Below are 144179 nucleotides of genomic sequence, written 5' to 3'. Positions count from 1 at the left end.
TTAATGATCTCAGGTGCCAAATGCAAGTATCTCCTAAGAATTTCTGAAGCTTCTGGGGTTGTGTCATGGCCCACATTCTCTCTCTGAGATGGAAAGAAGCACAGATGGAACCAGATTTGTCAAAAAGCATGTCACATGCAGGACTCAACAAAAACACTGCCTTTGGCTCCAGAGAGAAGAGCATTTTCTGTCAGCAATTCTGAGCTTCCCTGTCTGACCTGGGACTCAGGACCTGGAGCTTGTGCTGAATGACTGAGAGGAGCATCCCTGAAGTTGTTCTCAGCCTGCCCATCCCTGCTGATTTGCATGTGCCCAAAGCACAGCCCACTGCCCTGAGGACTTCTAAAAAGGCTGCTCACACCCTTTGCAGGAGTCAGACCCTATTAGGACCTCAACATGGCCATGAGGGCCCCTGCTCAGCTCCTGGGGCTTCTGCTGCTCTGCCTCCCAGGTAAGGAAGGACAGCACTGGGGATTTACTAATCACAGTGTGGTCAGTGATGCCTGGATCCCCTGGGAAATTCTCTTTTAACATGATTAATATTGTGCATATTTGTTTTCATGTGTTCAATGTCAGGTTCTAGATGTGACATCAAATTGACCATCCTCCTTGTCTCCACCTTCCCTGTCTCAATCCCAAGGAGAAAAAGTCACTGTCACTTGCAGGGCCAGTAAGGGCATTAGCAATTACTTAAATTGTACTAGCAGAAACCAGGGCAAGATCCAAAGCTCTTGATCTATGCTTCAAACTGCTGGCAATCTGGGGGTCCCATCAAGGTTCAGTGGCAGGATATCGAAGACAGATTCCACTCTCACTATAAGCAGCCTGATTCTGAAGATATTACCACTTATTTCTATGAACAGTATGATGAGTGTCCTCCCACAGGGATACAGGCCATGACACAAACCTCCCAGGGAGTAAGTGTGAGGCTGGGCTGCCCTGGCTGCTCCTCGTGCTGCCTGCTCCTGCTGAGGACACCACTCAGAGGCATGCAGGCACTGAGAGTCATTGGTAGAAGATTCCAGAGAAGTTCCTCTGCACATGAAACCTCTATCTGCTTCTTAGGCCAAGCAGGCAGAGATGACAGTGACTATTCAAAGGTCAGCAGTCAGATGGGATGGGCCCCAGTGGAAGTCTTACTCAAAGACAGAGACCACACCAGGAGGTTAACCTGTACAAATCCTAATGGGCATCATGAAGACTTTTTCCAAATATAAAATCCCATGAGGCTTACTTACCTGTGGTAACACTCTAGCCAACTCTTCATCCCGGAGATGCAGGAAAATGGAAGGTGGCAGTGAACCCCGACGGGAATCAGAGGATGGGTTAAGCCTTCAGGCTAAAGTGCAAACAAAGGACCTTGACCTTTTCTCAACACCACTTTAACATAGATTGATCTAAACTCAGACAGTAAACCACATAAGCTCCTAAATTAGAAAACCCATAGGGTGTGTCAGGCCCCCTCCCTTTTTGAGGGACTTATCTCACTTTTCCTAAAATAAATCCTACTTCATTTACCCTTCCCTTCCATTATAATCCCTGAATTTTATTACATGAAGGAAATTGGCAAAGCAAAAAACCAGTCTCTTCTCAAACCTCTGGATTCACTGGTGTTCCTCCTGATTTAATGAAGGACAAACATCAATGGATCCGAGGGGTTTGGTTTATAGTAAGACTTTGGATTTAAATAGAAATGAGAAGTCACTGTGTGTATTCCAAACAGGAAATCTTCTAAAGCACAAGGGATGGGAATCTAAACTGCTGGCTCTCACAGTTCTGGGAATGTGGTCATGAAGGGGCAGATAAAGAAACAGAACACAGAGAGGGCAACTGTGACAATGGAGGACCTTATGCTCCTGTGTTAGAGCCCAGAACACCTCTGCAGAGGTTGTCCTTGGAAGAATCATGGAATATGGATAAATTGAGTCCAAGTGGCAAGGTTTGAAAGACCAGGGCCACCTGATAGGAATGCAGATGCTGGACTTGGGAGATTTTCTGGTGCTGCCCTCAAACCAGAGCTCACTGCCACTGAAGGCCTAGCCTGGTGCCCCTGTCTTCCTGGGACCTGTATGGGAGCCCAGGTGTGTGGCTATGCCCTCAGCAGCCTGCTACACCTCATAGGTTACTCTCCAGTCTTCACTCTGTCCATGTGTCTCCTGCAGGTGCAATGGATGATGTGGAATCTTCCTCTTCTTTACCCTTCTTCTTAGATGAGGTCCCTCGGGGAGCTTCTAGACAGGTGTCAGAATCAGGGTCCTTTGAACTGTATTCCCAGAAGCCATGGTGAGTCCAGCATTTACCAGCTGCCCTTCCACTTTGGTCACTGTGGTTCAGGCCCACCATGGCCATAGGTAGCTCCCTTTCTTAGGCTTCTTGTGAGTTGATAATTTTATGTTTTCAGTGTGTAGCTTAGGCCATGATGTGGGTGTGACGGTCAATGTGTGGTCAAGGCCATTAACCCTCTGAGTCAGCACATGCACTCAAGGTCATAAAGTGTAACCTGTGATCAGAAGCCATGTGTACCCTGTTAGCCGGGGCCTTCTTTTTTTGAACTGCACATTAAAAGAGCCTAGGAAAATGGCTCAGGGATGGGGTCTGGCTACAGGTTGTTATCCCCTCTGAATAAAGGATTACCAGCATTCTCACCTGCCTCACATCCTTCAACTTCTAGATCCTGAGCCTCACTTTCTGGGACTGAGTCTAAGCCTCACAAAGGCAGTCATTATTTCCAACTCTTGGAGTTCTGTAAGGAAGGACAGGACACAGAGTACTTTCTATTTGCCACAAAGTGCCTTCAGCAAGTTGAAATCACATTATGAAAGCTTCATTAAATCACAGAGTCCACAATAAAGGAAGAAATTACAAGCAAAGATAAGGATCCTTTCCCAAAACAATGAAATCTTCCTACCAAATGAAAAGCAAGCCAAGTGTGGACGTGGAGTAATTCTCATCCTGTTCAACGTGTCAGGCTAAACAGAGTCATCTGTGTCACTGAGAGCTGTTTTGAGAGCAGAGTTCCAGAGACACCCAGGCCCGCACATGAGAATCTGCACTTCTAGAATGTGGAGTGGTCCGTACACATGAGATTGGGGGGACTACCTGTAGGATACAATTATTATAGATAGAGTTGTTAATCTGCAATAGGCAATTTAATGAGATTTCAATTTAAAAACTTATTAATAAAAATACCAATTAGTAATTTTTCTGTTGCTATAGCAAAATTCCTAAGCTAAGTAAGTGCTGTGTAAAGAAAAGTTTTGTTTCATAATTTTCAAGCCTTAAAGTCCAAGGTTGGGCAGTCTCACCTGTTGTCTGCAGGTGAGGCCCCCCTGAACAGTGTCACAGCACAGTGTGTAGGTGGAAAGGGCACCAGCTGCAGGTTGCAGTGGTCAAGCCTGTGGTGTGGTCAAACTTATGGCCACCCACTCTGGAGAGGACTACCTCTGTATGTGAGTCTAGCACTTTTCCTTCCAGGGGCAGCAACTTCATTGACCTGGCCCCTCCCATCAGGCCCCTCCTCTTAAAGAACAAACCATTTCCTATCATGGCCACACTGGGACCAAACCTCCATTACAAGACCTCCTAGAGGAGGACCAATTAGGATCTCAGCAACTTCAATTTTCACCTTATAATTAATATGTAATTAATTGACATATTTGAACATATTGCCCTTAACAAAGCAGAATGTGTACAGGAAATTCTCAACTACTTGATCAACTGGTGGACCATCTTGGCTGGTCACTTGGCTTCCTCCTGCACCCTCCCATAAGAATTCTCTGGGTTTCATTCTTGTTCACAATGACTCCCATGTTTACACATCATGGTAATGCATACATGAAAATAGGAACAGGAGGGAGAGCAGGAGGGCAGAGCACCTGGATCAGGGGAGGACAAAGGACAGATGGGAAAGGACTGGGAAAAAGACTGGGCACAATGTGACATCCACACACCTAACTGCTATGTGTGCTCAGAATGCAGTGGCACCATTGAAGTAAAATTCCTGTTTGTGAAAATGCAGACATTTAATATTTTCACATCTACCCATTTAATTAGAATGTTTTTAACTTTAGAATTTGTATGAACAATAATCAATTCATTACATTATTTAGAAAAATTGAAAGTAAGTCATAATTGAAAAAAATAAACTGCATAGAATTTCTGGAAATTTACATGTTATCTTATCATATAAATTTTGGTTGTCAGTCTTTAGAATCCTGATAACAAAGAGTGTAAACAGGAAAGGGTCCCTCAGTGTTTGGGCACAGCAGTCCCTGGTTCCATGTACCTGGCATGTCCAAAATTGATCCCCCAGTGAGTGACAACAGACCATGACTTAGAGAAGGTGGCGTGCTGCCTCAGAGGCCTCTGATCTCAAGATCCACCATGACACCTGAGTTTGGAGGAGCCCCTCTGGAGGATTGATCTCTAGTTTACAGATGAGAAAGACTCCTGTGGAAGATACTTTTCTCATCATCCATTGAAAATTAAAAATCAATTATAGATTTTGAGTGTCAGAGAAAGTTTTCTCTCTCCCTGTCAGGTACTTCTGATTCATGCAAGGGCCCAGGAGAGATCATTTCCAAGACTTGTTAATATTGAGCTACCACAGGAGTCTTTAGATACCTGAAGGAGATTGGTTTGTTTGGAGGAAATTTCCTGTCAGATCTAGTGGGTGTGGGATGATATCCTTCTCCAGGTTTGCTGCTAGGAGGAAGTCCAACAGCCCAGCCATCACTCTCCAGAGATTTCCCTGGACACACTGACTACATCTTCATGTCTCTGGTGCTGTATTGGTGCTTCCTACTGAACTCATAGAAAATCTACATCTTTGCCAAAGATTTTCACTTTCACTATCAGATCCTCTGCCCACTACTGCAGGCAGCATCTCCTTCATCTCTTTGGTTTCCCTTCAGCCACAGAAGACATTTTATTTGTTCAAAGTCAGTCCATACCCACACACCCTATTGGCTCTTTCCACCCATCTGCACCCACCAGGGCATTTGCATGCTGCTCCCTGGGGAGGGCTTTCCTGCAAGGGTGATATAAAAGCTCAGCTCTAACCTGCCCTTGACTCACCAGGACTCCTCAGCTCAGCTTCTCAAAATAAGGCTCTCTGCTCAGCTCCTGGGGCTGTTGCTGCTCTGTGTCTCTGGTGAGGACAGAGGGGATAAGGAAGGACAAGGGGGAAGGGGGTGAGCTCATTGCCTCCTACCTGTGATCCCTGCCCATGTTCATGGTGTGAGTTACAGCTCAAAAAATGGGGAAGGTGATGTTCAGATCCATGGAAGGGAAGAAGTATCCAGAAGGGGGAAAAAAAAAAAGATTTGTGTCCTGGTGAAGACTTGGACCTAGAAACAGGAAATTTATGTGGTCAACCTCTAGACAGGCATTGGACTTACCAACCTGTGTCTTATATGACATTGTATTTTTTTGGTAGGAACCCAAACTACTTACACTGCACACAGAAATGATTTAGCTAAGATAGGACCAAGAGAGAAATCATGAAAATGTTTCATAATACTGTTTATAAACTTTTGTTTCCATCATTATTTCAGGATCCAGTGGGAATGTGGTGCTGACCCAGTCTCCTCTCTCTCTGCCCAACACCCATGGACAGTCGGCCTCCATCTCCTTCAGGTCCAGTCAGAGCCTCCTACACAGTAATGGAAAAACCTATTTGGAATGGCATAAGCAGAATCCAGTCCAGTCTCCATAGCTTCTGATCTATAAGGTTTCCAATCAGTTCACTATGGTCCCAGACAGCTTCAGTGGCAGTGGGTCAGGAACAGAGTTCACACTGAGAATCAGCACGGTGGAGTCTGAGGATGCTGGAGTATATTACTGTGGGCAAGGTACACATATTCATCCCACAGTGTTGCAGCCCTGAACAAAAACTTCCCTTCCTGGGTGGCCCAGCTGCCACATGTGCTGCTGATCTGGGCAGCAGCTCAGCAGATTGTCTGAGAGGAAGAAGCTGCAGCTGAGGGCTCTGGACCTTGAGTGCCATGGCCACAGCTTAGTCACCACCTACCAAGTTCCCACCAGCTGCAGAAGCCCTGGTGTGTCACCAGCAGAATGAAAATTACTGGGAAAAAATGTGCTCCAAGTTGAAATGAAGTAGGCCAAAGTGTAACTAAAAACCATTCAAAACAACAGAGTTCTTGTGTCAAAACAAACACAGGAAATGATTTTTAAATCATTCGTGCAGTTTCATTATAATACTAGTCTTGTTTTTCACAGGATTTTCAGGAAATATATTAATGGTCATCCTCATTAAGCATTATGTTAACACCTGCACAACAAACAGATGTGAATTGATATTAGTAACATAAAGGGATGAGAACTGTAAGGGAGGGCAGTGGTTTAAGGAGACTGAAGTCAAATTGTCACCAGATCGTGTTAAGATGTTATAAATTTAGTGTGTTATATTTCAACCCAAATTCACCAAAACAAAGAAAAAAATAAGCTGTCAAATACACAGGAAAAAAGAAAATGGAAAGGAAATCAAAATATTTTACCCCCAAATCAACAAAACTTAAAGGAGGATATGGACAAATAGACATGAGACAGAAAGATAGGTTTAAAAAAAATGGCAAAGGGAATTTTTTTCCCCTCTGTAATTCTGCTGTTGTAAATAAATTAACCTCTCATTAAAATATGTAGATTGGCAACATTGATTGAAACTGTATGTCTACATGCTGTGTCCAATAGTCTCACACTAGGTCTTAGAGCCACCAGACCTTGACATTGAAAACACGGGAAAATACCATAGGCAAATATTGAGCAAGAGACAAGAAAGGAGTTTATGCTCTTGTTCAACATCTGTAAGTTTGTTAAAATTGCTTTAGAGACAAAGGAGAAAATTATGTAATAAAAACAGAGTCAATTCACCAAGAAAATAGGACACCCACATACATTTTCACTAAACATGAAGACTCCAAAACACATTTAAAAACAGGGACAGCTAGGAGGGGCAAACAGACGATAATACAGTAACAGAGCGGACTCCACTATTGTACTTTCAATCATCCCTGGGACAACCAGGCAGAGAACAAGTCAGAAAACAGAGACCTGCAGCCATGTCATCCATGTAACAGACATGTAGGAGGGTTCCACCCACAATGGCATGTTACATGATTGCTCAAGTGCACATGGAATGCTCTCCAAGATCCTGCATGTGTTAGGCCACAAAACAAATCTCAATGACGTTATAAAGACTTAGAACATAGAACATGCAAATTAGCTCCCCTGAAGAAAATGATATGAAGTTACAAATTAACAGCAGAAAGTAAACTGGAAAATTCACAAATATGAGGAAAATAACATACTTATATATAAGAACTGGGTCAAAGTATAGGTTTTACTCAGCTCTTCATCCCTGAGACACAAAGAGCAGACAGGAATAACTTAGTTGGTCACGTGGCATAGTGATGTTCTTGGGTTCGGAGATTCAATACATGGCCAACTGGCTCCATATCTCTGGGATCTTGGTGAGGCAGAACATCATCGCAGAGGACATGGCAGAGAGAAGCAGCTTAGGACATGACAAGGTCTCCAGGAGAAAGGGGCTTAGGGGGCACAGGCAGAACAGCTCTTCCAGGATATCCCCCGTGACCCACTTCCACCAGCCTTTTCTCATCTGTCTACAATTAAGACAGGATCAGTCTATTCAAACTAAGATGGACTGATTATAGCTATTGAGATCTGAATATTTTACCTCTGAAGAACAGAAGATTCTGGGGAGAAATCTCATATCCATATCATAACCTGCCACTCTTGACCTCCAAATGCTCATGTCCATATCACAGTGCAAAATGCATTTAGTCCATCTTCAAGGGTCCCATAGTCTTGCCAGTTCCTGAGATCTCTCAAGCCCTCTTTCCCATTATTCATGGGCACAGTAAAAATTTCACCATTACCTAAAAGTCCAAGTCCACAGTCTTATATGAACAGCAAGAAAAACTCTTGGGGAAAAGCCAAAAGAAAATCCATTGTTCAGTGTCAAAGTGTCAACATTGCCATTTCAAAGGGGAGAAATCAAATCTAAGGAAGAAGGGATGGGACCAAAGAAAGATTTTAAAAATCCAGTTGGGCAAACCCACCCTGCAGCCCCCTATCCTGCACCTGGGCATATGGCACAGTGAAGTTCTGTTTAAAGGGTTGACACAGAGCTCTTCCCCTATGAACATGCTGGCTACATCCCACATGGCCTCCCTTCCCACTACCCTCTGCTGGATTTAGAGTTTCCCTCAGCAGCTGTCCCATGCTGTTGGCATCTCTCAGTCTCAGGGCCTCCACTGCAACACCACCTCCATTCTCACATCTCCACACCTTGTCTTCTCAGGGGCTGCTGCAGGGATTCAGCCTGATACACTGTGCCTGGCCTTCAGGGCCTCCTAGAAAATCTCAGTGGAACCTCATGACCCCCAACTTTTGCATCCTGCATTCCTGCAGAACCAGCTCCATGTGGGTGATGCCCATGTATGCCACCATCTTGAACTGTCACCAAGCCTCCTGGGACCACAGTTATACCATCCTATGAGTGCCTGGGTGGCTGAGCACAGGAAACTACTTTTTAGTAGGTTCCCCATGCAAGCAAATTTTCCCATGGTCTCTTCTCAAAGGAAATTTTACTTTTACAACCTTAAGACAAAGATGGGTGTGACCTTGCCAGATCCTGAGATGTCTCAAGCCCCCTGTCCCATTGTTCATTGGTACAGCACTGTCATTTCCTGTGATGAGCACCTGCTGGCAGAGCCAAGACCTGAGCCAGTAACCAAACTCCTGTCCCACCAAATGAAGGTCCCTCACCATCAACATCCTCCTGCTCCTGCAAAGGTTCATTGTTTTAGATAAAAAGTCATCTCACCTTTTCCATAAAAGGATGGCATCATGTCCTGTGTGCATCTGGTGACCTGGGACTCCTTTAATGACCCATACAGTGTGGGAAGCCAGGTGCACTGGGGCTGAAGGGTCAGGTCCCTTCCCTTCCTCAGCACCCTGCAGAAGGGCCAGGGCAGCAGTGGTGCTGGATCTTGGACACCTCTGGAACCTTCTGCACCATTCCTCATTTGCCCCTGCCCAAAGGCTGAGTAGGGAAGCTTTTCCTGGGAGCCCTGGGAGACTCTCAGCAGCTCTGAAAGGGGTTTTGAATGAGAATTATGAGGTTGGGTTGACCTCTCTAGACCAGGAGCCCTCAGCCTCCCTCACCAATGCTGCTGCACCCCAAAGGGTCCCTCAGGCCTTTTATCTTCTCTAGCAAAACCCCAGCTTTGGCATCTACTGTGGTTTCACACCTAGACCCCAACTTCCCTGAGACCAGTATGTTTTCTAAATTCCTAGTGAATTGGTGTCTTTGGTTTGACAACTTACTGAGGAGAGGGATCTCTTGAGTTTCCCAGGAAATCTGGCCTAGTGATGGATAGAAGAGAATCAGCTTCATGAATGTGATGAATGTGTGAGAAGGAATCCACAGTCAGGACTTTGGGTCGCCAGACCCCAAATTCCATGATATGCTCTGCAACAAACCTACCACTAGATGGCAAATACACCCCATAGAGAGCAAAGCCTCAGCATCACTGGGCAAGCAGCAGAGATCCTGTTCCATGAGGAGCCCTAAGGCTTGGGGGCTGTGTCCAGTGCCCATACTCATGGCTTCTGGGTTCTGTTCACAATGGACCAAGTGTCTCCACAGTCCAGCCCCTGGATAATTTCTATGGAACTTTGTGATCTCTCTTGACCACAACCTGAGAAGCATGACCCTCCCATTGACACCAGTCTTAGAATCAGGGTGGGTCCTTGTTCCTCTGTTTTGGAAGATGAAGCACCTGAGAAGTGCCAGACAAATACAGAGAGCAAGTTTGATTTAAGGAACAGAACAGAGATGGCAGACTTCTCTGGAGTAAAGCTGGGGCCAGACCTGGCATCTGCAGGAGATGGAGTTGCATGCATTTATAATTGACCTCCACCCTCTTTATTTCTTGTATACATTCCCCAACTTCAAATTTGGTTAACTTACTGTATTATCTTTTAAAATTCAGAAAGAAAAAGAATAGAAAAAATAGACATCTTATGGAAGGTACTAAGGGCATAGAAGTGCAAAACTTGTAAAACTCTGTAGTTCTAGGCTCAACTCTTATTACACTTTTTTATGAGTAATATCCAATAACTGTGTCTGTTAATCAGAAGAAATGACAGATTTTAAATTACCAGTTACAGTTTGCTTTTACTCCATATTTTATTGGTGTATTATAATTATACACAATGGTGGGTTTCATTGTTACCTATCAATTCCAGAATATAAACTAACAATGGGATATGGCCAATATGATTTCCATTATCTTCATATTTTAGTGGCCATAGACAATACACGTTTGAAAAACTATATTTATTCTTTCAAAAAAAGTCAGGTGCTGTGATATACAAGGGTCATTTCCCAAACCCTAGTATCTGACTCTCAACTGGTGACACCCAAATTTAAACTCATGCAAATCCACACTGCTAAATGTTCCAACAATACCCTACAACTGTCAGACTGAGAAAACAAGCATATTCTTTGATTCACATCCTGAGAAAATACCTATTGTACTCTAGAAAATGCATGGAAACTTCCTCCTCTTAACTACGGGTGGTATTAATAATACATTGTCCTAGTTTGGGGTTTCAGGTCGGGAGAGCAACTGGAGAGTGCCATGTCTATTAAAGGCCTCCTGAGATTCTGGAGGCTGCTGCAGACCCTGGGGAAAAAAGTCCTCACATGTGTCTTTGTGAGACAAAGGGTCTTTTAAATACTCCATCTGATTCACAGGGTCCATGATTGGCAAAGGTCTGTCCCCAACATAAATGGTCTGATTCAGGGTTCATCGCTACAGGTTAATGTACCCTGGTTGGATGTGACTTAGCCGTGGATGAAGCTTTATAACAGTGGCCCACCATGTGTTTGAATATAGCCCTTGCTGCTCTGCAATGAGCATTATTTTTTAAAATTTTCATTCATTTGTTCTAATTAGTTATATATGACAGCTCAATACTCTTCAATTCTTAGTACACAAATGGGGCACAATGTTTACTTCTCTGGTTATACACGAAGTAGAGTCACATCATTCCTGCAATCATACATGAAACCAGGTTAATGATGTTCTTCTTATTCCACCTTCTTTCCTACCTCCAGGCCCCTTTCCCTCCTTTCCCTCCTATTTTCCAATCCAAAGTTCCTCCATTTATCTCATGCCTCCCCACATCCTGCATTATTGAGCAGCATCCACTTATCAGAGAAAACATGTGGCATTTGGATTTTGGGGATTGGTATATTTTGCTTAGCATGATATTCTCCCACTCTATTCATTTACTTGAAAAGCCATAATTTTATTCTTTTCTAATTCTGAGCAATATTTCATTATATATATATACCACGTTTCATTATCCATTCATATGTTGAAGGACTTTTAGATTTGTTCCACAGCTTAGCTATTGTAAATTGTGCTCCTATAAATATTGATATGGCAGTGTTACTGTAGAATGCTCTTTTTGAGTCCTTTGAATATAATCCAAGGAGTGGGATATCTGGTTCAAATGATTGTTCCATTCCAAATTTCCTAAGAAATATCTATAATGCTTTCAGATAGGTTTCACCAGTTTGCAGTACCATGAGCAATGTTAAGTGTGTGCCTTTTCTCCCACATTCTCACCAACACATATTGTTGCTTGTATTCTTGCTACCTGCCATTCTACCTGGAGTGAGATAAAATATTAGAGTTGTTTCAATTTACATTTATGTAATTGCTAGAGATGTTGAACATTTTTGCATATATTTGTTGATTGACTGTATGTCTTCTTCTGAGATCAATTATATTTCTTCTTTTGTTCCTTAGCCCATTTAATGATTGGGTGGTGGTTGTTATTATTATTATTATTATTATTATTATTATTATTATTATTACTATTAATTTGGTGTTACTTTTTTGAGTTCTTTATATATCCTAGAGATTAGTGCTCTATCTGATGTTCTTGTGGTAAAACATTGCTCCCATTCTGTAAGCTCTCTCTTCACCTCACTAATTATGTTGCTGAGAAGAAGCTTTTTAGTTTGAATCCTACCCATTTATTGATTCTTGATTTTATTTCTTGCACTTTAGGAGTCTTGTTAAGAAAGTGGGTGTCTGATCTGACATGATGAAGATTTGGGCCTACTTTTTCTTCTATTAGGCACAGGGTCTCTGGTCCTTGACCCACTTGTAGTTGAGTTTTATGCATGGTGAGAGTTAGGGACTTGATTTCATTTTGCTGCATATGGCTTTCCAGTTTTTCCAGCACCATTTGTTGAATAGGCTATCTTGTCTCCCATGTTTGTTTTGGGAGCTTTTGTCTAATATGAGATAACTGCATTCATGTGGGTTTGACTCTGTGTCCTCTATTCTATACCATTGGTCTAGCTTTCCTTGGGATTCTATATCCCCACAAAAGAAGCAGAGCTACTCTAAGTTGTGCTTTGCAACATTTTAATCTAATAAGATTCATATTAATTCCTAAATTTTTCTGTTTACATATGAGCTTTTGTTGGTTTATTAATGTTTTCTTAGCCCATAACAAAGCACCAAGTCAAGTCTTTCCAGAGGACGTCCCTCTCGTCAACTCATACCAATTCATCAACCATCTGAAAAGTTTCTCCACTTGATGATACTGCTTGAGCTGGATGCTGGTCAGAGCTCCACCATCTCAAGAAGATGGTTGGTAACATTGGTGAGAAAAAGGAATCTGTACCCTGGGGCCTTTTGGGGTGTCCACCTTAACTGTCATAGTATTATGGCTTTGGCTATTTCCTTCCTTTCTTGTCAAATGGCCCCTGCACTCAGGTGTTCCATGTGGGAGCTTCCCCTGGTGATGGGCCTGAACTTCACAACTCCCAGGAATCTCAGGATGACCTCTTCATTCCACTTCTCCAGCTCCTTCTGTTGCTTCCCAAGTGAGGAAATGGCCAAGCTGCCACTCTGTCAAAGTGGCAAATTTTTAGAGAACAAATGAATATTTGAATTTACAAATATAAGCCTCTAATTTTATGTTCTAGTAATGATAAAAAAATCTGAAATCAAATTATGTATTCTTAGAAACTAGTAGAAGAAAGAGAAATCTAGAGCAAGCAGATAGAAGAAAATGATGTAAAGTAGAAGACAGACAAATGAAAGAAAACCAGAAAATCAGTGACACCAAATGGTGATTTCCTGAGAAGATCAAAAACTTAGCAGACCCTTACAAAAATTCATTCAGAAAAAAGATGGAAGGCAGAGATGACCTATAGAAATTTAAAAACATTATAATATGAAAACATGCCATTACTGTCAAATTATGCAATTTAAATGGAACACAACAACTCTCAGAAAGAGATAAATTATTAAGACTCAGGAATATCTAGAAAAATTGGATAGAATTATAACAAGAAATGAATTTTAAAATGTTGAAATAAAGCAAAGCACAGAGTCAGGACATCATTGAGGAATTTAATCACATACTTGAAGTAGAAATGTCATCAATCTTACACAACTGTCTTGACAAGCAGAAAGAAGAACTTCCCACTCTGTTCTATGAGGCCAGTTTTACCCTAAGACCAAGCCAAAGGGCCTGGCAGAGAAAGAAACTGCTAGTGTCATTTGATCACTAAGGAGGTTGGAAGTTGCTTTAGTCAGCTTTTTCACTTCTGGAACCAGAAACCTGACAAGCAAAATAAGAGGACAAGTTTATTTGGGCTCACTATTTCAATGTCTCATTTAATAGACAGCCAACTGCATTGCTCTGGGCCCCAGCTGAGGCAGAGCATCTTGGCAGAAAAGTACAGGAAGAGATAACACTTAGGATGTGGCACTGCACAGAAGGGCAAAATCTATCACTCAAAGGCACGTGCCCAATGACCAGCCTCCAGGCACACCTTGCCTGACTACAGTAACCCCCTAGTTAATCTTCAGAGGATGAATGCACAACTCATAATCTGATTATTTCATCTCTAATTACCCTTGCATTGTCTCACACATGAGCTTTTGGGGAACGTCTTATATCCACATCATAACATTGTGCCCTGACCCCCCAGGTGGGCTCATGCCCACCTCACAATGTGAAATACATTTAGGCCATCACAGTTGTTTTCATATGCTTCACAGTTTCTGGATGGCTCAAGTCCAAGTTCAAAGCAAATTCTCAGTGTGATGCCCTGTACAAATCAAAATCATGTTACATGTATTCCATAAAGCACCAAGTAAGCATTTATATTCTAAAATAAAAAAAAAGAAAAATTTAAAAAGGAAGAAAGTCACAGGGCATACAAAGAAGGAATGGAATGAGTATACCAATATCTAGCTGGGAAAATTAGTCCTGTAGCCCCACATAAAGCACCTGAGTCACATGGTGCTCTGATATTCTCTCCAAAGGGCTGTGGATCTCCACAGATGGCTTTGTGGGTACAACCAACATGCTTTCTCTCTGGTCTTATTTCTGCTTGATTCTGCAGCTTTCCTCACCAGATGTTCTGTGTTACTGGTGTCTCTCAGTCTCAGGGATCTCCAATGGATCTTCCACTCCTTCCACTTTCCCAAACATTGCCCTCTCACAGGCACCCCAAGGGACTCTGACCTTGGCACACTTAGTCAGGCCTCCCAGGACTTCCTTTGAAATCAGTGAAAGCTTCCACAATCCTCTAGCTCATTTCTCTTGTATTTCTGCAGAACCAGCACTGTCATGTCACACGACTAAATTCACCAGGGTCACTCTATGTTAATTTGGGGAATAAAGACACAGACAAAGAAAGTACTTTTTTAGGGGGGTTTAGTGACTGGTCTTCAGCAGCAGCTGATGCATGGGGGGCAACCAGGCAAGGAAGAGAGCTGGGAGAAAGTTCTGAACCCTTTTATTGGGGAGAAACCATTCAAATGAGGCAAGAAATAAGGTTTACAAAGGAGCAGGTGAATGTAACTGAACCCCCATGGGTGATGCCTACACCTGGAGCCATGCCTCATTATCTGAGTAGGCAACACCCAAGTTACTGCAACCTGGCACTGCCAAGCCAGACTGAAGGCAATAATTGGTCAAAACCTGGTGCATTGGGACTTAAAGGCATCTGCATCTAGGGCTGCTCCAGAACCAGCACCAAAGGGTTGATGCCGATGTATTCCACCCTCTTCAAGAGTAGCCAAGTCTCCAGGAGCCATGGCTGAGGTAGTTTCTGAGTTTCTGGGGAGGTGACATGGTGAAACAACTCCCTGAAATATCCCAATCCCCAGTGCAAATAATCTGATTTCTATATTCCAACAAAAGTTGTATAGAAAATGTGTTTGACAGATTCTCATTAAAACAATGATCAAAAACATAATATTCATTCTTTCACTCAATAAAAAAAATACTTACACATAGGACAACACTATGTTCACGGTCAGAAGAATTCCTGCATCATGTGAACTGTGGAGCTGCCAAAGGCACCCCTGTTTCTCCAGAAAGAAGAGTGGCCACCAGCAGCTTTGAATGGGTTTGTCCTGTGGACATGCAGTAACTGAGCCAGCTGTTCTCTTCCCTGTGGGGAAAACACAAGGGAGAAGCTGCCCATGCCAACCACTGGACCCAAAACTGCTGTCCTCTTGGGGCCCAGAATAACCACCCATGTGTATGACAACCTGCTTCTATCTGTAACCAGAGCCCCTCAGGTAACCCAGTGTCCTCAGCATTGGAAAGGTCAATGTTGACCAGCAGGTACAAAGGAGCAGGTCATGAACTCCATGATGCTCATGCTCATTCCCTCTGAGTGGAGTAGTAGCCATGGTTTAGGCAAGAGATGCCAACCGTAAATATCCAAGCTGACTGCTTCAAAATTTAACGTCCAATGGGTAGGGTGGCTCATGCCTATAATCCCTCCTACCTTAGACACTAAGGGAGGAGGAGTCCAGATTCAAGACCACCCCAGTAAAATTACAGGAACACTCTATATGAATAAACTAAAAAGATTCACTCACACATAGCTGGTGGGACTTCAAATTGGTACAACCACTATGGAAAGCAGTGTGGAGATTACTCAGAAAACTGGGAATCAAGCCACCATTTGACCCAGCTATCCAACTCCTTGGTTTTTACCCCAAAGACTTAAAATCAGCATGCTACAATAATGCAGCTGCATCAATGTTTAGAGCAGCTCAATTCACAATAGTTAGACTATGTAACCAACTTAAGTGTCCCTCAATAGATGAATGGAAAAATAAAATATATTATATATACTCAATGAAATATTACTCAGCTTTAAAGAAGAGTAAAATGATGGCATTTGCCAGTAAATGGTTGGAGTTGGAGAACATCATGCTACGTGAAATAAGCCAATCCCAAAAAACAAAGGCTGAATGTTTTCCCAAATCCTCATAGTTCAAAGCCAGAGCCTGCAGCTCTAAGTGAGCACCTCCTGAGCTCAGCCTGGTTGTGCCCTTGCTCCAGCCTCTCCCATCTACAGCTATGGGCATGGCTACATTGGCAATTACCACACAGGGTAACAACCCTTTTCTCCTGCATATACTGGCCCTTGGCCTGCCTCTGACACCACCCCTTGGACTCTCATTGGAGAGTCAAAAGTGGTTCCTGTTGGTCTTATAGAGAGCAGAAAGAAGAGCAACAGATGTTCAGAAGCTGATCATGAGGCTGACATGGTCCACTGTGAGCAGAGTCCCTGTATTATGTGAGCTGTGGAGCTGCCAGAGGCACCTCTATCTGTCCAGTCAGAGGGGTGACCAGCAGCTGATGTGGATGGGTTTCTCCTGTGGCCATGCAGTCACTGAGCCAGCTGTTCTGCCCTGTTTCGGGGAAGCCAGCAGGAGGAGCTGCCCTTGCACACCTCTGGACACAGATCTTCTGTCCTCTTGGGGTCAAGAACAACTGCTCATCTGTATGACACCTGCTCCTATCTGTAACCATAGCCCCGTGGGTTACCCAGTGTCCTGAGCAATTGGAAGATCGCTGTTCCAGGCAGCAGGAGGACCCTGTGCAGGTCCTAAAGTCCATGGTGCTCATGCTCAGTCCTAAGAGTGGAGGGGCAGCATGGGTTCAGGTGAGAGATGTCAGCTTTACCTGCCCAGGCTCAGGGTATCTGAACTTAGAGTCCCATGGGCAGGGTGGTACATACCTATAGTCTTGGATACCTTGAGACTGAGGGAGGAGGACTGCAGGATCAAGGGCACTCCAGGAAAATTATAGGATCACTAAATATAAATAAAATGAAACTTATTTTGGTGTAGCTCCTACTGGCCTAGCATGTAAGAGACTCTGTGAAGATCACCAGAACTGAAAAGGTAACAAAGAAAAAAGAAAAAAAATAAAGCCACACATTAAACCAAAAGTCAGGGCATATCTATGTGCAGATATATACTCATACTAGAGATGCAGATTAAACACAGATAGATTCATATAATTTATCTCCTAAATATTATGTATGTGGCATATAATATTCATTTCATTTATTTCTAAGAAAATTGGACACTGGCTGAGATGAAGCTCTGGTGGGTCTTTGCTGAACCTCATAGATCAGGGTGCTGACTGTGTCCTGTGTCCCCAGAAAACCATGTTCCCAAAGCAAATCTGAGCTGCCTGGTCTGACCTGGGACACCTGGACACACTGAGCCTGTGTTGATTGACCAGGAGAAGCCCACCCTGCAGCTGTGCTCAGCTGCTGCAGTCTGGCTGGGCACATTTCAGGAGCCACTTGTCAAAAAAAACTAACTTTATTTTTAGAACTACAAACGCCAAACAAAACAGCTCCTCAGGAAAAAAACTGTCAGAGCCCAACTGCCTCCACCGGCTTCCACAAGCCTCTCACCCACACAAACCTCCACCACCTCCCACAATCCTCCTGCTCTTGAGGCCGATTGGCTGGGTTGCATGGGCGGAGCCAAAGAAGTCCCCCAATGAGCAGCTCCGTGGTCTGAAAAGGCAGGGAAACAGCCCAATGAGCAATCAGCTAGATGTTGCTAGGGCCGCTGTGAGCCAATCTTCAGCTGGCAGTCTGAAGGGCAGGGAAACAGCCCAGTGAACATCACCGCAGAGGAGCCAATCATCTAGATGTTGCTGGGGTTGCTGTGAGCCAATCATCAGCCGGCAGCTGGAAGTTTGCTGGAAGCTGGAAGTTTGCTGGGGCCCCTTTGGCTGTGGCTCTCAACATCTCCCCCTCTCTGTTTAAACAACAAGCATGTGGCTTGGGGACCGTGCGTGCCTTAGGTTGTCCAATACTACATATGGTCCTTACCCGTCTTCGGATGAGCTGACCTCAGGGCGTCAGCCTCCTGTCTTAGGTTGGTACCATTGTAATTGGATCTTACCCGTCATTGACTACTGGTCCAGTATACAGCCACACCTGTGGAGAGGTACCAGCAGGGGGGTGAGGTTCTTTGCCTCACCTCTGTTGGCCCCCAAATTTTAGCTGAATGATCATGACAAGCAGAAGGGAGGAAAATATACAAAGCCCATTGACAGCCCCTTTTGGGAAAATTGTACCACCGATGACATCATCAGCAAAAATACCCCAACACTACCACAAGTCGATGCACAAACAGATAGTTCACAATGCATACAAGTGAGTTCATAATGCATATAAGTGACAGATAGTCTAGGTAAGTTCTGCAAGCAGTTCAGTGATGGCTATTGCAGAAGCTGTAGATTAGTTTTATCTTTGTCTTCACTGGCACTAGGATGAAGATAGGAATTTTGGCAATAATGGCTAAAGAAAAAATTATGTAACATTCCAGAAGGCACTAAAAGAAAACAATTTACTTAACAATTTACATTATCTTGAAGAGAATTATTAAATATAATGAAAAGGAAAGGTGAAAGTAAACAAACAGATCTGTTAACCTGCTTATTTGTACACATATTAAAACAATGTTCAACAGCTGTTTACACATTTTAAATTAAACCATTTAAATAACGTGAATAAAAAAATATTTGGATCCATTTTTTCATGAGTGCTCATCATATATGATATATGGACATACGTACATTCAAACATATGACACAAAACACAAGTGTGCACACATAATATAATACATACAACACATAACATAATAGTAAAGGCCTTATAATTTTTTACAGGTGAAATCTCCATTGCAATTTTTAAAAACTCTATAGTCAAAAAAAAATAGAACTGATTAGCAAAACATTAACCTAGGTCTGTATGAGCTCAAAAAACAAAATAGAACTTCATGATATGGGAAAAGGCAATAATAAAACAGATATTGAAAAAAGAATTCTGGTTCTGTCTCAGATGTAAGGGTAGCCAAATTGGAGTTTGGGATATCAGCTGTTATGGATTTGAGCCAAATCATCTTCTTTTTGGTCTGTAGAAATCGCTTTAGTTAATCTCTCTGGAATCCAAATCGGCTGCTGCTCCCTGTGGAAACATAGAAACAGGCCCTCGACTCCAGACAATCACTGGGTCAGGACCTTGGTTAATCTCTCTGGAATCCAAATTGGCTGCTGTTGTTCCTGTGGAAACACACAAACAGACCCCTGACTCCAGACAATTACTGGGTCAGGACCTTTCCATTGTCCTGTTAGAATATATTTCCAAAGTACCTTGGGCTTATGTACATTTTTTGGACACATATGTCTTTCTACAGCACTAAGTCCTGATGAATCCAAATTTAAAAAGTTTAGAGTAAAAAGGGTTATTTTAAGTTTATCTTTGGGGAATATATACCCCTTCCCAATTCCGTCTTTTTGCTTTAATAAGTACATTTTAATAGTTTTATTGTCTCTTTCAACTATGCCTTGTCCCTGTGGATTGTATGGGATTCTTGTTATATGAGCAATGCCAAATGATGAGCAAAATTGTTTAAAAGAGGTAGAAGTATAATCAGGGGCATTATCTGTTTTTAACTGTTTTGGAATGCCCACAGTGGCAAAATTTTGTAAGCAATGAGCTATAACATCTTTAGTTTTTTCTCTGGCATGAAGGGAGCCCATCAAAAATCCAGAAGAAGTATCAACTGTAACATGCAAATATTTTAATTTTCCAAATTCTGGCAAGTGTGTGACGTCCATCTGCCAAATATGGTTAGGTATCAATCCTCTAGGATTGACTCCAAGATTAACTTGTGGTAAAAAGGTCACACAATTTTGACATTGTTTTATTATTTGTCTAGCTTGTTTCTTAGTTATTTTAAAACGCTTTTGTAAAGTATTAGCATTCACATGGAACCTTTTATGAAAATTTATAGCTTCTTCCAGTGTAGAAAAAATATGTATGTCATGTGTACTTTTATCTGCTGAATCATTGCCCAAACTAAGGGCTCCAGGCAATCCTGTATGTGCCCTGATATGTCTTGTAAAGAATGGATCTTTTCTGTCCCAGATTAAACTTTGTATAGTGGAAAACAAAGAGAAAACAGTAGAAGAAGGGGAAATCCTACCAGCATCTTCAAGGAATACTATAGCATTAACTATATACTGACTATCAGAAAATAAATTAAATACAGAATCTTTAAACATCACAAAAGCTTGCAATACTGCATTAAGCTCTACCTTTTGAGCTGATTGTTTGGGTACTAAAAATGTAAAAGTTTGATCAGGTGTAACTATTGCTGCTGTACCATTATTTGACCTATCAGTGAATATATTTGGAGCATTCATGATAGGTGTTTTTCTTGTCATTTTTGGGAAAATTACAGGATGCAATGACCAAAAAGACAATAAAATATTAGATGGTAAGTGGTTATCAAATGAAACATTAGATTTGCACATAATTATTGCCCAAGTATTTAACGCATAAGCTAATTCATCAATTTGATTCATAGTATATGGTGTAATAATTTTATTGGGAGAAATTCCAAATACTCCCTTTGCTGTTTTTATTCCTTTGAGTTTTAATTGTCCTAAAGCCTCAGGATACCTAGTAAGAATAGTGTTAGGAGAATAAGATAAATGTATCCATAATAATGGACCTTCTTGCCAAAATACTCCTGTAGGAATATTTTTTGTTGGTAGTACAATAAATAATAAAGGCAAACTTATATCAATTCTATCTAAATGCATATTTTCCATATATGTTTTAATGATTTTTAATGCCTTTCTTGCTTCAGGCGTTAACATTCGGGGTGAATTTGTGTCTGATGGACCTTTTAGGATATCAAATAAAGGTCCCAATTCTCCTGTTTGTATACCTAGATAAGGCCTTATCCAATTTATGTCTCCTAATAACTTTTGAAAGTCATTAAGTAATTTGAGTTGATCTACTCGTATTTGAATTTTTGGTGGACGGACCATGGTTGAGGATAATAGAACTCCTAAAAAATTAATTGGAAAATTTAATTGTACTTTATCTATTGCTATCTCTAGATTATAATTTTTTAATAAGTTTGTAAGTGTGGCATAACATTCTAGCAATGTGTTTTTAGCTTTGTGGGCTAATAATACATCATCCATACAGTGAAATATTTGTAGTTCAGGATTTTGATTTCTAAGTGGCTGGATTACTTTGTTAACATAAATTTGACACATAGTTGGGCTGTTAGCCATCCCTTGAGAGAATACTTTCCATTCATATCTCTGATCAGGTCCTTCATGATTCAGTGCAGGGATAGTAAATGCAAAACGTGGACTATCCTAAGGATGAATTGTAATTGAAAAAAAATATAATCTTTAATATCTATAACTAAAACATACCAAGTTTATGGCAAAGCAGACAATTGAGGAATCCCCAATTGAGCAGGTCCCATAATGACCATTTCATTATTAATGGCTCTTAAATCTTGCAATAATCTCCATTTACAAGATTTCTTTTTGATGACAAAAATGGGAGTATTATGGGGAAATACAGAAGGTTGTATATGTCCTTCAGCTAATTGTTGTTTGACCAGATCATGGGCTATTTTTATCTTTTCTTTAGTCAAGGGCCACTGAGGATCCCATACTGGTCTTTCTGATTTCCATGTAATTTTTATTGTCTCAGTGGCCCTTTGTGAAAATCCAACCCATGTCTCTCTGTTCCTTGATCTATTTGTATTGGTGCTGCTATACCTTGTTCTTGTTTTTCTAATCTTTTTTCTTTCCTAAAACCTTGTCTAGCCATAATAGTGGGTGCATTTTGATTGATGTTATTTGTTAATGTCAAACCTAATTGATCTAGGACATCTCGTCCCCATAAATGTACGGGAAGATGATCCAATACATATGGCTGTATAGTTCCTTCACATCCTTCAGGATCCTTCCAATCTAATTCCATTGCACTTCTATCAGGATTAGTTGCCACTCCTAGGCCTCGAAGCGTTTGAGTGGCTTGTTGTAATGGCCAATGTTTTGGCCATTCTTGATGAGAGATGATGCTAAGGTTTGCACCTGTATTCAGTAGCTCATTAAATTCATGTCCTTGAATATTTAGTTTTAGCATGGGGTGAGAATCTAAATTTAAAGAAAGCATAGCCCAATCTACACCTGTGGAGCCTAATTCCTTGGAACCTCTTTCTACAGCATGACTGGAAAATTTATCATGTAGGCTTGGTATTATTAGTAACTGTGCTATTCTATCTCCTGGTGAAATTACTGATATACCCTTTGGAGAACTGCCTGTAATTTTTATTTCACCTTCATAATCGGGATCAATTACCCCAGGACTTATCAAAAGTCCTTTTAGAGTAGAAGAGGTGCGTCCGAATAATAAGCCTACTGTTCCTTTGGGAAGAGGTGCTTTTACCCCTGTGGGAATGATTTGAACTCCCATCTCTGGAGTTAGTACTGATCTGGCGGAGGCGCAGATGTCCAACCCTGCGCTCCCTCTGGTTTGTCTGATGAGGGATCTGATGGACAATGTGTCCTGCTCACTATCCTGGTGGGGTTCCTGGGTTCCTCCAGTGCTCTGTATATTTGTGGTTTGGGGACCTGGAGCATTGGGGCCTCCTGTCCATTTTTTGGCAACGGAGCCCGATGCCTTTCTCCACAATATCATGGATAAACACTTGGTCCTTATTCGTTTTTCGATATTGGAGTACCCTCTATGTTGGTTTGAGAACGGCATTCATTAGCCCAATGTCTCCCTCTACGGCATCGTGGGCAAGTACCCGGTATTCTACTCCTTTGATACCTAGTTTTGTTAAACCCTCCTCCTATGGGACAATTCCTTTTAAAATGTCCTGTTTGTTGACAATTGTAGCATGTTCTTGGCCTGGCATATAAATACCTGTTTTACTGCAGCTGCCACAATTTGCCCTTGTTCATTAATGTCTCTGGCATCTAAAGCCTGTTTTACTGCAGCTGTCATGACTTGCTCTTGTTAATTAATGTCTCTACATAATTTAATATATGTGTTTAAATCTTCCTGTTTCAATGGTCTAATGATATCTCTGCACCAACGATTCACTTGGACATAAGCCAGTTGTTTTATTAATTGCATTGCTTGTTCTATATTCCCAAAAACTCTGGTAGCTGTTTGAATAAGCCTATCTACAAATTCAGTGTAAGGTTCATTAGCTCCTTGTATTATCTTAGATAATAGACCTTGTACACCTCCATGTCTTTGTAAAGTCTTCCATGCCTTAATGGCATCTACAGCAATTTGTAAATATACACCAGGATCATATGCAATTTGTTGCTGCCGATCCTCATAAGGTCCCTTTCCTAACATATCTAGATTTCTCTGAGGATAACCAGCTGCTGCATTTCGCCTAGCCATCTCCTTGCAAAATTCCTCATTGGCAACCTTTCATAACAGGTATTGTCCTCCATGTAGCACAGCTTTACAAATATTAGCCCAATCTGCTGGCGTCATGTTTAAGTTGGTAATGGATTCGACCAAGCTTACAGTAAAGGGTGCTTGAGGACCATAGGTTGTTACAGCCTCTTTTAGCTCTTTCACTGTTTTGAAATTTAAACCCTGGTAAATTCGCTGACCTCCTACCTCAAATACAGGGCATACTTGAGATCCTGTCTCAGGATCCCAACTATCAACTGCAGGGGTTGGGAGTCTCCTAGCATATGGAGGTGGTGCTGCTGATTAGACACTTATGCCCTCTGGTGATGCCCTCTGTTAGTAGCAGTCTCCTGTAGAGGTGGTGCTGTTGGTTGGACACTTACGCTCTCTGATAGAAAGGTGTTATTTGCAGTCTCCTGTTGTAACTTTTCCCCTGATGGCTTTTTCTGCTCTAAACTTCCTTCCTCTGTCTCACTAGCTTGAAAGACCTTCTCTTTTACTTGAATCTTTTCCTCTTTCTGACTAACTTGAGAGACCTTCTCTTTTACTTGAATCAATATGTCTTCTCCTTCCTCTACCTTTGTCTGAACTGAAGGCTTTGGACTAAGCAAACCAGATACGAACGTCCACAATGGCAATGTGCCAACTGGCAGAGTCCCTGGGTTGTTCTTTTCTATTCTTTTTAAATCTTCACTATGATGGTTCCATTGTGATATATCTAACAACTTCTCCTTAAAAAGCCATGGGCTACATTTTTGTATTATATCAACGTATGCCCTGACTGCTCTTGATTTTACTGGGAAGCCTCCTTCCTCTAATAATTTACTTAACAGTCTTTCGGTTTGTTTTTTACTAATTTCTGATCCCGTATTTCTACTATAATACAACCCAACAAGATGACGCCAAACAAAACCAAGACATAATGCAATAAAAATGGAACAATAATTTATTATATCAGCCTTTCTATCCTCCTGAAATGTGTATCCGTCCTTTCTCTCTATCTGTTCCTCAGACGCAAATAGTTTTTCCTCAGATGTGAGCGGTTTTTCTTCTGTCTCACTCATCTCCAGGGACAGGCAAGATAAAACAAAAATGAAGCAAAAAAAAAGAGTAAACTTAGAATGGCTACCCATCCTCTTGCCCTGCCCTCAGGGGCGAGCAGTTTACTTACCCTCAGTTGCTCCCCGTGTGAGCCACCAAATGCTGCAGTCTGGCAGGGCACAATTCAGGAGCCACTTGTCAAAAGAAACTAACTTTATTTTTAGAACTACAAACGCCAAACAAAACAGCTCCTCAGGAAAAAACCCTCAGAGCCCAACTGCCACCACTGGCTTCCACAAGCCTCTCACCCACACAAACCTTCACCACCTCCCACAATCCTCCTGCTCTTGAGGCCGATTGTCTGGGTTGCATGGGCAGAGCCAAATAAGTCCCCCAATGAGCAGCTCCGTGGTCTGAAAGGGCAGGGAAACAGCCCAATGAGCAGCTCCGTGGAGGAGCCAATCAGCTAGATGTTGCTAGGGCCAATGTCAGCCAATCATCAGCTGACAGTCTGAAGGGCAGGGAAACAGCCCAATGAACATCACCGCAGAGGAGCCAATCAGCTAGATGTTGCTGGGGCCACTGTGAGCCAATTATCAGCTGGCAGCTGGAAGTTTGCTGGGGCCCCTTTGGCTGTGGCTCCCAACACCCAGCCTGCCCAGCCCTGATGATTTGCATCTGCCCACAGCACAGCCCACTGCCCTGAGGACTTCTTAAGAGGCTGCTCACACCCTGTGCAGGCGTCAGTCCCAGTCAGGACACTTGCCCTCACATGAGGGCCCCTGCTCAGCTCCTGGGGCTCCTGCTGCTCTGCCTCCCAGGTAAGGAGGGACAGTACTGGGGATTTACTAATCACAGTGTGGTCAGTGCTGCCTGGTTACTCGGAAAAGTTCTCTTGAAACTTAAGGATCATATGAATATTTATTTTTATGTTTCCAATGGCAGGTTTCAGATGTGACATCACGATGACCCAGTCTCCATCCTCCTTGCCTGTGTCTCTTGGAGACAGAGTCACCATCACCTGTAGGGCCAGTCAGGGCATTAGTAATTATTTACACTGGTATCAACAGAAATCTGGTCAAGCTCCTAAGCTCCTCATCTATGTTGCAAACAGTTTGGAATCTGGGGTCCCCTTGAGGTTCAGTGGCAGTGGATCTTGGACAGATTTCACTCTCACCATCAGAAGCCTGGAGCCTGAACATGTTGCCATTTATTACTGTTCAACACATGGAAATAAATAAACATTTTTTAAGTAAATAGATGTAAAGGCAAGAGTAAGAAAATTATCTCAATAATTGCAGGAAAAGCATTTCACTAAATACATGGTCAAAACACTAGAAAACTATGTATAGTAGAGATATATCTTAACACTATAAAAGCTGTCTATCCTACACACAAGGGAAACTTATACTGAAAACAGAAAACTGGGAGAACAAAGGATTACAAACAGGAATGTGGACCCACAGCAAAACAACAACAAAAGAACAAAAGGGTAGGGGCAGGGGTGTCAGAAGCACAGAAGGATGTAGCCAGAGCAAAGAAAAGACATAGTATTTTTTTCCTCTTCTTCCCATTTCTTTCAAAAACAAACACAACACACATGCACACACAACTGTTTCTTCCCTATTAGAAACATAAATAGTACAAAATCGAACACTCTGTTTTTCTCTCTTCAAAAGGCAAAAAAAAAAAAAGTAAAAGAAAAGGCAGGCTACAGGCTGCTTCCCAAGAGCCGGCTTACACAGGAGCAGCCAGGGCACTCAGATTTGTGCAACACAGGGAAGCTTGGGCAACAGAGGCAGCTCCAGGGGGAACAGAGGCAGTGTGAAGGGGGCGTCATTTGCTTGACCCCTAAGGAGCAGGGGGTCCAGCTTGTCAAAGTCCAGGGTGTCCTCTCCAAGTTCTGGGAACCCCCGGGGATATCCCTGGGGACCACGCTCTCTCTGTGTCCTGTGTCCTGGGCATCCTCAGGGAGGGGGTCGCCAGGGCTACATCCTCTCCAAGTACTGGGAGCCCAAGCCCCCCCACCAACCCACCCCTCAAGGAGGGGGTCACACACACATCAAATAGAGCAGTAATCTCCAAGATATAAGAAGACCTCAACAATATTAATGCCAAAAAAGTGACATAACCCATCAATAAATGGACTAAGGAACTGAACAGACACTTCATACAAGAAGAAATACAATTGATCAAAAAACATATTAAAAAAGACCATCATATTTAGCAATTAGAGAAATCCAAATCAAAACTATTTCAATACTTCATTTGACTAGAATGTAGTCATAATGGCAATTATCAAGAATACAAGCATTAATAGTGTTCATGAGGATATGGGAGAAATAGTACACTCGTACATTGCTGGTGGTCACATCAATGTAGAGTAGGTCATTTCACAATGTCTAAACTAGGGAACCAACCTAGCTCCCTTCAACAGAAGAATACATAAATAAAATGTGATACACACACACACACACACAAACACAAACACATACATACACACATGCACACACATGTGTGTGTGTGTGTGTGTGGAATATTACTCAACCCTAAAAAGAATGAAATTATGCCACTTGCCAGCAAATGAATGGAACTTGAGAATACCATGCTAATCTAAAAAACCATCAGAAACGTTCCAAGCGCTGAATATTTTATCTGGTGTGCAGATGCTAATTCACAATAAAAGAGACTAGAGAAGATTAAATGCACTTTGGATTAGAAAGAGAAAAGAGTAGGGAGGAAAAGAGGTATGAGGTTTTGAAGGATAATGAAATGGATCAGATGTTATTACCCTGCATGCTTATACAATTACATGACTGGTGCAATTCTACATCATGTACAACAAGAAAAACGTGAAGTTATACTCCATTTATACATGCGGTGCCAATGCATTATACTGTTATGTATAGATAATTGTAACAAATGCCAAAAAGATAGAATCAAACAAATTGCAAAATATAAAAATTAAAACACTGTTGTACTGAAATAGAAGGCAACGTATAGACCAATGCACAGAAAAGAGAACAAGGATAAGCCCGGACATTCCCTTCACAATCATCTTTGAGGAGGGGGTCAATAATACATAATGGATAAAGGATAGTCCCTTAACAAATGGTGCTGAGGACACTCTATGTCCACATGGGGAAGAAAGAAAACCAAGACTTTTCTTACACCATATCAAAACATCAAGTCAGAGAGAAAAATATATAACAGTGAGACATGAGTCCGTAAAATTCCTGGAAGAAAATGCTTGGGTTCCATTTACTAATTTTTTTCCATCCTACTAAGGTGACAAATATGATCTTTACTCTGATTTGATCACTACACAGTGTTGCATGTATCAAAATATCATGCTATACCACACAAGCAAATGAAGATGCTATTTTTCAATCTAAATTAAAAAAAAAGAAAGAAAGAAGAGCATAAGTTTGTGAGCAAAATATAAAAGAAAACACAGAAGAAACACCTTACAACATTGCTTTAAGTAATGGTGCTTTGGCTATGACAGTAAAATGACAGAGGACAGAACCATAAACAGACTAGTATAATTTTATTAAACCAAAAGCTTCTGCACAACACACTAATGCATGAACAGAGAAAATATTTAACTGTTAGAATGAGAGAAATTACTTACACATCACCTGAGAAGAGTATAAATTCTAAAACACACACACAAAAAAATCCCTATGAAAAACCAGTACACGAGCTGGGCATGTTGGGACATACCTTGAATATCAGTGGATTAAGAAGCTGAGGTGGCAAGATAACAAGTTAAAAACCAGCCTCATAAAGTTAGCCAGGCACTAAGCAAGCAACTGAGACTGTGTCTCTAAATTAAAAATAAATAAATAAATAAATAAATAAATAAATAAATAAATAAAAACTCTGGGGATGTGGCTCAGTGGTTAAGTACTGTGGATTCAATCTCTAGTGGCAAAACCAAAAGGAAACAGAATAGTATGTTGCTTCCAAAGGAATGTGATTCAGGTAAAATTGGTGCTAATCTTCAATGGATATAAAAGTTTAATTGTATAAGATAAACAACTTCTAGATATTTGCAGAATACTTCTGTACTTACACTTTACAATACTATAATGTTAACTTATATGTTTTCAGAGTACATATATCCTACTTAGTGTTCTTACTATTTTGCAAGAGAGGAATGAAGGAAGCAAGTGATGGAGGGAGGAAAGAATGATGGAGAGAGAGGAGGAGGCAGAAGACAGAGAAAGGAGGCCTAGCCCCATGATGCTCTTCTACACAGTCAGGATTTCTGCTCAAAGTGGACCTGTCCTTTATTGAATATTGTGCTATTGCTATCATAATTTTTATTTATTATATCTTACTACTTACTTTTCATAAATTCCAAGAAGACAATGGACCACAGGTATGAACACAGCACACAAATGTAACCTGCAGATATATCACATTTGGCCACCTCATGCTTACTGAGATTTCATTCTCATCAACATAGAAGTCCAGTGGGCCAAGAAATATGGGAGCTAGGAGAAAGTTAGGTCCAATGTGACCATGTCCTATCCACACTTAAGTAAAAAAAGGGAGGATGATAAAACCCAGGGAGACCACACATTAATGTCCAAACAGAATTAGACTTAAATATAGAAAGAAGACATCTTTGTCACTCAAGATACTTCACTGTGTCAGCCCATCTCTCCAGCTGAAGATAAGGGAAAGTAGGGTAATCCATAGTCAGTTTTCTTCCAGTTATTTCAAACTCATTAACAAACCAGGTGGAAAAACTTTCACAGTTATCAAGGTGTAGTAAAAACAACTGCACTGGTTCTGTGTAACACATTCACTTCTTTGGTATTAATGAACCCAACATGTATGTGCAAGCTCTACAATGTGACTTTTTAGTAAGTTTGGATTTAGAATTGATGTGGTATACTTAAAGATGAATGTTAGAAATCTTGCTAATAATTAAAAATGTTATAATAAAAAGGACAATTATAAGACAGACAAACTGTACCGTGATATATGAGTAGATCAAGATCATAGAAGAAATAGATTGCTGTGGCATGATGTCAATGGCACAGGTCACCTGCTTTTAGACAGAGACTCTAAGTTTTCATTTTGCATTGGACCTGAAAAAGTACACGTTTCCCTAAAAATACCAGTAAAAAGGTATATATTTCCCTAGAGAAAGTGCTGATTCTAAGATCTGGTAAGATAAATTAAAAAATGAGCCTTAACATATGAAGGAGGAAGAGAAGAAAGAGTAGGAGGAGAGTCTCCCAAGGTGTCCCATATGTGGATTTCTGAAAAGTGACATAAAAACTAAGGTAAAAATCCTGAAATAGTGAAAGTTGGAAAAATATGACCAATAAAACAAAAACCTTTTACAGTAAATTATAAGTGAAAGCAGAAAATGAGTCTATATTTACTGATAAAACATAATAGACTTCATTGATAAAAAGTGATGGAAACAGACAACTCTTTTATATAGAATAGTTCAAAACAATGCAGGATAATAGCATCCTCTCCTACATGTGAAGCTTAGAATCCTTGTCATTTTATGGATGGGCAAATTCAGTGACTTGATTGCAACAAATAATGAAGGAATAAGGAAAAAGTATTACATTCCCAAAGAATGAACCTGGCACAAATGACTTTTCACAATGGATGGACTGTAGCAATTTAAATGTTTCAGTGACCATCAGGTAACCTCATCATGCTGTAACAACAAGGCATTACAAATCCATACTATTCCTTCCACAATTATTATTATTTTTTAACAAATAACATAATTTTATTTTCTCATAGTTCTGAAGACTGGGATGCACAAGATCAAGATGCTAGCAGGTCCAACTGTCTGGTGAAAATTTGAATACACATTCTTCTCATCAGTGCATGGAACAGTCTCCAAGATGGATCATAGGATAGGCCCCAAAATAAGTCTCAACACATGTGAAAATATCGAATTAATATCATTTAATTTTTCAGTAAAATGTAATAAAATTAGAAATTGATAACAAGAAATTATTTAGTTTATTTTTCATATATTTTTATAGCTGCCAGTGTTTCACCTGCATTTGACTTGATTTTTTGCTTCCTGCAATTCTGTTGACAGTAAGTTGACATCATTAATATAAGACTTTGATTATTTGTGCCACTGTTGCCTTGAAAACATTGAAAATGATTTAAAGATGAGCTATTTTTTTCCACACTGGCGAGAATTAACTCACCCAGTTCAAAAAAATAAAGATTTGACCTGGAATACAAACTGATATGTATAGCTTTACTTAAGATTAAATTTTATTTCATTTTTTTATTAGTTACTCAAGACAATACAATGATCTTGACATATCACACATTTGATTCAAATAGGGAATTAATTCTCATTTTTCCACGTCTACAGATTGCAGGATCACATTGGTTATACATCCATGTGTATACATACAGCAATCCTAGTGTCAGTTGTATTCTTCTGCCCTCCCTATCTCCCCTCCCCTTCCCTCCCCTCCCATCACATCTCTCTACCCATTCTACTGGGACACTTATCTCTTTCTCTTTTTTTCTTCCCTTCCCCCTCAAACCGTCGTATATGTCCATATATCTATTTTGTGAAAACATTCGGATCTCCCTCCATCTTCCATGCAATTGCCCTTCTCCCTCCCATTCCCTCCCACCTCTTTTCCTTCTTTCGTGTAATCTTCTTCTCATGCTCTTTCTCCCTTATATCAGCGAAGACAATCAGCATTTGTTTATTAGGGATTCGCTAACTACGCTTAGCACAATCTGCTCTAATGCCATCCATTTCCCTGCAAATGCAATGATTTTGTTATTTTTTAGTGCTGAATAATATTCCATTGTGTATAAATGCCACATTTTTTTATCCATTCATCTCTTGAAGGGCATCTAGGTTGGTTCCACAATCTAGCTATTGTGAATTGTGCTGCTATAAACATTGAGTAGCTGTGTCCCTGTAGTATGTTCTTTTTGGTCTATTGGGTATAGTCAGAGAAGGGGAATAGCTGGGTCAAATGGTGGTTTCATTCCCAGCTTTCCAAGGAATCTCCACTTATTTAATTAGTTCTCTTTATAGGTGATTGACAGTGACCATTTTCACAAGCAGGAAACAAACCATAAGAATACCCTCTCCCTCAGTGTTGAGTACCTACCTTTCAGTGATCAAATAGAATAATTAGTTTTAATTTGTTTTTAATTAACAAATATTTATTGCATATGTTAATGAAATTGAGCATAATAATTCCAAATGCATGGTACACAGTGATCATATCTAATTATCTATCTTCTACTTTCATTTCTTGCCCTGACCCAGCACCCTTCCTACTATCCAGAAATTACTACATGGCTTCCATATTCCTTTTAAAAAGTCAACTTCAGGGTGTAGGTAGCAGACATGGTAATAAAAAAAAGATTTCTGAAGCCACAAACAAGCAATTGCAGGAATAATCTCTTTCCACATCTCAGAGATCATAAATGTTAACATCTGACTAAGTCTCTCTTTATCTCATTGTGCACAATTAGCAAAACAATCTCCAGCTATTGCCTTCACTAAGCTGACCCTAATTTTTCCATAAATCATCCAATTGCCCTCAGTTCCAACAACCTAAGAAAAGGGATTTCACTGAGATCATCATAAACCACTATGGTGCCAAATCTCAAGGTCTCTCCTTTGCCACACTTTTAGTGGTTTCCAGAACACAAGGTTCTGCCTTTCTTTTAAAATTCATCTCTTCCAAAAATCCATGTCATTACATTTCCCTGGTTTTCTATCTCCTTAACTAGATGCTCTCACTCTCTGCCTTTTTCATAGACTTTTCTTCTCCATTGATAAATATAGGTTTCTCTGAGCCCTAGCTCAGAGAAATGGTCCCTGTACTTCTATATATTCACCCACACCCAGGGTCATGCTCAGTCTCATGGCAGTATTTTCCAAATTCCTCTGCCTCCCAAATATTCATTTTCTTTCCAGTCCTCTCCTGTCACCTTCAGATATGTTCAATTGGATATCTAGGAAAAATCACAACATCAACACAAAAGCCTTCTTCAAGACTAGCACTCTTTTCCCTGCCTCATGTGGTCTTTCTGCCCCATACAGGATTGGGTATCAGCAACTACCCTAGAGTACTCAAGTCAAAAATTCAGCAATTGTCCTTGGTCTTTTCACCATTACACTCACCCCAAACCATCCCCAAACCTTGCTTATCTTAAAGACAATATTATAAACATATATGCGTGTGAGACAGAGAGATTCATATATTCAAAATCATAAATATATAAGTATACAATTATATGTATATTAAATATCTATAAAATAAATAATTATAAATAAGTAAATCAGGTTAAACTAATTTTATTCCTATTACCAAGTCATGCCATCATATTATATCATACATATTCTATTGGTAGTCATACCCATGGGGACAAGTTCTGCTAAATGATCACAAATTCTCATATCAAGGAACTTAAAATCTGCTTTTCCCAAAAAAAAAAACCACTGATTATTCACTTAGGCCTACATATGCCCAATAAGTGAGATAAAACTTGGCATCTCTGAGATATATTTATTCTATTTATTGGCTTATAATAATCCCAGCATAGAAAAGAGAAAGAAATACCTGCAATATTAGTAAGGACTCCTGAAACATTCCAGGCACAATAGGTGTAGGAAGAGGCCATGACTGAATTGAAACCCTTACCTCACTTTTGAATAAAATTTTGAAAAAAAATACAAATACACAAATACACAGACACACACACACATACACACACAAAAACATACATATATACACTGGGTAGTAAGTGTAATACTCCCTTTCTTAGCTGGATGATTAATTTCATACATGCAATTAATGAGGATTTGTATGAAAAAAATGAAAAAGCTGTTTGTAAAACAAGTAGTGAAGGGCTTTCTAAATGTTTCATAACCAAGCCAGCCAATAAGTAGGCAGACACTCTGGTGGACACTAGAAACCTAAATGGCTTTGCAGATGTGTAAATATTCATAATCAGTCTCATTTCATCTCTTTGTACAACAACAACAAAAAACTACCACCACAATATTCTACCATTTGTTTGATGGTACATGAAGCTAAAGCCTTAACAGTATTTTTACTTCATTAGATCATTCGAAATTATGCACTCTTTGGAGTTAATCTGCAAATTAAAAAAAAACTTATAAAACTAAATGTTTTTTCTTCATTTTATATCCTTTTACACTTTCTGAATAAACATTATATTAAAAATGAAGCTAGATCACAAGTTAATAAATGTATAGATGTTTATTTGCTATCAAGTTAGAATGATTATTTCTTCATGAATTATGCTGTAATTGATAACAAATAAGAAGAAGCTTAATTTAATCTACCTCTTCATCCCTAGTGCAAATTTCTCTCTAGCACTTCTGACACCTTTACCTATCATACTGTGTTAAATACTGCAAACTTCTGGAACATTTATGTAAAATGCTCCAAAAGTTTGGAACATTTTCTTAGTGGTATCTTCCAGAATGGTTCTATGAAACTTTGCACTACCATTTGCTCAGCCTAACAATTTTTTAAGACAATGAGATGTTGATTCTTCATTTTTTTTTGTTTCACCCAAACTTGAAAAGCATCTGTTATGATTAAATCAATATAATGTGAATATATAAATTACTTTTCATAAAACAAATAAAAAGTGATAGCAGCTGTCACATTTTCTAAGGTCATTAGTAATTTTAGAATTTTAAAACATGACTTTTACATATATTTCAGGTTTGTATTTCTGTTTCAACAACAAAAGTAGAAATACATGCTAAATAAGCTTAAAAACAGTCTGCATTAAAACAGTGTTTCTGTAGACCTAGTTGGACAAATAAAAAACTGGGCTTAAAGTGGAGACTCCATGGGTTTTAAGTTAGGGGAGAAAAAAGTTTATGCCACAATTACTTATATAATTTCAATTAAAATCTATTTAGCAAATTGTCTTAGAAATATCTCTTTTGAACATCAAAACAAAACAAGCTTCTTCTTATACTTACAGAAAAATTCTTCATAAATCTTTACATAAGTGCAGCCACTTGGCAGAAAAAAATATATTTTACTCCAAGATTACATCATTTCACGATTTTTTTAAAATTATCATCCTTGACACATTTGCATTCAGAATATTGTCTTTAGATTAAACATAACTAGTTTTTTAAAATACCAAATATTCTTGGTAGCCACTTAGATCTCCAAACAAAGAAAACCTGTCTACCATTATACAAATATATTGAATGTAAGATAGGCAAGAACACCTAACAACAAAGTAACGATTCTGTAATAGATTTCTACTATTAGACAAAAGTAAATAAAACTGCCATGATAAGATAAAAGAATAAATATAATTAAGGTGTGATTACTGTTTTGTCATTAGAGAAAGAAATATCCATTATAGCTCAATAAATATTGGAGGGAAAGCCCACAGCTGCTCAAGTAAAGAACAGGCCTGATCAAATCACCACTAGAAGCTAGACACAATTCAGGGATAAGAGTGACATCTAAACATCTATCAAAGAATAGAACAATGGGCTGCAAAAAGAAGGCAAGTGTTATTTTAGGTTCAGGGTATGCAACATACTGAAGAATAATATTACATGGGCACTGGGGAAAAATAATTAAGCTATTCTCAAAACAGCTCTTTATTAAAGACTGAATTAGGACTATTAAGTGAGGATATTCTTTTCAAATCATTGGTAATCTTAATTTGGTCACTTAATATGTAAATGGTCCCAGCAAGTATAATCAAGTGTGTCTCAAAGTTAAATGTTTAGAGCAAATTAAATTCTAAGGACACAGAGAAACCCAGGAAAATGTCATGGAGACAAAAGATGGCAATCTACATGTCAAAGAGTGCACCTCAAAAGAAATCATTCCAGCAATTACCTTGATATACAAATTCTAGAATTAGAACAAATAAATTTCTATGTAACCCCATTAGTGCATTGTCTTACATTAGCCCTGTGAAACTAATGCACCCCATTTGGACACACATACACTGTCCCTCCCCCTGGCTGAATGAATGTACAATTGGATCACATCACCTTCAAACAGCATTGAAAGTCTGACCTACTGCAAGAAAAGACATTTCTTACTAGAATATTCTTAATGTATGCAAAAACACAGCTCCTTACCTGATGGGGATATAGAGATTTGTGGTATGGCACACTAATACAAAATATGTACTATTTTACCTCCTTAATTAATGTAACTCTTACATCTCTTTGTGTCAAAACATTCCTGGTGAGGATGTTTGTATATAATTTTCATACAAGAACTAGGAGGCCATTGGAATTTACTGGTACATGGGCTACCTGGGGCAGATGGCTAAAACAAAAACAGTAACATTACAAAAGAAATATTCAGTGCCCAAAAAATACTGACATTGATGTGAATGTGATTTTTCTGTTATTTCTACTTGTATGTAATCTGAATATCACACCTATTATGTTGTCAGGAGAAATAATACAGTCCAGATTATTTTGGAAAAGGCATGTAGGTCATTCAAGTGGTAAAGTTCTAAAAGTTTAGAAGATTCCCAATCATGAATATTTGTTCTGGCATATTCTGACCAACTCCAGATTTTTCCTGTGGAGACAATTTTCCAGAAGGCTCAGCTAACCTCAGACCACAGATATCATTGTGGGTTTTGTGGTGCACTTCCTCTTTCCACAGGAGACAGAATTAAAATGTAGCTTCTTGATGGTCTACAAGTAGCTCTGCAAAGAGTTTGTCTTACATGTAGGACAGCAGTTAACCCTAACCATCATGGCTGTTTCCACAGGTGAAACTCCCACTGAAAATTTTTATACACAGATTAAAAATAGATGAATATATGCATAGGCCTCCATACATTGGATTACAGAATAAGGTCTTTGGATAATTATTTCAGTAGAAAAACTAGAATCCAATATTTAAATATCCACACCCTATCACACATGTCCCAATATAACCTAATTCGGCCATTGCATGTGCCTGCAAATACTGCCCACCCCTACACACACAGAGAGAAGAAGGTCAAAAGACATTCCAGCTGTGATCCAAGATGACTATGTGCCTGGATTGCTCTTCTCTGGATTGCTCTCTTTTACCTGTAAATACCTCTTGATACCCTGGTGTGAAGGCTGAGACAACATGTAAATATGCTCAGGACATTTTTGTGCCTAGAACCATGGAAGGTTTGCATACATCATAAAAAAATATTTTTCTCTTGTGCATCTCCATTTAAATGAGAGGAATAATGCACCCTCTCTGGAATGTGTGTGGCTGGTTACCAGAGTTCTAAGTTCTATTTGGTTCTAATGCTGAATAATTGACTTTGATTCTTCAAAGTTTCATCACCTAGGCCACTTCCTATACAAAGACCACGACAAAACATTCTTAAGAGTGCTGAATTTTTTTTTTATCTGTGTAAAAATACATAAATGGATATGGTCTTTTAGTCTCTTGGGAAGTTGTCAGTACATCTTGTAAAAGAACTATAAGCCCAGTGGAGTTGACTGGTACATGGGCTACCTGGGTTTGGGAGCTAAAGCAAAAACAGTAGGAACAGAAAAGAAATATTAAGTCCCCAGTAAACCCTGACAATGATGAGTGCACCCATTGGTGAAGGCTTCCAGCAGGTTCGGCAGGTGCCCTAGAGTAGACTTGGACCTGGATGGCAACATTAGAGCTTGATTTTTTTTTAGTTTAATCTGGAGGCAGAATGAAAGGATCAGAACAGAAGAGACATCAGAGAGCACAAACATGTGTACAACCCAGCTGTCTCTGGGCTCCCTTGCTCTCTTGTGAGGCATTTTTTAAGAAAAATACCTGCGGTTGCCACACGATGGCATAATTGCACAGACCAAGGCAAACCTGTGCACTTTGTCTGGCTACCCCCCCCTCCCCTGACCTCACCTGAAACTTGGGCCCTGGGCGCTCACCTGCCTTTCCTCAAAACTAAAAAATAATCTGCCCAGGGGTGCATTCATAATTAGAGCTGGACACTCTGCACTTTACAAAGAAAAAAAAATAGCATTATAAACTGCTCACCTTTTCCTGCTTGTTTTGATGCAAACAGAGCATATCTGATTCAAAGCAGAGTTCTGTGTCTTACTCCCCAAATATCAGGGTTTCAAAAAAATCACATATTACAGACAATACTAATTGTTAAGAGAGGGTCAAGGGTCTCTCTCTTCAAAGAGAAAAAAAATATTTGTCTTTCATTTTGAATTCAGGAAAACTAATTCCAGATTTTTCTAATTCTATGAATAACTCCATATATGTGCCAATAAAAAAATAGCTGAGCTTAATGCTAGCACAGACCCTTGGTCATGGCACCCTGCTCCTCTGTGCCCTAGTTTAAACAATGGGCTTCCTTGAGATTACCTGCGTTCTTGAATTCCTTCACCTGCATATCAATGCAAAAGGGGTGCTGTCCCTTCTGCTCCTCTTTGCATCATTCTGAACTTCTACCTCATTTTCATGACTGAACACCTTTGCATACTCCACTTGGGGAGAGACTCAGAAAATTCTGGAATAAACCTAAAGACATTTCATTATCAGACAATGATGCTATCAGTTTATTTCTATTTTCCTATGCATTATTTTTAAATTTGCGTTATTTTAGTTGTTCTTCTTAATTAAATATGTCATAGAATTTATTTTGGTAAACTTAAACAAGCATAGGAATTCCTATTTATAATTCATAATTGCCAGACACATGTGAAGAACTGCATTCAATCCTCAGCACCAAAAAAAATAAATAAAATAAAGGTATTGTGTTCATTTATAATTATTCTAATTCTGAATCTCATTGCTGTTGGTGGATATGATGATGGAATTTATTTATATATTTTTATATGCATACAACCTAAAGTATGTTACATTCATTCTTCTGTCATTTCTATTCATATCTATTCTATCTTTCTTGAATGCTTCTTTGGATAATCTACTGAACTTCTCCTCTTTCCCTCCCTGAATTATTGTGGTTTAGCCTGGACATGTCAGCAAAAACATTTCACCTATTGTTTTTTTTGGATTCTCTTTTTTCACTTAGCATATCAATCTCCATATCCATTTATTTACTGGCAATTTCATAGAGTCATTCTTCTTTACGGCTGAGTAATATTTTATTGTGTGCATATATACAACAATTTCTCTATTCATTATCTGTTGATGGGCATCTAGCTTGGTCCCATAGCTTAGCTATTGTGAATTGGGTTGCTAAAAACATTGGTGTGGCTGTGTCACTGTAGTATGCTGATATTAATTCCTTTGCATATATGCCAAAGAATGTGATAATTGGTTCAAAATTCCTAGTGTTTTTTTTTAAATCTGCATACTGCATTCCACAGAGGTTACACAGATTTGAAGTCTCACCACAATTATTGAGTGTTTTGTTTCCCCCACATCCTCACCAAAATTTGCTTTTACTTATATTCTTGATAATTGACATCAAAGTTAGTATGAGATGGTTTTTAGTTTTAATTTGCATTTCTCTAATTGCTAGAGATGTTGCCTTCTCAGTGTTTTTCACTTTTGCTTCTCAGTAACAACATCCATTGTATTCTGGGGACCAGTTTTGCTTTAATTATGAAGTGGGGACAAGATTTCACTTGAAAGATTGACTGGGAAGGTTAAGGCACATGACCGTGAGTCCAGGAATGACTTGTACACAGTTGTCTTGCCCATGATTATGAGAAAAAAATACATATGGGGAGAGAAGGGAAAAAGGATAAGGGAGCAAGAAAGGAATGAAACATATTGGGGCCAAAAACCACACCTTTCCCAATGAAGTGTAGGTGAATGGAAACTAGGCCTGATCCTCAGATTTTGGGGAGAGAGATGGGTTATTTCACCAAAGACCAGTTCCTTAGCTAAGCCAAGCTTAGACTGGTAGCAATGTGCCCAAGATGCTCCCAGCTATGGTGTGCCATGTATCTCTAGAAGTAAAAACTTGAGGTAAGTATCTTCTTGAATTTTCAAGGTTAAATTAATGCAGCAAGCCTTTTAGGGGAATTTGGTCCAGGAGCTGACCGTAATGCTGGCACAGACTCTTGGTCATGGCAGACATGACCCACACTACCCTTGTATTTTCTGGCCAGTAGAGGTAGCAGTCCCAACAAAGAAGGGGACCACAGCTCTAGTTTTATCCAGGTGTAAACAAGCAGCATGTCAAACTATGGCCTTACACAGAGCTGATGAAGGAACTCCCTGTGTGATTCTGCTGTCAAAATGAGCAGCAAGAAGAGAGACAGAAAAACAGACACAGAGAACTGTGGCTGTGGCACATGGCAGGTACTAGTGACCTTGAGTTCTCTTACAATACTGAAGAAAGAGCAAGATGTAATTGTATACCTCCTGAGGTCAGGTTCAGAGCTCAACCCCCAAGCAACACAAACACATTCATTCTCATTGGAATGTCCATTCTAATTCTTAAAATTTAAAAAACAATAATGCTCAAGACCACATGCACTCTGCAAAATACAGTGTCATTCTTCTTGGTGTGGCACCTCCTATGAAGGACAGGTTAGGCACCTGGATGAGCTTCCTAGCATAAATTCTTAGGGACAGCTGTTTAGGGCATACAGGCTGGACTTGGGTATCCCGGGCCACTCTGAGGCACTGAGTGGTAACAGGGATTAGACTTGGGTCATATCTTTCTATATTTGAATGTACTAGTCCAGAAGTTCACTAGGTGCACTATAGTTGTACATGGGTTGAAACATTTTGCTCAAGAAAGGTAGCATCACCTAGCACAGTAGTAATCTCATCACACATGCAATTAACTATTTTTTTACATATAAACATTATCTGAATTAAACCATCCATATTTTTAAACCATCATTCTTAGGTCTGCATAAGAGCCTTTAGAAGAGTTGCACCATAGATACTCAGCCATATTGCTATCTTGGATGCTTAGCTTCCTTATAATTTTTAGCTATTCAAAAAATAATCTGTAAAATATAAACATTTTACCCCAAATAATAAAACAAGAAGTGAGTGCAGAGAAAGTATTCTTGGTTGGGGAATGATTTCTGTTCTCTCCCATCCCTTTTCAACAAGATCACACTTTCTTGGAATTCTACGTGTTTGGGAGAATATCTGTCCTTAAATTGTTTGGACATCTGCTCCTTAGACTCTTTGTGTCTCTCACCCGTACTCAACTGTCTTTCTGGTGTAGTTGTACTGAGTTTGAATAGGTGGGATGCATTGACCTTCTAAGGATGACCCTTACCAAACTGAGAGATGAGCCAGACTTAAACCCAGTTGTGAAACAGGGCTGAGCAGAAGGGATCTAAGTAGCCAACTGTGAAAGAAAAGCCACAACCTGCCTTCTTGAAGACACAATGACTTTATATTGATTTCTGAGAGAGACAAAATGTCCTTTATGTGCAGCCTTCTGGTTTAAGCAGTCACATGAAGCCTTTTCCACCCACAGGATAAAAAGTTTTGGAGTCTTCAGGATGAGGGCAAGGTGTGGTGGGGTTCTTTATATCCTTTTGTTTTTTCAAGTTTTTTTTTTTAATTTCTATTTCTATAGGATCATTAGCTACTAGGATGTCATGTGGTTCATCTGCTAGGTGAGAGAAAGTCATTATGTCTACATGGCTGTTCCAGAGAGACTAAACAATTTTAGAAGGAGAAGTTTTCACATTCTATCCTTAGAGAAAGGAGATCAAAGTCCTTTGTGATAGAAATAATCACAGTTGAATAAAAGAAAACCTTGTGCAAGGAATCAGGGGATATTGATCAAATACAGCTCTATCACAGCTGTTTTTGCAAGATAGTTAAACCAGGTCCCTGAGGACTGACTTTTTTCTCTTCACAGTTACTGGTATTTGTTATTACTCTCAAAGGCCCTCCTTGATTTTGGGGTTTGTGGCCTCTGTGTCTTCCCCTGAAATTTGGTCTAAGACAGACATTTGTGCAGCAGGTAGGCAGAAGAAAAGTGGGCAAATATGTGTATGGCCTAGCACTGCCGGGCTTCCTGGATACACTGTGCAAACCTGGTGACTTCTTTCCTGGGCACTTAAAGCAATAATCACACTAAAGGTGAAATGGGAATTATAACATGATACAATGTTCAGGCCAAATAGTGCTAGAAGAAACCAAGGCCCCTGAATAAATTTATACACCTATAAAACTATGTGTTCAGAAACTAGGGTTGCAGTGGCCAGGACCTAGAGCCTGAGAATAAGGTGTGGAGACTTGGCCACATTTTGGGTAGGATAACATGGCATCCTGGTTTAGAGGAGCTGGTACTTCCTTAGACTTGCTCTTAGAGTGCAGAGGAAATTGCAGGAATGGAAAACTGCATGTGGAGGAGGAGCATAGGGTTCATTTGTGTTCTGGTGTGACCTGGTAGCTCTAATTTTAGAAGTTGATTCTGAAGACCCCACCTCAGTTTTGGGAAGATATTAAATGGTGAACAGATGGCTAGCCATTCATTTAATACTTTTATCAAATTTTAAAACTATTTTTTATTTGAGGCAAACATTACTCATTTTGATTTAAAACTGCCACAAACACTTAAGGTTTTGAGGACATTTCTGTAAGTATAACAGGCAAGTTGACTTAAGAAAAATAAGTGAACAAAAAACAATAGTAATGCCAAAACTGCAAAGGTGATATGGGAATATATATATGTATCAATCACTAGAAGGTATCAGTAGGCAGGGAGCCTCCCAAACTCAGGAACAAACTTACCAGTACAGGGCCTATGTGAAGTTCTGTCAGGGAATCTTTATCTTTCCTGCTACCCCTCTTTTTCCTCTATGTCAATTAGAAGCTTCTTGCACTTGATAGAGACTAACCTTGAGCTGGGAGGTCAAGACTGATTCAAAACAGTCTGGATTTGTCTTTATATTCAGGTCTACCACTTTCAAGGCCAGTGGCCTTCGACAGGAATTTTAACCCCCTCTGAGTTCTGTTTTCCTCATCTATGAATTGGGGATGTCCTGAGCCCTGAGTGCTTGAACAGTGTCATAAACTAACATAGACTTCTCAGCTCCTCAGTATAGACAATGGATTCCCTGAAGATCAGAAGGGAGTCTAATGTGTTATTTGTCTCCAGTGTCTGTTTTCTCTTCTTCCAGAAAATGCTTGTGTTTTTTCCTGGGAATACCCTTCTGCATTCCACTCCATGTGGGGTGAGTCAGACAGGTTACCCAGACCAGGACATGTTAGCATGAAGCCCCCTGAACAAGTGGCTCTTAACCTGCCAAGTTGGTTTGAGCTGGCCTGGACATACTGTTCCTGAGCCCACAAATAACTGTAGAAAGTGTAGAAAACGAGCATGGAAACCTTATTGCCCTGTAATGAAATGGGAAAATGAAATGGGAAGTGAGAGATGAAAGGACACTGATTCCTGAAATCACCTGTGCCTAAGTCAGAACTACCTACAGATATTTTACTTGTAAAAGAAAACAAATTTTGGGCCAGGTGCAATAGCACATGCCTGTAATCCAAGTGGCCCTGGAGCCTGTGGAAGTAGCATCCTGAGTTCAAAGCCAGCCTCAGCAATACCACAGTATTAAGCAACTCTCTCTCTAAATAAAATTCAAAATAGGGCTGGGGATGTTGCTCAGTGGACAAATTAACTCTGAAAGTGTTTGTTTGTTTCTTTTACTGTATTAAACTCACATTTATAAGTGGGCATACATTTATAGCCAATAATTTGTTTTTAGTTTCAGGCAAATTCTTTTTTTTACTAGTTCTGCAATGCATATTAAAACCACATCAACTGAGATACTTTTCTTGAGTGAGTAGAACAGGTAAAGAAAGGTTATTGTTTCCAGTTTCTTGAGTGTCCCTTGAGCAGGGATAACTTCTGATTGGCTGTATGTACTAGTGGTTTGAATAGGCTGAACAGAATTTGTGGGTGGAGATCAGATCACTGCTTATTTCTAAACTAAGATTCATTTATTGAGCCAAGCATTTGCCAGAGCCCCTTATGCTGGAGATACAGGATGGAAATGATTCTCTGATTGAATTTTTCTGGTTATCCAGTGCACAGCCTTACCATTTGTTTTGATAATTTTCTAGCATAAATCACCTCTCATGCAAATCTTTATTTGAAAGTGATGAAAATGCACATGTATCTTGTGGAGACATCTCATTCCTGGCCTCAAATACTGTGTATGATGACTATCCTAACCTCATTGGTTATTTGAACAGAGAAGTGGGAACCAAAGATCTTTGCTGCACAGGAACTGGACTCAACCTTATCTCCTGGTGGTCCTAACCACTAGAGTATGAGAAAAAAGACAGTCACACCATTTAGCTTTATCTTAGCTCTATCTTTTGGCTTTTCCTGAAAGAGCTGGAGACTACAACTCTATAAATCTTGAAAGTGTAGCTGGAGCAAATTTAATGTAAATCATGAGAACTTTTTAAATGTTTAATGATACAAGGTCGGTGACTTTATATAAACTGAGACAGTAAGAAAGTCCCCTTTCAAACTCTAATTCTTGTAACTAAGTCAGAAAGATTTCAGATATTTCACTCAGAAAAGCAGGCAATACTTTATTGAAGGGATAAACAAGGAAAGGGGACACTCTCAAAGTATATAATGGGTCCTCTGAAAGGGGAGAGAGACAGTGTCCCTTTCATGCAATCCACTTTAGTTGGGTATCCCAGAGAAGTTTCCAAAAAGTACCACCCAGGCCTACTACTTGACTTTGAACTGACACCTGGATGACATCCAATTGTCAAGTCCCCACTGCTATGATAACTTTAGGTCACCTTGGCCAATGCAACTGATTCTCATTGAATTATTATTTTTTTTATATTGGTTACTCAAAACATTACAAAAATTACAGAATCACATCGGTTACACATCCACATTTTTACATAATGCCATATTAGTAACTGTTGTATTCTGCTACCTTTCCTATCCTCTACTATCCCCCTTCCCCTCCCCTCCCATCTTCTCTCTCTACCCCATCTGCTATAATTCATTTCTCTCCTTATTTTTTCCCATTCCCTTCAAAACCTCTTAAATGTAATTTTGTATAACAATGAGGGTCTCCTTTAATTACCATGAAATTTCTCTTTTTTCTCCCTTTCCCTCCCACCTCATGACTCTGTTTAATGTTAATCTTTTCCTCCTGCTCTTCCTCCCTGCTCTGTTCTTAGTTGCTCTCATTATATCAAAGAAGACATTTGGCATTTGTTTTTTAGGGATTGGCTAGCTTCACTTAGCATAATCTGCTCTAATGCCATCTATTTTCCTGCAAATTCCATGATTTTGTCATTTCTTAGTGCTGCATAGTACTCCATTGTGTATAAATGCCACATTTATTTTTATCCATTCATCAATTGAGGGGCATCGGGGTTGGTTCCACAGTCTAGCTATTGTGAATTGTGCCACTACAAACATCGATGTGGCAGTATCCCTGTAGTACACTCTTTTAAGATCTTCAAGGAATAGTCCAAGAAGGACAATAGCTGGGTCAAATGGTGGTTCCATTCCCAACTTTCCCAAGAATCTCCATACTGCTTTCTATATTGGCCGCACCAATTTGCAGTACCATCATCAATGTACAAGAGTACCCGTTTCCCAGCATCCTGGCCAGCACTTGTTTTTGTTTGACTTCATAATGGCTGCCAATCTCACTGGAGTGAGCTAGTATCTTGGGGTGGTTTTGATTTGCATTTTTCTGACTGCTAGAGATGGTGAGCATTTTTTCATGTACTTGTTGATTGATTGTATATCCTCCTCTGAGAAGTGTCTGTTCAAGTCTTTGGCCCATTTGCTGATTGGGTTCTTTGTTTTCTTATTGTTTAATTTTTTGAGTTCTTTGTATACTCTGGATATTAGGGCTCAATCTGAAGTGTGAGGAGTAAAAATTTGTTCCCATGATGTAGGCTCCCTGTTTACCTCTCTTATTGTTTCTCTTGCTGAGAAAAAAACTTTTTAGTTTAAATAAGTCCCATTTGTTGATTCTTGTTATTAACTCTTGTGCTATGGGTGTCCTATTAAGGAATTTGAAGCCTGACGCCACAATATGTAGATAGGAGCCAACCTTTTCTTTTATCAGATGCATAGTCTCTGATTTGATATCAAGGTCCTTGATCCATTTTGAGTTGACTTTTGTGCATGGTGAGAGGAGGGGATTCAGTTTCATTTTGTTGCATATGGATATCCAGTTTTCCCAGCACCATTTGTTGAAGACGCTATCCTTCCTCCATTGCATGCTTTTAGCCCCTTTATCGAATATAAGATAGTTGTAATTGTGATAATTTGTGAATTGGTTTCTGTATCCTCTATTCTATACCATTGGTCCACCTGCCTGTTTTGGTACCAGTACCATGCTGTTCTTGTTACTATTGCTTTGTAGTACAGATTGAAATTTGGTATCGCTACACTTCCTGATTCACACTTCCTGCTTAGAATTGCTTTTGCTATTCTGGATCTTTAATTTTTCCATATGAATTTCATGATTGTTTTATCTATTTCTACAAGAAATGCCATTAGGATTTTGATTGGCATTTCATTGAACCTATAGAGAACTTTCGTAATATCGCCATTTTGATGATATTAGTTCTTCCTATCCATGAACAGGAAATATTTTTCGATCTTCTAAGATCTTCTTCTATTTCTCTCTTAAGGATTCTGTAGTTTTCATTATATAAATCTTTCACCTCTTTTGTTAGCTTGATTCCCAAATATTTTTTTTTCTTTGAAGATATTGTGAATGGGGTGGTTTTCCTCATTTCCAGTTCAGAAGATTTGTCGCTGATATACAGGAATGCCTTAGATTTATGTGTGTTGATTTTATATTCTGCCACTTTGCTGAATTCATTTATTAGCTCTAGTAGTTTCTTTGTAGAACCTTTTGTGTCTTCTACGTATAGGATCATATCATTCGCAAATAGTGATAATTTAAGTGCTTCTTTTCCTATCTTAATGCCTTTAATTTCTTTTGTCTGTCTAATTGCTCTGGCCACTATTTCAAGAACTATATTGAATAGAAGCAGTGAGAGAGGGCATCCCTTTCTTCTTCCAGATTTTAGAGGGAATGCCTTCATTTTTTTTCCATTTCAAATGATGCTAGCCTAAGGCTTTGCATATGTAGCTTTTAAAATTGTGAGGTAATTTCCTGTTATCCCTAGTTTTTGTAACGTTTTGAACATAAAAGGATGTTGTACTTTGTCAAATGCTTTTTCTGCGTCTATCGAGATGATTATATTGTTCTTATCTTTAAGTCTATTGATGTGGTGAATAACGTTTATTGATTTCCGTATATTGAACCAGCCTTGCATCCCAGGGATGAATTCTACTTGATCATGGTGCACGATATTTTTGATATGTTTTTGTATATGATTTGCCAAAATTTTATTGAGGATTTTTGCATCTAAATTCATTAGGGATATTGGTCTCTAGTTTTCTTTCTTTGAGGTGTCCTTATCTGGTTTGGGAATCAGGGTGATATTGGCCTCATAGAATGAATTTGGAAGTTCTCCCTCTTTTTCTATCTCCTGAAATACACTATGGAGTATTGGTATTAGTTCTTCTTTAAAGTTCTTGTAAAATTCTGCTGTATATCCATCTGGTTCTGGGCTTTTCTTGGTTGATAGTCTTTTGATGGCTTCTTCTATTTCCTCACTTGATATTGGTCTGTTTAGGTTGTTTACATCTTCCTGAAATTGGATTCTTAACCATAAATTCTTGCAGATTTTAGAGCTAGGAAAAAATATTTTTATTTCTCTTGGTTTAAGAATGTGATATATGGAAAGAGTAACAAAAGTTCCCTTCTTAAGGGTAACACGGCTTCTTCTTATGAACATTATTTTATACCCAATTTTTTCCTGCAGATAACAGTTTACTGAAGAATGTGATATACCCTGACCACTTAAGTCAGGCCAGGTTGCAGGTTAATTTCTTCATGATATAAAAGCATGTGGGGAACAGCACAGTGATCCCCACTTTTATAGAATTATTCCCTGAACCGCATGCTCTCCCCACTCAAATCTATCCCCTTTCATTTAGCAAGAAGTAGTTTAGCCTAAGTAATACTATGGTTGATACTGCGTCCCAAAGACTGGGCCCCAGACAAACATCAGTTTTAACAGAGAACTGGATAGAAATGTGAATTCTCAGATTGCAGTTCAGCCTTATTATATGAGACTCCGACTGGCTCAAAAATCTTAATTTTAATTATCCATTCAGTTTTATGGTTGGGGCTTAAAATCTGTGCCCTGATTTAGTCTCTACTCCAAGAACTATTTTTTTTCACCACTTTACAAAAAAAAAAGTTATTATGACCTCATTAACTTACAGCTTAATGACCTGCATCCAAAATTGTCTAGTTTCAGCCCTGATGAACAGATCCTGAGATTTAAAGGGCTGGGTGCATGGATCTCTACTGCTGAGATGTTCAGGGAATCCTGTTACAATGACCCCAATAAGACCTTCAATCACAACACCCACAGCTAAGAGTCAAATCCCTGTAAACTTTTTAACTGTTACTTCTCTTCCAGAGATTAAAGCAATACCAAATCTCTTGTTTAAAAACTCTAAAGGGGGCTGGATTTGTGACTCAGTGGAAGTGTGTTCTCATAGCATGCATGAGGCACTGGGTTTGATCCTCAGCACCACATAGAATTAAAATTCAAATAAATTGCATCCACCTCAAATGAAAAACAAAATATTTTAAAAAATAAAAAAAGAATCTCTAAAGGCCATGTTACTGCACTATAACCATGATAACCATGGACCATTGTTTTTTTAAATAAAGATTCTGCATCATGATGTACAGATACCCACAGTTGCCAGATAAGACAACTAGATGGTGAGCATGTTTTTTGTTTTGTTTTCTTTTGTTTTTGTCAAAGAAGGGCACTCTGCAGGTAACTGGGGGCTTCTGTTGGTTGCTTCCATCATAGTCCTTGAAGTGTCCTGTGCTGAGGCAGGTTTTACTTTAGATTCTAGGAAGTTATATGAAACTAGGGTCTTTGACTACAGTACTACTATAGTACTGTAGCTGGAAATTTTTTTAGAATGGTACAGGTCCTCCTCCCCATATAGGACAGGCAGACTATTTCCCCACAGACTGAAGTCCTGGTGGTGGCAGAGATATGGTCATAGGCGCTAATAATAACAATCTGGAGGAGAAAAGTAGAGACAATATTTTCTTCTCCTAAAAAGTATAATCTGGTTTTATGAACACCCAGAACATGTGGCCTGCCTTTTTTGATGCTTTAACGTGTTTATAAGGAAGGTAACTGAGAAGGTAGGAAGATATCTTAAATTTGAATCTTGGCGTAAAAGCCTAGCTCTACTCCAGACTATAGTGGACTTTATCTGCTAATGTACCTCTTTTGCAACCCACGTTTACAACAATGGTGCAACAGGAACAGTGCCTGCACAATTCCCACATTCCAGGTGCAGTGCCCCTCCTTTGCACTCACCTCTGGCAGCCCATTGTGTTCCCCAACTCTAAGAGGGGGAAGGCCTAACAGAAAGAAGGGGCTTCAGTGCCTCCTCATGAAAAAGATCAAGTGGTACAGGTTGCAGATGTAGTTGCTCTGGCCCTTTTGAGATTTATAGATTTTCCATTGCCCTGAGAGTTCTTTGAGTTTGTTTTATGCATATGTAGAAGATGCACATAAACACATGCACTGTCACAGAGAACAGTTTTTAACAAGCAGTACTGAAGAGGCATTTGGGAAGCTCCACAGTTGGTCAGGAGATGAGGGTGTGGGAGATGATGGATAAAATGGGAAAGAGACTTCTTTGTATTTGTGCAGGAAGAAAAGATGAGACAGCATAAGTGGATTTAGGGTTAATATGTTATAATTTCAGTGAGCTTTAGGGGGCATGAGCCATCTCTGGTATTCTGGTACCTGGACCTGCCATGATTAGATCAGACAAAGCTGATTTTGGATGCTGGGAGCATAACAGGAAGGATATTGGTAGTATGGAAATAATATTAGTTAATTTTCACATGAACAACTTGGGAAGATGGCTAACTATTTCTAAGAATTAACTCTCTACAGAAGGTCATGACTGGGTGAACTAGAGCATGCCTGGGTGTGGTGGTCCATACCTATAAATCAAGGGATTCAGGGGACTGAAGCTGGTGGATTTTAAGTACAAGGTCAGCCTGAACAATTTATTGAGACCCTGGCTCACAGTGAAATTTACAAAAAAAAAAAAAAAAAAAAAAAAAAAAAACATCTAGGTATCTTCTTCCAGTGTAGAAAAACAGCTGTAGAAGGATCATGAGTTAAATCCCAAGTACCTTCCTCTGCCCCCAAGATACACACACACACACACACACACACACACACACACACACACACACACACACATACACACAGTCAAAGAATATATCCCCTTCATGGTCAGCAAAGCCCCATTGTCAAAGAAAGAGAGTCCAGGTTATAAAAGGCTGTGGTAACACAAGTACATTCTATTTCCAGAAAAAAAAAAAAAAAAGGAAATGACTCTGTAGGTCCTTCTAGAGGCTTGCTCTCTACTCCCTCAGGCAAGAACCTGTGTTTGTGATGATGATGATGATGATGATTTTGCTTCACTAACCCTATAGGCCCTTTTGGGTGATTGCAGAGCAACAGGTCTTTTTGTTTTAATAGAGTATCTTCCAGTGAGGCCTAAAGCTTGGCCAGCAGAGCAGAGAAATCTAATGCCTGTCATCAGTCTCTCCTCTGTCCTTTAGTCCTCAATTTATAACCAAGTGATACCTGCCTGGGGCAAGCTCAGGATGTTTGGGACAAGGCAAACTACTCAGGTAGAGAGATGAGGGCAGGGCCCTGGCTTTGAATCTCACTGGACCTTTTTTTTCCTCTGGTATAGCAACTTCGAAGGGGAAAGTGAAACACTGCACAGAAAATTGTGGAATGTGCAGGATCAGAAGTTAAATGTTTTTCTTGTAGATGGCAAGATAATGTCCCAGGCCCCCTGATTCAGCATGGGGTTGCAGATTCTGATTGCCTGAATATGTGTGTGTGTGTGCACACGCACATGTGCGCATGTGTGCAGGTGAATGCAGGTGGAGTCCTCAATGACTCACTATTTATTCCTGGAATAGAAGAGCTGGAAAGACTACATCCTCAATGGGGTTTCTGCTAAGGAAGAATCTTGTCTGATGTTCAAGTACAGGCATCTGGCTCAATATTGATAACTGACCTGAGACTGGTAAGGTTTGGGAAGGATGATAGAACTCTTGGTCAGAGAGTTAGTAGCACCACAATCAGGGCCAAATTAATAATTCTCCTGCCTTCAGGATTTAGGTATCTTCTGATAATATGCTGTGTTTCTCCTTTTGCTCCTTTTTTTTTTCTTTCCTCCTTCCTCACTACTTTAAGACAATCATTGTGCTTAAAGCACTGGAGAGAAAACAATAAATTAGAAAAATCCCAGTTTTTTTTTTTTTCCAGCATGTATGATCTACCCCAGAGTTCCTGAGCCTAAGCATGGTTAAACTTAGAGACCAAAGACTTATTTTTGGCAAGGGGCTTGCCAACCATGATGATGTTTAGTAAACCTATTCCCTACCTTGAAAATAAAAAATGCCTCTAAAAGGCTCAATGTCCACAGGGTGTAACCACTGCCATGGCTGAGAACTTCTGAGCAGTGAAGTATAAAGCTAAGTTCACACCTGCAGTGGAGTTTGCAAGGATGTCTCTGTGTCTTCTTGGGGGTCTCTTTTATTTAGAGTTATGATCTTCCTAAGCTTTGCCACATTATTGATATTTGTATGGTTTCTCCCCAGTATGAATTCTCCGGTGTTGTTCTTTTATTAACAGCTTTGTCACCTTCTTTACGTTGCTATGGGTTTTCTCCAGTGTGAATTCTCTGGTGTTGATTAAGTCATGATTTTTGAGTCTGAATTGTGATCATGAAGTAACTATAGCTATTATCATTTTTTTAATAAAAGCTTTTTAAATGTTGCAATTGTTCAGACTTATGCACAGCAAAAACCTGAGTCTGATGACCAAAAAACCTGAGTCTCTTTGTCTTTTTTTTTTTGTACTTGGGATCAAACAAAAGTGCTCTCTACCACTGAGCCACATTCCAAGATCTTCCTAAGTAGCTTAGATTCTTGTAAAATTGCTGAGGCTGGTTTTGAAACTGTGATCCTCCTTCCTCAGCCTCTCCTGCTGCTTGGATGAAAAGTGTGCAGCACTGTGCCCAGATGAAGACTGAGTCTTCCAGAATCCTGAAAGAACCTGAAGTACTTCAGTGGAAGAGATTTCCTCATACAATATTGACTGTTAAAAACATCATTTCCTGGAAAGAAAATTGAGGAGCCAAGGATGGATTCTGGGAAAGATGTTAGCTATCTGAGCGTTCACAATGTGGCTTGGGACAGACATTTTTCCTGGGTGACACAACTGTATCCCTGTAAGTGTTACTGGCAGGATGGACTCATCAGTCCAATGCTTTTCATTGACACCATTTTTTAACAATTCTTATATTTTTTTCAAATGTAACACAATCATTGATTTAAAAACTTTTCAGGGCTGTGGTTTTCTTTTAAGAGAAAAAAGGGCAACTATGATTTATCAGGAACTGGCTCAGTGTTCTCAAAAACAGATGTCATATGCAAGCAGAGCAACACATTGGTACAAAGACACACAGTGCTACCCCTGATCTGCTAGTAACTGCTATAGTATGTTTAGGGGTGGAAAAAGGTAGTATGCTTCTTTCTCATATGTGCAAACCCTCTGGAGGATCAAAGACTCAAAGTCATGTATGGAGTATCAGGGCTCTCAGGGTCATAGACAGGCCTCCTGCTGTCTATTCAGTGTGAGCATTCACACCCACTACATGTGTGAATTTAACCACAACATATATTGTATTTTGCTTTTCAAAATCTTTGTTTCTCAGCACCTGGTTTCAAACTTGTGAACTCTGCATTTGATGTAGAAAGCTAAGATGTATGATTTGAAAAGCTAGAATCTGATGCCTGAAGTGTGACAAAAAATATATTTTTAATGCTTTTTATGCCCATAAAATCCTGAGTAAAATTTAACCTCAGAGCAAAAGACATTGACATGCATGCTTGTCATCCAAGCAGCACAGGAGGCTGAGGCAGTAGAACCACAAGTTCAAACCCAGCCTGAGTACTAAAAGTGAGGCCTTAATAAACTCAGTGAAATTGTGCCTATAAATAAGTACAAACTAGGGATGTATGTGGCTTAGTGTTTGAGTGCTCCTGAATTAAATCCTCAGTATACCCCCAAAATAAAATAAATAAGACATTAAAAAAGGAACATGCTGTCCATCTGAGGTTATTAGAAAAACATTGATGTGATCATAGACTTTAGGCATAAGATGGTTTTATTAATGTGTCAGTTTGACACAAAAGAGGCCTTTAAGTAGAGAGATAGCTTTGGAAACAAAGTATGATTTGAATTTAATCAATTCAAACAAAAACCGATGAAAGGACAAGTGAACCTGGAGAGGTCCACAGAAAAAAAGAGGGCCAAGGGTCCAACCATGCTTCCTGCCCACTTCCATGGGCTCCTGTGCCAGTTGGGCAAGGGTTGAGGTTTCATGGAGTGAGCACTGCAGAGCTATCTCTGGACAATTGTAATTTTTTGTTCCAGTAAGAAGTTTCTGGTGACGAATGAGGTGTGATCTTACAACAAATGGCTTTTACAGTCTATAGATTTTTGAGAATTGTCTCAAGTATGAATGACCTATTTCTTGTTAACAATTGAAGCACACTTAAAACTTTGCCACATTCATAATATTGACATGGCTCTTATCCAGTATGAATATTTGGTGAACAACAATACTTTTCATAATAAAATAGCTTTGCCACATTCTTTGCATTTGTACAGTTTCTCCTCTTACGAATTCTCTGGAGTTGAGAAATGTGTGATCTTTGATAAAGAGCTTTGCCATATTCTTTACAATAGTATGGCTTTTCCCCAGTATTAATTCTCTGGTGTCAAATAATGTATGATTTTTGGTTAAAAACTTTGCCACATTCTTTTCATTTGTATGGCTTTTCTCCTATATGAAGTCTCTGGTGTTGACTAAGGAGTGACTTTCAATGACAAGCTTTACAACATTGATATTTGTATGGTGTCTCCCCAGTATGAATTCTCTGGTGTTGCGTAAGGTATAATCTTTTATTAAAAGCTTTACCACATTCTTTACATTTGTATGGCTTTTTTCCAGTATGAATTTTCTGGTGTCCAGTAAGATGTGATTTTTGAATAAAAGCTTTGCCACATTCTTTACATTTGTATGGCATTTCTCCAGTATGGATTCTCTGGTGTTCACTAAGTTGAGATTTTGAATTAAACGCTTTGCTACATTCGTTACATTTGTATGGCTTTTCTCCAGTATGAATTCTCTGGTGTAGAGTAAGGCTTAGTCTATAATTAAAAGCTTTGCCACATTCTTTACATTTCTATGGCTTTTCTCCAGGATTAATTCTCTGGTTCTGAGTAAGGCCTGATTTTAGATTAAAACCCTCACCACATTCTCTACATTTGTATGGCTTTTCTCCAGTATGAATTCTCTGGTATTGAGTAAGGTGTGATTTGTCGATTAAAAGCCTTGCCACGTTCTTTACATTCATATGGCATTTCTTCAGTGTGAAGTCTCTTGTGTTCAGTAAGTTGTGATTTTCAATTAAAAGCTTTGCCACATTCTGTACATTTGTATGGCTTTTCTCCAGTATGAATTCTCTGGTGTCGAGTAAGGCTTAGTCTATAATTAAAAGCTTTGCCACATTCTTTACACTTGTATGGCTTTTCTCCAGTATGAATTCTCTGGTTCTGATTTTAAGATTAAAACCCTTGCCACATTCTCTACATTTCTATGCCTGATTTTAGATTAAAACCCTTGCCACATTCTCTACATTTCTATGGCTTTTCTCCAGTATGAATTCTCTGGTGTTTAGTAAGGCCTGATTTTTGATTAAAAGCCTTGCCACATTCTTTACATTTGTATGGCATTTCTCCAGTATGGATTCTCTGGTGTTCACTAAGGTAATATTTTGAATTAAAAGCCTTGCCACATTCTTTACATTTGTATGGCTTTTCTCCAGTATGAATTCTCTGGTGTTGAGTAAGGTGTGATTTTCGATTAAAAGCCTTGCCACATTCTTTACATTCATATGGCATTTCTCCAGTGTGAAGTCTCTGGTGTTCAGTAAGTTGTGATTTTTGATTAAAAGCTTTGCCACATTCTGTACATTTGTATGGCTTTTCTCCAGTATGAATTCTCTGGTGTTGAGTAAGGCTTAGTCTATAATTAAAAGCTTTGCCACATTCTTTACACTTGTATGGCTTTTCTCCAGTATGAATTCTCTGGTGCTGAGTAAGGCCTGATTTTAGATTAAAACCCTTGCCACATTCTCTACATTTGTATGGCTTTTCTTCAGTATGAATTCTCTGGTGTTTAGTAAGGCCTGATTTTAGATTAAAAGCTTTGTCACATTCTTTACATTTGTATGGAATTTCTCCAGTATGGATTCTCTGGTGTTCACTAAGGTAATATTTTGAATTAAAAGCCTTGCCACATTCTTTACATTTGTATGGCTTTTCTCCAGTATGAATTCTCTGGTGTTGAGTAAGGTGTGATTTTCGATTAAAAGCCTTGCCACATTCGTTACATTCATATGGCATTTCTCCAGTGTGAAGTCTCTGGTGTTCAGTAAGTTGTGATTTTTGATTAAAAGCTTTCCCACATTCTGTACATTTGTATGGCTTTTCTCCAGTATGAATTCTCTGGTGTCGACTAAGGCTTAGTGTATAATTAAAAGCTTTGCCACATTCTTTACACTTGTATGGCTTTTCTCCAGTATGAATTCTCTGGTGTTGAGTAAGGTGTGATTTTCGATTAAAAGCTTTGCAACATTCTGTACATTTGTATGGCTTTTCTCCAGTATGAATTCTCTGGTGCAGATTAAGGCACGATTTTCCACTAAAAGCCCAGCCACATTCTTTACATTTGTATGGTTTTTCTCCAGTATGAATTCTCTGGTGTTGATTAAGGTGTGATTTTCCATTAAAAGCTTTGCCACATTCTGTACATTTGTATGGCTTTTCTCCAGTATAAATTTTCTGGTGTTCAGTAAGGTGTGAGTTTTGATTAAAAACTTTGACACTTTCTTTACATTTCCAGATTTTCTCTCTAGTATGATTACTGTAGTGTTTAAAAAGGTTTGAGCAACACTTGAAGACATTTTCACATTTCTTCAATTTGTAGGGTATATCTTCATTGTAAAGCCTATGGTTTTTAGTAATGGATGGAATTTGAGTAAAATATTTTTCACATTCTTTACTTGTGGAGGATTTATCACTGCTCTGAGAAACAATTGAGGAATCTTTAAATGCTTTTACATATTTTTTAAACTTGTAGGGCTTCCCACCAAAATTAATTCTCTGGAGTTCAGGAATTCTTGTAGTTTTATTAAAAATGCTTTTACATACCTTATATCTGTAATTTGTCTCTTGATTATGAAAGCTTGGATAAATAAATTTTGGGCATGGATTAAAAACTTTTTCACTTTTATCATTGTAAAGCTCTTTTAACTGATCACATGGGTGTTTTCTAGGATTTAAAAAAGAGGGAAATTTTAATGACTTTCACAGAATTTACATTGTTTTACACCAAATCTAACATACTGCTGAATACTTTGTGTAGAGATTGTCTATAGGTCCTTAACAGAAATATTTGTGGATATTTACAAAATGGTGCATTTCAAATTATTCCACTAACTGAAGAATGAACTTGACTACATATAAAATTTTGTATCTTTCAGAGGAAGGGTATAATTACAAAATGCTGTGCAGATATATTTAAAAGCACACATGAGTCCTCAGATAAGACTGCCATATGTGTTGTTGTCTTTTTCCAGCTTAGCCAATGCCCCATATCCCTACAGTTCCAACTTGCCTCAAACACACTATTGTTTGGTTTTAATTTGCAGGAATTCCTGAAGGCACAGGAACCTAAACATGGCACTTATGTGCCAGAACATTTTCATTAACCAAAGACCAAACTGCATCTGAGCTGGGCTGCTCAATTTTCCAGCAAAAATATATATCACTGAGGGTGTTGTTAAAATTCTTTTTATGTAACTAGCTCACTGAAATCAGTTAGAAAATACTTTGGATTTGTTGAAAACATATTCTTTGAGATGCATAGATGAGTAGTGCTATGGCCTAAGATTTAGTTCACTGGGGACGTGTATAGGATTCAGGAAGTCTCTGGATCTTAAACTTGGAAAGTTTTTCTCATTCCACCCACAACCACAGAATGCATAGATATTTTGGGTATTCACTTGGAGACTGGTCAAAATCCCTGTTGATATGAAAGATAAAGCAGTGCATGTCAGATGGATCTGCTGAAAGATATCTATGAACTCTGCATGAATTTTTTTTTTTTAAAGCATGGAATCCATTAGGAGAAAAAGACTGGTATCTGGGAACTCACAGTTGAAATCCAGCTTGTTTGGGACTATCCAATACATGTTATATACTACCTAGCTTTGTCTAAATTCAGCATGGCCCTGGAGATGGTATCATCCATTGGAGCCACATAGCCACAGCATCATATAGATGGGTGAGACTTGCTAAAATGCCAATCTACATGTCTAAAGAAAGAATTTTACTGTTGATATTTTATTCCTATCTTTGATGTACACTCCCTTAAATAAAGAATGGAAAAATTACCTAGTCATCTTTCTTTAGATCTTATGTGGTCTAGAGAATCTATAAGGTGCTTTACCTCTTTTATCATAAATAAAGGAATATAACACAAGGCCATAACTTATTTATTTCAGATATTCATTTTTTTTTCAGGTGGCTCATCACTTTCCAAAAGGAAATGACTCAGGTGGAATGCTTGAGGTCCCATGACATGGAGTGATTATGATAATTTGTAAGTCATGAATAGATAGGTAACTACACAAAGAGTGCTTCAAGTTGAATTCAAATTATAAATATTTACAAGCAACCTTTACTCAAACCATCAAGTTTCAGGAAGAAGAGTCTACAAAAATGCTATCCTGACACAGTAGAACGAATCATGGATTGACAAAGACATTATAGATCTTTGTTCCCTAAGGAGGAGAAATTTCATGGTAAGACATGCCCCATTCAAAGGTGGTCTTACCTCACCAATGTGGCTGTTTTAATTGTCTTAAAAGTTTTACAATTACAAGCTTTAGTCCTTCATTGTTCTTCATTAGCCCCACACCTTCCCTACTGCTTATGCACCAGGCATATTTTCTACTCCTCAGTATGAGCCCAGAAGAGTGTCAGAAGACTTACATTGTTGTCATAAGACCCCCATGTCTACTTTTGAGGTGTGATGCATTCCTGCATGCCATTTGGGCTTTGGGTTTTCTGGGAGACTGTTCTAGAAGTTCCTGAGTCTTTCCTTTGTTTCAGTTGCTGTACATGACAGATGAGCTGTATGCTTATTTGATGTGTTTTAGAAGTACATCGCTGCTTCTCTTCTCTTTTATTAATTATTAGTGCATTCAAAAAGCAATGGCTACCAAACTTTCACCTTAAAAATATTCGATTAATCAATAGTTCTTTTCAACAGAAAGTCCTAGTGAGGCTTATTGCAGCATTTCCATTTCTCCTTTTTTCTGAATATTTTTCTTGTCTCTAAGTAAAAATACTATACAGGTGTTTAAATGATGAGACAATTTGTCTATATTGTGTAGAAAATCACCTTGTTATAACTTCATAAAACAGATTAGAATATTGCAATTTTGTATTAGTGATCTGTAGACTTTTATCTAATGTGCAATCACATAGATTATTAAAAGTTAAAACATAACTGATTAATAAGCATTTTATTACTGTTTAGATTTTTTTCACTAAAATGCCCATTTCTATTCTAGTTTTATTTATAAAGCTTCCAAAACTGGTTGAGTCTTTATTTTCCTGAAGGTATTTTAAAGACTCAGCTTTATAATGGCCTGTAAACATTGAATGTGTATGTAGGTTGATACATGTTTTTGCATTTGAAAATACTGTGCATTGTAGTGGTTTTATACAGAATATTTTAAAATTACAATAATGTACTTAAAAATTTTAACCAAACAAAAAGTGGCTGTCACAAGTTGAGGAGTCAGTCTTCTGAGATGTTTGTAATAATGTAACCTGATTAATTTGTAATTTTGTGTATAAATAATTTTCATTATTTTTTCCTGTTTATTAAAATTTTTTGAACTTTCCTCTCTTTTAATTTCTATTTCTTGTTTAAAATTAAGTATATAACTCTCTTGGTATCCATACCTGCTCTTTATCAAGTTTTGCACAAAATATTTTATTTCTTCCTCTTCTGAAAATTCTTGGTTTGGATTAGAAGTCATACCTGAAATAAATTAAAATAGCAAGTTATTCCACTTATAACACTATGGGGAATAGACTCTGCAAATATATAAAAACTTATCAAGATGGGGGAGGGGCATAGTACCAGAACAGAATAATTTAAAGCCATTATTACTCAAGAAATATACAGAATTTACTATAATATGCTGACAAAAGCTGTGAGAACTTTGAAAATCATCTTAAGAATTTGTAGCACCACAGATGATGACAACATTCAAACTGATTGATATCATAATCAAAGCCCTTCACTTCAACATATTTGAACTCCACCTGTGACTCAAATGTTGCAGAAAATAGATCTCTTATTTTTTTTCTCTTTTTATCTTTTTGGGAAGCATTTCTTAGGATTAAACACAGTGATATTTTATCACTAAAATACATCCATAGACCTTTCTATGTTTATACTTTTTTTGAGACAGTTTATTACAACAATGCTAAAATTTATTTTAACCTGGCATTCCACTGCCGTAGATTCCCAATTATATGGAATTACATTTATATATCATTGCACATGACCTGTTTTTGTTTACATTGTAACTTCCAAATATTTTCCAAAATGACTATAATGATTAACTTTAACATATTTTAAATAGAAAAATCTCAATGAAAATAATAGCTCACACAATAAAGGGTATAATCTACTCAAGCAAACCAAAAGTTGAGAGTTGGAAAATTGATGTTGTTAATTATCTAAGCAATGCGCAATAACCTCTTGAAAGATATTTATTAAACTAAATAAAAATGTAGAAAATTGAAAATAAATACAGAAAAATAGGAACAGAAAAAGTAGAAATTATATACTGGAAATATTCATTTAAAAATGTCTCAGGTTGGGGATACATTTTAGATGGTAGATTGCTTGACTCACATGCAAAAGGCTGGGCTTGATTCCCAGCACTCCTCCCCCGACACACACACAGTCTCATGAATTAAAAATTTGAGGAGGCCGCGCTGAGCGAGGGATCGCCGCGAGAGCAGGAGCCCCGGCGCTTCGCCCACCCGGTCCTCCGCAGCGGGCTCACCCCCTCCCCAGGACTCTCGAAGAAACGCGAACAATGAGAAGCCGCCTCCCCCGCCATCCCCGAGGCCAGCACGGCCGGGGGCGGCGGCGCCATCTCCCCTCACGCCCCTGCGGACACACACCCCCCCCTTCCGGGCGCGGGGCCGCCGTCAAGCGCCGGCACCCGGCCGAGCGGACGCGCGTCCCAGCCCGCGGCTCCCGCGCCCTTCGCCTCGCCGCCCGCCCCACTCACTGGCTCCTACCCCAGCCCGGGGCTCCGCTGGCCGCGGCCGGAGCGAGACTCAGGTATCAGCCGCCGCTGCCGCCGGCGCCGCCGCACAATATGGCGAGCCTTGGCTTCCGCAATGGAGCTCGGGAAATACAACAGGGGCCGCTCAATATTCATGAGAGACGGAGGGGAAGCCGGCTTGGCCGGCGCTACGGGGAGGGCGGGAAGAAGCGAGTGAGGGAGGAGGCGGAGGCGCGGGACGGGGACGTGCACGGCGCGGGGAGGCCCGCGGCGCGAGGGGAGGGGGCGCCGCCGCGTGCTGGCCAGGACGGCCTGGGAGCCGCGCCCCGCCCCGGCCGGCGCCCCGCCCCCGCCTCCAGGCCCCGCCCCCGCGGCCCCCCCCCCCGCCCCCGGCGGCCCCCCGCGGCCCGTCGCAGCCCCAGGGCTTCGCCTGGTGACGGTGGCGCCACCTTGTCCTCAGTGTGCACTCTCTCCGAGTTTTCATCCCTAGCTCAGTACACCTGGTGCGCCTCCCTGGTCCGCTGTTGGGGTTCAGGCTCAGACTTGGTCTTGGTACACCCATCCCACCGGTAGAAATCCTCGTTCACCTCCACGACTTCACCTGAACTCCCTGCACCCTGGAGTCCCCTGGACACACACACACGCTTTTCATCCTTGCAGAGTAAACCTGCAAGATCTAATTATTTCGGGAAAAAGTGGCCTTCAACTCTAAAAGTATGTTGTTGGACGTCTGTTAGCATTCTGGTCGTTCTCATCAGGGCTCTTACTGTTAGACCTTGCTGCTGTGTTATTTCTACTTCTTGGCCCTTTCCTCTGCTGCATTGTCTTCTGAACTTGAGAATGCAAGAAATAATAGCTTAAATAGATGTAATAACTACCTAAAACACAGCCTATGGGAAATTTTTGCTTGATGGATATAAATTATGAGCTGAAGACGTAAAAGATTTGAAGAAGTGAAAGATTTGCCTAACTTAAAGATGTACCACAAGTGAGATGTCATTTATCTGGAAAAGATAACCAACAATACCAGACGATGAATGTAAAGGCACTTGTGACAACAAGGAATGGACTTGCACAAAGAATTCAGCAAACCGGTTTATAGCCTCCAATAACTATGTGGTTTAGGTGGATTACGTAACTTCTCTGGACTTTGTTTTCCTCTTTTCCAAAATAAGAAATTGTGTTAAATGATTCTAAGGTCTTGTCCAGCTCCTGAACTCATTAAAACTCTAGGTAAGCAATTCCAAATAAATGATATGAATTTACATAGGAATTTTAAAAAGACATATCAATCCCAGCTGAAGTACTCAGGGACAATTTCTTGAGGAGCTGGGATTTGAGTTGGTCTTTGACAGCCTTGGATAGGTGGGAAAAAAAGAGGACAGGCATTAAAATATTAAAGACAACACATTATTTATGCTTCCTAATAGCTACTAAAGTAAACAAGACCAAAGCATTATTCTTTTCTAGTGGCTTGAAAAAACTCTCCCTTACTATTCAGAGTTTTAAATAAGAAATGACTATTTTCTGACTTTACAAACCCTTCAAGGTTAAGCTCTTTCTTAGATGTGAATATAAAATCAAAATAATCATGAATCTCTGCTTTTCCCTTATTGTGAGAGTCCACTTTGTAGAGACAATACAGTTGTGGAAGCATCTTCTTTCTTTACTCGAGATGACTGTTTTGTAATTCAATCAAAGGAAGACAGCATGTTCATAATTTAGGACCTTTTGCACTAGTTAAAATGTTTTTGAAAAAATTATAATGTGTGGTTAGATTAAGCAATTCAATTGATTTTGAAAAGTGATCATTTGTAGAAAGCACAGGAATTTTATGTATTAAAGTTAATATAGTACTTAAAAAAGATTCACGGGAGAATTAGTGGAAAATGGAAAACTTATGGGATATCTGAATTAAATGTGATTAAAAAGCTAGTCCTCAGGCTAACATCCTTAATATGAAAGACACTACTGACAAATTAATGGAACTTATTATATCTCTTACTGGAACACTTGGTTCTGATAGTAGCACGTGTTTGGGTAAGAGATCTTCCCTAACTATATTAACCAGGAAAAGTTTATATTATGATGTATAGTAACAGACATTGCCATAATGGACATGCCTTAACACAACAAAAAAGTTTATTCATCCTTCTTGCTCCTTATGGGAAAGACTGTTCCAATCCCTTCAGGAGCTAGATTGACAGACTCTGCCATCTTATAGCTCTATCACCAGGAACACAGCAACTCATTTTCTATGGCAAAAAAAGAAAATGACTGAAGGTCTCTATGAACTTTTCAGAGCCCTAACTTGGAGGGGAAACAGATCATCAATCATATTTCTTTGCCCAGAACTGCTTACACAGTCCCACACATCTGCGGGGAGACTGAATCCTTGAACCGAGTTCAGGAGAAGTGGGGATTTTGGTGAACAATGCTAATATCACCCACTTTGACATCACCAGTTGGTTTCTGGATGCTATGAAAAACACTCCAATTTTTCTTGTGTAACTTCAAGAAAGTTACACTTTCAAAAACTAATTCTCTATAGGTGTTCAGCTCACTGTTGTATACAGTGAACTTTCCAATTCCTTTTTCTTTGTATTAATTGTACAGTATAGATTTTCCCCAACTTAAAATGTTTTACTTGAATGTTTCAACTTTGTTATAGTACAAAAGCACATTCATGCAACTATTTCATTTCTTCACTTTCAGTACAGTGTTCAATAAATTATGTGAGATATTCTGTGTTTTATTATTAAAAAAAATTTGAGGAATAAAATATATCAAATGCTAGAATTAATTAAAAGACACAGTTAGTGTTAGACACAGTCGTGCATAACATTAACCCCAGCATCTCGGGAGGCTGAGAAAGGAGGATCAGGAGTTCAAAGACAGACTCAGCAATGATGAGGCAGTAAGCACCTCAGTGAGAACCTGTCTCTAAGTGAAATACACAATAGTGATGGTGTTGTAACTCAATGGTTGAGTGCCTCTGAGTTGAATTCTAAATAAATAAATGAAAAAAGTTAGTAAATTTATAACCAAACTTTTAAAACTCTTCAAAAAATAATTGATATCAAAAGATATAAAAAAAGAAATTTTATTTACAAAGATATTCTTTTATGATTAACATTTAATTTCTTTTTAGAAGACTTCCAGAAAAGAATTGGGATATATAGGTATGTATGTTGAAAGAAAAAGAAAATATGAACCTAGAATACTTTATCTACCAATACCATTTTTTTGAATTTTATGAAAAATACATCTTTAAAGATATGAAAATATTCAAAAATTGCTTTACTTCTTTACCTGCTATAAGAGAAATAATCAGTGGAATATTTGCAATAAAATATTCTGCACAACAGAAATCATATAAAATTTGAAAGCTCTTGTGGAAAAGAAAAATATATACAAATATATATTTTATTATACTTTCATTGTTGTATGTAAAACATTTCATTGTACAATAGAATGTGGAAAACTAAAGAATAAAAATTATCATAAATATTTGCTAATTAGTATAAATTAGAAAAGCAGGTATGGCATCAAACAAATCATGGCAACACATGTAAAGAAATTGATTGTTTTAGAAAATCAATAAATTCTGAATAAAATGTAGTGCAAACTAAGTACTTTATTTTTTCATTAATTTTCCTTTAGTTATACATGACACTAGAATGTATCTTCATATATCATACATTCATAAATTATAACAATCTATTATGTGGAGTTACACTGATTGTATATTCATTTAAGAATATAAGAATGTAATTTCCAATTCATTCTACAGTTTTTAAGCACTTAAATAATTACAAAGTAATGACAAAATAAACGTCAAGGATAAAAAAAATGGAAAAAAGTAAATTATCACCATAAAAATGTATGAGCTATGCATTAAGGCATATTTTAATAGTAGAAAAAAATATAAGAAATCAACAAAATTTGATAACTATAGAAGTTTTTCCTCATCACTAATTTCAATATCAATAAACAATTTTGAAAAAAACTAATCAAAACACAATATGACCAACAAGATTAAATTTAAAAATATTTTAAGTATGTCAGATTTAAATCTACAAAAATTCTCTTTAGATATAAAGTCACAGAAAGATTAAAAACAAAAGGATAAAACAAATATTACATTCAAAATTGTTGATAATATTTATATAAATAAGAGACAAAGTAGAATATTATATAAAAATAAATATGCCAAATGCTTAGAATACAATCATATGGAATTATATTTGTAACTCAAATAATGTTTTTCATCTACAGAAAGAAAAGACAAAATTCAACATCATAGAAAGCAAAAACATAATAATAGAAGATATCAATCCCCAATTAATGCAAAGAATAAAAAATAGAATTGCATTATTACCCAAGGAATAAAAAAAAAAACCTTCAAATAACATTAAAAACCATTTTGGTTTACAGAGGCAATATTCTCTGTAGTCTCTGGAATATTATTCCAAAGAAATAAGGTTAAACGCACAAAACAAATGTTAACAGATATTACAATATTGAAGTTGCATTCTAACATAATAAGACAGAAATCAAAAGCAAAAGTGATATTTAAAATTTATGAATATGAGTTTAAAGCCAAATTCAGCAATTAAGCAAGGCCCTAAGCAACTTACCTAGACATTGTAACAAAATGATATATAAAACATCTTCCAGCCAAGCATGATAACACCCACTTTTAATTCAAGAAGCTTGGGAGTCAGCAGGATTGTGAGCTCAAATCCAGCCTCATCAAAACAAGGTGGTAAGCAACTGAAGGAGACCATGTTTCTAAATAAAATACAAAATGGGGCTTGGGATGTAGCTCAGTGGGCAAGTGCCCCTAAGGTCAATCCTCAGTAACCTTCCCAAAAAAGGGGTGTAGATGTGGCTCAGAGGGTAAACACCTCTGTTACAGAAAAAAAAGCCTAAAGCACCCAAAGTAATCTATGAAGTCCATGTAATACCAATCAAAAAATCAATATTATTTTTGCATGTACAAAATAAGTTATTTGAACAATTCTATGGAATATCCTGGGTACATACATAACTACACATATTAAAATAAAAAAATGCTTCCTTATATAAATACAATAAAAGTTACAATATTCAATAGAGCATATTAACTTGAGGTTAAATGAGGAAGACATGAGTAATAAAACTAAAAGCATATCAATTAGCCCTCAACTTGATGGTCAAATCAAAATATATTTACAGACCTATTCTCATTAAAAAAACATTCAATAGAGACCAATGTGGCAAACCAATCAAATTACATTTCACATGACTACATGTAGGTGATTTGAAATGAAATATGAAAACTTTTAAAATTTTACAAAGATAAGAAATTGTATAATATTTAAATGATCAATTTTTAAGATAGTATATTAAGTGAAATAGTAATATCAATAAAAAAAAACAAATACCAGGTAACTCTATGTATGAGAGATATATACTGTAGCCAAATATAGACACCAAAAAGAATGGCATCAGGGATGAAAAGGTGAGACAAAGAATCACTTGTTTGGAGGAAAAAATAAATTTACTTTATATGTGATACACACATTCTAGAAAAAAAATCTTACAAAACAATTTATATGAATACTACTGAGCAGTAAATTCAAAATATATAAGACAGTAAGTTCTGGAAAGTTATACAGTATACAATTTTTATCAAAATTAAAAATTTGACAAATACATAAAAGATAAACAGAATTTGAATCATCTTTATGGTACCTTTAAAATACTAAAGTCTTACTCCTACACAAAAGAACAGATTCATATATAGAGAGATAATGAATATGCCATTAATTCTAGCAACTTGGAAGAAAGGCTGAGGCAAGAAAATAGAATTTCAGCTTCAGCCACTTAGCCAGAGTCTATTGTAAACTAAAAGTGAGTTCAATCCACTGTATGTGTGTGTGTGTGTGTGTGTATGTATAAATATATAAACTTAAATACATTATATGATTAAGCACAAGAACTGAGTAGAAACAATCAATGTACTATATAAAATCATATATAAAAAGGGTTAATATTTATACATGTAAAAAAATCATAGCAAAATTGATTGAAAATTGGAACATGGTTCACGTGCAGTTTAACTTCAACTAATGTTTTCCTAAAGTGACAAATCATGATAATTTCTGTTCAATTATAACATATAGGTATAGAAATCAAAACAATATCACGGAGCTGGGGATGTGGCTAAAGCGGTAGCGCGCTCGCCTGGCATGTGTGCAGCCCGGGTTCGATCCTCAGCACCACATACAAACAAAGATGTTGTGTCCGCCGAGAACTAAAAAATAAATATTAAAAATTCTCTCTCTCTCTCTCTCTCTCTCTCTCTCTCTCTCTCTCTCTCTCTCTCCTCTCTCTCTCTTTAAAAACAAAAACAAAAACAATATCACGAATGTGAGAAAACCTAATGAACAACACTGAAGCTCTCTATAGAGTGAAACAAAAAAAAAAAAAAAAGAATTAGAAAAATGTAACCCACAAAATTCTGGATAATTGTATTACAATAAAAATAAATCTTTTTACTTTTTTTGTAGTGATAGGTGGACAGAATGCATTTATTATATCTGTTTATTTTTATGTAGTGCTAACAATCAAACACAGTACTGCACAATGTGAGGAAAGCCCTCTGCCACTAAACTACAGCCCCAGCCCTGAAAATTCTTCTTTAAACCACATTGATTAGCTATACTTACATAACCATTAGGAGCAGGTATTATGAAATACTGCTATTTATTACATGGCAGAAAAATGATAAAAAAAATACATGTGCAATGTCAAGGTGCTATGTCAATTCCCTGCTTGAAAATGCTCTTCACTAGAGTGTTATCAGCCTCAAATATGATCTCTGGCACACAGCTCCTGGGAATAAAAGAACTCTCTTTATAGATAAGCACAATGTTTCACTGAGCCTAAAACTGTCTACATAACAGTAAGTTTATACAATGGACTTTCTTGAGAGCTACACAAAACTCCTAACATTGCACATTACAACTTAGTATATAACTGAGGAATAAGGTACATAATGTTGCTAAGTTGGTAACCTCCCTAGTAATAAAATGAACAATATGTAGTAGTGATGCCAATGAACTAAATTAACCTATTGAAATGAGGCAGCTTGGCCTCCTTGCCATTATCCCACCTTTCCTGCCTCTTGACTCTGTCTTTTTTTTTTTTAAACAATGCTTTGTGTATTTGAATGTAGGGAGATCACTGGAGAACAAAAAGAGCTTAAATCATTCATATGCATGATAAACATAGAGCATGCAATGCTCTTTAATTATTGCAACAGAAATAAACCTAGGCTTGAAAAAATTAATTTTTTGTGTCAGATTTTAGCTTATCAATTAACATTTTAAAATGTGAATTCCTCTTTGACATTTGAACCTCTTATCTGTATTCTTTGCTTCATTGATTTTTTCCCACTTTGATATATGTCTGCTGTCAATTTTCTCTTCAAATTCCAAGATTATTTCTTTGGGGGAAAGAAAGGTGACCAAGGATAACTTACAGAGAGCAAGATCTTTTTGATGGAAAATGGAGTATGTCACATTTTGTTATTTTCTTGATAACTACAGAAGGCTTTTTAATATTTTCTTCCATTGAAAAAAATAAAGATAAAACACCCTTAATATTCTACACAATTATTTTCCAAATATTTTTTCAGACAAAAACACTAAAATAATTTAAAACCAGTTTTATTCTCTACATTGTGAGCACTAATTAGAAATGATAAGTTAAAGATAAAGAAAAATATTAAACACTTTCTTTTCTATAAAAACAAATGCCCAATCTTTGTCCTAAAAAACAAGAAACTAAAACTTTTTCATACAAAATAGAAGCTGGCATAAGATACACTATACAGTTAAAAAATTAAATATTGGTTTTGAATTAGAAGTTCTGAATAAAATTTAGGCTCACCAATAAAGCGTAGGTGTCTACAGATCTCTAACATCACATCTCCATATAAAGTCTGCTGAGAAGGGTCCAGGCATTTCCATTCCTCTTCTGAAAAATCAATGACCACATCCCTTAATGTCAATGGTTCCTGAAGCAAAAATGAATAAATACACATCACATAAACAATATGATATGACACAGTATTTAACTTCACAAAACTTTTAATGAGTTAAAAGAGGTGGTTTTCACATATGGTAGTAATGTCACTGTTCAATAAGATACTTTTTTTTATGGTGCTGGGGATTGAACCCAAGGCCTTGTGCATGAAAGGGAAGCACTCTACCAACTGAGCTATGACCCCAGTGCCAATAATTTGTTACAAGCAGTAAAATTGGTGGATAAATTTGGTATAATGAAATCCAGGGAGCAACACATGAGAAGCAAAACACTGAAGCAAAAAAGTGGAAAAGATCCAACATAATTCCAAAAGATAAATAATAGTTGCAATTAGTTATTGAATATTCAAAAAAAGCACAACAAACAAAGTAATGATACTTGAGAAATACATAGGAAAAATATAAGTAATAACTATACTTATACAACAGTGGTCACCTTAGCGTGTTGAAGACATAAGAGATCACTAAAGACACACCAAAACTTTCAACAGACCACATATGTATTTGAATGGTTATCTCCAAAGTTGTCTATCTTCTCATTATTTAAACATACCATAAATCTATACTATCTTTAAAAAAATATTTTTACTTCTGCAGACCACAATATCATACTTCTAAAACGATAAAATTTTTAACTATCAAACTATTACAAAACACTTGGGTACTTGGGTCAACTTGAACTACATGAAACAAAGTTATATAACAAAAAATAAAAATAAAAAAAAATTAAGTGAACAGACTGTTAATCTCTCAGTTCATAAGAAAACTGATACATCAGGTTTAACATTCCCAGATTTGTATAACCACTCTGTGAAACTGTATCCTCACCTGGCTCATTTCAAAGTAGAAAGTGAGAGAATACTAAGAAATTAAGAACAAAAATTCTGAAAGGTTCTGGCACCCTAAATGCCTCCCTGACTACATAGAAATACATCTTTTTCCAGGGTCTCACTTATCACTAGTGAACCAACACATACATGAAGTTAGTTTTACATTCTATGTGATGTCTTTCTTCTGAAACAGCATTATTTTTTTTTAATTAGAGATTTAACCCAGGAGCTCTCTACCCCTGAAATGCATTTCAAGAAGTTTTTATTTTATTTTTTTAATTGTGATAAATGGGCTTACAAAGTTGCTTAGGGTCTCTATATTACTGAGATTGGACTCAAATTTACTTTCTTCCTATCTCATTTTTTTACATCACTGTGATTACAGGTGTGAGCCACGACTCCTGACTCTGCAACCACTACTGATACTAAATGTGTGAACAACAACCAAAATTTCAACAATTAGTAGTCTCATAATTCAATTATGATAACATCTAGTACATATCCCACAAGGCTGGTGTTATGCCTATAAAATTTTCCTAAATGAAGTGCCAGTTACAAGTCCCAGAATAGAATAATATTTATATTTATGATTCATTTCCTATAAATTAGGGGTCTCTACATCTACACAAACAAGTTACTTATTCTGATAAAAAAGAACACACTTATATATACTCGCTTCTTATAAATTATATAAATAGGGAACTTGACAATTGAAACCTTGCATAGAATATAAAAAATGACAGAGAAAAATGGGACACCTTATACGCCATTTTAGGAAATAACTGGTTGAAGATATTACCTCCAATTTTTCTGTTCTACTAAAGAAGAGCTCCCTTCCCAATATGATCTAGAAGATCCTCACTATTTTAAATATGATGGTTTAGAAACTCAATCAGAATATTCACATTCTTGTCCATAAAAAAAATTAATTGAACACCTTTATATTCAGGGGTAAGAACAAAATATTTGTTTAAAAAAAAAAAGTGAATCTTAAGTCTCTCTCTCCTTTATGTGAAACCCTTAGAATATTAAGCCATCTCATGTCAACCCAAAACAACATACACACAATTTTCTTAAAACTCCTAAGTATTTGTTGGCTTAGGGTAAAGGAATCTTCATCTGGAATTTTGATTTATTTTTTGGTAAGGGGGCATTCTACAACTAAGATATATTCTAGGCCTTTTCTTTTCTTTTTTCTTTTTTTTTTTTTGAGACAGTGTCTCACTAAGTTGCTACACTGAACTTCAGGTTTGATCTTTCTTTTTCAACCTCCAGGTTTTGTGATTACTGGCATGGCCTAATGTGCCCAGAATTTTATGAATTTTCTAACCTTCTTTGGTCCATTTTGATTTCACCTCACTTATTTTCTATTTCTTCAAAAAAAAACCAAAAACTTGACAGCCTAAGATTTTGGATGCATGCATTGCCTATCTCTGAATTTTTCTAACCTGACATTCTAGAAAAAGCCCCACATCAAGAAAAATTATAGCCATAGATACAACTAAAATCTTACTTAACCTTCAATGATGTTCTTTTACAGGCTCAAAAAATTACCTTAGTTTGAATACAATTTGATTTGAAATTTAACTCTATCTTTTCTCTTTGGAAACTTCTTTTTTAAACATTTCAAATATTAGTGACAAATTACATTTTATATGTAATAAAAATATTAGAATAAGTGAGAGATGGTCAATCCATATAATTACCACCCCAAACATGAGGCACTATATTATGTCTTCCAATTAGCATATAGTGAGTTTTTCCGTGAAGACATCTGCACAAACACAGTAGGATTTTTTTTTTTTGCTACATCCTTGCTACGGTTTATTCTCCTTTCAAATTCTGGCACATTATAAAAAAATCTTCCCTAGGTGAGTAAGAAAATGGAAGTCAAAAATCATATTTGCCTTTCTTTTCAGTTACAAAATCAATGGATCTGAGCAGCAATGTATTTCTGTGGAGCTGAACCTAACATTTGAGGAAAATAATATTAATATTCCAATATTTGATATTTACATGAATCCTACAAAAGATATCTCTCTAATCTTTAGAGTATCTAGAGTATTCATCTAGTTAAAAAAGGTGCCCCATTCTCTGACCACAAGGTACTCTGTAGGAAAAGAGGATTACACCCAGGTTGGTATTCTCTAGGTAATTCAACAAGGGAGCTGTGAACACCTTGGGTTAGCTTCATGTAATTTTTACACCATGGCCACTCAAAGACATGGCAGACACTTAAGAGACATCATACTCTAAAGTTTCTTAAGGGGACCCCAAACTTGCTATCTATGCTTATGAAGGACAAATAAACAAAAGGTTCAAAGATGTTTTTAATTTTAATACTAAAGATTAAATTCAGCAGTGTCTACACACTGAGCAACATCCACCTCCTCTTTTTATTTTTAATTCTCAATATATTGATCCTCTTGCTTCAGCCTACTGAAATTCTGAGACTCTGAACATGCATCTTCACACACAACATTAGGTACAAATATTTTTTAAAGTGTTTCATAACTCCATGTTCCTCTCATGTAAAAGTACAACCATACACATGCACATACACACTCATTCACTTTTAAAAATTCCATCCAAAACCAAGAAAAAGATGAATTAAAACTATGTGCTATTTGAAAGAGAATAGAACCATACTTCATAATATAGTGAATTAGCTGAGAAAAGATGACATTTAAGAAAATCATGCTTACCACACATTTGGAAAATGCACTTTAAAAAGTGGGTGCCACCTGGTAAGGAAAGAGAAACTGAAAATTCCTTGGACCACAGCTCCTCCAAATATGAATTATTTACATGAGTCAAAATTCTCATGTCCTGATCCTGTCTATAAAATCCACTCTGAAGCGGTGTAGGCAAGAAAACACAGTTACTTTCAGGCCAGGAAGAGGTCACCAATCTGGAATAGGACAAAAAAGTAGAATCCTCACAGTCAACCCCATTCTTAGGCCAGAGGTGGCAGTATATTGAGCTTTATCAAATTTAGAGTAGAGTTAAAAGATTAAAAAGGTGATGTCAGGAAAGCCTAGGTTCTCACAATTAGTTCAGACTACTTTTACTCAACCCCCTTCTTCTGCTTCATAATGTCGAGCCCTGCAGACTGATCATTTTTAAAAATTCTCGAGGGCCTGTGGTGATGGCTCTGGTAGACTGCTTGCCTAGGATGCATGTGGCAATGGGTTCAATCCTCGGCCTCACATAAAAACAAACTAATGTATCCACCTAAAACTAAAAATACATAAATAAATAAATAAATATTTTTTTAAAAAAATACCCTGAGAGTAAGAGGGAAAAGGCTTGTGAAAGAGATACCCAGGCATCACAAAACCTGGAGATGGATCAAGAGATCTGCCTGAGACAGAGATGAATTTTCTCCCATATTTTGAAGCCTACCCTCTATTCTTTGGTTGTTGCTCTGATTCAATAATTATTACCCCAATCACTTCTGATTAAATAATTTTTACCTGAATAAAGAAAATATCAACATCAGACTCCTCTGCCTCTGAGTGCCAGGTGAAACAATTTCAACTAAGGCTTTAGGACCCCAAAATAATGAACTATTAATTATATTCCCTCTCAGACAGAGCCTTTTAAGTACTAGAAGACCTGGCCATAGAATGGGACATAAATATTTAATGTTGAATATAATGTCATATCAATTATCAGGGACAATAATGCCAATAACAGATTGACAAATGCAAATAATATAGTGAGAATTACTTTACATATTTGGGTTTCAAAACCTTCATACTCTGGCTAAATGAGGCTTGTTTTGTTGGTTGTTTGGTTGGTTGGTTCCAGGGATAGACCCAGTGATCCATCACTGAGGATCATCTCCAGTTGTTTTCATTTTTTTTTTTTTTTTGCCAAAATCTCACTAAGTCTTTGAGGCTGACCCTAAGCTTGTGATTAACTTTCTTTATTTTTCTGAATCACTAGCATTTCAGGTATGCAAAATGCACTCAGCTCTTGTTCAGGAATTTTGATGCAGCTAGAGTTTAGAAAAAGTAGATAATCTTCTATAGCATCGTGCATAGTTTAAAAAATAAAATGATAAATATGTATAACTGAGATTTAGATGCCATAAGTAAAATAAATAATTATAATAATAAATAAATGTCTATAAATTTTTATAATTTATGTTACAACAAATAATTTGTACTATACAATAATTTAAGATATAAAATAATTTAAATATTTTATTACATAAAATTATGATTATAATTTCTAGGAAAATTATTTATATTTTAACCCAATATTATTCATAATTTTATTATTCTAATAGAGAAACAATGAAAATTGTTAGCTAACTACATGTGTTTTTCATTAAACTTTCAAATCTCACACTTTTTTCTACTTCTAATACTTTTCAAGGTAGACCAGCCATATTCCAAGAACTCATTAGCTACATATGGCAAGTGGCTGCGACATCAAAAGTATATATTAAGCGATGTGGTTTCCTACTCTGCAAAAAATTGAATGACTGAAACCCTGCTTTCTTATCAGAGTTGAGAAAACATGTTTTCCTTAACACTATTTCTCCTTTAAACCAAATGAGAAAGAAATAATATTTTTAGACCCAGGAGGCTATGAGAGTTGCCTAAAGCCGGCCATTCTTTCAAACTGATAACTGTTATAGTAGCTTTTCATATATTAAAGAGCAAACAACTGATGATGCAAATCCAGGGGGAAGTGTCCTCATATATCTTCATGTCTGTATATACTTTTTAGTTGTGAACAAAAAAATTATATATTTTTTAATTTTTCCATTGGGCCTTCATCCTAGTGATCCAGCTATGGTTGTCTGGCTTGTCTTTTGTTGTAGAGTATGCTGTGAGTTAAAGTACTAATAACATTTTAATGTCTATATGCATTTTGGCATTACTCAAAATTATTTTACAGATCTTTTAACATTAAATCAAGAAAAATAAATTCAGTGCTTCTTTCATGCCTAAATCTATGCATTTAATTTGAAATTATTATGTTTTGAATTCTGGCTTCCTGTCTCTATTAAATGTATTTTAAGCTATGAAGTATTACAAACTACCAGAAAACTTACTAATTCATAATTCAAATGAACAGTTTTTGAGTAAGCCAAAATTATATTGATTATCTGAGCTATTCTAATTTCAGCAGAAATTTTATATATGTATGCTCCACAATTTGACATGGTTACCCTGTTCCTGGAAGAGAGATGACTGTCCATTTTGGTCTTTTTATTCTCATCCACATGGTCTCTTCTCCTTTATAATCCTAATATGAGCTTCTTCTTCTTAAGATTATGAAGTTTACAAAGATAAAAACTGGAAGAATTCAACATACTTTAGGTCTAATCACAATACCAGTAGGTTTCCATATTTACCCTCTTCTACTGGATGTAATATAATAGTCATACTTTTTATTCACATATTGGCATAGATATACTACCTCTTGATAAGGAGAGCTATAACAGAGAATTGCCAATTTGCTGAGATACAGGGAAGTATATGGAACTGGAGATATTTTCGCATTATATAATCTTTTTTCTTTTCTTTTAGAGAATCTTTGTATGTCTATTATGTTAATTAATACAATTTTACAATACCACAGGTAGTAAGAGGCTATTCAGGTTTTGAACTCAGAATCACAACTGTCTGTCTCAAAAACTCAATGATTTTTCTAGATTATAGAATCATGCTACATTTCTATGGCTCTTAATATAGTTCAATTGATAATACTTGCCTTGAATGCAAAAGACCCTGGGATAAATTCCCAGCACCAAAAAAAAAAACAAAAAAATACATAAAACTTTTCGAGGATTCTATGAACTAAAAAATTACACCTCTGCTATAGAAGCACATTTTTTAGCTTCATATCTTTAACTACTTTTTACTATTCAAATACTTTCAAGAACACTCAAGTATTTTTTTAATAGAGTATAATTTGGGTAAATCAATTTGGACTATGTTTTGAAAATTAAGCTAAATGATTCATTTTTATTTCTCACCATGAGATAATAGTAAAAACTGTGCATAACATACAGTATATCTTCAACGTAGTTTATTTATTAATTTTTTTGTATTTGTAGTCTATTGTAATTTTGAATCTAGTCTAAACCTAGACATTCTTTTTATGAAATAGTTTCTTGATATGAAAGCAAGGGAACAAGATAGATCTACTGAAAAAAATACTTCCTCACCAAACAGTTTTTGTAAATACCTGAAAATTTAAGAAAATCATCCTTTTATTTTTTTCAACATTGCAAATCTGTTTACTATAAACCCCCACAGGAAAGGGTGAAGTGGACAAATCTACACAGCACACAAGGAAAACACAGAGACTTAAAGCATTTTCAACTGGAAACCAATGGTTTCCAATTCTGTCTTAAGTGTACAGGCACTTGAAGGGCTCTTTAATTTTAAAAAGAAAAAATGCATTAAAATAATGTAATCCATAACCCTGGATTTCATATGTCTGGAGAAAAACCCACCCATCAGTGTTCTTGAAAGATTGGAAAAAAAATTACCATGTATAGTAAAACTAAAAAACATTACTTTAAATTAACATCTTTTAAAAAATGAGTTGCAAAAACACATAAGATATATGCTCATGAATTTAGCTACACAATTTTTCAGTTTTTTGTTTTGTTTTGTTTTTAGCTACGAAAAGCACTTGTGATAATCAAGTAGCAAATAGAAAAAAATCTTATTTTAATTAAAAATTCTGGAGATTCTTGTTGATATGGTACTGGTATTACAGCTTTATATTTGAAGTGAGTAAGCACATTATGGCAGGAACACATGGCATAGAATTGCACCAGGTGGCAACAATTTGTTCCAAATACATACTCTACCAAGAACTAAACAATTCCCAATAGGCATTACTTTCTAATGTTTTGACTAAATAAAACAACCTTAGGAAAGGACTTCTAATACATGGACCATTATGAGGCAGTTATTTAAACCACAGAACCTGTATTGTATTATTGATGTCCTTTGCATACACTGATCTTTGATAGTCATTTTTCCCCATTCAACTCAGTTAAAAATTACTAGAAATATACCAGGCACAGGACACAGTTATAAGTGTCTTGATTTTGAAACACATAATTTTATCAAAGAATTTAATAGGAGACAATTATTAAAGAAAATTTCTTAAGCCATGGGTTGTGTTGCATGCCAATAATCGTACAATAAAGGTGTCTGGTACTGCTGGATTGCAAGTTCAATGACAGGCTTGGTAACATAGCAAGGTGTCATTTATGGATGCACTTCAATTGTTCATTTAAACATTCAAGAACATTTGAGTTATCTCTTATATTGAACCATTAGGACTAGTGGGCCCATCAATAATTTTAAATAAATAATTATTCCATTCAGCTTATTCTTTCCTAGTATTTCAATGACACTATATTTTATTTTTCTGGTTGCTATGAAAATCATAATTTCCATCTTATCATTTCAACTTAATTAGAGTCAATATTATATCTGTTTACTAAATACAAACTAAAAACCTTACCACAGACTGTTTATTTTCTTGAACCCTTTGTGCAATTACTATAAATATTAATGTACACATTATATATCCCAAAATACACCATATAATTTTTGTACAAAAAAATCATAGATTATTATAAAACAAAGAGAAACAAGTATCAATCATAAGACTAATAATGTATGCTATCCATGGTGGTACACACCTATAATTCCAGTGACTTGAAAGGATGAGGCAGGAAGATCACAAGGACAAATATTGCCTCTGTTACTTAGCAAGGCTCTAAGTCATTCAGCAAAACGCTATCTCTAATAAAAGTATTAAAAAGGTGTAGGAGCTCGGGATGCAGCTCAGTGCTTAAGTGTACCTAGGTTCAATCAATGGTACCAAAATAAAGATTTCTAATCTTTTTAAAACTTAGGCTGTACGGTTAAACTAACAGGATATATTATTCTTTGTACTGATTGTTGTATGTTCTACAAGATACTTTGCTCTCAGCTTTCTAAAGTTTTTAGGAAAGTGAATTTGAGAATTCCAAAGTCACTAACACTACATAATAAGAAGTATAGAAATCCTTTAATACCCCTGGTGAAAACTCTAAAACACATTAGAGATGAAAAACAGTTCTATGTGACCATTGTGAATTTAAATCTTCACTCTCAAAATTGTATTTACACAATAAAAACACACTTTAGATAACATTCTGCCAGAAATTCACCACATAATACACATTAATCAGAAGCCCAAGTGCATATGCTTTGTTGACTTTTTCATTTTCTCTAAAGTATCCTATTTTTACACACTTCAATTATGAGGACCTTGAAAATATCTACTTTTTAAGTTCTGTCATTACTCATTTGAGGAAAGAACAAAATTAATATAGCAAGAGATAAAAAGATCTTACTTTCACCATATTAAAAACATTGGTGAGTATCTCACAAACCTACAATTCAGAAACAAACAAACAAACAAAAAACAAGACCACTAAAGAGACACAAATACATCCACTCAGAGAAAGAAGTGAAAGAAACATGAAACAGTAACTTTTCTGTTCTCACTTAAGTAGATGACAGAAGCAATAAAGAATTCCTCCAATCTTTAAAAATAAAAACAAATATTTTCAGAAAGTTTGTCAGAATCAGCCCTACATGTGAACACTGCAAAATATAAAATATATTCAAAAGGTTTTTATAACAAAATACTTTATAAAGAATAAGTAGTGAGAAGTTATATAAAACATAGAATACTTCGTTAAGTCACATCTACAGTAAGCAGAAGTTAAGAAATTAAAGAAAAAAAGTTTAAATACTGAAAAATTTTAAGAATTTGCTTTACCAAGCTGTTGTTTCTGTTTCTGATAATATGATAGGCACCTTTCAATTATAATTTGCAAATATATGCACAACCTGAACAACAACTATTTATATTTGATACTTACCACTTTAGCATAATTCTTTTTTGTCACATCATCAATTAAACTTGCAAAAAATCCCTAGATTCTCATTGCTACCAAAGGAAATAATCACAAATATAACAGTTTAAAATGGTAGAAACTCATTCTTCTATAGACATGGATGTTTTTATTATCACAACAGAGGATTAATATCAAAATATTACTAAAGCCACACTCTTTCCACAAACGCTGCAAGAGAATCATTTTAGCTTCTAATAGATATAGGTCTCTTTTCTGTGGTTACATGTTTCCCAATTTTTTGTAGTGATTCAGCCTTCAAAAGAGTTAAGAGAGACAAACTCTCTGTATCTATATCTATCTATCTATCTAAACATTTATAACCACAAAAAAGATACCAGTAGCCATTAGAAGCTAAAATGATTTTAGAAAGATAGATATACATATGGATAGATATAGATAACATAGTGTGAGAGTGAGCACATGATGCTGTCACAGTAAGTTATGACATTCAAACTTCATAGAATCTGAGAACTGTAGAAATATAGAATGCAGATGCTGCACTGAGTTATTTTATTCTTGCAGAGAATAATTGAAAGAATCACACAAGAGGATATTTTATGCAAAGTAGATGAAAAAAGAGAAGGAACACAGAGCCAGGAGAATGTAGCAAAAACAGGTTAATTATGCACAAAAGTGAGTGTAATGGGTAAAAAATGTGACATTATACACTGTCTCTAGATGCAGAGCAGAGGACAGAGCCATGTCCAGAGTGCCCGTCTTATTTGTTTTTTCTTGGAACACTGAAAACTCTCTCAATTTTATGGGGCATTAGATTATTCCAACTAATACTCTATTCATACTTTCTGCCTGTCCTTGATCATCCTCTTACAATAAGCATGCATGATACTTATTTGAAAACTGGTAAAAGAGAAACTACATCAGTGAGCTCTTTTACTTAATTTTTAAAAAATTTCCCTGTATATTTCCATGGATTTATGTACCTAAAGGGCATTTTTTAATATTTTAGAATGAAGAACACTCAGTGATCAAAGCTAAAATACAAATTGGGAGAAAATACTTGCAAAGTAGATATGTAGCAAAAAAGTGATATGACAGAATGAAAGTGGAGTTATATTTGTGAAAAAAAGACATACCAAAAGAGTATGTTACAGAAAAAAAAATTATAAATCCACTTAATAAAAGAAGAAATATTCAACCATCACATAAATTTTCAAAAAAAGAGTATAAATCACTACAACTGAGATAAGTTAACACTAAAGCAAATTCACTATTGCATAACAATCAGGAAGAAAAACATGAAAAAGAAGGGGAAAAAAAGATTGAAATTACAAACATGCTAATTTATTAGAATTGCCAAATCCTTTTCTTTGCCATGCAAAAATTTAGAGCCTTGTGGAAAAATTGATTTGGTACTGCCTAAATAGGTAAACATTAATGAGTCATCAGTTCTATTCCTGGGCAACAAAATATTCTGAATGTTTAAACAGGTAATTGCCACTGCAGTTTTCATCATGAAAATAGACTGCATCTGCCATGACCTTCTACATTCCAGATTCCCTAAGTCAAGGCCCTGGTTACCAAGATTCCCATAAGCCTATGCCCAGTACCACTACAATGTCAGAGTAAATCATAAGGAATGTGGCATAGTTGAGAATCAAGGATCTGAACCTAGACACTATGGAAGTAAATGCAAACTAGAGAGAGTAGAAAAAAAAGTGGTAAGTGAGTAAAAGAATGGATCTTAGGAGGAAGAAGAAACTGTAAACTGTGTATTAGATGAGAAAAACATTCATCCCAAGTGAGAGAAAACAAGACATATTGTGGCAGCATAATATTTACCCAAGTGGCCTCATATATAGAAATTCCTAAAAACTAGAACTTAAAGGTGTAACAGTGTAATCAAACAAGTATGCAACACATCTGGCTTCCTGCCTCTACAAGAGATGTCACACTCTTTTTCTTTAAGACTACTAATTTCTTTCTCTCCAGGCACTGCTCATCCAACTTAAATCTGTTGTTGCTCCACTTCTGGACCTGTTCCATTTAAGCTCCCTCAGATTGTCTCCTGTAACTCATACCTATTTTTTTTTCTTTTTATTTAAACAATCCCACCAAATCCTTATACTCTTATAATGTCTCATACCTGAACTCTTAATGTGCCATCCCTGACATTTTGAGCTACCCCTCTTTTATCTGACTGCTGAATCACCCTCCAATTAGTTCCACCAACAAAACTTTAAGCATATTTAGTGTAAGATTGTGTTTCCTACACAATGCATTACATATTTTACTCATCTTTTATATAATTAAATAAATAAATGGTCCCACTCCTGTACATATTAATTATTTTAAAGAATAATACATTAAAAAAACAAGTTGGAATGGAAAAGTTGAAGTTACCACTAGGGTGATTGGAGGGTATATTGAAAGCAATAGGACATGAAGCTCTTCTCTGTAGCATCATTAATGTTCTATTTCTTAATAAAAATAGTAGTTAAATAGTAGGTTTCACTTTTAATAATTCATTGATCTGTAGAGTTTTGGTGCAGTTCAAGTACTTGCATCATTAAATAAGATCAAATTATTTTACAAAAGGTGGTGGGGAAGAGACTAAAAAAGAGCACTAGAAAATACTTTGGTGTAATGAATGAATTAATTCATTATTGAGCTGAAATGTGGTAAAGTGCTTGCCTCACATGCATAAGTCCCTGGGTTCTATTACCAGGACCAAAGAAAAAAAATTTGCAAACTTTTTGAAAATTTGTTAATTTGTAAATGTTTTTGGAAATTAGACACATTTTGAAAAATATGTCTAAGTTATGGTTAAAAAGTAATTACACTATTAAATTATGAATTAAAAATAAAACTAAGAATTCATTAGCTATATATTGGTTTCAATATTTTGAGAAAAAATATTTTTATAGGTAGAGAGTAAAGAAAAAATACTAACAAAGAAGTAATATTTAAACATATTAACAGTGAATATAGCATAGAAATTAGCAGTAATTTCAAACATTGCATTGAGAATACAACTAAAATTAAAAGAATTCTGGTAAATTTCAAAATAAAAATTATATGTATTAGTAAAATTTTAAAGTATTGTTTATGTATTATATACTTTTTAAATGTATGGTGTGTACAATGATGCCTCATTTAATGATGTGGATGCATTCTGGAAAACGCACCATAAGGTGATTCTGTTATTTTGCTCTTGATGCAGGGTACTTACATAATTCTAGATTATATACACCACTATATACCTAGGTTGTTATTTAGCCATTAGAGTACATAAAACATTGTGTCACACATGACTGTAGGATTTAAAATGAGCTACATGTTTAACTCATTATTCTGTATAATTACATAAATAAATCATAAATATACATCTCATAATGAGGTGAAAAATTAGCCCTGTGGAACTAGAGATATAATATTGAAAAAGACTCTGGCAATTTACAGAATGATAAAACACAAAAATTAAACTAAAATAAAGCGGAAAAAATGACAACGTTTCCAAAGAAAGTTGAATTAAAAATGGAGTATCTGAATAAAAAAATGCCATTGTATCATTTCTTGGTATGACTTAATAAAGCATTCACTGGTAAAAATAATAATTTAATATAAAATATGCAAACTTTTATAAAAAACAAATTTATACATTATATCTAGTGGTGGTGACTATAAAACGAGCTATTTAAAAGGAAAATAAAGAAAAATTTCAAAATCAAGATTAGCTTAAGCATCTTAGTGAGATGCTTACTCAAAATAAACTTGACATAGGACTGTCAATGTGCCTGAGTAGTATGGTACACCTTTCTTTAATTATCTAAAATAATAAAATAATAATGATATTAACAGACAGAAGTATGGTTGTTTGTTTCCAAAGTTAAATGTTACCTTTATAGCAAAACAGATTGTCACATTCATAGAACTAAGAATACAGAAAAAATGATACTTATCTATGTTCATGCAGGGGCATCCATGGGCTTAAAACCCTGAGATCAGAACAGAGAAGTTAAATCACAAATAATTTGGTTTATGCATTTATGGGTGTTCAGCACACAAAGAGCTCCAGTCTCCAGCTTGCCCGTCTAAAAATTTCATGACAGCCAACTTTTCCCAGCAGGAAATTTTTTCTTCACTGACTGATGTAATCTCTTAACATCTTCCATTCAATAGAAGAAAAAGTCCAGAGTTCTGAATTTGAGGTTCTGCTTCTTAGACATATAGAAAGCACAGGAGAAAAAAGAAACTCAGTCACCTATATACCAGCAACACTTTTATGCAAAGAAAAAAAAAATACATCTGGATTTGGGATTCTCTCTTGATGATCATATCAATCAGTACCACAAAATCTGAGGAGATCCCATGCATCCAGAATAAAGCTGTCCACATATGCTCCAATCCATGGCTGAAGATACCATGATTGGATAGGACAGAATGTTCAGAATTTCAGCTGCTGATGTTTTTTCCCACTGAATTGGCCAGAGGAGACTAAGAATGAACTTCTCTATAAGATGATTCATTTTTACATGGAGTCTGCTGGGCAGTTCCCATCTACCAAAACCACTTCCAGCCATAGTAATTGCTGTTTGAAATGTCTTTCAAAAAGAGTCTCCCTTTCCAGTGTACAGATACAGTCTAAAAACCGTGCACAGTCATTATTGCCTGGCTTTCAGGGTGACTTGCATTCTCTCTATAGATTATTTTTATTATCTGGGTAGAAGCAGAATCTGGTTTTCCTGAGCATTGAGAAGGAAGCCTAGAAATGAATCTGAAAGAATGGCAAGCTCCAGAAATTAAAAACTCAAGTAGATAATGTAAGTCATACCTTTTGTACTTATCATATGTTGGACTGAACAATTATCACCCAAGAGCAACTGAATATAAACTGCTGCCCTTTTAGTCTGAATGCACTGAGCCTACTATTCAAATGACAGGAGATGGCACCACCTCCAGGAATGAATGAGGTCAGAAGGAGTCAAGATAGGCAGGTTCTTGGGTACATTTACTTCACTTTTCTTTTAAGGTGATTAGAATTGAGTACAGATAACAGCTTTTTTAAAAGGCAAGTTTTTCCAAAAGTGATGGAGTCTAGCCATGCAGTAGTATATTTAAATTGAGCCTTTTATATAGGATAATATAAATGTATGAATTATATGCATACTTATTGTTAATTATTGGAAACCATATAATGGACAGTAACTTTTTTTGTATTTAACTTTTCTGATCTATTTTCTAAAAAGGCAGTTAGAGCTCTCAACTGGGAAGTAACCCCCTAATGTCCAATACAAATAGTGTTAGGCACAGGTGTAGTTTTTAACTATTTTAATATATACAATTAAAAAAGACATAGTTGAAATTTATTTTAATCACAAAACTGAATATATCAAGAGTAGTATTATTATGCGACAAATATATAATTACTAATAAAGAAGATATATGTATTTAGAACTAAATTCTCACAACTCCCTCTATTTTAAGGCTCTAGAACATCTTAATTCATAGTGGTTACATTCAGTTTTGAGAATATGGCTACTCTGACCTTGGCGAATCAAAAAGCCTGGATCCCTTCATTCTATGCAAGAGGTGAGAGAATACACTTTTTAATCAATGCTTTTCCACAAAACCAAACAGCAAAAGTGGCACTACCCTCAGAAAGAGAAGAAAGACAAAACAGACAGGGTCCAAAAGATAATGATGTTATTTCAATTTGATGCTGAACACAAACTTATTTCCATTTCAGATGTCAGACAGCATAAAAGAGAAGACAGAGTTCCAGGAGTTGGATGTCTCATTTTGGTATATCTTTTCACAGCCTTGACTCTAAAACTTAAATATATTAAAGAAAAACATCTTATTTTGCAACTTAGCCTTTTACCTAATGCCTAGGATCTGATAATATTTCCTCATTTGCTATGAGGTACTGTGAGAATTTTCATCAATGTGATGTATACATGTCTGCATAAGCTAATAGCACCTCAATAATGGTCCGGACTTAAATTAGGGAAAAAGAAAAACAGTGCCAATAAGGCAACTGCTGTTTTCCACAGAATTCTCTCAAAGTATGAGAGAATCCTGGTTTCCAATTATAACTGATAGATGAGTCAGCCTAGAGATTATTAGATGATGATTGGTCTTCAATTAATTCATGCTGGCCTTATCTGTTTTTTCATGGTAGAAACAGTTAGCTGATGACTGCTTAACTTCAGAGGGTAAGCTATCATCCTCACCAGAAGCACCTTAATTCTCTGCTTTGATAATTCCTCCTCTAATGTGGGCTTGTTATTTTGTACACAACAGGATTTGAAAAGCAAAATCAAAAGAAATAAAGGCCTTTTGATTATAGGTACCATACTATTCACTTTCATCTTTACTGGTTCCTATGAGCCAAAATAAATTAAAAAAAAAAAAAAATGTCAGGCACAGTGGTGCATGACCAGAATCCAAGTGGCTTAGGAGACTGAGGCAGGAGGATTGTTAAAAAAAAGTTTAAACTGAGCCTCAGAAATGACAGGAACTAAGAAACTCAGTAAGACCCTGTCTAAAATAAAATACAAAATAGGGCTGCGGATGTGGCTCCGTAGCCAAGTGCTGCTGAGGTCAATCCCTAGTACTCCATACCCCCACCAAAAAAAAAAAAAAAAAGAAAAAGAAAGAAAAAAAAAGGAAAGAAGGAAGGAAGGAAGGAAGGAAGGAAGGAAGGAATGAGAAAAGAAAGCAGTAAAGAAAGAAAAAAAAATAAGGAAGGAGATAGGGAGGAAAGAAAAGAAAAGAAAAGAAAGAAATATTAGATCTTGGACTTGAAAACAGATTCTGCATTTTAACAGGTCAAGATAAAAAACACAATACCTAGTTTATAAGTACAGAAAAGAAGAAATAATTGCTTATATCATGCACTCTATAGCATACTACCCTATTTTATACATGAAGCTTATATAATGATTTGAAGAAATTAAATGTGTTCAAATATCCACAGCTATTAAGCAGACTAGGTAGAATTCAGAATCAATTATGCATGTGACTCTAAATACCCCAAAATTCCACTAGACCACATACCACATACAAATTCTTTTACTCTTTGAGGTTTTGAATAGACACACCAGAAAAACAGGATCTTTGTTCATATTATGTATATCACTGATGGAAATAATATACTCAAGAGTGTTCTTTTGAAGCTTCTAGAAAGGACTTGGAATAATTTTGAGTAATGGCTGAAGTCTCAATTTAGAAAATCAATAATCAACAATACATTTTCATGAAAATACTACAATGCATTCCACAGGAGTGGTGATAAAATATTCTTTAAAAATTCTAGAAAGAATACTTCATCTGTTTCCCAAAAGTGCTAAAAATGAAAATTTCAAAACCCATAAAAGAGAATGTAGCAGAACTAGCGCTTTTAAATAAGATACCAAAAAATGCACTAGAACTCTCTGATGAGATTACTATCTGGGTCTTTCTATATAAGAACATGAAGCTACATGGAACTTGTGTCGATACAAAATAATTTTTAAATGACATAAATTAGAAGTAAATTCCATGATTATGATATATATGCATTGATAGGATAACACCTTAAATTTAATTGCAAGAATTATTCTAAATATTTAATGGAGAGAAATCCAAATATTAGTTTTAGTTAAAAAATATGAATACAAATTAATGAAACACAAATAATAATTTAAATAAAAATCAATTCTACAACACACCTGATGTAAGTGAAGCCACCCCTGTCACAAGAGTAGATCCTGGTATAGAGATAAAAATTCAGTGTCAGCTATCAACTAAAGAGGCCACATTTATCCTAAAGTTTTTTGATTACTAACACTTCTGTTAATAAGTGAGAATAATTTCCAATAATACGGGTAAAAAATATTGCGTCACTGTGAAATACTTAAACTAACCAAGAATGGTAGCACAAACCTAAAATTAAAGTGGCTCAAGAGGCTGAGATAGAAAAAAAGTAAGTTCAGAGATAGTATCAGGAACCTAGTGAGGCTCTAAACAACTTTGAGAAATTCTGTCTCTAAATAAAAATAAAAAGGTATAGGAATGTGGATCAGTGGTGCAGTGCCCCTGGGTTCAACCCCAGGTACAAAAAAAAAAAATTTTTTTTTGAAATATTGTGCTTCAATTTTTCTCACTACTTGTTCTTGTTTATGTCTCATAAAATTAAGTAAAAATTATCTACTGTTACATAGTATATCTTATTGACATTGATATATCCTATCACCTTAGGCATCATAATTATTTGAATATTCAGGTAGTACCTATATGAACAAGATCAGACAATACAACAATGAAAAAAAACTGAAAGCCTATAAGTAAACTTCACACTTCCAGTCAATTTAATTTTGAAAATTTTGTTAGAAATATTAAATGGAGAATAAGTAGTCTATGCCTTAAGCAAGATTGATATAAATGCATATTTATGTTTCAAGTTATGTTATTGGATTTTAGATAACATTATGTACAATATTTAATATGAAATGTATCTTACACCAGAATATGAGTTAAAACTATAAAACTTAAGAAAAAAACTATTACATATTTCTAAATCAGATTTAACTGTGAAGTCTTAGTTATGCTTCCAAAGTAAAAATAAGAAATAATAAATTGGACTTGAAACAACTTCTGTACAAAAAATCACCTCAACATGAAAGTGAAGACATAATTATGAAGTTTTCCTTTTTGTTTTCAAAGAAGTATTTGTTCCAGTTTCTCACATTGGCTAGAGGGCAGTCAATACTCCTTATTAAGAAACTGATTGAGCCCACAGCCTATATATATACATACATACATACATATATAATTTTTAGGATCTCACACTCCAGTGCCAAAATTCACCCTTCATAATTACCCCACAATAAGAGACTCAACCATTTAAAGATGTTATACATCCCAGAGACCCTCAAAATTTTCAAGCTGTTAAGTCAATGATAAGTCCTAAGATCTAGATGACTTCATAGCACTTGACATGTACAAATTTCTGACACAGTTCTAATTTGTTTTTGTGAGACTGTTGAATAAACCACTATGTGTTTATTTTCTGCAGCATTCTTTTGTTCCTTTTGCCTATCCAAATGCAACTATTTTACATCTTGTAAAAAAATAATTAACATTTGCAAAAAAAAAAACCCTAAAAAAGATCAATATGGAAAAGAAAAATAGGTCATTATGCAGAAAATTGAAAATCTCATTCCTCTTTGATATAAAAGTAAAATTAACTTGGTGATTTTTTGGTACAATAAAGAATTACTAGATGAACAAGTATTTACCTCTGAAATATACCAAAAGTAATTAGAAATCTGTCATTCATATAGGAATATTTATTGTTGGACTATTCATAAGAACCAAAATGTAAAATCAATGCAAGGTAAATAGATAAATGGAAACATGTAAATTCTTACAGTAGAATATTACTCAGGAATATTATCTTTCTGTTGCTAGGAATTGAACTCTGGGCATCACACAGGCTAGAAAAGCACTCTACCTCTAAACTGTTATCCCAGCAATATTGAACAAGTATGTTTCATGAGAGGACTAAATGTTACAGTAAATGTGTACATGGAAACCTTAAGCTAATTGAAAATAAGCAGAAAAACTTGTAGAGAATCAGATGTAACTGCGTTACTATTACTGTCCTTGATGGAGTCTGCCTGCAAATGGGATATTCTGTCAAGGTATAGATAGGTAACAGCGGACATGCTTGAAAACCAGGTGTCTGCTGTCCTTGGGAGGGCCTGCTTGCAAACCAGAGGCTCCTTCAAGGTTTAGATAAGGTAACGGCGGACATGCTTGAAAAAGTGGTGTCTGCTGTCCTTGGGAGGACTTGCCTGCAAACGGGATGTTCTGCCAAGTGGGCTAGGAGGGTGCTGAGAAAAATTTTATTTTCTATTACTAACAAAGAGCAGAGCTCAACATACTCCGAGATGAGAATATATTAGCCATGAGAAGCGGGTGACTTCTGATTAGAAAGTAAAACTTCTGGATGCTATGTTTAATTAGCTGAAAGACCTGATTTATTGATGTTGGAAGGCTGCCTTCTTTGTTCACAATACTATAAAAAGATTGCTTGTACACAATAAAGGACTTTTTTTCTCCTGCTGCTTTGCTTGCTCTGCTTCTTCTTCTTTCTTTTCCCATGCTGACCTGCAAGTGAATTACTGCAACAAAACTGTAATGTGTTTAACAATTAATATTATTTGTAATTTTCTGAGCAAGTAAATTCAAGAAGCAAAAACACATATTAGTCATTGCCAAGAGCTTTCTGAAAAAGAAAAAAAAAAGAAAAGAAAAAACTGCTAGTGGGCACTAATTTCTTTTCATCTAAAATAGTTCTTGAAACTAAATTTTGGAATGGTATACATGTGACTATGCTAAATGATAAAGAATTACACCCTGAAAATATTTATAAAGTTAATTTTATGTTCACATGTTCTTTGCAGAAATTAAAAGATAAATAATTTATGGAATGCATAAAGCAGTCAAAATTCTAGCCAGTAAAATAGAAAAATAAAAAATGTAACTAATTATTGTTCAAAAAGACACTGAGTTTTCATTATGAGATCCACTTACATTTATGTGAATATACTGTAGCTTTTTTAATTTTCATTTTTACTTTATAATTTTTAATAAGTATATAAGAAAATATGTCTATACATCAACCACTATTGTAAAGTTGTCTAGTTTTTAATATTCTTATGTTAATAAATATTTATTTGTGTGTGTGTGCGTGTGTGTGCGCATGCACTGTTGGAGATCAAACCCAAGATCTTGCACAAGCATGGCAGGTGTTTCACTGTTTTGCCACAACCCATATACAAATGTATGTTTTTAATCATGGTTCGTGTTCTCTCTCTCTCTCTCTCTCTCTCTCTCTCTCTCTCTCTCTCTCTCAAAAACCCATGTACAAACATACATTTTTAATCTTGGTTGCACCCCCCCCTCTCTCCTTTCTTCTCTCTCTTTCTGTCTCTCTCTCTCTCAGCCCCTTATTTTCTATCTTTCTCTCACTCTCTCTGTTTTGCATTTTTAGACACAGAGGGCACCTTGGGGTCATATTCCAATGAATTATATCCCTAATCCTTTTGATTACTTTTTACAGTGGCAGACAGTTTTTCTAAGTGTATTAGGCTGGCCTCCAATTTATAATCCTCCTGCCTCAGCCCTCAGTCATGGGATTAAAGGTATGTCTTGCAATATCTGTCTATTTATCTCTTTTTGAAAGGATATCTAATGCCAATTTTTAACTTTGTATTATATATATTTCCTTTTGCTAAAAATTAACATTTATTATGTTCTAATGAACATTCTGCTAATAATCTATTGATTGATGTTGCTGTTTTATGAGTGAATAAATATTTTACATTAGTAACTACTATCTTCTAATACTTCACACAAATGCTTTCTTGTATTGCCTATTTATTTTATATAGAATATAAACTTGATCTCCCTGCTGATTAGTGTTCTCAGTCTCACACACTCCTCAGTTCTCTGGGTTCCTCAGCCTCCTCAATCTCGCTTTTGCTCTAGTTAAGTGTCAGCAATCTTCTTATCTATGCTTGTGCATATGTTCTGGGTGTTATTCTAACATAGCAAGGCACAGGTCTGTGTTAAAACAAACAAAAATCATCTATATCTCATGGCCATGTTTTCAGACAGAAGGAACTATGCATAGGGACAGTCAGATTTATGAAAAAGGAGTCACAAGCATTTACTAAAAGACAAAATTAAAATTGAGAAATAAGTACCTGAGGATAAAGTTCCCTGATGTTATTTACACATATATGAGTAATACACAATTTATCATACATCTGTAAAACTGGCAATTTTGGAAGCTGAGGCCAGAGGATTACAAATATAAAGCCAGCTAAGCAATGTCATTCTATTTCCAATTGTGCTCTCTTAAAATCTAATAACTGTAGGGGGGCACTGGAACACTACTGTAATTAAAGAAATGTTGAAGATTGAGTCAGGAGGATTGCAAGTTGGAGTCCAACTTCAACAACTTAGGGATGTCCTATGCAACATAGAGAGACCATGTCTTAAAATTGAAAATACTCAGGCTGTGACTCATTGGTAAAGGGTCAATGGGGTCAATCACCAAAACCCCTAAAATAACTAATACCTGAAATTTATTACAAATGAATTAATTATCTAATAGTTCTTTAAATTACAAAATCAGCACTTATTTCTTAGGTGAAAAAAATCTGCACTAAACGTTGTTTAGCCTCAATTTTAATTTCTACTTGAAGAAGATAAATTAAATTTGCAAATGAAAGGTACATGATATATATTGTAAATAACTGAAGAATTGTAATCCCCTGAGACTAGGATATATACATTACTTTTAGTTCATTATCCAGATTCATGAAGCCTAATTATTATAATAGTATGGGTTTAATAACCAGTGTTATTTATATATATATATATATATATATATATATATATATATACATGCTTTGTGGATGGACTTTTATTTATTTATTTATGGATATGTGATGCTGAGAATTGAACCCAGTACCTCACTTGCTCAGCAAGCACCAGGCATGATGGTGTACATCTATAATTTTAGTAAGTTGTGATGGTGAGGCCAACCAATAAGTACAAGACTCCTTGTTATAATGGTGAATTTCTGTAATAACTGTAGCTCAGAAGGCAAAAGCAGGTAACTATCAAGGTTAAAGGCAACCACCGAAATTTAACAACAAATAAAAGTTTTTGAACTAACTCGGTGGTTAAGTTTCTCTGGGTTTAATTCCTGATACTAATGGAAGTACAAAACAAATTGGACAACATAAGCAGACATGATTTTGCTCAATTATAGAGCACTGCTAGATTTAATCCCCATTACAAAGAAAAATAAAAATAAGAATAAAATAAAGAGCCACATATTTACTTACGCCAATTCCAGAATACGATTAAAAAAATAACCAATTAATTAATTAATTAATCAGTGCCTTAGTTACGTTGGTGGGCTTACAGAATTCAGAACAGAGCATTGCTCCTACATATTCACTAAGAGAAAAGCTAGATTAAATGAAATTGAATGATAGTTTCTCCTCAGCCCATATGAGGGCTGATTTCCACTGGTGAATACCTAATGTGGCACTAACTACATGCTAGACTAGAAGATACACATCCTGAAGCCTGTAGTTGCACTCTGAAAAAAAATTAGTAAAATTCAAGCAGAATTTTTATACAAAGCCAAATATATGTGTATATGTGTGTGTGTATGTGTGTGTGTTGAATAAAAATGTTAAACACTAAAGTCTAAAGACACTCTCTATTTTTTACATGTTTTTTTTAGAAACCCCAAAATGTGTCAAATAATATAAAGAAGAATACTTGGAATACTTTCCGCATAGTGTGAGTTTCTTTTTTTTTCAATTTTTGAGGTACTAGAGACATATTCTAAATATGCAGTTTTATACGTTGTTTTCAATATCCATTAAGAAAGTAGAAAATGTGTATTTTTATTGCCTTTTATACTTTTATTTGTAACTTTAGTTATCTATTTTCTTGAGCTACATTTCTGGACCAGAAATTATAAACAGTTTTGTTTTTTTTTTTCCTGTTCATTAGTTCTGCTGGGCTAAACGTTCATGCATATCATCATGCTTTCATGCTAAAGGTCTCTCAAAAGATCATGTTTTAAAAAATGTACACTGAGTAAATTATGAGCTGTTTCTAATGGATACCTTGTGGTAACATATTAATTACTAAAACAACTCACAATCAACTATGAAGTAGGCACACTACTATGTTCTTTATAGGCTTATCAGATGTGATGATAACCTGAATAAAGACAATTAAATGATTCTATTTTGAATGAATCTAAACTTTGTCATTGGCTTAGGCACACTACTATGTTCTTTATAGGCTTATCAGATGTGATGATAACCTGAATAAAGACAATTAAATGATTCTATTTTGAATGAATCTAAACTTTGTCATTGGCTTACTGATCATAAAATGACAAATTTGAGTACAAACACTAAAAAGTGTGTCTGAAACTAGCTACACTGGGGTCATTTAAGATTGAAGAAATATGAGGTTATTTATTTTTAGTTACAAGTTAGCTATAAAAATATTAAATGCTGTAAATAATATTAATTTTTTGTAGTTACAAGATAGCTACAAAAATATTAAATGATATATCATGTTAGTGCCAATAACATGACACTAACATGATATTATATTTAATTTAGTGAGTACAACAGGGAAATTAAAAAGAAACATTACTCCCCCCAAAAAATTACTACCACAATAATAGTTTAATATAATGAATGGAAATATATTTCTGTAAGTGCAATATAGTTGTATTTGCAAGTTTAAAATGACATCAAATTAAAATGTGCAAGATCTAGCTGGGTAACATGGCTTAAGCCTATAATCCCAGTAGCTCTGGAGACTGAGGATGGAGGAATTCAATTTCAAAGCTATGCTCAGCAACAAGGCACTAAGCAAATCTATGAGGCCCTGATACTGAATCAAATACAAAATAGGTCAGGGTATGAAGCTCAGTATTCCAGTAGCACCGAGTTTAATTTCTAGTTATCCCCACCACCAATCAGAGACTTTGATGGGAAACTTTGAAGAAACCAATATCAATGAGGTAGAAAATTAGAGAATGAGACCATAAAATTGAGCAAATTACATTTACTTGATGAAACAAATGATAGGAAACTAGCCAACAAATTGACCAAGTTTAAATTAAGTAGGTTAAAAAGCTGAAAATGTAACAGCCAATCTCCAAAATATAAAACAAGAATGATCAGAATATATATAACAATAGAAAACCTCGTTTTGTGAAAAATCAGTTTTTTTTAGTTCCAAATAATAAAATGTATCCCTACTAGACTCATGAGAAAATAATTGTTAAGACAGAAGTTATCAGAAATAACTAAAAGCAAAGAGAACATGTGAGTGTCTAACATGAAAAGAATAGTTTATTAAAAAACACCAATAAGTTACATCACAAAGTAACTGGTATTTCTCCCTCTCCCTCTCCCTCTCCCTCTCCCTCTCCCTCTCCTAGTGCTAGGGATTGAACCCAGGAATTGTGCATGCAAGGCAAGCACTCTACAAACTGAGCTATATATCCAGCCCTGGAAACTGGTACTGAAAAATGAATCACAAATACACTTACATACTATTCAGAAATTTAAAGCTGCTTCTTCTACCTGTTTCTAACACTCTTAAAAGACAGGGAAGTTTTAATCATGTTTTATAGCAACTTTGTTCAATGTTCTCTTAATTCCTACTTAATGCTGATCACATTATCATGATGGAAATTTGAATACATATATTTAATTTGAAGTAATTTATGATTTTTAGTATGGCTAAAAAAAGAAGTAAGTCACTTATTGAAATGAAATAACCAGAAATTATTTTTTATAATTATGAATTATTTAAATACAAGACTTTCACAGTGTGAGTGATGGTGAGTATATGAATTTTTATCAAAGTGATGAAATAGCCATACTTCCTATAAAAGTCTAAGAGAAAACTATTCCTTGCATTTTCTCAAATCTCGTAGATTCTAAGTGTTCTTTAGCTTGTGACCACAAATGCTTCTCTTCTGAGTTGGTGGAGTACTCAAAACACAAAAGATAGATAAGCCTTCTCACAGGGAAGATGATAGTAATGTAGCCAATTCCCACAGGGTCTGAGAACCATATTATATGATATGGAAGACCCTCCAATAGACTGACTATTCCAAACATTGCTTACAAAAATAGAGAAAACTCAGGTACAATTATGCCAGTATACATATACATATAAAAATATTGATGAAAACATAAAATTAACAAATATACTTTTTGAAAAAATTTTTAAGGTTCTTTAAATGCTCAAGAAAAAAAAAGGATTCATAACCCACTAATAATAATTTTGGGTAGCAGAGCAAGGCTACACATGTCTATGCTCCCAGTGGCTCAGAAAGATAAGAAAGGAGAATCTCAAGTTCAAAACAAGTCTCAGCAATTTGGCAAGTTTTTAACCAAATGAGTGAGATAGTGTCTCAAAAAAGGGAAACAGGTTGGTGTATAGCACAGTGACAAAATGCCCATGGGTTAAACTAGAGTGACTCAATAAATACAAATAATAATAATAAATCTAGGTAAAAAGTGACATACAATCCCGTAATAATATTTCTGGGCATACATCTAAATGAATTGAAAAACTTTTCTCAAGAAATAACTGCAATTCCATTTTCATTGTAGCTTTATTCACAGTATCTAATACAAAAAGAATATGAAATGCCAGCCAGGAATGGTGGGAAATGCCTGTAATCCCAGGGGCTTGGGATTTTTAGGCAGAGGATGAAGAGTTCACGCAGCCTCAGCAATGGTAAGGCACTAAGCAAATCTTTCCAAAGGAAAATGTAATAGGGCTGGGGATGAGGCTAAGTGGTGGAGTGCCTCTGAGTTTAATTCCTGGTATGCACCCCCAAAACAAACTTCCTTTTAAATGAAAGGAACATAAGAAGATTCCTTCCTGCTTCACAGCATTCAACTACTCCCTTTAGATGCTACACACTTATAGTTCAAACTGATCTCTAGAAGACAAGACTTTTAAATAGGCTAAGACATATTAGTATCTGTGGATACCTTATTTCAGACGTTTTTAAAACTAAGGACTGGGCAAATATGAGAGGTTGGAATGAGAACACAACACACAGTTAAGTTCTTCAAAGGGAAATCATAACTCAGACACTGTGATATCAGAAACCACAGTTGAAGATAAAATTAGATTCTTTGCTTCACTGATTTTTGGGTTATCAATTCAATCCAAACATATATTGAAAAAGTATTAAGGCTACTGGTTAATGACTATGTAAAACAGGTTATTAAAAATGTACCAGGTTAGGGCTGGGGTTTTGGCTCAGTAGCAGAGGGCTTGCCTAGCATGTGTGAGGCACTGTGTTCAATCCTCAGATCCACATATTAATAAGTAAACATGCAGTCTCACCAGGCACACCCACAGAGTCCTCCAGTATGGCCTAAAAAAAGTTAATTCCCCTCAACCTGATAAACAGAGTGAAATATCTGGCAGGATATACTTGCCTTATAAGAGCAAAAGGGAAGATCAGGGTGCAGACCACAGAACAGAAGATTCTGACCCCAGGGTAAATGATGTCATGGAGAAATCCCATGATATCTAATAAGAATTGCTAGTAAGAATTGAAAGAGAGGTCAAAAGCCCCCAAATTTAGTATAAATAATAGAGCTAATGAACAGGGATTTAGCCAGCTGAAACAAGGATGCACTCAAGGTGAAAAGCCTGATAAGGACCTGACATCCCATTACTTGTCATTGTTATTCTGATCCTCTGCATGATTTTCTAATCTCTCAGACTCTATCACTTCATCTGGACTTTGGTGAAAGCCACAACTTCTACATAGGTCCTCACCTCAAGCTGTTGTCACTCCAAGCCAGGAAAAGCCTGCCTTGGTTCTGGACCTGGACACCACCTGAGTGTGCATCTGCTGGATTAAAAGCCTAAGGCTTAAGAATTTTGATCTGACATTTAAACTTAGCACACAGAGGGAATATCTGTCAATAGCCTGTGATGATTAAGTGAGTTTTTCAGTGTTTAGAATTAATCTAGGTTTGTTAGCAGTAAATTAATCAACCTAATTTTTGCTTTGAATGAATTATGTCTACTGCAGGGACTAGCATTCAGGATTGTTATTTTCTTGAGTAAGAACCTATAGAGTATAAATGCATTGAGCAATTTGAGTGAATAAAGCATTGAAAGGGGCAAAAGAATTTGGACATTTTTTATTTCTCTCCTTCACTGTATATGTTGCAATTTTGACCCCTGGCAACTGGGGCACACTGACTATATTATTTTAGTTATGACAAATTTGAGTACAAACACTAAAAAGTGTGTCTGAAACTAGCTACATTGGGGTCATATAAGATTGAACAATTATGAGCTTATTCATTTTTAGTTACTAGATAGCTACAAAAATATAAAATGTTGTAAAAAAACTGTCAATAACATGACATTAACATGATATATTATATATTTAATTTAGTAAGTACAATAAAAAAATTATAGAGAAACATTACCCCCCCAAAAAAAAATTGCTACCACAATAATAGTTGCATAATAAATGGAAATATATTTCTGTAAGTGCAACATAGTTGTATTTGCGAGTTTAAAATGACACCAAATTAAAACATACAAGATCTAGCTGCGTTAGGTGGCTTAAGCCTAGAATCCCAGTAGCTCTGGAGACTGAGGATGGAGGAATTCAATTTCAAAGCTATCCTTAGCAACAAGGCACTAAGCAAATCTGTGAGGCCCTGACACTGAATCAAATACAAAAAAAGTCTGGGTATGAGGCTCAGTACTCCAGTAGCACTGAGTTTAGTTTCTAGTTATCCCCACCACCAATCAGAAAATTTGATGGGAAACTTTGAAGAAACCAATATCAATGAGGTATAAAAGTAGAGAATAGGACCATAAAATTGATCAAACTACATTCACTTGATTAAACATATTATAAGAAACTAGCCAAAAAATTGACCAAGTTTAAATTGAGTAGGTAAAAAAGCTGAAAATAAAACAGCCAATCTCCAAAATATAAAACTAGAATAATCAGAATATATTTAACAGTAGAAAACCTCCTTTTGTGAAAATCAGTTTTTTTAGTTCCAAATAATAAAATGTATTCCTATTAGGTTCATAAGAAAATAATAGTTAAGGCAGAAGTTATCAGAAGTAACTAAAAGCAAAGAGAACATGTGAGTATCTAACACTATGAGAATAGTTTAGCAAAGAACACCAATAAGTTACATCACAAAGAAAATGCTATTTCTTTCTCTTTTTTGTGTGTGTGTGTGTGTATGTGTGTGTGCTAGGGGTTGAACCCAGGGCCTTGCACATGCAAGGCAAGCACTCTACCAACTGAGCTATATCCCCAGCCCTGGAAACTAGTACTGAAAAATAAATCACAAATAAACTTACATACTATTCAGAAATTTAAAGCTGCTTCATCAACCTGTTTCTGACACTTAAAAAAGGCAGGGAAGTTTCAATCATGTTTTATAGCATCTATGTTCAATGTTCTCTTAATTCCTACTTAATTTGGATCACATTATCATGATGAAAATTTGAATGTATAGATTTAATTTTCAGTAATTTCTGATTTTTAATATGGATAAAAAAATTAAGTCACTTATTGGAAAGAAATAAGCAGAAATTATTTCTTACAATTATGGATTATTTATATACAAGACTTTCACAGTGTGAATGACGTTGAGTATATAAATTTTTATCAAAGTGATGAAATAGCCATATTTCCTATAAAAGTCAAAGAGAAAATTATTCCTTGCATTTTCTCAAATCTCGTAGCTTCTAGTGTTCTTTAGCTTGTGACCACAAATACTTCTCTTCTGAGTTGGTGGAGTACTCAAAACACAAAAGATAGATAAGCCTTCTCATAGGGAAGATGATAGTAGCGTAGCAGGTAAATACCCTCAATTCCCACAGGGTCTGAAAACCATATTATATGATATGGAAGACCCTCCAATAGACTGACTATTCCAAACATTGTTTGCAAAGATAAAAAAAAAGTCAGTTCATTGAACAAAATGAGTGAAGTGGGTTTGTGCCTCTGCAGATGAGAATAGTTGTAAAAGAGCAACAAAAGTAAGTTCAGGACTGGGCATTACAAGACATAGCTGAGGGCTGGGGATGTGGCTCAAGTGGCAGCATGCTTGCCTGGTATGCGTGTGGCCCGGGTTCGATACTTAGCACCACATACAAACAAAGATGTTGTGTCTGCTGAAAACTAAAAAATAATTAAGATTCTCTTTCTCTTTTTGAGACTCTCAAAAAAAAAAAAGACATAGCTGACAAAATCCTGAAAACAAATCAAAACAAAAAAAAACAACAAAAACTCAGAAAGCACTTTACCCAGCTAAGCTTATTTGAGAGAATCAAATTCAGATGAACAGCAGAGGAAAGAGGCATACCCAAAGGCATATAACAGTATCTATTTTTATTAAATTTTATTATTATTCCCCACAATTATAGAGTTCTGTATCACCTCAATTACTACTTTCTTCATCTTTTAGGTGTTATCATTACCTTGTACATACAACTCAGGTACACTGAATTTACCCCTGCATTTATGAGCTTATTATTTACCTTTTTCTCTGTTTAACTGTATATGTATGTTTATATTTTTATCCCACATTTCCAGGATTCTGCCATTAAAATTTCTTTGATACCACCTCCATTAAATGCATTTTTGTCATTTCAGTTCAGTACATCTAAATGTTCTATTCCATGTAGTTGGGAAAGATGGGGCTATTGCAAGGTCTTTCTTATTTTACTAATTATCAACTAGAGTTAAAGATCAACCTTGGTGCCTCCAGAGGATTTAATTCTCATTCACCTTTCTTATACATAGTGTTTTACTTTTTATGCAAGCAACAGTAACTGTATTTAAAAGGTGAGTAAAAGATTCTGATATGGACATGGTGCTTTAGAGGTCCCCAAATCCCTAGGGTGGTGATTCTGACACCACCTTACCACTGAAGCATCTTGATTGCATTCCACATTGGACACTGGTACTATGCTTCCACTGAAAGTGATTCATTAGTTATGAATATTGTTCTTTTTCTGCTCTCAATACTCTTGAAATGTGGGGATTTGTGATGGTTTAGAATCATATTTTTCAACACACTTATCATAGACCCATTTGATAACAAGAGACACACATATCTAAGAAGAAGAAAGAAGAGAAAGAAGAACATTTATCAATCCTAAAGAGGTAACAGAATAAACTCTGGGAATAAAATAGTAGTCATCTTATAAATTTGTTTCAAAAAATATTTTAGATGCTAATATATTACTGCATTAGAAAAGAGTGATGTAAATGCAATTTCAATTATTAGAGTTGTGATTGATTTTTTAAAGAGAATATCAAAATCTCTATGCAGTGGTGCATGCCTGTAATTCTGGAGTCTTCTGAGGCTGTGGGTGAAAGATCACTAGTTCAAAGGCAGCCATCCTCAGCAACTTAGTGAGGCTCTAAGAAACTCCCCAAAACCCTTTTTCTATATAAAATATTTTATAAAGGGCTGAGGATGTTTCTTAGCAGGAAAGCATTCCTGGGTTCAGTCTGTAATATGAAAGAGAGAGAGAGGGCTGGGGATGTGGCTCAAGCGGTAGCGCGCTCGCCTAGCATGCGTGCGGCCCGGGTTCGATCCTCAGCAGCACCACATACCAACAAAGATGTTGTGTCCGCCGAGAAATAAGAAAAAATAAATAAATGTTAAAATTCTCTCTCTCTCTGTCCCCCCCTCACTCTCTCTTAAAAAAAAAAAGAAAGAGAGAGAGAGAGAGAGAGAGAGAGAGAGAGAGAGACAAAGAGAGAGAGACAGAGACATGGAGGGAGGGAGGGGGGATAATCAGTGAAACTTTCAGGGTAAAGGATTTAAACGATTTAAAAACAATAGTGGGATTGTTGATGTAAACTCACCTGCATTTATTAAATGCTGAATTCAGAAATTAGTATGTTCTCAAATATATATAAGTGAGACAGGAGTCCTATATTAGGTGTAAATAGGAACAAAGAGGAGATTTGACACAGCTTTTAATTGACCCAGATGCCCACTTTAGTTTGTGATTGGAATTATGCTCATGAGATAGATCCTTAAGCTGTTTAAAATAATGTGTTTTTATCAAGTATTTATAAAAATGATTAAGATTTAATATAAATCAGGCTTGGCAAGGGGGAAATTGTTCAAATAATAAGTATATACATAAACACATAAACCAATGTTAGATAAGTTAACATTCAGGATATTTATGCCATTATATAATCACTAGGAATGTAAAAACAGTGACAAGAAAAAGTGAGTAAATAAAGAAACAAATAAATAATTGAATAAATGAATGAATAACTAAAAAGTACAAAGATGTAATGTGACTGAAATTGTAAAAGAGATCTTGTAACCTTAAAAAAGTGTAAAGGTACTTCGATATGGTATTCTACTACTTACTGAGGCATACCTTATGAACTGTCAATTCCACTTCTGGATGGGAAGAGTTAAAAGCAGAACCCACTCACCTGGCTCTCTCACTTGGGAATAGTGCAAGTTACCTTTTTCTTTCTCCCCAAATTTTATTTCTGCTTCCAAGAACACTACCTCTGTAACCTCATAATGCCATTGTAGACTTGTTGCATCTGAACCCTTCTGCTGCTCAAGTTTTTTTTTTTTTAATTGATCTTTTTCTTCCTACCCTCATATATTCCACAATTTTTAATGTGTTTATTTTCAGTTGTAGTTGGACACAATATCTTTATTTTATTTATTTATTTTTATGTGGTGCTGATGATCAAACACAGGGCCTCTTATGTGCTAGGTCAAAAATCTAGAGCTGAGACAAAAACTCAGCCCCTCCACCAATACTTAAAAAAAATAATGTCACCTACATACTTAGCATCCACCAGTCTTTCATTCTGCTCCATCTATTTCCTGCTTTGTGCATGAATAATTTTGAAATTTTTTCCATTCAGACATCAATAGTCCAGAGTGCTCAGAATTGGGGATAAATTTTACAGAATATTAGAGGTCAATTACAAAACATTAAAACTTTATATAGTGGAATGCACCTAAAGCTGAGGATAAAAAGAAAATCTACAGACTTCACTAGTTAAAATAAAACATCTAAAATTCATGAAAATGAATAATTTTGAAAAGACAATTTCATAAAAATGAGAGTAAAGGGCAGAAGATACTAAGCAAAAGCAAAATTTTCACACCACATAAAATGTACATCTGTATAGAGTGACATGTGTGGGTGCTTCCAAAAGACAAATTAAATTGAAAGAGATATGATTAATTTGAGATGTAGCAATAAAATATTAATTGTATATAAAAGTAATATATATGTACCTGTACCAAATAAACCTCATTTAATAATAGGTATACATTGCAAGAAATTTATCTTATTTATTTTTTATATGTCATAGAGAATACTGACATCTAGAATTTTGTATTGCCAAATGTTCAGGCTACATATTATATTTACTTGAACTACATCACTGAACAAGATGGATTTTACCACACATTGTTGTACAATATGAACTTATAGAAATGATTAAATACCTTATAATAAAATGAATAAATAGATGTGTGTAAGTAACACAGAACCTTTATTAAGAAAAAGAAAATGAAACAAAACAAAACAAACAACAAGAAACTTGAAATTTAGAGAAAGTTTGCAGTGCATTGCAGAAATAGAAATATGACTTTCTTTCCAAAAAAATTATTGGAACAAGGAATTATTTTTGGAGTAAACTATTATATGCTTTATTAATACCAGAAGAAACTCATTTTCAGAAGTATTATATTCTTCAATATAAAAATAAAATATATTTGTGGATGGTATTACACAAAAAATCTTAATGACTTGGGAGGTAGAAGCTGAAGAACCAAAAGTTCAAAGAAAGCCTCGTAAACACAGGAGGGCCATGACCACCATGAGAAGTTTCTGTCTCAAAATAAAATATTGAATGGCCTCGGTATGTGGCTGTGGCTTAAGGGTATACCACCCCTAGATTCAATAATCCATATATATCTGTCAAAAGTTACTATAACAAGGAATTTATGCTAGGTGTGGTGGCATATGCCTGCAATTCCAAAACTCTGAAGACTGAGGCAGGAGGACTGTGAGTTAAATTTCAGCCACAACAAAAAGAGTCACTAAAAAGCTCAGTGAGACTCTGTCACTATATAATATTTAAAATAATCCTAGGAATATGATTCATTTGTCAGTTGCCCCTGCATTCAATCCCCAGCATGAATAAAAGGAATTTATATTGAAAATTTCATAGTACTTGCCTATAATGCCATCTATTTGGAAGACTAAGGCAGAAAGGTTAAAATTTCAAGGTTAGCTTGGCCACTTGCCAACAACCTGTCTGTATATAAATAGATTTTAATTTTTTGAGTTCTTTGTATACTCTAGATATTAGGGCTCTATCTGAAGTGTGAGGAGTAAAAATTTGTTCCCATGATGTAGGCTCCCTATTTACCTCTCTTATTGTTTCTCTTCCTGAGAAAAAAAAAAAAAGCAATAAGATAACAAATAACCCAATCAACTTTTGGTTCTTCACGGACCTGAACAAACACTTCTCAGAGGAGGACATACAATCAATCAACAAGTACATAAAAAAAATGCTCACCATCTCTAGCAGTCAGAGAAATGCAAATCAAAACCACCCTAAGATACCATCTCACTCCAGTAAGATTGGCAGCCACTATGAAGTCAAACAACAAGTGTTGGCGAGAATGTGAAGAAAAGGGTACTCTTCTACATTGTTGGTGGGACTGCAAATTGGTGTGGCCAATTTGGAAAGCAGTATGGAGATTCCTGGAAAAGCTGGGAATGGAACCACCATTTGACCCAGCTATTGCCCTTCTCAGACTATTCCCTGAAGACCTTAAAAGAGCGTACTACACTGATACTGCTACATTGATGTTCATAGCAGCACAATTCACAATAGCTAGACTGTGGAACCAACCCAGATGCCCTTTAATAAATGAATGGATTAAAAAAAGGGGCACTTATAAACAATGGAGCATTACACAGCACTAAAAAATGACAAAATCATGGAATTTGCAGGGAAATGGATGGCATTAGAGCAGATTATGCTAAGTGAAGCAAGCCAATCCCTAAAAAACAAATGCCAAATGTTTTCTTTAATATAATGAAAGCAACTAAGAACAGAGCAGGGAGGAAGAGCAGGAGGATAAGATTAACATTAAACAGAGACATGAGGTGGGAAGAAAAGAGAGAGAAAAGGAAATTCCATGGAAATGGAAGAAGACCCTCATGGTTATATAAAATTACATATAAGAGCTTGTGAAGGGAATGGAAAAAAAATGAGAGAAATGAATTACAGTAGGGTAGAGAGAGAAGATGTGAGGGGAGAGGAGGGGGGATAGTAGAGTATAGGAAAGGTACCAGAATACAACAGTTACTAATATGGCATTATGTAAAAATGTGGATTTGTAACTGATGTGATTCTGAAATCTGTATTTGGGGTAATAATGGGAGTTCATAACCCACTTGAATCTAATGTATGAAATGTGATATGTCAAGAGCTTTGTAATGTTTTGAACAACCAATTAAAAAGAAAAGAAAAAAATTAAAATAAAGAGATTTTTTAAAAATGCCTCGGGATGTTAATGAGTGTAATGGCAACTTTGGTTTAAATCTCAAGAACCACGAAACAGAGCAGTTATTTATTTTCAGAAAGTTACATAAATATATTAAAAAATTATAAATTGGGCAACATTAAGAAATAAACTTTTTTTGTTAAGTGGTACAAAGATGGGCTGGAGTTCTGGATCAGTGGCAAATCACTCACCTGGCACATGTGAGGCCCTTGGTTCCATCCTCAGCACCACATAAAAATAAATAAATAAGGGTACTTATGGTAGGAGAAATGTTCAAAAATTAAAACCTCTTAACATCTTAACAAGTTATAAAAATGCAAACTAACATCTGATGCCAAAAAAATTACACAGTATTGATGAGGGCAAGAAACAAATTCTTTTGAATTAGAGAAAGAATATAAATCGCTATTATTTTTTGTGTAAAGTGTTTATTTATTATAGATGATACTCCTCAAAGAGTAGCAAAGCCTATATAAAATATTGTGTTTCTGATCCTGATAATATGTAGTTATATGATAGCATAAGGCTACAAATATGTTCATCCATGCTGTTGAAACCAGAAAAATAGGTGCAAAGATGAAGTACATTCAAAATGAAATAAATACTATACTTTGAAGAAACTGCTTTCTTGGGATCAGACACATTTTTAGTTTCATTGAAGTAGCTCCTGTTTTCTCCATAGAAATTTTTAACTGGGCTTCTCCAGAAAACTTCAACTTGGCTGATTTTTGGACTGTCACAAAAAGAGTCTCTACAAAAGAGTTCAAAGTAGATAAATTTCCAATTTCAATGTTGCCCTGTTTTAATTGGCCAATACCTGGGAGGAAATCAGCACTCCAGGTACTGTACACCCACTTACTAGTTTCTCACAAACATGTATTCAGTAGAGTAGTTTGTAAAAAAAAAAAAAAAAAAAAAAAAAAACATGTAAACAAGGCCTCTTGGCCTGGAGCTGGGACTTCACACAGCTGTTTACATTTCTAAGATAAGAGAAGTTACCAATTGGGCTCCCTAGTAATAGCAGGCAGGAGGAGCAAAGAAAGAAGAATCTCTCCCCTTCTCAGGTGCAATCCTTAAAGGGTTAACTTGCTGAGAAAAGTGAAAGAAAAAAAAACTGCTTCTATGTAAACTTCTGCAGACTGTGAGCTTCTGAGCACTCCACTTATATGCTGGGTATAGAATTTTGAAGCTACCCAAACTTGGGGTTCAGGGGTTTGATTGATTATACCAAAAGCTATGCCCTCTGAACCTGGCTGCAGCCAAAGAAAACTGTTTCCTGTTATGTTCCATGACTTGTATCATTTGTCTCCACAACATAATTTTATTCAGTTTAATTGACAGAACAAAATATTGCATAAGTATTATATACAGGTGATATCTGTGTAACACATTATATAGAGAGAGGCTTTCAAGGAAAATATGTGCAATTTATCACAAAACAAAAATTTACAGAGGACATAAAATGCTCCATTGTATACACCATGTGTGTAAATAAAACTCATAATTACAAAGAAAACCATTTATCTCTGTTTAATGTATAATATTTTCCCATTAAAATTTTACTATGCATGAATTGTTTTTTTGAAATTTATGTAGAAAAAAATATGTAAAATAGCCAAAAACCTTCTATTTTTAAGACCAAATAAAGTTGCTATTCTTTTGTGACATTAATGTGTACTATGAAACTGTATGGCAATAATACAAACAAAAGAATCATAAATTATCCAAATCTGAATTGACAAATATGTCATTTTTTTGGCATTGTTAAGAGCAATAGGAAAGCCTAAATAAAAACTATCAATGTGAAAAATAATATTAGACATGAATGGTAAAATTATCCAATATGAAGTTGGAATTTGGGACAAGTAGCACAATTTACAAGTAGAGTGTGTGTGTGCAGAATGTGCAAGGTACTTGGTTCCAAACTTAGAAACAATAAAAGGCATATGTTAATGGGGGATGATGTTAAAAATAAGGCAGAATATTAAAATTCTAGAGTTTTCCTCCATCTAAAAATATAATTAATAAAAAGCTACTCATGTTCTGAGTGTCTCTTTCACAAAGTTATAAATGAATAGAGAGACTGAAATACATTCAGCAATTTAAAAAATATTTACCTTCAATCAGAATGAAAATCTGGGGTACACTGAGTATTTGCCCAGTCTTGAGCAAATTACCACATTTGAGAACAAATCCCCAATGGCCAATATCACCCAGAGTAAACAGAAGTGAGAAATAGTTAAACAGAAGTGTCTAAGCCACAGAATGTATGGTGATTTCTAGAGGCAATGAAAGCCTCTGCAGTGTTTTATCAACTGAGATCAAGGCCAAATATCAAAGTTGTTTTTTATCTCAAGAAAACATTTGCCAACATATTTTCCCAATTGCTGTTGCTGTCAGATGATATTCTCCCTAGATTTTATTGTGGATATAATAGGAGGAAATACAATGAACCCCCTGGTACCCTGAGTAAAATTCTAGCAGTTCATGAGCCCAGCCCCAACCCTGCTAACCCCAGTAATAAAGCCAGAGCTACCAATTGCTCCTAGGAGGAGTTTTCTTGTATACTAAATTTCTCAACTTAAACATCTTTTCTTCAAGTTACTATGTCCTGAACTTCTAAGCTCTGGAAGCAAAAGAGACTGAGAATGTGCAAATCTACATAGATTGAAAACCAATAAATTACATTGTATTTCTCTCACCTTTATGGATTATGATAACCAATATTAGAAATCAGAAAACACAAATCTGTTTATTCAAATAAATCTTTACAGAACACTCCTACACTGGCTACTTCACATAAACTTGCCTCAGGAATTTAATGTATAAATTCAATCAATTTTCTGTGCCCTCTGCAAGGCTCTTATAATGTTTTTAGGTAAAATATGAGAGCCAGGTGTGGTGGCAGAGGCCTGTAATCCAGAGGTTTATAATTGTGATTTGAAAGACACTCTCAGCATCTTAGCAAGCCTCTAAGTAACTTAGTTAGACATTGTCTCAAAATAAAACATAAAAAGGACTGGGGATGTGGCTCTGTGGTTTGTACTCCTGGGTTTATCTCCAGTGCAAAACCAACTAAGGTGAACAATTTCTGAAAGATTACAATTATGCCAGTGTACATATACATGTAAAAATATTAGTGAAAATTAATAAATATATTTTGAAAAAAGTGTTAAGGTTCTTCAAAAGCTCAAGATAAAAAATGACATATAATCCACTAATAATAATTTTGGGTAGCAAAGCAAGGCTGCATATGCCTATACTCCAGTGGCTCAGGAGTATAAGAAGGGAGAATCTCAAGTTTAAGACCAGTCTCAGCAATTTGGCAAGGTTGTAACCAAATGAGTGAGATGCTGTCTCAAAAAAGGGAAACAGGTTGGTGTATAGCACAGTGACAAAGTGCCTATGGGTTAATCTATAGTGACTCAAATAATAATAATAATAATAATAATAATAATAATAATAATAATAATAAAATCTGGCTAAAAAATGCCATATAATCCAGTAATAATATTTCTGGGAATACATCTAAATGAATTGGAAAACTTTTCTCAAAGAAATAACTGCAATTCCATTTTTATTGTAGCTTTATTCACAGTATCTAATAAAAAAAATAAAATGCCAGCCAGGCATGGTGGGAAATGCCTCTAATCCCAGGGGTTTGGGAGTTTGAGGCAGAGGATGGAGAGTTCAAAGCAGCCTCAGCAATGGTAAGGCACTAAGCAACTCTTTTCAAAGAAAATGTAAATTAGGGCTAGAGAAAAGGTTTAATCTCTGAGTTTAATTCCTTTTATGCACCCCCCCAAAAAAACATTTTTTTAGATGAAAGGAACATCAAAAGGTTCCTTCCAGCTTCACAGCACTGAACTACTCCCCTTAGATGCTACACACTTATAGGTCAAACTGATCTCTAGAAGACAAGACTCAGATAATGATATTTTCTAAATAGGCTAAGAGACATTGATATCTGTGGACACCTTATGATATACTGTTCTAAAACTAAGAACTTGGCAAATATGGGGGGTTGGAATGAGAACACAACACAGAGTTAAGTTCTTTAAAAGGGAATCTTAACTCACACACTGTGATATCTGAAACGACAGTTGGAGATAAAATTAGATTATTTGCTTTACTGATTTCTGGGTTATTAATTCAATCCAAACATATATTGAAAAAGTATTAAGGCTACTGGTTAATGTCTATGTAAAACAGGTTATTAAAAATGTATCAGGGGAGGATGAACATGGCTGCCAGCGAAGAGGCAACACATACAATGCCTCCGTGGTAAGGGGATCAGAGAGACTCATTAATACACCCACATGCGTCCTGCTGGGAAACTTCAAGCAAATTTCCTCTGAAAGGAGACCTTCCTGGAACTAGTAAGTTTAATAGGAGGTGTCAGATTGTCACAAAATACTGAATCTCGGCAACCCAGAGCAGGGGCACAGTCCCGCCAGGGGCCGCCGAATGGCCGCTGCCTACACATTGCAGTGAGCATAGGAGCGGACACTAACCGCCTGGACCCCCGCGGGCGGCCTCTGTGAACCCAAGCCGACCGCTGCCCACACGCTGCAGCATTCGTGGGAACGGTCGTTGCCTGCCTGGGTCCCCGCGAGCTGGCTCTGTGAATCCCAGCCGGCGCAGGGCACACGCTGCATTGTTCTCGGGAACCATTGTTGCCCGCCTGGATCCCCGCGGGCCGGCCCTGTGAACCCAAGCCGACCGCCGCCCACAAGCGGCTGCGAGTTTAGGAGCAGGAGCGACCTGCCCCGGGTCCCCGCGAGCTGGCTCTGTGAATCCCAGCCGGCGCAGGGCACACGCTGCATTGTTCTTGGGAACCATTGCTGCCCGCCTGGACCCCCGCAGGCGGGCCCTGTGAACCCAAGCCGACCGCCGCCCACACGTGGCAGCGAGTTTAGGAGCAGGAGCGACCTCCCCTGGGTCCCCGCAGGCTGGCTCTGTGAATCCCAGCCGGCGCAGGCCACACGCTGCATTGTTCTTGGGAACCATTGCTGCCCGCCTGGATCCCCGCGGGTGGGCCCTGTGAACCCAAGCCGACCGCCGCCCACACGCTGCAGCGAGTTTAGGAGTAGGAGCAGCCTGTCTGGGTCCCCGCAGCCTGGCTTTGTGAACCGCCCACACGTAACATCAAACTTGGAAGCAGTTGCTGGCTGTCTGCCTGTCCCCCCCCCCCCCCGGCTGGCTTGGTGAACCTCAACCAGCCGCTGCTCACACAGCGCAGTGAACTTGGGAGCCGGCGCTGCCTGCTTGGCTGCTTGGGCCCCCGCAGACCAGCTCTGTGAACCGCTGCTGGCTACCGCCAAGCAACCGCTGCCTACACCCTTGCAGTGAGTGGGGGAGCAGGCGCTGCCTGCCCGGCCCCGAGGGCTCGACTCTGTGAACCTCCTCTGGCGGTTTGGAGCTGCAGACGACCACCCTCCACCTGCCAACCCAGTGCTGCAAACGACCCCTGACCAGCTCTGCAAAAGGCCCCGCCCACACAGCGAACAGCAGGAATGGAGACCCGCCCAATCCGGGAGGAAGTACCGCTGCACAGTGATTGACTCCCGCCTACTGAGAGGAGAAACTTGGCCCGGTGGGCATAGCTCCACCCACTGGAAGAGCAGTTAATTGAACTCTAGGACTGCATTTATAAATTTTTTTTTTTGCTGTCTTTTTAAATGTTTTTTAATCCATCTTATTTTATTTTATTCTATTTTTTAAATCTCATTTTCCATTTCTACTATTATTATTTTTCTTTAAATCCCTTTTAATCTTCTATTTTTTTCTATCCTTCTTTTCTCCTGTCTTTACATCTCTTTTTAATTTTCTTATTCCCCCTTCCTTGAATTCTACCTGCTTACTCTTATTCTCTTTAGTGACTTCTACCCATCCCTTCTAATACCTTTCCTCCCAAGCTTCAAATATATTTATAGGAGTAAACAGTAACTCAGCAGTCAAACAGAACAAGAAACAATATGAACAGCATGAAAAAGCAAGGAAGAAAAGGAGTGCAAACAATGCAGGGCAGCCTAAATATTCAGGAGGATATAGAACCACCAGAAAAATGGTCATATAAAGAACTCATGGAACACCTGAGACAGATGGAACGGAACCTTAAAGAGGATACAAGACAGCAAATTCAAGCAGCGAAAGAACACATTGAGAATGTATTACACAAACAGATAAAGGAAGAAGTTAAGCATCTTTATCAGGAGATAGAGACTATAAAAAAGAATCAAACCATAATCTTAGAAATGAAGGAAACTATAAACCAAATTAAAAACTCAAATGAGAGTATCATTAATAGAGTGGAGCAAGTAGAAGCTAGAACATCAGATAATGAAGACAAAATATATCATCTGGAAAAGAGGCTAGCCATCTCAGATAGGCTGGTTAAAAATCATGAGAGAAGCATACAAGAGATATGTGATAATATAAAAAAACCAAATTTAAGAGTCATTGGGATAGAGGAAGGGATAGAGATTCAAACAAGGGGAATGAGTAATCTACTAGATGAAATAATCACAGAAAACTTTCCAGAATTAAAAAAGGAAACAGATATTCAAATTGTAGATGCATACAGGACACCGAACATACAAAATCACAGTAGACCAACGCCAAGACACATTGTTATGAAGATATCCAATATACAGAACAAAGAGAAAATATTAAAAGCTACAAGAGAAAAGAGAAAGATTACATTCAGGGGTAAAACAATAAGGTTAACAACGGACTTCTCAACTCAGACGCTGAAAGCGAGAAGATCCTGGAATAACGTATTTCAAACACTGAAAGACAATGGATGCCAACCAAGAATTCTGTACCCAGCAAAATTAAGCTTCAGATACGACAATGAAATAAAAATCTTTCACGATAAACAAAAACTAAAAGAATTTGCAGCCAGAAAACCAGCGTTGCAAAGCATCTTGAGCAAAACACTTCACGAGGAAGAAACGGAAAACAATAACCAAAGCCAACAGTGGGAAGTACCTCAGTAAAGACAGACGGAGGGGGGAAAACTAATCATGGTGAAACAAACGCAATTAAAAAAATAAAAATAAAAAAATGAGATAAATAATCAAATATGGCTGTAAGTACAAACCATATATCAATAGTAACTCTAAACATTAATGGTTTAAACACTCCAATAAAGCGACATAGGCTGGTAACATGGATCAAAAAAACAAATCCAACAATATGCTGTCTCCAGGAGACTCACCTGACTGGAAAAGACATACACAGGCTGAAGGTGAAAGGTTGGGAAAAAATATACCACGCACATGCTCATCGCAAGCAAGCAGGGGTGGCCATCCTCATATCGAATAAAATCGACTTCAGGACTAAGTTAATCCAAAGGGATAAGGAAGGACATTATATACTGTTAAAAGGAACCATTAAACAACAAGACATAACAATTATCAATATTTATGCACCAAATAATGGCGCTTCAAAGTTTATAAAACAAATTCTCCTCAAGTTCAAGAATCAAATAGACCACAACACAATAATTATGGGTGACTTCAACACACCTCTCTCACCATTGGACAGATCCTCCAAGCAAAAGTTGAATAAAGAAACTATAGACCTCAATAACACAATCAATAACCTAGACTTAACTGACATATATAGAATATACCAACCATCATCGAATGGATATACTTTTTTCTCAGCAGCACATGGATCCTTCTCAAAAATAGACCATATATTATGCCATAGGGCAACCCTCAATAAATATAAAGGGGTAGAGATTATACCATGCATTTTATCCGATCATAATGGATTGAAACTGGAAATTAATGATAAAAGAAGGAAGGGAAAATCCAATATCACATGGAAAATGAACAATATGTTACTGAATGATCAAAGGGTTACAGAAGACATAAAGGAGGAAATCAAAAAATTCTTAGAGATAAATGAAAATGCAGACACAACCTACCGGAATCTATGGGACACAATGAAAGCAGTTTTAAGAGGGAAATTCATCGCCTGGAGGTCATACCTCAAAAAAAGGAAAAACCAACAAATAAATGAGCTCACACTTCATCTCAAAGCCCTAGAAAAGGAAGAGCAAAACAATAGCAAATGCAGCAGAAAGCAAGAAATAATTAAAATCAGAGCGGAAATCAATGAAATTGAAACAAAAGAAACTATCGAAAAAATTAACAAAACTAAAAGTTGGTTCTTTGAAAAAATAAACAAGATTGACAAACCTTTAGCCATGCTAACGAAGAGAAGAAGAGAGAGAACTCAAATTACTAACATAAGGGATGAAAAAGGCAATATCACAACAGACGCCACAGAAATACAGAAGACAATTAGAAACTATTTTGAAAACCTATATTCCAATAAAATAGAAGATAGTGAAGACATCAATAAATTTCTTAAGACATATGATTTGCCCAGACTGAGTCAGGAGGACACACACGATTTGAACAGACCAATATCAATGGATGAAATTGAAGAAGTAATCAAAAGACTACCAACCAAGAAAAGCCCAGGACCGGATGGGTATACAGCAGAGTTTTACAAAACCTTTAAAGAAGAATTAATACCAATACTTTTCAAGTTATTCCAGGAAACAGAAAAAGAGGGAGTCCTTCCAAATTCATTCTATGAGGCCAACATCACATTGATTCCGAAACCAGACAAAGACACATCAAAGAAAGAAAACTACAGACCAATATCTCTGATGAACCTAGATGCAAAAATCCTCAATAAAATTCTGGCGAATCGGATACAAAGACACATCAAAAAAATTGTGCACCATGATCAAGTAGGATTCATCCCTGGGATGCAGGGATGGTTCAATATACGGAAATCAATAAATGTAATTCACCATATCAATAGACTTAAAGATAAGAACCATATGATCATCTCGATAGACGCAGAAAAAGCATTCGACAAAGTACAGCATCCCTTTATGTTCAAAACATTAGAAAAACTAGGGATAACAGGAACTTACCTTGATATTGTAAAAGCTATTTACGCTAAGCCCCAGGCTAGCATCATTCTGAATGGAGAAAAATTGAAGGCATTCCCCTTAAAATCAGGAACAAGACAGGGATGCCCTCTATCACCACTTTTATTCAATATAGTTCTCGAAACACTGGCCAGAGCAATTAGACAAACGAAAGAAATTAAAGGCATAAAAATTGGAAAGGAAGAACTTAAATTATCACTATTTGCAGATGACATGATTCTATACCTAGAAGACCCAAAATGGTCTACAAAAAAACTACTAGAACTAATAAATGAATTCAGCAAAGTGGCAGGATATAAAATCAACACGCACAAATCAAAGGCATTTCTGTATATCAGCAACAAAACCTCTGAAATGAAAATAAGGAAAACCACTCCATTCACAATATCCTCAAAAAAAATAAAATACTTGGGAATCAACCTAACAAAAGAAGTGAAAGATTTATACAATGAAAACTACAGATCCCTAAAAAGAGAAGTAGAAGAAGATCTTAGAAGATGGAAAGATATACCCTGTTCATGGATAGGCAGAACTAACATCATCAAAATGGCGTTATTACCAAAAGTCCTCTATAAGTTTAATGCAATGCCAATCAAAATTCCAATGGCATTGCTTGTAGAAATAGATAAAGCAATCATGAAATTCATATGGAAAAATAAAAGACCCAGAATAGCAAAAGCAGTTCTAAGCAGGAAGTGTGAATCAGGTGGTATAGCAATACCAGATTTCAAACTATACTACAGAGCAATAGTAACAAAAACAGCATGGTACTGGTACCAAAACAGGCGGGTAGACCAATGGTACAGAATAGAGGATACAGAGACTAATCCACAAAGTTACAACTATCTTATATTCGATAAAGGGGCTAAAACCATGCAATGGAGGAAGGATAGCATTTTCAACAAATGGTGTTGGGAAAACTGGAAATCCATATGCAACAAAATGAAACTGAATCCCCTCCTCTCACCATGCACAAAAATTAGCTCAAAATGGATCAAGGACCTTGATATCAAAACAGAGACTCTGCGTATGATAGAAGAAAAAGTTGGCTACGATCTACATATTGTGGGATCAGGCTCCAAATTCCTTAACAGGACACCCATAGCACAAGAGTTAATAGCAAGAATCAACAAATGGGACTTACTTAAACTAAAAAGTTTTTTCACAGCAAGAGAAACAATAAGAGAAGTAAATCGGGAGCCTACATCATGGGAACAAATTTTTACCCCCCACACTTCAGATAGAGCCTTAATATCCAGAGTTTACAAAGAACTCAAAAAATTAGACAATAAGAAAACAAATAACCCAATCAACAAATGGGCCAAGGACCTGAACAGACACTTCTCAGAAGAGGACATACAATCAATCAACAGATACATGAAAAAATGCTCACCATCTCTAGCAGTCAGAGAAATGCAAATCAAAACTACCCTAAGATACCATCTCACTCCAGTAAGATTGGCAGCCATTATGAAGTCAAATAATAACAAGTGCTGGCGAGGATGTGGGGAAAAGGGTACTCTTATACATTGCTGGTGGGACTGCAAATTGGTTCGACCAATTTGGAAAGCAGTATGGAGATTCCTGGGAAAGCTAGGAATGGAACCACCATTTGACCCAGTTATTGCCCTTCTTGGTCTATTCCCTGAAGACCTTAAAAGAGCGTACTACAGGGATACTGCCACATCGATGTTCATAGCAGCACAATTCACAATAGCTAGACTGTGGAACCAACCCAGATGCCCTTCAATAGATGAATGGATTAAAAAAATGTGGCATTTATACACTATGGAGTATTACGCGGCACTAAAAAATGACAAAATCATGGAATTTGCAGGGAAATGGATGGCATTAGAGCAGATTATGCTCAGTGAAGCTAGCCAATCCCTAAAAAACAAATACCAAATGTCTTCTTTGATATAATGAGAGCAACTAAGAATAGAGTAGGGAGGAAGAGCAGGAAGAAAAGATTGACATTAAACAGAGGCACGAGATGGAAGGGAAAGAGAGAGAAAAGTGGAATTGCATGGAAATGGAAAGAGACTCTCATTGTTATAAAAAACTACATAAAAGAGGTTGTGAGGGAAATTGGAAGAAAAATAAGGAGAGAAATGAATTACAGTAGATGGGATAGAAAGAGAAGATGGGGGGGAGGGGGATAGTAGAGGATAGGAGAGGTAGCAGAATACATCAGTCACGAGTATGGCATTATGTAAAAATGTGAATGTGTAACCTATGTGATTCTGCAATCTGTATTTGGGGTAAAAATGGGAGTTCATAACTCACTTGAAACTATTGTTCGAAGTATGATATGTCAAGAGCTTTGTAATGTTGTGAACATCCAATAAAAAAAAAAAAATGTATCAGGTTAGGACTGGGGTTTCAGCTCAGTAACAGAGTGCTTGCCTAGCATGTTGAGTCACTGTGTTCAATCCTCAAATCCACATATCAATAAGTAAAATAAAAGTCCATTGATAACTATTTTTTTTAAATGTACCAGGTTCCTCACATGGCTTTTGATGTTCAGATTCACTATGTACTCTAGCCCTTGTGATTAAACTTCCTTATAGTTTAAATCAAGTCCAGTCCCATGTTTATCTTCCTCCACACTAGGACAAAGATGTTGGCTGGAAATGTTTGGAATGCTTCTACAAGTCATTTTAATAAAGTGGTCTTACATATATGGAGGGGAAAAACATCAATTAAGGTCCCATTACATTTTTAAAAAGTCTTTAATTGGGACTGTGAGGATGGACTTAGCACTGAGCTTAAACAACTCTATTTTAAAAACTCCAGTTTGAAACATGCAGTCACACCAGGGACACCCAAAGAGTCCTACAGTATGGCCTAATAAAAAAAAAGTTACTTCCCTTTAACCTGATAAAGAGAGTGAAATATCTGGCAGGCTATTCTTGCCTAATAAGAGAGAAAGACAAGAAAATCAGAGTGGAGACCACAAGACCAGAAGTTTCTGACCCCAGGGTAAAGGATGTCATGGAGAAATCCCATGATAGCTAATAAGAATTAAAAGAGAGGTTAAAATCCCTCAAATTTAGTATAAATAATAGAGCTAATGAACAGGAATTTAGCCAGCAGAAACTAGGATGCACTCAAGCTGAAGAGCCTGATGAGGATCTGATATCCCATCACTTGTCATTGTTCTTCTGATCCTCTGCAAGATTTTCTCATCTCTCAAACTCTACCACTTTATCTGAATTTTGGTGAAAGCCACAACTTCTCTGAAGGTTCTCTTCTTAACATGCTGTCCAATCCAAGCCAGGAGAAGCCTGCCTTGGTTCTGGATCTGGTCACCATGGTCTGAGTGAGTGTGCATCTGCTGGACTAAAAGCCTAAGGTTTAACAATTTTGTTCTGACATTTAATCTTAGTACACAGAGTCTGTCACTAGTCTGTCATGATTAAGTGACTTCTGCAGTGTTTAGAATTAATCTAGGTTTGTTAGTAGTAAATTAATCAACCTATTTTTTGTTTTTGTTGTTGTTGTTGTTGTTGCTGTGAATGGATTATGTCTACTGCAGGGCCAAGCATTCAGGATTGTTATTTTCTTGAGTAAGAACCTATAAAGTATAAATACATTGAACAATTTGAGTAAAGAAAGCATTGAAAGGGGTAGAAGAATTTGAATATTTTTTATTTCTCTCCTTGACTGCATATATTTTAATTTTGCCCCTGGCGACTGGGACACATTGACTATATTATTTTATTAAGAAAAATATCATCATTTTTAATGTCATCTAATTTTTCCCTGCTTTTTTCTTATGTGAAAGTCTCACAAAGATAAAGCAAAATCTTTTAAAATTGCCATGCAGTTCTTGGAGAAAAAAAAATACAAATAAAGCATCCCTTTAAAACAAAACATGGGAAAAAATAATTATGTTGAAACTGAAGTTTTGAGATGAAACAAAATTTCCCATTTAACCAATTTTCTCTGGGATCTTGTCTCACCAGTTTTGAAGAATAAAATCTATGGACACTCAGTGAAGGTAATGGTAAAAAGAATAGGATTTATTTTAGCAAGAAGAAATACAACTTCCAAAATGTGGGAGAGGGCATGATAGCAGAAGAACCCATTTTTTGTGTGTCAGGTTTGAAGTTTAAATATGGTTTTTGGTAGAGCATTGGTAAAAATCTATTTAAAATGAGTATTTAAAAAGGCATTCTTATTACCGACTAGGCTGAAGTTTGTCCTTTTGGTATCCCATCCTCCTTCCAGTGACTTCCAATTGGGTTCACCCCAAGGACAAAGAATTTGGTTGAAGGTATACCCACAAGTGAATCTCAAGTATTCTTTTAATTTGAATAGGCCTTAATGGTGCTCATTAACATATCTATCCATTAATCTTCAGGTGTGGTTAAATAAGATGTCCATTATACAGCTGCCTTGTCATTTTACTATTTTATTTTTTCTCAATCAAATTGAGCAAGAAACCTGCCTTTGAGAATGTAAAGAGAGCTGGAAATTTGGGATTTAATCTCAGACCTATAATTGCTAAACTATCAGATAGCCATTCAGGATTTGAGTTACTTCTTAGTCTACATTTAAAAAGCTCAGGAGCAATGAGGATATGGAGTTCAAAACCAGCTTGAGCAAGTTAGTGAGGTTCTAAGGAACTCAGAGAAACCTTGTCTCTACATAAATATATAGAAAAAGGTTGAGAATGTGGGTCAGTAGATAAACACCTCTGGGAATAATTCCTGGTATAAAATAAATAAACATATATACAACAACAATAAACACTTAGAAGGAACAAGAACAGGGGTCCCTAAAAAAGCCACAGCTTCTCTCACACAGTAACACAACTAATGAAGTTGGGGTCCTCTTCTGATGATTATCTCAGTCTTCACCACATATTTTGGGGACATGGTGAAATAATGGCACACAGATGCCCACATAGGAATTCAGGAAGGCCCTGAAAATACCATACAATTATGGAACAAAAGACTTGAGGTCTCAAATACTGATCTAAGCTCCACTATGGTAGTCAGAGAAAACTAAAGGCTAAGCTGCCAAAGAGAGACCCACCAGACTCTGGAGACAATTATGAGTTTTCAGCCACCATTGCCAATCCCACTGGCTTCAAACAGCCTCCCTACCAAGTCTCAAAATAAGAACACACACTTACCATTTTCTGGATTTCAGGATGCTTAGTGTTCCCCTTATTTTTTTTAAGCTCCAGTGTAGCACAGAAACCTGGAAGCAAAGAAATGGATTCAATGAATGGCAGATTCCAAAAACAAAAAGAATAGAATACTGTGGAAGTCTGCCCCCTCATCACTGGCTGTGTCTTGATTGGGACAGTTCTCACCCAAGAGACAGTTTGGAAAGGGCTTCAGGAACTTCCTCCAAAATTGAGGCTGGTAGTGACACCACTGGTAACTGGTGACAAGTCTTATTTTTCCACATGTTGAAGTTTGAACATTAGAGAAGCATGTTGAGGCAAGCATACAAAGCAGGGTTTATTTAGAAAAGAGTAACATAGACTTCTCCCACAAGGGAGAAGTGGGACATAGTTGATATCAGGGTATTCCAAGAAGCAAGGTGTTCTGCCCTTTTTATATGTCCTAGGCTTCCTTTGTTCTCCTGCCTTTGCACCCTTATCTTTGTCCTTCCTGAGGACATGTCTAGACCCAAAAATGCTTGGTGGGATGGCCTAAAGTTGAGAAATAGGTGGGTTTAAGGGGGGAGGGCAGGATGGAGTACAAGGACACATTAACAATCTTATAGCTCTCTGTAGGGAGGGGAAATTCCTGGGACAGGTTACCTTGGCAACAGGTTGGAGCAGGGGCAGTTTCCTGATAATATCCCTCAGGGGATAGTCTCCAACTTTCCAAATTCACTCAAAATTGGCTTCCTAGATTTAACCTGATTTGATTTATGTATCTACACTGTCTGTTTAATTCAGTAGGCCTACTCTTTGAGTGATAGTAAATTTCATCCAGATCAGAATCAAATAAGGACACAAAGACAGGTTTTTGTCTGCTCTGTTTCTGTTGATCAAACACTGGGGATCTACCACATGCGGGGGTGCATGCCTATAATCCAAGCAACTGGAGAGGCTGAGGCAGGAGGACAGTGAGTTCAAAGCAAGCCTCAGCAATGGCAAGGCACTAAGAACCTCACTGAGATGATGTGTTTAAATAAAATAGAAATAGGGCTGTGAATGTCCTCTCAGTGGTCATGTGCCCCTGAGTTCAATTGTCAGTAGAAAAAAAAAAATACTGAAGATCAGATCCATGGGTATTATTCACTACTAAGTCCCAGGACCACAGATGAATGGATTGAAGGATTAATAGTAACACAGATAGAATCCTGGGGAAGGGTCTCAAATTCTCTTTTGATGGCTTTTCAAGTAACTGATATTATAATATTACAGGCATGCTCCACAGCTTTGGAATCTTTTTATTTATTTTATTCTTTGTTTTTATTTTTTTATTTTTTATTTTTTTTTGCTGTGAATTGCATTAAATGCCTCAGAATAAAATTATTTTATGGCAGAATTTCCTCCCAATATTTAGATCTAGCCTAGACAGAAGTGCATTTATATAAAAATTAAGTATCACAATTACTTTAAAATTTTATTTAATATTTCTGTTCTCTGGCCTAATGAGAAAAGAGCTTGAGACTTCCACTCATAAGTAATTCCCTGAGGCAGCATTGTCCTACTCCTCTACAAAAAATGGAGCAAAAATAAAATTTTAAAGTTTCTAGTTTAATAAAATAAACAAGAAGTGAACAGTGCCAGGTCTCTAGATCTCTCAGTATTTCTGAACCTAGAGTATAAGAAATTAAAAAATAAATTATTTGCAATTGTGCCTTGAGCATAATAATAGAATTATGATGTCTGTTTTTTCGTTGGTATGGGGTACTATGAGAATATTAGCACAAATCACAGGCATTATGTCTACATAGATTTTTTTCTATAATTCAATACAGCCCATCAACAGAGTCAACTTCAAATTTAAATGAAAAAAAATTTAATTATTATTGCCAGTGTCCAGCCCTAGAAGGAATCCAGGGGTCCTGAAGTATGAATGGCATTGGGTACTGAAGGATATGTGGCCTCAGCTAAAGAAGAGGAGACAGGATGACGGGTTGCAAGTTACAAGCAGCCTTCAGAAGGATCTGATGCCCATAGTGGGGACTTTATATTTATACCTTTTTTACAGGTATTTACTCATTTAGTTAAAATAGCATCAAAGCCCAAAACTTCTTTCATTTACATAATTTTCAAGAGTTGCAATCTTTATGACATATATTAACTTCATAAGATATTTAACAAATTGTTTAAAATATATTCTTGTAACTTTTGCCAATCACAATTAAGCTTTTAAATTTTCACTTCAATCACTAAGTACTAGACTATGCAACTTGACTACCTGTATCATGACCAATTATTAACTTTTAACTTTAAAGCATACCTATGGTTATTGGTAAGCTTTTTTGCTTCTAAACTAAAGTCTTAATAATACACACTTAAAAGAGTGAAAGCCTATTACTTGAAAGCCTACTACTCTGAACTGTTTAAAATATATCTATATAAAATTTTACATTATTCTGTTTTTCCAAACTAATTTTCTTTTTTCACATGACCTATTTAACTGCTTTTTGAAAGAGTTTCTTTGGTCCTTCATCAAATTATGAATTCTTATCTCCTTATAATTTTTAATTAAACAGCAGGCTCTGCACTTCAACTCATTTGCTATTACTATTAACTATGTGTTTCCTATTTTCATCATTAATTCCTGTGTAGGGCAAAGAAGGCTCTGTTAGTAAAAGGAATGTATGTTGGACAGGTTGTGGCTTTAGAATGAGGAGCTTAGTGTAAATTGTTAAGCTTTTCTCAGGAACCTTGATTTGCAATATTTTCCCTGTGAATATCTTAAGAAAAACACTATTGTTTGTATTGTCAGAGATACTAAAATACATCTCAGGACATATCTTATTTGTATCCTTAATCTCATTCGGGAAATTTTCCTGCAATCTCAGGCAACATGTACTTTTTTTATTGACCCTTGTACGCCCTATTATCTATCGCATGAGTATCATAAACAAAACACTAAACATTACCCATTGTGGTGCAGCCCTGCCAAAGAATCCCCCACACTGTGACCCTGTCAGACAGGAGGTGCAGAAACATCTTCACCACACTGTCTATAAGATACCAGGCATTTTCCACATAGAAACTAGCTGGTATCTTGTGATTGAATTGTGGCATCCAGTAAATAGTGAGTGGATTATTTATCTGTCATTGGATAACAAGTCATTCTAAAATGTATTCACTCACTGGACCCCTGAGCCAAATCTCAATCCCTATTTTGTATTTTATTTCGAGAAAGATTCTCACTGAGTTGCTTAACACCTCATCTTTGCTGAAGCTAAAACTGAACTCATTATCCTCCTGCTTCAGCCTTCAAAGATACTGGGATTACATGAGTGCACCATTGCACTCAGCTCTGTTCACATATTTAATTCCAGCATTCCCTCTTTGCCTTATCAACTGTTTTGTTTTTTTTTTTTTTTTTTATTTCTATTGTACATTTCAAGTAAATGCAGTATTCTCCAAGAACTGGATGTCAGATTAAAGATTTTGGTTTTTCTTTGTGAGGATTTCACATGAGAGAAAAGCAGACAAGTGTAACTTGACAGTTTTAAAAATAAGAACAATTTGTCTCTGTTCTTTGTCTTCCCAGGTAAAGACACCTTATCACAATATCTGATTTGAAATTCCTTCTTTAAGAATTTCTGGTTTGGGCTGGGGATGTGGCTCAAGCGGTAGCGCGCTTGCCTGGCGTGTGTGCGGCCCGGGTTCGATCCTCAGCACCACATACAAAGATGTTGTGTCCGCTGAAAACTAAAAAATAAATAAAAGTTTAAAAAAAAAAAAAAAAAAGAATTTCTGGTTTCATGTGTCCTCATTCTAATATCCTATATTGTCCTATTTGTGGGTTTCATAACTGCTTAAAAAAAGGTTTGAACAGCCACCATGTCTAAATTCTTTTGGAGGGCCTAGTGAATATCATTCCCTGCATCTTTTCCCTCTAGAAAGCAGTATAAACCATGAAGTGAAGGCACTCCAGGGAGTCTCTGATAGCCCTTCAGCTGGCAAGGATCTTTTCATGATACAGGGCTGGGACACTCAGAAAAACTGAGATAGAATGAAGACCACCCCCTTCAAATGCAGACTTTTTTTTTTTTTTCAATCGAGATATAAGTTTCCAAACTTATCAGAGTGGCAGGCAATGAGTTTATTAGAAGTGATGTGAAGGGGGAACAGGGTGAAACTCGGACAGAAGAAAGTGTGTTCTCTCTAAAAAGATAATAGCATGGCTCTCTTGAACTTCAGTTTTTTTTGAAGATCTAAAAAAAGATCAAAAAGAATCTTGACCAGATACACTTCTTGACTTTGAACTGACAGTAGGATAACATAAAACTCTCAAGTATCCTCTGCCATGACAACTTTAGGTTAATTAGGCTCATGTTCACCATTTCTAATTGAATTCTTAAGCACTAATTCCAGGAAACCCCTTTGAAATAAAAAAATTTATTTACATTCCAGTCCTCAGAGGGTCATGTTCTTCTCCTGTAGATTCTCAGCACCACATAAAAATAAGTAAATAAATTAAAGGTATTGTGTCCATCTAAAAAAAACTAACACCAGAAAACTGGGCACACAGGTGCCTATAATCCCAGCTACACAGGAGACAGAGACAGTAGAATGATAAGTTCAAGGCAAACTTCGGCAACTGAGACCCTGCCCCAAAATAAAAAGGACTGGGGATGTAGTTCAGTGGCAGAGCATCCTTGAGTTCAATCCCTACCACTGCAAAAATCAAAAGAAAGTAACAAAAAAAATAACACTTAGGATTTGCTCTCAGAAATTATTTCACAGATTTCAACAAAGTAAGGTACCCCAAACATTAGTTTCTGCTAGTTCCTCTTTTTTTTTAATCTTTATTTATTTCTTTTTATGTGGTGCTAAGGATCAAACCTCATGCCTCATATGTGAGGGAAACACTCTACCAATGAGCTACAGCACACTTCTCTGTGCCTCAATATCTTTATGTCTCAGGGAGGAAATAATTTAAATGACAATCTTCAAAGAAGCATATTTTATGTATAAAAATTTTTAAATATGGTAAAAGAAATAATTAAATCACATGCAGAGAGTAAATGAGAAAAAGAAGTAATGAAGAAAGAGCAGAAAGATCAATAAATAAACAACAGAAAAAAGTAGAGAAAATAGAGAAAAATAAACTAATTAAATGCTGGTTCTTGGGCTGGGGTATAACTCAGTAGTACGGTGTGTACTTACCATGTGTAAGGCCCTGGCTTGACCCCAAGCACACACACACACACAAAATAAATTAAAAATAAATAAATAAATAAATAAAACACTGGTTCTTTGAGAAGACAGAAAAAAAGTGGAAACCTCCAGTTGGGCTAATGAGGGAAAAAAGAGAGAATATACATATTACTAATATCAGGAAAGAAAAGATGATATCACCATAGTTTGTAGAGATATGGAAAGGACATATGCCAATAAATCCATCAACCTAAATAAAAACAACAAATTTCTAGAAAGATACCACCAAACTCGCCTACAATGAAAACCTGAATTGAGTAGTCACAGGTTTATATTTAAGAGAATTTGTATTTTTTAAAAAAAAAAAGGAGAGAATTAAACAACAGCAGATGGGGTAGAGAGGGAAAATTAGAGGAAAGGGGAGGGGGGATAGTAGGGGAAAGGAAAGTTAGCAGAATACAACAGTCATTAATATGGTATTATGTAAAAATGTGGATGTGTAACTGATGTGATTCTGTAACTTGTATTTGGGGTAAAAAATGGGAGTTCATAACCCACTTAGATGATATGTCATGAGCTTTGTAATGTTTTGAACAACCAATAAAAAAAAAAGTACAAAAAAAAAAATTGGAGCTTGAAAATCTTCCGTTAAAATTTTTTTCAGATCCAGATAGCTTCACTGGAAAATTCCAACAAACATGTAGGGAAAAAAAGAATTATACAAATTCTATAAGAAAACTGAAAAGGAGGAAATACTTCCTAACTTATTCTGAGGCCAGCATTAACCTGCTATCAAAGCCAGAAAATGACATTACAAGAGGTTGTGATACCTCTCATGAACACAGGTGCAAAATTCTATACAAAAATTGTGGGGAGAGTGGGGGGTTGTAAAAAGGGATACAACCCAGGGCTTCACACATGCTAAGATAATGCTCTAATGTGGCTAGGCTAATGCCACATCCTCAGTCCTTTTTATTTTGATACAGGGTCTCACTTAGTTACCCATCGTAGCCTTGAACTTGTGAACCTCCTGCCTCAGAGTAGCTGGGGTTATAAGTGTATGCCACCACATCGAGTTCCCAAGCAAAATTTAAATGAATTAAATACAATAATATATAAAATGAATAATACCTCATGACTAAATGAGATTCATGCTAATATTTCAAAGCTGGTTTGCCATTCAAAACATATTACACATCATATTAGCAAACAAATAACAATCCAATACCCATTCTTAGTTCAAAAACAACAACAATAAAAACCTTAGGAATACAACAGTCTCTTTCTGATAAAAAGAATCCACAAAATTAACCTATATTTAACAGCACACATAATTTAAAAAAGATTGAATGTTTTTCTTTTAACATAAGGAACAAGATAAGGATGACCACTCCCATCATCTCTATCCAACAATATACCAGAGATTTTGCTTACTTTAATAAGGCAAAAAAAAAAAAAAAAAACTGACAGTCAAGTGAGAAAGAAAGAATTCAAGCTATATTTTTAAATGATGAGATTATCTATATAGGAAAATCTAATGAAATATACCCCCAAAAAAAACTACTGCTAGAAGGTGAGTTTGGCAAAGCTGCATGATACAAGAGCTAGATACGGAACTGAATTGTTCTGTTGGTAATGAAAAATTTTATATTGAATTTTTTAAAAATACTATAATAATACCAAAAATGTCAAATATTTAAGACAAATTTGAAAGGGATATGCAAGACTTCTACTTTTAAAAGATTGCTGAGAGAAATTAAAGAAAATCTAAACAAATGGGAAGAAATAAAATGTTGATTTGTTGGAAGACTCAATGATGTTAAGAAGTCAATTCTCTCCAAGTTGATTCATAGATCCAGTATCTCAGAATCTCAGCAGGCTGTTTTGTATAAACAGGTAAGCTGATTATAAACTTCCAATGCATATGCAAAGGACCCAGAACAGTCCAAAGAACTTTGCAAAAAAAAAAAAAAATCATAAGACAAACACTATTACAAAGGTAAAGTAATTCAGACAATGTGGTACTGATATAAAGATAAACAAGTAGATCATGGTACAAAATAGAGGCCAAAATAGATTCATGTAAACAGAAAACTTATTTTGGCAATGGTACAAAGGCAATTCAGCAAAGAGACAATGTTCATTTTTAATAAATGTTGCTGGAAAACTAAAAACCCATATACAATAACTCATGAATTTTTACCCCTGTTTTGTACCACATACAGAAATTAACTCAAAATGGGTCATATTCCTAAGTGTAAAACCTAAATAAATAAACCTCCTCAAGGAAACAGGAGCTAACTAATGTGACTTGGGGTTAGGCAAAGAGTTCTTAGATATGATACCAAAAGTGCATTAAAGAACAACTAGTAAATTGAATTTCATCAAAATTAAGAACATCTGTTCTTTGAAAGACACTGCTAGGGGAATGTAAAACATGTCAGTCTGGGACAAAATATCATAAATCTGATAAAGAATTTGTATCCAGAATATAAAAAGAACTTTTAAAACTTAATAAATAAGAAAAACAAATACCCCAATAAATAATAGCATACAAGATTTGATACTGTACCAAAAAATGGCAAATAAGCACATAAAAATATGCTCAACATCATCATCAGCCAATAGGAAAATACAAATTAATATCACAATAAGAGGCTGGGGTTGTGACTCAGTGGCACAGCACTTGCCTTGTACATATGAGGCAATCGGTTCAATCTTCAGGACTGCATAAAAATAAATTTAAAAAATTAAGGTATTGTGTACATCTGCAACTAAAAAAATATTTTAAAAATCACAATGAGGTAATACTATGTATCTATTAGAGTAATAAAATTTAAAAAGACTACCACAGTAAGTATTTAAGATAAAGACTTGGGGCAACTGAGTCTTCATTCACTGCTGGTAGGAATGTAAAAGGAAATGACAACTTGGAAAACAGTTTTGCAGTTTTAAAAATTAAAAATACCCTACCACATGGTCTACTTATATCACTTCTGGGTATTTTCCAAAGAGAAAAGCGAGCATAAATCCACACAAAGATCTGTAATATAGTTGTTCAGATATATTTAGTTCTAAGAGCCAAAAGCTGAAAACACCCAAATGGCTGTCAATGTTGAACAGATACATCCATACAATGGAATACTTTGAGCACTCAAAAGAATAAACAACTGGTATAATCAGAAACAGAGACAAATCTCAAAATAATTACACTGAATGAAAGAGCCAAAAAAAAAAAAAAAGAGTACATGTGATATAAATTCATTTACATAAAACACTAGAATAAGTAAACTAACGTATAATGACAGCAGATCAGTAGGTTGGTGGTTGCCTGGAGAAAGGGACAGAGGACCATGAGGAGAGAAAAACATAGAAATTTGGGGTGGTGATAGATCTTTTCATTCTCCTCATTGTTATGATGGTTTCTTGGGTGTGAATATGTGTCAAAAATGATTAAATCATAGACTTTAAATGTGAAGGTTATTGGATATCAATTATACCTCAATAAAACTGTCTTTAAAAAGAGCTACCTGAATTATATAATATCAATTTTACATTGTCCCTTTTCTGTTAGCATACCGAAAATTTTCACTGTAGCAAACTTACTCATATAACTGCTTCAAATACACCTTTTCCTTTGAAATTTACTCTATATAAACACGACTGTAAAAGTAAATTACTGGATTATGGATGTGGCTCAAGTGGTAATGTGCTCACCTAGCATGGGTGCGGTGCTGGCTTTGATCCTCAGGACCACATAAAAATGAAATAAAGATGTTGTACTCACCAAAACCTAAAAAACAAAAATTAAAAAATTCTCTCTCTCCTCCCTCCCTCCCTCCCTCCCTCTCTCTGTCTCTCTCTCTCTCTCTCTCTCTCTCTCTCTAAATAAACCTAAATTACTATTGGATAGAAAAGTTAACAAATTGATCTCCCTGGATTGCACACTTGTCTGTTTACTGGCTTCAAATGAACTCTGAATGTTTAGCTAAACTATCAGTACTGAAGGCTCAGTCACTGAATACTGAAAACACTGTGTTTGAAAGCAGCCCTAAAGAAATTCATTAATTCAAATAAATGTTTACTGCACATGTGCTCTCTGTATGTTATGGTTAAAAGGGCTGGATTTTTTGAAGAATGGACAGTACCAAATTAAAAATTATTCCACGGAATAATTTGTAAGGTTTAGCAACACTTAAATCACATAATGAAAGAATAGCAATGGAAGAAGACCACAGACAGCGAAGAACAATGACTCTTCTAATTAAAGGTTAAAATAATAAATTTCAATAACATGACTGAAGAACTGTATACTAACAGCTTAGAATTCCAAAATGACAAGTATCTCTCATATCTTAAGTGAACTCAGAACAAAGATTAAAAATTACTTCCACACACAGCAAGTATGGAGTCTGCCAGCTCTAAGTAGTCATTCTGGCTTAGAAATATAAAAGGATATGAAAAGACAGACCCCAAATTATTATTTTTTTAAATATCAATAACAAATAGAAAGTTTTAAGTAAATTCTCTAACAGTTGGTATCAAAAATAATATTCTGTAACAGCATATTCTTCATTACTGAACTCAGCTAACTGGACCAATAATGGAAATTACTATATTTTATAGAAGATGCAAGCTTAATTATTCACCACAAATAAAACCATCCATAGCTCTGCCATAATATACAAGACCTTTTACAGCATAGCAAGGGCAGCCATTTGAAAACCTTACACTATCTTTTTCCCTTGCAATGATAATACCGTTTAAGGTTGTTTATCTAAAAGAACCCAACATCTCCTCCATTTGTGTACAATGAATTGAATCATTTTCTTCTGTCATGTATAACTGATTACAACTAATGCGTATTTTGAAAAAAGAACCCAGGAACTCATGCCAGGTACCCAAAAATCTATAAAAATCATTTGTTAGTGGTAACTGTGGATGGTATGTGCTTCAGATTCCCTTAAAAATTTACTCTTCTTCTAAATTTATTCAGATTCTTCAAAACTGTCATGTTTTGTGTTCTCAAAGGTATAATTTTGCTAAACAATGAGCTTTTAATGAATTTTGACTGACATGATTTCTCTACACGTCTTTCAAACACATCATACACAAATTCATATCTACATTAAACAATACTAATCCTGAGTGTTCAGTAATCATTGAATCTAGACAATGAGTTCTGCAAGCACAATATCCAGGTATTCTTATCTTCACTGAGAAGCAATATGCTAAACAAAAGATGAAGAAGACAACCATAGTATTGAGTTATTGCATCTTCTATTTATTGATTTTTTTTTGGAGTTTTACAAATGAAAATTGGTAAATTGGTGAAAAAAAAAGCAAAGACATTTAACCACTTAACACAGATTTTGGTGTCTAAGGAGGGTTCTGAAGCCAATTTCCCACATACACCAAGGGACAAACAAATATGCAACTGACTATGATATTGTGTTATATGATAGGGTGGTAGGACAAAAATATTTAGCCTCTAAGTTAATATAATTATATTTTTGCCTTAATTTTTTAAAAGAATCAAGCAGCTTCTCCCAAGTGGAGAGAAATATTACTAATTTATATAAACACAATTATGTTTTTATAAAATTTAATAATAAAAATTATGGCATACCTAAGCTAAAAATAATTTGGCTTTACTGAATATAGAGTGAAGACAGAATTAGAAGCACAGTCATCTCAAAATTAAAGAGTAAAAATATTAAAGTTGAATTCCATTCTAGGCTGGTATTACAAAAACTATTAAGATATAGGAATCAGGAGTCAGATTTCAAGATGCCGAAATATTAAATTTGTAATCATTTTATTTTTGAATAAGAAATGGAACTACATTAACTTCTGCTACTCAGAGTACACAATCTTGACATCAACTGAATTCTTACTTTTAAGGTGAACTTTCAGTCCTTTCCATTCACAAATAAGACCTGATTTATTAAGTTCTCTGATTTGTATCTCTAGAGTAGATCACAGCACATTTTCTTAGTACAATATATATTGTTCCAAGTGTTTTATAAACATCTTTTGTGAGAGTTTACAGGAGTGATCTGAAATCACTTCCAAGATTCCATCCTATAACTCAGTTATTCTTAAAAAAAAAAATAGAGTTTCTCTGCCTTATCACTTTCATTTTCCTATTCATCACAAGTCTGATTCTAATCTGCCCCTCACACACACACAAAATCACTGGCAGGATTATCAACAGAAAATTACAGGCATTAAATTCTAGGCAGGGCAAAAAGGCACAATTTTGTTACTTAGACATGAAAATTACAGGTCCACACCACAACTGAACTTTCAAAAAAGTCTTTTAGCCAATAAGAATAAATCTCAAGAGTTATCAATCACTTAGCTCTACATGGGGCTCCTAAATCTATATTTCTTGATCAAATGATCCATCCTATGCCTGCTATGCATGGCTACCTATATGCATTCATTCACAGATGTGCCAAGTACAGTAATGCTAGGCTCTGAAAGTCATAGCAAAGAAAAGAACCAGTCCCTAGAGAGGCTTCTATTAGTGAATAGAGTCAAGTGAATAGTCACAGGAACATAACATCTTGGCAGTCACATCCCAAACTAAGCTGGTCTAAAAGTGAACTCGGTTTACTTCATGCATTCTAGTCTACTCACTTGTGAACCTTGATCTTGCACAGAAATGCTATCATGACAGGCTACTCAGGCCACAAACTTTTGAGGCATTTTCAACCTTCTGCTTCAAATCTTAATAACTGCCCAAGCCAGATTGAATAAAAAAAAAAAAACAGATGGCTCTGCTCCACAATGCTTCCCAAATTCTGGGAATGCTAGTGATGATAGCAGAGAGTTCCCAGCAAAGCTTCTGCCTTAGCAGGAGGCAATAAAACCAAACCTACAAGTAATCTTGGCGGCTGGGGTTGTGGCTCAGTGATAGAGAACATGTCTAGCATATGTAAGCCACCAGGTTTGATTCTCAGAACCACATAAAAATAAACAAAATAAAGTTCATCACCAACTAAAAAATATATATACATTTAAAAAAAAGTGCTCTTGGGATTTTAAAAAGCATGGCTGGGAGGAGACCCTCTTTCCTCCCTCTTTTTAGAGAGCCTGAGGATGACCCCTGCTCTGTTACTTTTAACCCCAAGGGCCTAAAATCTTGCTGGCTTCTGTGGCATTTCATTCCTTTGAAACCTTCTTCAGAAATCTTTCTTCTTAATAATCCTCCTTTTAACTTATGATGGTTGATGCAGCCAAGCATCCAGATTTTCACGTTCAAAAAATTTCCAGTCTGTGTATTCACCTCAACCATCAGAACACTAGCTCAGGTCTTCATTGGCGCTTATCTGGACTAGTCCAACAGCCCCACAATTCTCTTATTTCTAGTCCTCACAACCACCATCTGTGATACAATAACAGGAAAAACCGTGTTCCCCACACACACCCAAACTCATCAATAGCTCTGCATTATTAAAGAAAGATCTAAAATCTTTAACAGGACTCACCCCACTCTCTATACACAATCTTCTCTCCAGCCAAAGAGCTGTTTCTCCTTGACTCAAATTTTAGCTCTGACTACCCAGAACTGCTTGGCTTTGGACTGGACCTCAGAAATCCACACCCACCACACTGAATTAATTAGTAAGTAGGAAGTTCCCATTCTTGAAAACCTGAAGAAATCACAGAAAAGTGGCTTTCTTCAGGTTTGCTTCTGGGTATCAAAGTCATCACAATGATGTCTACATTTTATTACATCGATATCCATAAATATTGCTGTTACAGATCACTGGTGCCAATATACACAACACACACAGCAGCAAGTATCTGAAAGGAAGAATCAAAGATTATAACAAAAGGTTCTGATCATCCATGCATCTCTGCAGACAGAGCACCAGCACTGACTCACTGTGAGGATTTCTCACCCCTTATCCTCCACTGGTGCCACTACCCTCTGTAGAAATCTGTAGCCTGACACATGACTTCTTGTTTTTAAAGGACAGGACCATGTCTCCAGCATTCCTAGATCTCCAAGCCCAGTCAAGTCCTCAGAATACATTAGACACCTATAAATATTTACAGAATAATATGTGCATTCTGAGCTAAGCAGAACACTCAAAGACATTTTCTGATTTTAAAGAGGGCACTAGATATCAGGTTTGAAATCTTGGGCTTCTTCTATTAATTTCATGAAAATATTTGAAAACACAATTTTTTTTTAATATCTCTAACCCATTGTGTAGTTAATGAAATGACCATTATTTCTGTAGAAAAAAATTTAATGGGAGATTTGAGAAATAAGGTCTGAGGTTTTTTAACTTATAGAAAATTTCAGAGAAACTGCATAAGGAGACAAAAAAACTGGCAAATTAGACTCCAATAAAAAATCTACATGCTTCATAAGATGTGAAAAGACTATAGAATAAGAAAAATATTATACTTCACATATCTGATAAGAGTACATTTGTGTATTTCCAGAATACATAAGAACTATTACAACTGAACAAGAAAAGAAAAGCTCAATTTTAAAATGGGCAAAGGATCTGAATAGTCATTTGCCTAAGAAAGATAAACAATGGCAAACAATTACATGAAAATATACAATTTCATTAGTTATCAGAGAAATCCAAATCAAAACCACAATGAGATGCCACTTCATACCCATTAGGATGACTACTATGAAAAAAAAAAACATATTAAAGTGTTGGCAAGGATATGGAGAAATGGAATCTTCAAACATTGATGATGGGAATGTAACATGGTAGAGTCACTTTATAAAACAGTCTGGCAGAGTTACTTATGGCCAATAAATTTTACTCAAAAGTATCTACCCAAAAGAAAACATAAGTCAACTCAAAAACAAAAATATTCACAGCAGCATGATCATAAGAACCACAAAGTGCAAGTCACCCAAATATCCATCAACTAATAAATGGATAAACAAACTGCAGTGTATCCACATAACAGAACACTATTTCACAATAAAAAAAAAAATAAAGTTCTGTTATGTGCTACCTCAAAAAGAGGCTAAGAAGCCAGACACATAGGGCCATATATTGAATGATTACATTTATATAACATGTCCAGAACAAGTAAATCCACAAAGAGAGAAAAAAGATTCATAGCTACATGGAGCAAGAGTGAGTGGAGTGTGATGACTAAAGGGTATGGGTCTTCTTTGAAGGTGATAAAAGTGTTTCAGAATTAGACACAAAATAGGCACACAACTATGTGAATATACTAAAACTCAGTGAATTGCACATTTCAGGGGTGACCTTGATGGTAATGTGAATTATATATCAATAAAGCTGTTATTTTTTAAAATGGCTACACAAAGTCAAATAGTAACACCTCTGAACAAGGCTCTGGTGAATCACTCTACCTGTGAAAGAATAATCTGTCATAAAAACATACAATCTGTTCAAATGGGGAAATAATCTATGTTCCTACCAATAAATTCCTATTGCAACCAATCTAAAAACCAAATCCAAAGTAAAAAGAGCAGAGAACAAAAGAGAATGCAATTCACAATTAGCTGGCAGGTTACAGAATGAAACTAACCAAGAACTACAAAAAGGAAAATGTTTATTAAGACTATCCAGTTCTTATCAATTACATGATGTAAACAAGTCAAAATCCTGTATACTCATAAAAAAATCTGCTAGCTTATTTATTAGCACAAAGCAAGGAAAAAACAAAAAACAAGCATTCTCTTCTATAATCAAATTAACATCCCACAGAAGGTCTGTTTGTACTTGGCAGCATGAACCTTTCATTTCAGAGTGCTGCTAAATTAATCAAGCCTATGTTGTATTGAACACAATGAGCCAGACACCCTGGCATGCTCCTAGACTTCATTAGTTGATTCTGAGGAACATTAAAAATAAAAAGGATAGTATGAATTAGGGCAAGGGTGGTGAGAGAATAAAGTAATTGTCAGTCTTTTCAACATTTCCATTATCTACAATACAACAATGGAAACAGTCTAACAACTTTTTTTTCTTTTTTAGTGGAACTGAGGATTGAATGACACATGGATGTACTATAAAGGGGCTAACCCCCAGACCTTTTTATTTTAATACATGGTCTCACTAAGTTGCTGAAGCTGGCCTTATACTATTGATCTTCCTGTTGCAGCCTCTGAAGTCCAATGAAATTTTCTAAGATTCTACCAATACGCTTCTCTGTTTGCATTACCCTTCTCTGTATGCCTAAGAAAGCACTGGAACTTAGATAGAGAAATCTGAATTCAAGTGATATTTTTTTGTTTGTTTGTTTTTATTTTTTTAAACCTGCTAGCTACATGCCCAAGGACAAATTTCACAATTTTACTGAGTCCTTGTTGTTTTGAGAATAAAATGAAGTAATAATGCACACAAAGAGCACAGTGCAATGCTCAATCCAAGCCCACCACAAAAATCCTCACTGTTCACAACTCTTCACAGAAAATACTCATTTCAGAACTTATACCAGAGTAGGTGTAATTAATATTGGCCATCATTCTACCTTGTAAACATCTAAAGAGCTATGAAGAATTAATACTGAATGAATAATCTTCCTCCTCCATTCCCCTCCCACATAGGTTTTGAAAAGCTATCAATAAAGTCTCTAAAAATATTAAATCACAGCATGACACAAAGCATTCATTCACCTAAAAGGTATTTAAAAGTACCGAACTGAGAGACAGAAAAACATGAAGAGAAACACTCTATTAGAAAGAAATGCCTATTTTGCAGTGCAATAATTGGTAATCTTTCCATAAAGATTGATGCAATGTGTTTATAATTTCCAGGTGTCAATAATCTGTTTTTAAGGTAAAAGAAAAAAGAAGTGGGATGGTTTCAACCACCAAGAAAAGATGTGAGAAGATATCTTTTCTCATTGACAGCAATTAATGTTTGAGTTATGGCTTCTAGAATGTTTAGACTGAAGAAAATTGTTATATTAGAACAGACTGAAATACATCTAAAACAAAACACAGTGGGTTTAACATACACAAACACAATCTGCACCTAGGTGTCCTCTCTAAACAAACCAAAGAAGAAAAAGCTTGTTTGAAATTCCAATTGCACTGCTATAGATAAGATGTGGGGGTGTGGGATAGTGGTTTTCAGCCATATTCCCATGCTGGATGTCCAATTAAAGACAGCATCTAGACTCTGTAGTAATAGACTTGCTCTGCCTAGCTCCACACAAATTTGCATTATGTCACACACTGGACAAAACTTTCAGGGTTAGGAGGGAGGAAATTTCTCAGGGGAATGGGATGTTCATAACTTTGGGAGTTTCACTAAGCTCTGAAATCTTTATGGACCTTGTGCCCCAAAGCTACTCTTATTCCCTCCTCTTTCTAAAATTCCACTCATAAGACTTTGAGTTAACAGTGCCCCTAGGGGAGATCTGGTCAATTGCAAAGTCCACAGAAGGAACCCTGAGTGGCTCTTATCTACACTGTACACCAGCACTTGGTATCTCTCCTCCCACTGCAGCTCAGTACTACCACCTTGATTGCAAAGCTGTTTTATCTCAAAGAGTACAAAGTCTCAAATTCTTCACAGGAAGACTGAACTTCTCTGTCTACCCAACTTTCCAATAAAATGATCACTTACTATGCCAGTCTAAATTAAGCTTTATGCCTCATATAGAAAGAAACTGTTTCAAATGCACAAAATCCAACCCATGTTATATGTAATGAAGACTTTTTTTTTGATAGTTGTAGAAGAACATAATTAATTGATTGTTTGTTTGATTGATTGATTGATTTTTTTGCTGAGGATCAAACCCAGTGCCTCACACATGCCAGGAAGGCACTCTACCACTGAGCCACAATCCAAACACTGTAATAAAGTCTTAAAATCTATTTAAATGTAGTATAAAAATTTTAACAAATGCAGCTGACAGGAGAAATAAAGGATAAAGCCTTCATTTTAATTACAACTTCTATTTAATCCCTCACTTTTCAGGGATATTTTTAGTAGGCATTAGGGCACAAATTAAAGAAATGAACTCATCAGTATAATAAAAGGCACTGTATAAACAATTTCCTCTACTGCCACCGAAAAGAGATTCAAGAACCTCAAACATCAAGATTTTAGAAAACAAATAAGATTACATCATTAGCCACAATAAGATCCCAGAAGGAAAACCTCAGAAAAACCTCATTAATCTTGCCCAATAATGAAGACTCAATAATTTCAAGTCTGCCTTGATTTAATTTTGGACTATGTATTAAGAAATAATGGCTAGGGGCTAGTGTTATGGCTCTGTGGTACAGTGCTTGCCTGGCACATGCAGGGCTGTGGGTTCAATATTCAGCATCACATATAAATCAATAAAATAAAGGTATTGTGTCCAACTAAAACTAAAAAATGAATATTAAAAAAAGAAACAATTGCTAGGCAAATTAAAGTGCAAATAAAAATTGCTAGAGGATTATTTGATTTTAAGATTTTCACATGAAAAACTACTTCTGCAATAATACTAATTAAAACTAGTTACATTTATTCTTTAGAATCCTGTATTTCAATAGAAATCAAATATACAAAATACAGAATAAAACACTGGTTAAATCTATTATATCATTAATTTTTCCATCTCTCTATTTACTTAGGCCTTGAAAAACTGGTTTAGGAGTCAGAAAAACTTCACAGGCAGGTCCCAGACAAAGACTTATTCATTCTACTCAAATACTGGCAATCTAATTCTCTGCTTTTATTAAAAAAAAAAAAAAAAGTAAACCATACAATTATATTTACTTTGTTTGTGGGGTGGGCATTTACTTAAACCTAATTTTCAAACAACATATTGTGAAAAATATTGCCATGCCTATACTGCGAAACATAAACAGACCTTAAACAAAATCCAGCAGCATACCTAGTTTAAATACTTACTCTGTCCATAATGAAAAAAAAAAAAAGATTTAAAATACATGGCTTATGTGATTTTAAAAATTAACTAGAATATAGTACAAATCAAATTTTGAAACATAGTACCATCAAATGAAATAGTAGCAAGTGCCATAGTTATGCACATCTAAATTAAATAAAACTATGTTTGTCTTCTCTAAATTAAAATGTATGGGTATTGACTTTCACATCTTCAACCTAATAATAAATACATATCAACCATTGGGAGATTGAGGCTTAGGCAGGAGGATCCTAAGTTCATGGCCAGCCTTAGAAACTTAGTGAGGCCCTAAGCAACTTAGCAAGACCCTATCTCAAAATAAAAAATAAAAAAACAAAAGGGCTGGACATGTGTTTCTGTAGTAAAGTACCCCTAGATTAAATCCCCAATACAAAAAAAATTAAACAAATAAGTAAATAATGATTTGGGTGTCTGTGGATGCCCCACCAGGTAGGTAGGTACTCAGTGCTGAATAAAATCTGGTGAATAAATCACCAGTTGGACCATATGGTACAAACCTTGGGGTACTCTGTAGATAATGTTAATTGAAGTGAAAACAAAACCCCCCTCAGGAAAGGCAATCAAGATGTAATTTATATATAGAAGACAGTTTAAAGTTTTTTTTTTATTAAGCCAAAGAATAAACAGTAGGTCAATGACAAAGTTGTGAATCTGCTTCATGTGAGGCCATCTTTATATGTAACTCTTATTTGATTGAAATAAAATCTAAAGCAAATATAAAATTAAAAATCATATTTACATTAGGAAGTGAAAAAATCTTTTGGACAGAAGAAATACACATAGGTTTAATACACATAGGTTTACACATGAACACACAATCACATAGTTTACATGACTCAAAAACAGTATATTATCAACCAATTATGGAAATAATATTCTGTATGCTATTAAGCCATTGGTATCCATGTTTGAAAATTGTTAAAAAAATTATTTTGAAAGTTACTTTAGGCTTCACTTCAGTGAATAAAACACAAAAGTACTGCTCTTTGCAGAGGAAAACATTCTGTATTCAAAACAATTATAGTTGGTTGATCAAGTTTTCAATTTTTTTTAATATTTACTTTTTATGTGGACACAATATCTTTATTTTAATTTAATGTGGTGCTGAGGATTGAACCCAGTGCTTCATGCATGCCAGGCTATCACACTACCACTTGAGCAACATCCAAAACCTCAAGTTTTTAAATATTAATATTGATTTAAAATGAAGGCAAAAGATAAAAAAAACAACTCAGTATACTTAAATATTTGCATCACATTTATTCCTAAGAATATCTGACACATAAGAGTCACAAGTATGTACTTAAGAAGAGAATTCTTTGTTAATAAGAATATTGAATGAAAAAAATTTTTGAATAACACAAGGTTTCCTTCAATAGTTGAATACAGTGGAACACACCTGTTATCCCAGAAACTCAGGAGACTGTGGCAGGAGGATCACAAGTTAAAGGACAGCCTCAGCAACTTAGTTAGGCCCTGTCTCAAAATTATAAAATAAAATATAAATAAAAGGTTCTGGAAATCTGATTTACTGGTGAGGTGCCCCTGGGTTAAATCCCCAATACCAACTAAAAACATGTTACTCAAAAATGTACTTTTTCTTATCTATTAGATTAGCAAAGATTAAAAAGATTAACAAAACTTGGTATGAGCAAGGGTTTTGAAAATAAGATTCTCATGGTCATTGAAGGGGATACTTTTTACAGATAACAGCTTAGCCATAGTTATCAATATTTAAAACATATATAATGTTTGACCTGGCAGTTATACTTCGAAGAAGATAAATGAATAAGTATACTATTACCAACATACCATTATTCACAAGAAAGAAAAACAAGTAACAATGTAAATGGTTATCAAAGGAGTAGATAGATAAAGTATGATGCCTCTAAATGATGGAAAACTAGGCAGCAAGGGCTGGGGTTGTAGCTCAGTGGTAGAGCACTGGCCTGGCACCTGTGAAGAACAGGGTTTGATTCTCAGCACTGCATATATAAATAAAGATCTACTGACAAATAAAAAAATTATAATTAAAAAAAACAGAACTAGGCAGCCATTGATCACCCATGATTATGCACATCAGTTTCAACTCACAAATAGAGATATATAAAACATATTAAAAATGACCACATAGCTCCATATAGAGAGAAACTGCTATTTATTGAAAGTCTTTATTACTGCTATTTATTTAAAGTTTTCTGTATACTTTCATATCCATCAATAAGTTTCCAAACATGAGTTAATGGTGGCCATTTCTTTGTGCAAGAATTGAGGGCTTACTATTGTTATTATGTTGTTTTTATGGGTAGAAATTTTTCTAATTATTATAATAAAAAATCACAACAAACTTTTAAGATAAAGAAGTGCCTCTATATCACCAAGATTACTTGAAGTCTTTTCAACCTCCTATTTAAGAGGAAAGAATTCATTGAATGTTGCTAGATGTAATACAGGATCTCCTTCTCAGAACCACACTTTAAAATGACAAGATAATAGAAATTAAAATATTAGAGTCAAAGAGATAGGGAAAGACAAACATCATTATTCAGAAAGCTCACATTATTGGTATCCACCTTACCACCCACAGGTTCTATGAACTGAAACACTCCTAAAAAAATATCCCTTTTACAACTTAAAGAAGCAGAATAAATAATAATAATAATTAAAGAATTTTTAAGATGTAAAATCATAAAACACTTACCACAGTGAAAATATTTAATTATTTTCCTGTCTTACATTCTTTCTTAGCACCTGAAAAAAAAAAAAAAGGTTGGAGAAGTTAAATAGATTTTAAATGTATACATTTAATCTGATGTTTGTTTCTTTTAGATTTTCGTTTTTCTGGCACCAGACAAAATAGTTCAAAAGTACTCATGGAAAAATAAACAAGCAAGAATTCTCAGGAATATGAAAAGCAACAAGGGGAAACTAGTTTTAAAAGATGTTAAAACTTTTATAAAACCAATAATGTGATGCTGGTGTATGAAGAAAAAGACTAATAGAATACAAACCCCAGAGACACCCCAATACATCCAAAAGTTAAAATACCATAAGAGTATTCAAAGAAGGGCTCTAAAATCAACAGTTGAAAATAACAGGCACACAGAAAAAGATAAAGTTGAACCTATGCATCATTCTGAACACCAGAAAAAATCCTAGTTTGAATATTTAAATATAAAAGTGATACCATAAAAGTACTTAAAGAAACCATGGGCAAATTCTAAAAATCTTGGAGGCCTTTCAGTGACTTAAAATCCAGATACCTGGACTGGAGCTGTAGCTCAGTGGTAGAGTGCTTGCCTAGCACATTTGAGGCACTGGGTTCAATCCTCAGCACCACATAGAAATAAAGAAAAATTTTTAAAAAATATCAACATACCATAATGAGTAATATAAACTGTAGAATTCAAAGAAAAAAATGTAAGACTTCTGTATATCAAAATATGTGAAAGTAAATAAAAAATAAGTGAAAATTTGGGGAAAAATTTTAATTCATATCACACAGGGCTAATCTCTACAATTTATAAATTTCTAGAAATTGATAAGGGGAAAAAAGCAATTTGAAACAAAAATGTGAAAAAACACATGAATAGAGAGTTTACAGAAAAAGAAGTAAAACTAGTTTTTAAGCATAGGAGCTCAACCTCATTAATAATGATAGCAATGTACATTAAAACAACTCTATATTGATAATTCTCATCCATCAAACTGTTAACAAATTCAAGGGTTGTAAAGGCACAGTACATTGGTAAGGCCCCAGAAAAACAGAAACTCTCTCATACACTTCAATCTGCCCTCCTGTATCTGTGGTATTCAGACTCGATTTAAAAAATTTTAAAAAAATTATCATACAGAACATATACTAACTTTTTTCCTTGCCATTAATCCCTAAATAATACAGTGTAACAACTATTTACATGGCATTAATATTGTATTAGGTCTTTTAAGCAATCTAAAGATGATTTAAAAGTATGCAGATGTGCATAGGTTATATGCAAATACTATGCTTTTTATATAATAGACTCAAGCATCCTTGAATCTCAGTATCCACAAAGGGGTCCTCAAACCAATTCTCCAAGGATAAAGAGGAGCAACTGTACTTTTGGGAGTTTAAAATGATGCAACACTTAAGAAAGGAAGTATTTAACAAAGCCATAAATGTCCTGCCCTCTGGCACAGTGATCCCACTTCTAGGAATGCATCCCACAGATGTACCTGCATATGTAAAATGATATATATACAAGCTGTTTCACCACAGTACGGTTTTTGATAAACCTAGAGAAGACCCAAATACCCACAAGGGTGGCTGGTTAAGTAAACAAGGCACTTAATAGATGCTATTTAAACACAGCTTTTTTTTTTTTATAAAAAAAGTGTTTTCTATAAACAAAGATTATATTCTTTCTAAATAAATACTAATAGGAAAAGATCTCAAGAGCATATAAAGAAAAAGCCATGGGACAGAATTAGTTACATATTATGCTACAGTTTATATAAAAAGAATATAGTACACTGGCATTTCTCTAACTATAAAAGGAAACAATTGGCATCTATGGGAAATAAATTAAAGAAGGTTATTCAAAAAAGAGGGGTGAAGGGGGGAGGGGCAAAGCAGTTGGAAATCGGATTTTTCCAAGCATGGCTGTGTCATTTTAACTTTTAACAAAAAGAACATTAAAAAGTTTTTTTAACGTTAAAAAGAATACTTACACAAAGAAGAAAAAGAGACACCTATAGATAAGACTTAAAAAGAAGCTTTAAATAGATTTTTATATAGATTTTTTGCTCTGAAATTAGATGCTGAAAAGCAATCTTGGTGTGGTTATCACAAAAAATATGCTTTTTCCCCCTTCAATCAAGTTAAAGGATATGATAATCTGTTTTTAAAAAAGCTATTTGAAGGAGTAAGAAATTAGGAAAGCAGGAGGATCCCAAGTTTGAGACTGCTTCAACAGCTTCAGAAGATCCCATTTCAAGAAGGGAAAAAAGGGTTATAACTCAGTGGTAGAGTGCCTATGGGTTCAATCCAATCCCTGTAAGTAACCCAGCACCTAAGTGATGACATGAATGTATATTCTACTCAACTCAGACCTGCTATTATACACACAGCTGTCACTGCCCAACTCTTTTCTAACATCAAACTTCTAAAATGATTCTAAGTGTTGTCAACATTTCTCATTTAAATTCCCATCAAACACAGACAAGATTTTGTGACAGGAAACAACTATGCCTTCCAAGATTCTAAAATAATTGACAAAAGTGTTACTAACCAAGACCATGTCTATGTTATATGTCAGACACTTCAGAAAAAAAAAATTCATAGAAAAAAGTTGTTTGTCACCCCTTTCTTGTTAAAATTAAGTAGATAATGGATATGTTCTTAATAGTATTCTCAAAGAGTCAGAAATGTCCTTAAAAAAATTTTTAGTTATCAAAGAGTTTGGGGAACACCCTGGGGCATTTAGTATTTGGGAGCCAGGATCTAGGCTTCACAAAATGCTTGGGTGAGATGGATCTGTATCATCAAGATTCATCCTGGTCACAAGAATTTTGATCTTAAAATGGTTTAATCAAGCCCACTTTAAGTGAGCATTTCTTTAAGACATAAAATTTAAAAATAAAAAATAAATAAAAAATAAAAAAGATATAATATTTAAAGCTTTTATAGGAAACCCCACAGCTTGCCTCTAATTATGTAAGACAAAGTAGTAAGGGATGATTCAGCAGAATAAGAAAACTGTCTGAAAATGAGTGCTCATTTCTTTACACTACACATTAACTCAACATAAATTTAATAATGAATGTACATAGAGTAGTATATATGCTAACAGTATGAGATAGCAGATAAATCTCACCTTAATTAATCCAAAAATTTTAATCTTATTAATATTTTACTGTTATTACTAGCAACTGAAGGAACTCATTACTGTTCCCTCAAGTAGTAGTACCTCAAAGCACAAGACACAAAGGATGTCCTGTGACATAGTGGGTAAAGGGATCCATGGAAGGGCCATAGTATGACCTGTGGGTAGACTGAGGCACCGTGTAATTGACCTTGACATGTCATCCCTACTTCAATCTAGGCTTTCTTTTTTATTAGCTAAAATAAAGTTATCCCAACACTGTTTTCTCCCTAGTTTCCATCTTCATCTCCCTCTTTGATTTTATTGTTTGAACTAGATCCTAATACCACTCAAACTTCTTGATTAGCAGCAGGTACAAGCACTCAAAAGCATGCTGTCTTCCACCACAGCTGAAAGTTCTGGTTATAAGTGAGACAGCACTGCATATCATATATTGTTCTACCCTTATTTCTCTTTTACATGTAAGTGAAAGTATCATACTCACTTTCACTTATGTGTGTAGGTAGGTTCTCTGATTTAGGAACCTCACTGCTCAGTAGTGAAGTGGGCTCTACAAATGCTCAACACCAAACCCAGGGGCCTTGTTTCTGTGGTTGACAACCAATTGTTCCAGGCTAGAATCACGTGCTTCAATGGGAATCAAACTTTCTTTTGCCTGAGGCAAGCCTTGGGCTATTGACCCCACACATTGTGTACAAAGGTCACTCTATGGCCACCTATTCTCTCTGACACAGGACCAAATGACAGATTAGAGGTGGAAGACCTTCCAGGAATTGGACAAAAGGCTTGAAAAAACCCTTTCCCAATGAATTCACATACCATGCTGCATCTAATTTCAGAGTGGGTCTGACACACCCTCTGCAGCCCCACCAGGACCCCAGGAAACCAGCTGCAAGCACTGCTTGGAGAAGGACTGGAGGCAAGGAAGGGGCACAGGCCTGTGCAAGTATTGGAAGCCCCATCCCACCACATCCAAGCAGTGCAACTTTGGGCAGGGCGCTGCACCTCTCTGTGCAGCCCTAGCATGGAAGTGAACAAGTTAAGTGCCTGGCACACAGCAACGTGAACCAGCCATGGCCAGAAGTGCCAAACCCACCGCCCTGGGAGATTGAGGTGGGTTCGGGATCCCACTGAGTGCGAGATCTGACTGGCGAGGGGGAACTGGCCCAAGGCCCAGCCGCCATCAGGTATGGCGCCGACCAGGCGGCGCGGCTTCAGCCCCAGGCCCTGCTGGACTGCCTCCAAAGAGCTGGCCACCCACCCGCCCCGCTCTCCTTGCCAGGGGATGGGTCTCTGCCGCTTTCACCCTCTTCAGTTCCCAATAGCCGACGCTACCACCGACACCGTCATGGCCACCTCTGCCCAGGGCCCGCTGCTCACCTCTCCTGCTGTCTCCTCTGCAACCACTAACGCCAGCGCTGTGAGATCTCGCGAGACTTTGGTCCTCCCCTCAGTACTCCAGCCTGGAACTAGCTTGGCCCCTCCCCTTTACACCGCCCACCGCGCCTGAGGGTCAGTACTAGTCATTCTTGCAAACTTCTCTCCATATCCTCATCCCTGAATCCACTCCACCTACCCCATGACCCAAAAGGATTAAAACTCAGGTGCTAGGCAGCACCTCTGTCTCATGTGGCCCATCGGTGTTTTTCGCATGCACCTGCCCAGGCCCTGAACCTGCGAGCCTCAGCCCCCATGGTAAAAATAGTAATCATAGCAGCTGAGAACTTTAACAACACCCCTTGGATCCTCACAACTTCCCTAAGAGGGTATTACCATCCTCCCTATTACACAGAGGAAAAATTGGCGTGGCAAGATTAAGCAATGGGCTCCAAGTCATACAGCTGGGAAGTGGTAAGAGCCCACATTGGAATCTAGGCTCCTCTGGAGCCCAAACCAGTGCCCTCCATGACAACCCCCAGGCCCTGTCCCTACTTGCACCAAGGACACTGCCTTTTAGCCCCAGTCTTAACTCCCCACCTTATCCCTGGCCCCAATGTTCACCAAAGTAAACAGAGACACGCCTAGGAGGTCATCTGCTAAAATCCCCCATCTTGGGAAAATTGTTATCAATAAAATGTTTCAGCTTCATTGCATGAATTTTCTAAGGCCTTCCTGTGATATTTTTTGTGCAGGAACCAGAAAATGATGAGACTGTATTGAATTCTGTAGTCTCCTTGGATAACATTTTTCTGATACAAAGTATGATGGAATGGCATAGAGGAGATAGAATATACATGATGTTAGGGAGAAGACACATGGAATTTCTTTCCAGAGAAAATCGTAATAATTGTTTCTAAAGAAGAGGAGCTAAAATTTATTGAAGGTATATATTCTTTCAGTCCTGGAGATGAAGAAACTTGCATAAGTGTTCATAGTTAGTCAGAATTTGAACCTGAGTCTGAGTTTGATCCTGTTCCACAAGACAGCATAGTCTACTTCTTCTAGGTCAGGTTCTGTAAAATCATGAGTCAGGAGGTGAAATCTAATCAAAGGGGCAGCTACAAGGTGCCTAGCAAAACTCCAAGTGCTGTCTACTCACTAACACATTTAGTTTGATAATTCTGTATCAGTTAGGATAAGCAGCACTGGGCTGACAGCAGCAGGAGTTAAAACAAGGGAAAACTCCTGGCACATGGCACTCCAGGGAAGCAAGGGAGAAGCCATCCTTTGTTAATCTGGCCAAGCCTCCATGTGGTTTGGGGCATTTTTC

The 144179-nt window shown here is 36.4% G+C and overlaps 1 pseudogene; it reads right to left on the bottom strand.

Moving 5' to 3' along the window:
- Positions 1 to 53134: 53134 nt before the first annotated feature.
- LOC144368930 (uncharacterized) lies at positions 53135 to 138358 on the bottom strand (annotated as a pseudogene).
- Between the last annotated feature and the right edge of the window lie 5821 nt (positions 138359 to 144179).

Source organism: Ictidomys tridecemlineatus, chromosome 12, assembly GCF_052094955.1.
Source record: "Ictidomys tridecemlineatus isolate mIctTri1 chromosome 12, mIctTri1.hap1, whole genome shotgun sequence".
NCBI lineage: Eukaryota > Metazoa > Chordata > Mammalia > Rodentia > Sciuridae > Ictidomys > Ictidomys tridecemlineatus.
The sequence above is the reverse complement of the archived record's forward strand: the minus strand, read 5'-3'. Positions and strand labels throughout refer to the sequence as shown.